Raw genomic sequence first — 144,179 nt, 5'->3', positions numbered from 1 at the left:
GGGCTCGGGCTTCAGCTTTGGCCCTGGGCCCCAGCTAGTCTAACGCCAACCCTGGTGAACCCATTAAAATGAGGTCCTGACCCACAGTTTGAGAACTGCTGCCTTAGACTAAGATCTTTGTGACAGGCACCTTGCCTTCCCACCACTCTGTATAGCACTAGAACACAGGTAGTGCTACATAAATAATTCTTATTAACAGTAATTACTTTTGGTCCTATAAACTGAATGAGATCCATGTCAGAGTCTTTTGTGTTATTCCCTTGTATTTCACAAGCATGGGGGACATGGGGCTGTTTGGAGATATAGTATCTTATATCAGTTAGCATAGTGTGAAGTTAGACTGATTTTTGGTAATGAAAGCATCCTCCAAACTACAAATGAGGTTATCACAGCCTGCTTTTCAACTAGCATGACTCCAGGCGACAGCCTTTCTGACCTTAACCAGACAAAGTAGCCAGGATTAAAGAAAACTTCTAAAGTATTAGGCTAGGAAATACAAATCCAATTTAAATGTTGTGGAAAGCAAGACTTCACTCAGCTGTGGAACCAGGGTGCATAAGCAATCAAAATAAACAGACTCCGAGACCCAGCTATCCAATCCATAAACCAGTAACAGTCTATTATAGAAAAGCCAAGCACAAATAATGAGGAAAAGGATGTATTAAGAATAACCCCCCCCCCACGCGTTGACAATTTTGCTTACTTTTACTGACCATCACGTGCAAGCCAGTGCCAGTTACAACTGTATCTCAGCTACATGCATATAGCACTTCAGCTTGCACTGCTTGAGGGAAGAACCTGCAGGACCACCAGCCAGAGGCTCAAGCAAGGACAGCAGCACATGGGGAAGGGAGTAAAATGGCTGGGGCCACCTCCTCCCAGTATCCCCTGGACCCAGAACCATGCATGTGAGATGCCCTGTCTGTCCTCCTCCCAAGCCTCCTTTCTTCTGAGCTGGGTGGATCCCTTTTCAAACCTTTCTCCAGTTGGAGAATGCTCGGCAGGGCTGGAAGGGCATAGCTATCTGGGCCCAGGCCTGTCCTTTAATCCCTTCTGACCCAGTGTGGGGTTTGTACACCCCATCACAACCCTCCTAACATAACCCTACTGAAAGGATTTGAACAAACAAAAATTATGGAACTAACATGAGCTTTGTGAGCCATCCCATTGGTCACTCTGCTTGTGTGGTCTACCCCTTTCCCTACCATGTGTCGGTCTTGTCTATTTAGATTGTAAACTCTTTGGAACAGGAATTGTCTATTATTGTGCATTTGTACTGTATCTAACAGCAGGAATTAAAAAAAACAAAACAAAAAAACCCAACACTTTAAAGATGGCTTCCCACTTGCCTTAAAGCCACAAATCAAAAACAAATGAAATCCTCCAAAACATTATTTGCTTTTCAGGCCCTCAGTATTCATGCTTCACCAAGCATTTGTCAATCTCTTTTAAAACCAAAAATCCTCCAAATACAAAAGGCTGCAAAAAATGGCTTTACTCGAATAAATGAAACCTAACCATTGCAGTTGGGCTAGAACTTTGAGAACAGACGAAACAGTGATGCCATTGACTCTAGAAACAAAAACAGCCCTTAAAACTTTAGAGAGTGTGAGTGTGAAGTGTGGGGAACAGGGAGAAAGCAACACAATCTGAAATTGTTTGCATTGTTATAGCCATGCTGGTGCTAGGATACGAGAGAGAGTGGATAAGGTAATCTCTCTTATTGGACCAACTTCTGTTGGTGAATGAGACAAGCTTTGAGCTTACAGAGCTCTTCTGCAGGTCTGAAGCTTTAAAAGCTGTTGGTCTCTTTCACCAACAGAAGTTGGTCCAATAAGAGGTATTACCTCATGCACCTTGTCACTCAACCTGAAAGACAAGACGTGTGTCTATGGTACTTATATGGTCCCCACTACTATATAGTATTCCTTGAAGTATCTGAACACTTCAGAGTCTATAATGTATTATCTAAGACCCATTTCCAGTCATAAATAGGATGAAGCAAGGATGCGTCCTTGCTCCTAGCCTTTTTGGTCTTTTCTTCTCTATGATGCTAGAAGACGCTCTCCATGACTTTTTCCAATGCTGTCTATATTTTCACACTGGCAAGCGCTTTAATCAATCACTTTAATATTGAATGTAGATGAGAGAAGTGTTGATCCAGGAACTGCTCTATACACTGATGACCATGACTTGGTGGCACACACTGAAGCAACACAAGATTTTACAAACTGCTTTGCTGTGGGCGCTCATAATTTTTGCCTTACCGTCAGCTGAACAAAAACTGAGACTATGTACCAGCCAGCTAATTAGAAAAAACTTACCAAGATCCATAAATAAGCTTGGAAGATACCATGCTACAAGCCATCAAACAATTTACTTATCACGGCAGCACGTTAAACAATGAAGTGACAAGCCACAAAACAAATGCACAAATTAAGAAATCTAGCCCAGACTACGCTTTTATCACTGAATTTGGAAGCTGTTGTCCTCCTGACATTGCTTCAGGGGTGTGAAATGTGGACCCATTACCAATGGCACATTAAAATTCTTGACAGTTTCCATTTGCAACACCTATAAGGACTGCTGGGCATCAATTGGCAGGACTGGGTCTGCAACATGGAAGTCTTGGCAAAAGCTGGTTTGATTGATATTGAGGCTCATTTGATTTGTGCCCAGGTAAGATGGACTAGACATGTAATTTGTATATATATATGAGACCTATCAAAACAAAACTCTGTATTCTGAATTAAGCCCCAGCAACCATAAGCATGGCAGGCAGTTGAAAAGCTTCACATGATTCTCTGAAACAAGATCTGCGCAAGATGAATATTTCTAACTGTCTTCAGACAGCTGGCAACTGAGCACATTGCATGGTGCCACGCCATAAGGGTGGGTGCCCAGGACTTGAAGAACCACGTTGTGCAGCTGGAAGCACAGTGCCAGGTACAGAAACAATACACAGTTCACTCAACACAGCCAGGCAAATGGCTCTGTAGTCAGTGCTGTAATTGTTGTTCTTCCTGAGTTGGTCTAGGGAGCCATGCAAAGGCCCATTTGTCCTGAAAATGGGATGACTATTATTGTCTCAAGACCCATGAGTTAGGGAAGAGCTATTATCTGTATTATATAGCTGGAGAAATGAGGCACAGAGATTAAGTGACTTGCCCAAGATCATGTGGGAAGTCTGTGGCACAGCAGGGAATTGAATTCCTGAATCTGACAAGTGTCTTAACCATTAGACAACCTTCCCTTATATTGACTGATCCTCCCCACTCTAAGAGTTAGCAAACCCTAGAAAAAACAGACAGTAGAACCACTCCTGAAGACAGAGTTTAATATGGGTCAAACTTTCTGCACAGATGCCCTTTATGGCTCCCGTCAAGCCAGCAACAGTTTAACATGAAAGTCAATGGAGCCAGGACGTCACATGAACATGAACATGGACCTCAGGCCTCCTTTGAAAATTGGGCCCCAAATCCAAAGCAGACTCTCCTCGAAAGTAGTTTTCTCCTTTTCCAAAAGCCTCCCTCAAAAAACAAAACAAACACACATCTGCTGAAGATGGTGCCCATCCCATTAATAACGATACCCCCCCTCCTCCCGGTCAAGGAGGGAGGACTGTGTCAATGGCCAAACGAGAGCCAGATAAGCTACGCTTCCTGCCTGCTGCTGTATGCTAACATGGAAATAAGTTTTCCAATTTTCAGAACACATTGCCATGTTCAACTGTCAGAAGGTGTTGATCTCCATGGTAACTGTATGGTTCTCATTATAATACTGGGACCGTCTCCTTTTTTAGAAGCCTTATTCGTCAGGCTCTCTCTAACTACTAAAGAAGAAACCTAGTGAATCAAAGAATGATTTGGATTTTGCCTTTAGACTATCATCAGGCATTTATCTGGTTTTGTCCCTGGAGTTCTTTAGACTGCAATAAATCTATTGTGGGACTTGTGAGTAATTCCCTCTTCCCCCTGCCTTCCATCCCAATACTCTGATTTTCTCATTTTTACAAATAAGCAGAACCATAAATAAAATGACAAAAAGCATGGAACAAAAGCGTAGCTGAATCAGCTTGTTGAGAATCAACAGTTATCAGCTAGACCGCAGGAAGTTAGCTCTTTCATATTGGCTCCTTATAATGAAGGGCTACCATAATTAGCCATAAAGTGTGTGTGTGGGGGGGGAGGGGGGTTAAGTCAGGACTCCTGGGTTCAGTTTCCCATCCTGCTGCTGATTTGCAATGGTCATAGGCAAGTTATTCAACCTTTTTGTATTTGAATGCATGCTTCTGCAAGATAGGTATAAAAATACCCATCTTACAAGGGTGTTGAGAGACATAATACATCAATACTGGTAAATTTGTTCTGAACTCTTTGCATGAAAGACACAATTATATAGTGTGTCTAACTACAAAGTTATGGGTCAATATATATCTGACTTGTATGCTGATTTATTGATCCCTCAATAAGTCCAGTTTACTTTGGGAGGCTGATTTCCTGTTATATTGTGTGCTTTGGCACTTACAAAGCCCTACCACATTACTGCACTCCGATCATACAGAATGATAGAGCAATTTAATCAATTAACAGGAGGATTGGACTCGGTGCGTTCAGCTGCCACTGCTTAGCTACAGATTTATATTAATCCAAAACAGTCACCTGATATTTGAACAAAGAATAACCAGAGATTTCAATGGCATTCCATAAAAAAAATTGGAATAGATCTGGTTTCGTAGACCACAGAGGCTCTAAAGGCTGCATGCTTTCAATATGTCTAGAAAATCTTAAAGATGTATTCGTTACATAAAATTCCATCGTTTCAAAAAGATATTCAATGACTTGACATAAAAAGGGAGGTAAAAATGATAACGTTTCAAGAATCAATGCTATCAAATCCATGGTTGGCTGGAGAAAGTTTCTAAAAACATCTTGAGAAGACAGGATTTTTTTTTTTTTTACTATTTTAAAAATACATGTTGTCTAGCCCATGAAATAATTAATTAGACATCCTTAATGGCATAAGGATCTGCTGGAGATATTCACTGAGCAGTAACTATGCCTTTCAGAATAAAAGAATCAGGGATAGTTCAGCTAATAAGGGCTGGGTTGAAGCCACAAGAATATTTGGTCAGACGACATCAGGGAGTACCCAGACCTTCCAAAGGGCTGCACCCTGAATAAGGGGCAGCTAGCTCATACTTAGGCTGCCTCAGGAGCAGACCAAGGACTGAATCATGGTTCATTCATAATTAGCTCCATACTCCCCCTTGCTCCATGGGGCAAAGTAAGCTGCTCCAGCTATTTTCCTGGCACAGCTTCCTTCCCCACTCATGCCGGCACAGCTGCACCAGTTGGGGTGAATCGCAGGTCTGTCTGCTCCCCACTCCTTCCCTACACACCCCACCCACCTGCACAGGAAAGATGGAATCTCTCTCCCTCCATGCTGCTACCCAAGCTACAGGTGGCCCATGCAGGGGATAAAGGGTCTCCTTCCCTCCCCCTGAGTGGGAGCCAGGGTCATGGTCTTCCCCTAAGTAAGTGCAATTTTGACTCAGTGCCCCACTTAGAGACACTTTCTCACTGTGCTCTGAGGAAACTAAGCAGAAGGCTTGGCTTACCAACAATCGCATTTCCCATTTCTCAGCAAGTTACGGACATGGAGTCAAGTTTTGTAATAATCAGAACAAACGTAACACAATAGTAGGAAAAGAATGATGACTAAACTGTCACAACACAGCTATAGTGCACACAAGCAACCCAACAACAAAGACTAATAATTATCAATCAATCCACATGCAGCTGCTCCCTGGAAAAATGCAGGGGGAGAAGCTCTATTTCCACAGATGAACATACCCACCTGCCTGCTAAGGGTCTGTTTAGACTGAAGAAAATGGAGTGTAATGGAAAGAGTCTTCTGGAAACCTAAGCAATGGTCTCACGTCTCCCTTCCCTCCAGTTTTTGTTCATTTCTGGCACAAGCCGGCTAGTTTCCCACTGCAGTGGTGGCTACACACGTTAGGTGCTCACTTTTTGAGGTAAAGATGGCAGCCAATCCAGAGAGACTGCCCTTATGTCCTCTTCTCTCTGCCAAATCTCCTGCTAGCACTGCAGGTGCTTCCAATGCCAGCAGTGGGGCAGGGTTTCTCTTTTCTCATAGGGTGAAGAGCCTGTCAGTCAGTGAAAACTGGATGGCCAAAGCCCAACTCACCAAGAGATGATCTTTCAGTGCCACTTGTTGCTTAGTGCCTTAAAATGTGCTGTTACAAGATCCACTGTAACAGGGCTATTGATGTTTTAGAACGATGCAGCTTTTGAGAATTTTGCAGAAGGCGGGGAAGGCTTTCTCTCAGGCATATTGCTGCAATGAGTACCCTAATAGATCAGCCCAAAGGACATGTACAAGGTTGCTGGGATACACAGAATACCCTATCATGGTTACTGCATAATATAAAGTCATACTCCTCCCCCCGATGATCATGCCACTGCATTTTCAATAGAAACCACTATCAAGGTCACCAGTACTTTGTAGGCACATGCTCATGTAACAGACCATGTTCACACATTCAGCACCCTGGCCAGCACTCACCATTTAACACATCAGCCTAGATGTATAGCACACATATCACACCTAGCCCCAGAGTCACATTATTCTGTTCACACTAATACTATATAGCAAATACATTTCTCAGATGTTCCTGCAAGCTTTTTCTTTGCTAGTGGAGGGCCTCCACTTGGGCTCCATTGGATGGGAGTGGCTTCTCTAGCCCTTGTTGGGAGCACTTATAGTACAGTAGTACCTACAGATCAGGATCCCATTGTGTTAGGTGCTATACAAACACATAGTAGGAGACAATTCCAATCCCAAAGAAGACAAGGTAGGGGAGTGGAGAACAGAGAGAGGAGATGACTTGTCCAAGGTCACCCAGCAGGTCAGTGCCAGAGCTGAGAAGAGACCATAGATCTCCCTAGGCCCAGTCCAGTACCCTGTTCACTGGACCACAGTCTCTCAAAGATTCTCTGCAAAGGTTCTTAGCTGGCAGGGATTCAATTTTACTAGTTAATACCACGGCAGGTGGAATGAGAAATTGGTAATGACATGCATCACTCTTTTCCTTAAATTCAATGATTGAAGTAGTACATACCTGTGGTGGAATGGGCCGGAGGCCAGTGCGTAACCCTGACAGGGGAGGAGGTGTTTTTTCCACTGCTGCACTCAAACAGCTATAAACAACTAAAATACCCTGCAATGTGACTGAAGAGTGTACAACAGAAAGGATTAAGTGAAGCTGGCAATAGACTCTGATTCCTGAAACGGGGAAAGAAACCAGAGGAAAGTGGATGTTTGATTTCCCCAGATTATTGGCCCCTGGACCACAACGTAATGCTTCTGTGTCATCTTTGCAGAGGGAGACACAGCAGTGCAGGACAATAAACCACAAGACTCCTTGAGAGAAAGGCTATCAGCACTTCACAGCAACATGGACTTCCCGCAAAAATCTATCAGCTGAAGAGAGGGTAGAGACTTTGTTTGAGAAATTAACTGTGCTGGACAGCAGAGACAGTAAGAGAACTCCATCTGATCCTAAAATAAGCAGCAATAAAGAAAAGTCTGGAGAGTTAACCAAGCTCACCAAAAAAGGTATAAGGCAATATAGTGACAGAAAAAAGTTATAAACCCTGCAGAATCTGGCGATAGTAAGTAATGTACCAGTGTTGGGAATCCCTAATGGAAAAGGTACTGGAGGAATTGTCTGGATTTATGGAAGAATGCATTCTGAGTACAAGCTCTTTAAATGGAATTTCCTTCAATATTCTGTTTTTATAAAAAGGAACTTCAGAATTCATGTATTTAAAGTTCTATAGGAACCCATCCCAATTTAAAGCTACTTGAAGGAATACAAGAGCCACCAGGAAAGGAGGCGTTCATGTTTCCTGTGAGTTACCAGTTATCGTACCCAGTATTTGTCAGAATACCTTAGAAAGCATATAATTGTTCTAACAGGGCTTCTGCATAGTGCATTCTGAATGAGTGGGTTTTAAGGGAAGGGAAGAGATTGTCTCATGGCCGAGATCAAGGATTCTTACATTTCAAAAGGAGTCAGTTTAACTGAGTCAAATAAACTTTTTGTACTTGGAATAGACATAAGGACAGCCCAGCTCATCCTTAGGTTTAGGAGTGTAGTCAGAGCCCTTGTACGCTTTTATATCCAGGGTAGTGGACGGAAACTCACAAAGGGATGGATTAATTGTGGCTGCTCACGGCCAAATTACAGGAACTGGCCAATGGTGTGAATTTTGCAGGAGCACACTCAGTCACTCTGTGAGAGGAGCTTAGACGTATAAAGAAGAAATAAGGGATCCAGAATAAATGGATAAAAAACACAGTGTGAACTAGGCTGCTGGTCAGGGCCTAGAGCAGGGAGGGAAATCATGTGTTTTACTTAGATTGTAAGTTCTTTGGGGCTGGGACAATCTTCTTTGTTCTGGGTTTGTACAGCACCTAGCACAATGGAGTTCAGGTGCACGACTAGGGCTCTCAGGGGTGACAACAAATAACAATTGTGTTTGCATAAATGTGGGGAGGGGAGACACACTCAGACACAGAAAAGATGGGGGAAACATAGAACAAAAGAGATATGGCAGCTGCAGAAAGGTGCACTCCCCACATGGGCAACCCATCATGGCTGCACATGGCAAAGCAATGATCTTCTCTCTAGCATCCCCTGGCATTGCTCTGGTCCTGGAGCGGTCTGCCTCCAGCCAGGTCACATTTTAGTCCTCCCCTTTTCAGGTGGAGAAAGAGTCCAACAAATAGCCCAACATTCCTTACCAAAGGTCTCAACCCCAGCTCCGGGCCCCATGGTCCTCAGTCCCTTCTCTCATGGCTCTTTGTTGTCCTTATCCCTCTCTCAGGGGGAACCCAGTCCCTCCTACTACACCAGGGACCCTATAACCACCAGCCAAGGTCTGCTCCTCCAGGCTCCTTATTGCTGCCTCCCTGGACTTCCCCCTACCATAGCCTATCAGCTGGTCTCTCTACATCCCCCTTCTCTCAGAACCACAATTCTCAGGGCTCTCCCCCTGGAATCCACCAATAAATCTTGTTTAAAAAGTATAAACTTAACCTAATAAAAGGGCACAGAAAAGCCCTGGGACTGGAGGAACAGCAAGGGGAACTTAAAAGGTACGAAAAGTCAAGCCTCAGGAGGGCAGAATTGGTTTTTCTCCCCACTGAGCCTGCTCCATCCCTAATGGCTTCTCTGCAGCTCTCCTGGCCTCCTGCCAGCCTTCTCTACTTAGGAGAAGATCCCAGAGCCAACTCTCCTATTGAGTTTCCTCTTTGGAGCTCCTGGTCTCTCTCGCTCTGAAGAATGACTGCAGCGTTTCTTCCTCCAGCCCAGCCCAGCCCACTCCACAGACACTCAATTCCTTTCTTTAAAGTCATCAGCCAGCTCTTTCCCCAGCTGGGCTTCATCTTTAACTAATCCTGGCCACTCTCCAGGTGCAGCCAGGTAGCATAATTGACCTCCCCGGCTAACCTTAATCCTTTCATCTCATCACAGGAGCCTAAACCTAAAACCATGCAGAAGACTTCAGGCATTTTTCCCCACCCAAAAAGCAGGAGATAATATTGAATGAGTAGTTGCTGGGGCAGTGAATAGCTGATGAGATAGATAACAGGTCAAGTAGTGGTCTAGCAGGTTGAGCACTCAGGACTGAGAGCCAAGACCCTTTATGTGCTAACCCCAGCTCTGGAATCTTTGTGCAGCTTTTGCCAAATCTCTTAACCTTGTGTGGATCTCATTTGTGGACTAAAATAACCCTTGACAGACTCAGCTATGTCTTTACAGTGCGGTGACAAAGCTATAGATACTTGGTGATGAGCCCATTATAAAGACATCTAATAGATCTATGGTATTACTCTCAAGGAGTTGTTAAATATTCCAAGTGGGAGCAGATTTAATGAACAAATAAAAAGGGGAAGGAAAGTAAAACTCGTGATGAACCTAGTGAATTCTCTTGTCTTTAAAGCTGGTTATGTTTTAAAAAACTCCATTCCAATGCTGGTCAGTGCTTTCTGCCGCACACTGCACCATCCCCTGTGATTGACACTCAGACATTTCACAGGGCAGTTTTGTCAGCAGGAACTCAGAGAAAAAGTGAAGCTGGACACCTCTGAATAAGTGTGCACTTCTGAAAATGGCCATAATTTCCTCAAGCTTCTTCTATTGATACTGATAGGAGCAAAATTTTGAGATAAGCCTATAGGAAAAAACTGTAATTTTCTGGTTCTAAAAAAAACCTTGCTTCATTCCCTACTGCTTTTGTGAGATGAGGAAGCCCCAGGCATCTGACTGCCAGCTCTCAGTCATCTTGTGACTTTGACCTACAATACATAATGCAGAGCAATCACACCTCTGTGGGGTAGCTATTCAGAGACATTCAAGCTGGTACAGGTGAGTTGGGTTCCTTACCATTTTTTGAATCCCTCAGTCTGGGCCAAAGTGTTTCTCCTTTTTCATCTACTCTTCTCGTCCGCCCCCTCACATCTACATCAATCACTATCGCCAGTCAGAGCTGGCAAATCAAGGCTCCTTCAAGATCAGTGTGTAAAAGGACCCACTTCTTGTCAATACCACAGAATGGAACGCAGTCCTGTTTCTATCCATTCCTGGGGGTAACTCCATGTGTCATATGAGGGAAGAGGGAGTCTGCATTGGGAGCTGGGTGTCTAAAGGGAGGTGGGATGTACATACAGGAACTCATAGATATGTTAATATTCAAGAGGGAACATTTGTCTGTATGCCGAAGAGAAGATGAATATGAATGAGGGAGACATGGAGGAGGCACAGAGGATTCTGTAAGAGAAAGCAGGCCTCTAGAAGCCAGCTAACAGTGATGCCACAGTCTGGGAAGGAGATAGCCCCAGAGAAAGTTAGCTCTAGTATATATTTCCTTCCTGGAAGTACAGTACTCCATTATAATGCACCAATCATAAGTCTAAAGTGCATTAACAACCTTAAATACACAAAAACATCACACCTTCCCTGTCCCAACTCAAGCCACATCTTCCAGAAAAGTAAATAAACAAGCACTGGTAGTTAGTAAATACTATGCCATCCCGTCACTAAAGGCTATGTTATAATGCATATGCACAAGGGACAGAGTAAAGGTTACATTTGTCATTTTCGGTCTTAACGGTGCAACCTCAATGTTCTCTTAGCGCAGGGGGATTTTTTGTATGAAATATTAGCTATAGATATGACATTTTATATTAAGTTTTACAATGGTTTTGGAGATGTAGACTTCAGAATTTACTGCACTTTCAAACTAGGGGACAATTGTTTCCCTTACAAGCTGAAGAGTCTGGTATATACTTGATGAATTTTTTTTTCTTTATCACTGTTCAGTAAGAAACCTGTTTTCAAAACACTAGTATAAATGCTCCATTGCACTACAAGGTGCGGAGGGGCGCAAAGGAGGAGGAAAACAGGCTACAAGGGCCTTTATCTTGTAGGAATAATGGTCACACAGCATGATCCTCCTTTCTCCATGAGCCCACAGTGCCTCTCCACATGAATAGTGAATATTTAACCATGCACTAACTTGAGGGATCATGTTGGGACAGAGCTGAAGAGCAGTTGCTACATATGGCATGCTTCTCTGACAATAATAATAATAGTAAATACGTCTGAAAACTGATGCTGGTAAAATATTAATATTTATTATTTTTGTTGCATTAAGACATAGTCGCCTTAGTCATGGACTAAATTCCCATTGTGCCAGGTGCTGTACAGACGGGGGTGGGGGAAGACAGGCCCTACCCAAAAGAGTTTATCATCTTAGTTCCCTGTATAAGATGGAGGGGAAAAACGTTTCAACCCCCTCTCCCCCAATACCAGATTTAAAAACCAAGTTCCTTCCTACAAACACTCATTTTATTGCACAGAAAGTTACGTATAAATTTTTGTGCATCAGGATCAAGCTTTCCTGTTGCTGCCCTGAGCGCCCCACACCCATTAAAAAGCAAAGGAAAAAGTGCTGTTGTATACGGCTTAATTTTTTTAAATATATAAATGTAAAAGTCCAGGCACAGCACCAGAAAGGCCGGATTATTTGTGTTGCAAAGAGAAACAAAACAATGAGTGATTAATGACATGAAGACTCCTGAGCTTTTCATTTCCTCTTTAGTAATGTGATGTTTACTTTTTGTTTCCAAATTATTTTTACATTAGGCCATCACCGCAAGCCTCTCATCTTTAATTTCGCAATCGTGAGGTAAAACATCTTCCAGCCAAGATAAGGAGTTTAAGCACAGCCTGATGCCCCATTGCCCTCTATTTTAGGGAGTCTGTGCAGAGACGCCACCACCACAAGAGAGCTAAAAACAACAACACTGGAACCTGAGATATCAGCACTGAGAAAAACAGCAACCACATATTCTCATGGGATGAGGCTTGGCTGATGCTAAAGCAAGAAATACATGAAAGAAACAAGTGAACCGCACCCAAGAAATGACAGCTTCTGTTCAGTGATAAAGACTCAGATAGGCTTCTGCAAGCTCTCTCTCTGGCTCAGTTATTTATATCATTTAAGAGCTCTCAACTAGGAAAACGTTCTAATAAAACAAACAATAATAAAGCCTGGATGCAACCAGTGATTGGCAATTATTAATTTAATCTTCCTTTTAATATATACAGAATGTGCACGCTATTAGGAAGTACTGGGGAAGGGTAAGAGTCCCTCTGTCAATCCAGTTTATAAATAAATCCAAAGATAAGCACACCGGTACAAGGTTAAGGCCATACAGGTCAAATTAAAATGGGTCAGGGAATGTTAAAATGAGAGTTTCTTTCAGCGTTGCTAACTCTGCCACATAGCACTTTTGGGGGTACTGTGTGCAAAGAAACAGTGCTGCATTACGCGTACCTTTATAAATGATCGATGTAATAAGAAAGCCAGGAAGAGACGGTTTGATATATGTACAATGTTGCCGTATGAGAGTGCTGTAAGAAACTGTGATAAGGCCAAGCCATGAACTGTGCCTCTGGATCTGGATTTCTCCCAAACGAGGCGGTGATGAGGTCTGAGCCTCTCTCTAACATGAACCTCAATGTTCACATTTTCTTTCTATGTGAACTGCGCTCCCTAATACCATCAAGCGTACGTTAATTTTAATTTCCTGGATGTGATTTAAGAAAATTAAAAAGAAGAATAAAAAACACATGGGTCTGACTTGTGCATTTCTTTAACTGGTGTTTATGTTATTTCATGTACTGCTGTATACAGAAGCCACTGGTAGCATGAAGACTTAATATACTGTGCACCTGATTCACATTTACACAAAGTCCCCTCTTGCAACTCTGGCACCAGAAAGGAGTTTTAAAGTGAGCTTTAATTCACTTAGCTTGAGACCCTTTTACACTGCCAGAGTGGTGTAAAAGGGACTTTGTGTAAAGAGCGAATCAGGCCCTCTGTGTGCAAACACACCTATTGTTTTCAAGACTAAATTATTCAATGTTAGAGAAATTGTCAGTGCCCATAATTTAACTTTGGCGAAAGCAAATTGCTTTAGAACTCTTTGGGTCGAGTAAAATGTGACCAAACACAAACCCAGAACTTTGTTGGAGTGGCGTTTTTACTAGCCTCAAATGACGTAACAAATTGACTGTGGATAGACTGTTGGAGGAATGGGTCATGCTGATTGTTCATACACTAATGAGAGTGCATTGCCCGCTCTTTCATTTACCACCCTTCTCAGTTGTCCTACTCCCAGGCTTCTGAATAACCCCTATGAAACTGCCCCTTCCTCCCTCTCATAGAACTAAACATAACCATTACCCTTTGCTGTTATTAAAGAAATCTATGTTTTAATTGGGTTTTCTCCTATTTGGTGGATTCTATAGTGAAATTATGATGAGATAATATCACCTCATCCTCCAAATGATCAGTGAGGGTAGGACCAAGTCAACACGATGACTATATTGCAAGATGAAATAGAAAACAAAATGGGATTTGAAAGTGTCAGCTCTTGTTTAAACACCAAAAGCTTACAGTAATTTGCAAATCTGGTGAAAAAAATATAACATGGACATGATTCCAATTCTGCTGCACTTCAAAGTTGCTCTTTAATATGTAGATTAATCTATTATGAACAGGAGGAGATTGAAAGTCAATACTTCAGTTTACTAATTTTGTGCAATGATTAGTATTTACTGGATCTTAAATGCTATGCATGGAGTTCCTGATGGAAAGCAGGCTTTATGTTTCTAATCTGAAAATTAATAAAAATAATTTAAGTAAACCGAAATGAAGGCAGCAATATAATGCTGTACTTGCTGTTAAAACCTGTTTTATATACATTTGTTCTCAGATACAAGATCAGAAGGAAAAGTCAATGCCACACATTGTAAACTTTATTTACAACAGCTGCTCTTTTAAAGCAAGACATAAAGGGGAAAAATGCAAGATTAAATATTATCTCGGGTATTCAAACCTTTTTAAACTAAACTACATCTAGTGTTGTCAATTTTTAATTTTTAGATTACATGCAAATGCAAGTTTGAAATGTGTGCTCTCTAAAGAATCAATTGACAAAAATAAGCTACTTTTACAAGTACATATCATGCTTGCTTAAAATCAATCAATTTAATTCCACACTGTGTAATGTATTTGTGGTGCAGACATAATCCTTTCCTCATGGAAGACCTGCTATTAATTCTAATCTCATAGTGCTCTCTACTGGTAATAATTTATGTTAAAATGCATTAAATAGCCACAGTACTAGAGCAATACCAAGGTCTGTACCTAATCTATGAATGAGTATGGGGATGGGAACCTTAAGAAGACAATATGAAGCCAAACTGATGGCTAAGCATAAATGCTAAGCGCAAGAGGCAATTTCGCTTAACGTTACATTTCACATGATGCAGGGAATGACAATCTAACTAGATCACGGACCCATTCCCACTCCCACTGAATTCAGTGCCAAAACACACAGCGTGACCTGATTCCATATGCTATTTTGTATAGGCACAATCCTGCACACCTAGTGCATCTATATACTTTCCTCTGAACTCTATAATATTTGGGGTTTCCATGAAATATGCAATCTATTTCTAGATAAATTTCCACCTATTCTCTCTCTTTGTACTGTCTCAACTGTCCAACTACAAAAACCAAGGGTAGTGATTTATTTATATACATAAATATTCAGTAATCTGATACATAATGATCCACCAATTTGGTTTCACCGTTTGACACTTTGACAAATTATTCTGCAATAATATAAGAACGGCCATATCAGGTCAGACCAATGGTCCATCTAGCCCAGTATCCTGTTTTCCGACAGTGGCCAGTGCCAGGGCCCCCAGAGGGAATGAACAGAACAGGTAACCATCAAGTGATCCATCCCATGTCGCCCATCCCAGCTTTGGCAAGCAAGCAGCAGTATAAGCCTACAACCTAGGCTAACTACCACGCATTCTAGCAGTGGCCTTTTTCTTTTCCAAGCAGCAGCTATGTAGTATGTTCAGTAACAACAGTATATTATGTTGTTCTAGGCATGACCTTGTTTTCACTGAAGTCAGTGGCAGAACACTCATGCTCTTCAATGGGAAATGCACATGCTCAGTGTCAGAATTGCCAGGTGCCTGCTGAAGCAGGAGCAGATGCAGGCTGGAGCAGGGGCCAGCTAGCATGGAAACAGGCCTGGGCTAGAGCCGGAGCAGTCTGTCAGAACTACCAGTCAACAGAAGTGTTCCCAGCCAGGTAGCGATGTGGAGCAGACTGGAGAGACTACTTCCCTTAGGAGCGTATATACCTGCCTTGGGATCATCGGGGTGGGTCCTCACCTCTGGATTGGCTGAACTCTGGTTGAATGGCATGGACTCTATCACAACATCTGCAAGTCATTGCACATGCTCAGGCTCAGGGACAATTGATCAGGCTTAGGCAGTCTCAGCGGTAACTCAGGAGTGACTCATCATGGTGAAAAAAATCAGGTCACTTATGTAGGTGCCTCTCTTCAGGCATTTCTATTTGAAAATTGGGTCCCAGTTTCTAGCCTTGTTGTTCATGAGATGTCAGACCTTAAAGTGGTCTCTGGTCCACCAAAACAGGCAAAAATATAGACCACATGAGCCAGGCTGATTTTCTGAATCTGTTCCTAGATCAGACTCTAATCCCTTGGTCCTACCACCTTCTAGCCTTTTTCCTTTGGCTCTCCTTGCCTACGTGGCTGTTTCATCATCTCTTTCCATTCCTGCTCAAAGCTTTCCTCCTCCCACCCTTTTTCCACTTCATTTTCAATGCACTCTTCAATCATCCACCAGACCTAACTCTGACCCCTCTTCATCTTCCTGACATAGCTAAGTGGCCTAACTTTTTTGCCCTATTATTCTTTTCACACTTCTTTTGGGGCTAAATTAGCCCATTAAATTGTTTCAAAAAAGGGTCTGATAGCTAAAATATACACTATTGTGTCTGTCTCCAATGTCTGAACCTATTTCTAATCATTTAAAAATATGATCTGAAATGAAAAACAGTGAACACTAACTTTAGCCTCAAAACAAATTAAAGGCAGAGAGTAAATAACTCATAATCAAGGTTACAATAGAAGTGCTGATAGATTCTTATTTGCTGCCCCTCTTATCATTGCTGTCAACATGCCAAATTAATCTGGTGTGTTAATTGCTTGTCAACATATGGATCACAGAAGGCCTAAACCTTTCTTAAACCCTCATACGGCAAAGGGGACCACTTACACGGACCCCTTACTCTCCCTGAATTAAACTCATTGGGTGAGATTTACTGCCACATCTTTTAGAGAGCTAGCTCTCAGTCTAGTGATTACTTTAAGCCTGGGCTGCTCCAATCCATGGTCCTTGAGTAATTTAGACAGCCCTAGGGGCCTGTCCAAGTTGTGGCAGCCTGTCCCAGCCTAGCCATAGCTCTGCATGCGCCAGCTCTACCCTCAACACACCCTCTTCCATCCACATCCCACCTGGTATGCCACCCATGTTGGGCCTTATAAGGGGGCCCTCAAAGGCAGCCTTACCATTTGCCTTCCTCAATTCCTGTGCCAGAGGCATCCTCCCCAGGTGTAAACAGGGCTTTTAGAGCTGTTTTATGATACTCTGGCCCTTTTAGGTGGAGAAAAAGGGGCCATAGCAGGGTGAAGGCCTCACCCATTAAGTTCAATAGGCCTCCCCACAGGAGATATGGTCCACACTTATGGATCCTTTTGCAGGCTCACACTCCTTCCCCACCATCAGTCCTTCTCCATATAGTTAGCCATCGGGGGGAGGGGGAGAGGTGCTATATTTCTTTCAACTCCAAGAGAGGAATAACTCAATGTTCTTGTTGAACGATTGCATTCCCTGACCAGGAATCAAACCCAGGCTATAGCAATAAGAGCACTGACTCCTAACCACTAGACCACCAGTCCTCCTCAATCAATGAATTGCACAATCCTCCAACGTGTGCCACAGAAGTTAATGGAACGAGCGTGATTTACACCATCTGAGTATCTGGCCCTCACACTGTTAAGGCATTCCTGTTTCCAAACACTTCTTCCTCAGGGAAGCACTGGATTCATTCTGAAAACAATATAGGTGTTTAAACATCTCAGGCAATGTATTATTTTGCAAGGAGCTGTTTAAATGCCATTCAAAAAACCTGACAATGTGTAACTAAACATCAGTCACACAACAACCCGTGGTGCTACCAGTACATGGAACGTGATACATGATCTGGGAAATTTAAAACACATTAAAAAACAGGCATTGTTCCTACCACTAGGAAAACAATTCAGGTTGGGGGAATTTACTGCCCAATTATTATGCGACCAATTATTGGATAGAGTCGACAACTATTTCCTTCCCTTTCTTCTGCTCTTGCGTTGGCACGGCTACCCCGGGCTTAGAGAAGTTGGAATTCCTGCCAGGCTGCTTGGCACTTCTTTAATTGACAATTTTAGGGCAGCAAATTAGCAGGGTTTTTCATGTTGTTTTACTTCTAATTTTATCAGACATACAGCCACTTGGCACACTCAACTGCACTCTCTCTTCCATGCAAGTTCACAGTGCCTCCATAAAAATGCCCTCATTGAAATGTAACTTAACTTTAAAAGAGTTACATAAAGCAATGTGCTGACTAAATGTGCTAGTACAGCGCATTGAGAGACTGTGAATTCCAATTTCAGCCATGCCAGTCATTTGGCATTAAAATATGCACCAGCTGTGAGTGTTTGGATCTCGATAAGTCAGAGTGTGCTGGAAAGCTGACAAGATACTGCTGTGAAAATGTTTTCAGCCCCCTAATCTCTGCTCCGTCTCTCCTTTTTCATATTTTGCTACCCATGTTGGTGTATAATGTATGAAAAAATAAATGCGAAATCCCAGGAGGATGTGACACTGAGTGTTTATAGGGCTTGTGAGATAGAGTCCAGAACTGTGCAAGCAGCAACGCTGCTTTGATGGGTTCTCTATGGTCATCCTTTATAAATTGCTAATTTATTTTCTCACAAGAGAGAGACTTCCTATGAGCAAAACTGGGAGATGTAACAATGTCAAGGGGAGCAGAAGTGAAATTCCAAGCAGGGTCCTGCAGATTGGACTACACAGGTATAAACTGCAATTAGAAGGTCTGTAGGAAATTGTTCATACAGAAAAGGGAAAATGTTTTAATTTTATTGATTTATCAGTAAAACAAATAATCCTGTAAACTGTTTTGAGCGAAGACTCTCTCTCTCTTTCTCACATTAACTCTCCATATTCATAGCCACATTAACTCTCCTACACAAGCAGCCTGATTCTAACCTGCTGAGGAGGGCATAGCTGTATGCTTTCCATCTGTTCTACTTAGTCAACAAGATGCTCTGGGCCTTACTCTGCTGTTCTAGAATCAAATCTTCCTTTCCTATGGCAACTGTCCTCCCAGCTACGCAAGGGGGGTAAGTGAGAGGGGAAAACCTGCAACTGCAACGTCACAGCACAGCCTGAGCCTTCCGTAGCAGAAAGCCAAATAGGGGCTGTTTATATGGCATGAACCACTGTGCTCTTCATGGTGTTTTATGCTGTTTTGGGGTTTAACACATCCCAATGCAGAGGATCCGTACAAGGCTGTCCACACCATTTATCCCTTACGGTTAAATTCTGTACACTCCTCTGCCAGTTTGGAGAGCAGGACATATATGGTCCCACTGGGCTGACAGGAGGCAGCATTCCTTGAGCTCACCACAGGAATACAACTTCTTTCCCAGGTAATCTTGCCTAGGTACTCTTTATATGCCAGCATGCATGGGAGATTTAGGAGCTGGCCAATAGAGAACCAGGAGTTTGGTGACTACACAGGTCATTCCATCCTTCTCTCAACAAAGGGAAAGAATGATGTAGAAGGACCAGTTGGTGGGAATAGCTGCTGTGGGATCACTTCCATGGCATTCTGCAGCCAAGGAAGTGAAGACCACTGCAGAGTTCCTTAACGTCCAGATGAGTTTCTTGGGGGTGAGGATTGGGGAGAGGATTTTGGCCATAATACAGGGCTCCCCTGAACTGGAGAGAATGCCATCCTTTAATGTGAACTACATAAGGATAAAAAATATGAGTGTATCCAAAAGGAGCAAATATATACCCACCTATTTATAACAACTCCATGTTATTTCTGTGAATGCAGCTTTGGCTAGCAAGACACTATTTTGATACAATATTAACTGATACTAAGTAGTAGGAGGATACTAATTACAGACCCTGGCATGAAAGAGAATCTGTCACAGTATGTCCTTGTTCTCAGATGAGCTACACGGGGTAAAAATACAAATAAAATAAATTAAAATATACACCCAGAATTGTCTGTCAGCAAAAGCACTGTTTTGAAATCATAGCACCATGCCACCAATGCAAAGGTCATTTTGCATAAAACTGTGAGCAAAACTAGATGGAAGTTATTTTATCTGTCACGAACAGGAAACGATTTGTGTTTCTATGGAAGGAAAGAAAATGTCTAACAGTCACCATTTAGAAGCAAAAATGTAATAAATTGCCACGGTTAGATCCAGAATAGTTTCCAATTTCAAGCCAAGGTCGTGCAGCCTTATATGGTAATCAGAGCAGACTAATGATGATGTAAATCCACAACGAAGGATGATGATGTTGTGTGCAAGGGAAACAATTACTTGGGACTTTCACATTTATATCAGCAGTGATCTGTTTTATACACTCCAGAAGTATGAAATTTAGAAATTATAACTCTGATATTCATGAGAACCCTTCACCTGTTAATCAGAGAGTGCATTATAGCATTTTCAGAAGCATGCCAGCCTCATTAATTAGTCCTCTTAAAAATGTAATAGATGAGTACATACATTTGCCTCTTACTTTGGACTGTAATTTCCACACCTAAAAAATAATATTATATTATTGTAGATGGGGCTGGCAGCATTATCTTCTATTAAGGTTGTCTGATACTTTCCCATTATAAGTCCCTGTTTTCAATAGCTTAGAATTTTGCCATACAAACTGTTTGGGGTTAAATTTTCCAAGCTAGATGTTTGCCTCAGGCTGAATTGTTTTGGCAAATTAAGCTGAAAAGGGTCAACAGTTTCTAAGAACAAGGCTAGGAGATAATACATTATTTTGCCCATATTAAAAAATTCTGGTGACCTTTTTTTTTTCCTGAAAAGCTCTAGCACCTCCATTCAGAGACTTGAAATTTGGCAGCTGGGTTGCCTTTGTGTCAGGGATGCCACTTTTGTCAACCCTGTGAAAATCCACCCAAATTTGGCCAAGTTATAAGCCTTTTTTAAAAAAACAAATCACAATTTGCACATGCTCAGTAGAATTTAGATAGAGTTTTGCAACTTAAATCCCTGAAGATTCCTTATACAAAGGATTCCTGAGTCTCACCATTACTCTGCTGACAGCAAACAGGTGTACTCTGTGTACACATCTAGCAAAGTATTCCATCCCTCTCTAGTGATGGTCCAAATAGAGGATGACAACCTACTACTGCCATCAGATACTCCATTAGCACAAGTGGCAGACATGTCTATAGTGAATCTAAAGGTTCCAACCCCGCTGATGACTCATGTGCATGTCAATATGAAGCCACATCTTGAAATGTCTGATTTTTCAGTTTTGTTATACCTAGGAAATGACACCAAAAAAATTACATTAACAGAACATTATTAAAGTTGCAAAATCAAGCATTCAAAAGTTAGAAAATGCCAGAGCTAAGTTTGGGTATGCAACTTTAATTCAGCCCCATTGTGTGTATGCATTGTGAGAGTCTTTCATTACACAATCACATCCTATTTTTTCCACTAATGTAGTCTTTTTGTGTCTATTATATATTAAGGGACAATCAGGCTTTACTCATAGTTAAAACTATGAATACTGCAAATAAGTGGCCCTAGATGTCTAATGATTTGTTTGCATTCACAAATCAGGGAGTTATATCAATGTCTAAGTGTTCCATTTGTACCCACAATTAACTGTAAGTGCAAGGATATGGGTACAGTTAATTGCAGACACAAAATGATAAGGAAAGTTCTGTGTCGAATCTAGAGGCCTGCTCTTTAGACCCCAGCCACTTCCTGAGTGTACACAAGTTTGCACAGACTCTTTTACAGCACTAATGCCTATTAATGCTGGGAAAAGGCTTGTGCAGGTGCTGCTACTCTAACAGGGTGTGCCAAGTTGAATGTGCACAAGGGCAGGCTGAAGGAGACATTTCCATGTGTACGTGCATACCCTGGGTGAGCTCCTCAGCTGCGCTATGCTGATTGACACCAGCTGAGGATCTGGCCCAGTGGCAGCTCTAGGTGCAAATGTTGGATGTGTTGTTTTAGCTCCATATGTACACAATTAATTCAGGACACTTTTGAAAGCGTCCCGCTGTATTCTGCTAGGGCTGCCAGGTTTTAAACAAAGTTGTGCCACTGCTTTGGAGCCCCCTACTGGACTGTGAGGAAATGCATGCTACAGACTGAAGGGCTGGAGCAGCGGTCGTTTCCATGAGGAAAGGCAATTCCATTCAACTAACAGCTGTGACTGGTGCAGAGAATTTTCTCTGACTGTATATTCTGTGATGTTATCCACTTACCTTTATTGAATACATTTATTTTACATTGATTTTATTGTTTCATTCTGAAAGGGAGGGAGTTCCAGGTGCCCCAATTGGAAGAGTCCTTATTGTACGTGTATGTCTCAGATATTTATGAAAACCAAAGATCCAGCCTTAGATTTCTTGGTTCTAAATCAAACAAGGGAGTTCTTCCAGAGGGATAAACCATCACAGCAAGGGCCAGTTAGTTTGTAATAACATTAGTAACATAGATTAACTGACAACAGCGATACCCCCAGTCCATTGTTAATATACACGGCACATATAAACATTCAGCATTTAGAAGTCAGAATACGCAGCGCACTGCTGTGATATAATGCACTGGCTCCTTGTGTGCTGTCAACACCGTCCCACTTACTACCTGCTGACAAGGGAGTAGCAACTGTAACACTGTGACACAGAAGTGTCAAGATCACTGAAATTAATACTAGCAGGAATAGTATTTAGCTGGTTGACTCAGGTGTGTGTTATATGATCAGTGGAGTAAGGCAGTATGGCCAGTATTATTTACCATCGAAGAGAAGATGGGTTTATTCGGTAAGGTGTCAGGCTTTTATATAAGTATCTATACTTTACACTTACCATTCATCTGACGATCTCAACTTCCTTTACAAAGGTGCACCTGTTACTATTCCCAGTTTTACAGATGGGAAAGAATGCGACAAAGTGAGATTAGGTGACTTAACTGAGATCAGACTGTGGAAAGTTGCTGATTTTGGAACACACCTGAGGATTCTTGACTCCCAGGCCCCCTGTTCTGATCACTACACACCTAGACTCCTAAAACAAAACCATTTTAATACTGTAACAAACCTGTGGCCATTTAGGGCTTTTCGGTTGTCACTCTGCTGGAAAACATGACCACTCAGAACATGATTGCGAGGTTGGGGATAGATTCCACATCCTCCTGCACCAAAGCCCCATGCTTCTATTGCTTAACTGAAAGGGAGAATCTTCCAAAGCCATTATAAGGCTTGTGACACAGCTGAGGAGTTCTGATTCCATCCAGGAGAGGCCAGTAATAGCCATATATACCCTCCAGTTCTTCACAATACTTTTATCTACCAGATTGCTACGGCTTCTTTGGGCAAATGCAGATGTGGTCTGCACAAGCTATAAAGGCACTGTTATAGGAAGGTGGATGTGACTAAATGAGATGATACTCTTATTCAAATATATTTTTTTAAACATAAAATGACATCACTTAATCTGATGTACAACATTCCTTGGGTATCCGCAGGTCAGTAAGTATACAGAGGTGACAGGGCCACTACGTAACTACAGACCAAATCATCCTTACTCGAATTACTCCTATGTAGGGGAGAATAACCTGAGAAAATCTGGACTTGAAGTTTTTAAGATGATCATTTTCAAGGGAGCAGGTTGCCCCTCCCAGCAAAGAATTGCCCCTGAGTTTGGCTCTCAAAACTCATGGATCTCTTGAGACCTGTGATGGATCTTGGGAAGCCTGCAGGGCCATCCGCACAAATTCTGTGTGTCTCTTGCAGAAGCTCTGCTCCCTGAGTGCTGAGTCCCAGACATCACCCTGAGGTACAGGGCGGGGTGGGGGGATCACATAGTAGTGGGGAAACTGGAATACGTTAATTCTGACAGGGTCAGCATTCATTTATTCCAAGGATTCCTTATGAGGCCGGAGGGCGAGTTGTGCTGCTACAAAGGATAGTCAAACCCTTTTGCCCCATCCCAATCTCCCTCCTTACCCACAAGGCACCAGTGGAGGGGTTTCCACAAGGCCAGAAGGGAAGGGTGCAGCTTACAACTGGGCTGTCGCTATTCCCATCTAACGATATAGGCTGCAAGTTCTCATGAAAACAGAACCCCCCGACAACTTAAAACGGTGTGTCTGGGCCTCGGGGCTCAGTTATCTGTTGGAGGAACTTACACGGCTCCCCCATCACCACAGTAGCTGAGCGACTCACAATTGTTGGTCACACAGGAAGTCTGCGGTGGAGCAGAGCATTGCACGCAGGTCGCACAAGTCTTAGGCTAGTGCCCTAACCACCGGGTCATCCATTCCAAGAGCCTGACTCACTCTGTTGGAGAAAGAGAGAGAGAGAGAGAGAGAGAGCGCACCCATGCACAGTACCCAAGGGAGTGCCTGGAGGCATTTAGTGCAGGAAGCTTCTAAGCGGTGCTGGAAGAAGCAGACTTACTGCACACAGCCCTGCAGTTGCTTGCCTAGAAAGAGGACCATACCCACACTCTACCCCTCCAAGACACTCCCCCATTGCTGCCAAGGAGAGCCACCACTCCTGGTGGCTCTGAGGGCCTCATCCAAAGCTCGTTGGATTCAATGGCAGTCTTTTCCTGGATTGATGGACAATGGGAGTGGAAGCAACCACGTTATAACTGTCTCCGATGCAGAACCATTAACAATGGCTACCTGCTCCTAACTTCACCCTGCCTAACCTTTACAGCCTGACTCTGCATGCTTTGGAGCCAATGGCAAAACTCCCATTGGCCTCAGTGGGGGCCATTGTAATCTCGATATACTGCAATAGGATTGAAGTGGGACAACTGACCAAATCATAGAATATCAGGGTTGGAAGGGACCTCAGGAGGTCATCTAGTCCAACCTCCTACTCAAAGCAGGACCAATTCCCAGACAGATTTCTGCCCCAGATCCCTAAATGGCCCCCTCAAGGATTGAACTCACAACCCTGGGTTTAGCAGGCCAATGCTCAAACCACTGAGCTATCCCTCCCCCACTGTGAGGGAAGCACTAGCCATAAGAAGCATACCTCATTGCTGTTCAAGAAATCAAGTGGGAGTGGCACTGAACTGATTCACGGTAAATTGTGAGCATGTTTGTTTTTACATCAGAGACGAATTCAGAGTGCAAGGTTTTCACAGCTGCCACTGCTGTTGCTTGTCGCTTGGAGAAAAGCTGTTCCACTCAAAAACTCAATTTTTTGTTGTTGCTTAGCCCTGTCTCCAAAAAATTACCTCTGGTATTAAAATTTCTCATGAACAGCCTGAGCGAAAACGTAATTTGGAGCAGACTGCAATCCCCATTCTTATCCTGGGCAGTACCTTGCTCCTATTAAAGCCAATGGGAATAAACCTGGTGTAAGAAACTGCTTAATATGGCCAAAATGTCAGAATCTTGTCCACAGGGTTTTGTTAAATAAAGTCTTATTAAAGGCTATTGGGACATTTTTAAGTTGACCAGACATAAAAGAAGCAATATGGGGTATTTTTCACTTGGTAGGGAATTGGTTCATTTCATGTTTCTTTCTTGCATCAATAAAGATCAGGATTTTTTTTTCCAGTTTCATCCTGGATCCCCCACCCCCCACACCTTTTTCTACCACTAATGATACAGCAGTGGGATATTTTAAAAAGAAAAAATGCTAAAGCTTCTTAGTATCCCAGACAGACAAGACTAGGCACCTGTATTAGCCTTATCCTACCATGTGCTTATGTTCAATGCACCAGAAAAGTCACGTTTTGGTTTTAAATATGTCTCTCTCATGGACAAAATCTGAGGTTGTCAGTTATTGTACATTCATGCTACCTGAACATCTTGCTTTTTGCTAAAGTTTTGATGCACAAGCAATATCAACATCTGTTTCAAGGATCTCTGCTGGAATTGCAGCTTCATGCAGCCAAATTGCCTATGCTTCCACTGAGGAAACGGCTATTTATTTTATGCTGCCATCTGGGCTCTAAATAGTCTGTTTTGTCATTTGGTGGTCTTGTTTTCAAAGCTTATTTTTAAGTATAAAATTTGATGCCTACATAAGTAATTTCTTCTGTAAATGGCATATGGGTTTTTTATAATCAAACTCGTGAATAAATGTTTCAGAAGTGGTTTGCAATGTCAGAGTCAAGTCATAAATATTTTGGAACTAAATTTAATCCCCCAATTGCAATAGCTTGGATGTTTCACATTTACACTTTGTAGAAAAGCAACTTAAACTCTACAGGGGACATCTGTAGTTGCCTACAGACTTATTGCAAGAATTTGCTTCCATAAAGAGAAGGGGTGTTCCAAAATATATTATGGTAGCGATGACCACGGTCAGGTCATCGGCAGGACTGAACCCAGGACCTCTGGGTCTAAAAAAGCCTGGACTTTCTGAACTAAAGGGCCAGGGTCAGCAGCATGAAAGCAGTAGCAGACTCAAATCTTCCTGTGTGGCCTAGCTACTAGAGAAGAAAGGAGGGGGAATCACACGGTTAGCTTGAGTTCCACTAGCAATGCATCTATGCCAACGTGACACGTTTATTCACCGCATCAAATCTGTTCATCAAATTGCTTCCAAAAACGCTACGTCCCAGAGTCAAATATCCCAATTCTGGAAGCATCAGGAATCTTTCAAGGCCATTTACAGATGGCGGGAAGTGCAAAATCACAAATGAGAAGGGTGGACTCCCCCTAGTCCCTTCTTGGTTACACTCATAAAACCCGTCATACAGCCGGTAGCCACAGCACCAGAGGCCTACCCTCTGCATCCTCAAACCCACTCCCCCCTGCCTCACCACCGAGTTCCCAAACCCTTATGTGTGTTTGAGGGTGAGTGTCCCTTCTCACCATGACCCTCCCCTGCCCCCACATCTCCCTATCTCCTGTGTGTGTGGGGTGGGGTGGGGGTGTCTGTCCTCACCTCAACTTCAACCTTCCCCTGATGAGGCGCATTCTCTCTCTCGACCCTGCTGCAGTTCCCTGAAGGATGCTCTCTCACTGCCCCCACTGCTCAGTTGGGGCTCATTCTCTCCCCATATTTACCTGCTCTGTCGGTGACTCCCTGGGGAAGAGGAGGCCAGTCAGGGATCAGCCAGTGCTGTACAGGTTGGTTCCTCTCTGATTAATGGGGCAAGCAGCTGGCTAGACTAGAAGCAGAGGATTGCTATGGAGGAGTCAGTGGCTGATGGAGCTATGGAGCTGAGCTGATGGAGCTCTGCAGTATGGGTGGGACGGCTGTGGTAGCTTTTCCTGCCCCACCTCCTCCCACCCACAGCCAGTGACAGACAGGAGAAGCTGTGGTATCTTTGTTCTGGCTCCTTTTCCACAGCACTGGCTGTTCCCTGCTGTGCCCTCTCACAATTATGGACCCTCAGCCAGGGCCGGCTCTAGGATTTTTGCCGCCCAAAGCAAAAACAATTTTGGCCGCCCCCGCCCCCCCGTTTTTTAATTACCCCACCCCCGGCCCCGCCTCAACTCCGCCCCTTCCCAAAATCCCCAGCCCTGCCTCCTCCCCCCAGGCTCTCAAGCCTGGGAGGGAGGGGGAGCAGCGGCGCGCGAAACGCTTGTTTCACGCGCCGTGGCCGCTCGGGATCTCCCCCTCCCTCCCAGGTTTGAGAGCCTGGGAGGGAGGGGGAGACTCCGAGTGGCCGTGGCGCGGGCGCCGCTTCTCCCCCTCCCTCCCAGGCTCTCAAGCCTGGGAGAGAGGGAGGGAGGGGGAGCAGCGGCGCACGAATCAGCTGTTGTGCGCGAGCGGCAGCAGCAGCGGAGGTGAGCTAGGGCGGCCGGGGCACATTTTTAGGGGCGGCATTCTGGCGCCGGCCATGCCGCCCCTAAAAATGTGCCGCCCCAAGCACCAGCTTGTTTTGCTGGTGCCTAGAGCTGGCCCTGCCCTCAGCATGGGGGGCACGCAGGGACATGTTATCCCCAGACCATGTCCATCCCTGTGCCAAGGCCCTTTATCACTCTTGCCTTTTACTTCAATTTCAAGCTGTCTCTCCTCACTGACAAGCTCTGCTCAGCTCAGCCCAGCCCTGACTCTCCGCTTGCCCCTTGTTCACTCCACCAAATCCTCATGCCTAACTGCCACTTTCTCCTCCTTCTTCCATGCCTTCGCCTGTGCAGCCCCCTACACCTTGAACTCCCTTTCGGACCACCACATTCCTCCTCAAAACACACTTCTTCCATGAAAGCCTTATGTCCTACTCGGCCCTCCAACAATCATTTGAAAACCTCAATCCTATGGAACTGAGGGCACAGGCCAAAAATAATCTCCCCGTCACTTTGCTTCCCGCTGCCTCAGCTTTGTCCTAACTTTGCCTGTTCAGACAACGTTCCTCAGAACAAGGAATTGTTCCTTCATCCATGTCAGTAATGCATCAAGCGTATAGCATCAATGTATCTGAATAAAAAAAGGTGAGGGCACAGTACAAGGGGATCTCAAACAACACCCACCTGGTGGAGAGGGGGGAACTCACTACAAACCTTCAGTGCTGTAATAACTAGATGAGGATCCGGTAGTTTGTTGACAGCGCTGCATGGAGGGGCGTGTATGATGCCTGCCTGCATATCTCCAGGCTCAAGCACCAGACATAAGCCCTTCTTTCATTTTCATGAAAACTAAATTCCCTCTGAAACACCAAAAGTTCCCTGAAAGAACAGGTAAAAAAGAATGGAAGGGCAAATGTTTGGGTGCTTCCCCGTCAATTGCTTATGTAACGGCAGCAGAATCAGATGGCCCCTTCATTAATCTCCAGTGATGAGGAAAACAAGGTTTCATTATTGATTAGACAATGTTTATAAAGCACTCTGACGAGGTAATGTGCCGTAGAAGGGCTAAGTATTGTTATGATCCACCCAGTCTATTCTTCCTTGTCATCAAGCTGCTGTACACTCAATAGGCCTGATAATGTGACTGGCTGTGAATTTGCTTCCCCAGTCTTTGATGGAAGAGAAAAAGAAGTAAATCACATACCCAACTCATAGGAGACAGCCAATGACTCACAGAAAGCAATATGACCAGGATGTCTACATGTGAGCAAGTCCCTCCCTGCCTGGAGAGATACTTTAATGTAGTCTTCTGTAGTTGAATAGTAACTGTAAGTGTCCTGACTTAAACCCATAAAAAGGAAATTCTGAGTTATAGATTAACCTAGCAGTATACCCTTTAACTCTAATTTTAAATGACACCAGCTGATATGTGGAAAGCCCATGTACCATGTGTACTGTAAATACCTTGGCACAATATGGTGAACTAAGGATGGAGTTTTAGATCCAACTTTGAATTTTCTGGTTCGTGTGGTCTTGACAGACTCTTAATATATCTTTACGTAGCCGTTGTGATTTACTTTCATTTTTTTTAACTGAATAAAAGAGAAAGGAGGATTTTTTTTGTTAAATGTAGACTATTTTATTGAAGTAACTGAACATGAGAATTGCCACAATAGATCAAAGAAACTCCTGTGGGTTTACCCTGTGCATTCTTTACTATTCATATTGTTTAACCAATAGACCATAACAGCTCGTTTGGAGCCATTAGGTCTATTGTGTAAATATCTGGTTAGGGGCTCTTTAACGTGTGTTATTGACACTACAGATCGTAATGGCTGCTTTGGAGCTGTTCGTCTCTTTCATTTTTAATCTGTAAAGTCCTGACTGTTTTGAAGGCACTTTATGGGCCCAGGAGGCCGTTTGAGCCTATGGTTTAGGGGTATGTGGGCATTGCTTAATATGAGAATTTGTGACATCACAGGCCATAAAGGACAAGATGCCAATATTTTTAGAACTATAATAGTTAGAGGACCAGATTTTCAGAGGTACGAGTCACATGTATAGGGGACAACTGGGCTAGAAGGGAGCTGTGAGGGGTTAGGACAGGAAGAGAGAAAAGGATGTCTATATCTTAGACTTCTTGATGCAGTTCTGCAAAAGTCTACCACCCACTTTCCCGGGGTGAAAAATAAACACACAGCTGTGATGACTTTGTTGGGGGGTGGGGAGGGGACAGGGCCGGTGCTACCATTAAGGCGGTTGCCTAGGGCGCCAAGATTTGGGGGCGCCACAAAGCGGTGCCCCCAATTTTTTTTTTTTTTTTTTTACAGTGTTCCTCCCCGAGCGCATGGTCGCCGCTCCACTTCTCCCGCCTGCCAGGCTTGCGGCGCCAATCAGCTGTTTGGCGCCACAAGCCTGGGAGGGGAGGAGAATTAGAGCAGGGGTGGCATGCTCGGGGAGGAGGCAGAGCAGAGGTGAGCTGGGGTGGGGAGCTGCTGCACGGGGGGGGGGGGGGGGAGGGCGCGGCGCAAAGTGGAAGTTTCGCCTAGGGCACGAAACTTCCTTGCACCGGCCCTGGGAGGGGGAGGATGTCGGGTTATTTCTCCAACAGAGGAAGGCTCCCCTCCCCCAGGCAAGCAGCTAGCCCTCTCAAGGTAAGACCTTATAACTGATGATTTGAAAAGTTTTTCCTCCTGCCATGCTGTTCCGCTCCTGCATTCCTGTGGAGCCGACAGATGAAGCTGTAAGCCTGCTTGCCTCCCTGCATCTAATCTTGATACTACTCAGCAGCAGGGAAGGTGGGCAAATGTTCGCTAGCAGTTGCTGGCAAAGAAGCGCAGCTTGATCTAAACTGGATGACGCCATTGCATGTGTAAAACAACCATTTGAGCAACTGCTAGCGTGGTAGGATTTTGAGTTGCTTTTAAGCTTTTGCTAGCGAACTAGGTCCAGTGGCTGGCTGGGATTATGTGTGGCTCTGGTGTTTGACCAGTCTATTGCTAGGAATGATCAGCTCTATCTCATAGCTTATTGCAAGTTAGCAAGTGAGGTTTGAATGTGACCTTAACAAATAAGCAGAGTTCTGCCTCATTCTGCATGAGCATTAAATATCTCCTGACATTTTTTGATAAGAGAAGGATTTCTCCCTGTGGTTTTGGGCCAAAATTTTTCTCTGTACTGTTGTGCAGCATGCCAATTAATTGAGGCTCTCCAGCCCAGAAATCACTGCATTTCAGCAGGTGCTACAGTAGTTTTCACGCACTTCGGGAACTTGCACATCAAAGAACCAGTTCTTGAGAAAGCAGCTGGAAACTGCTGGTCTGTCTCCTCAGCCCAGGAAGGATTAAACCCCACAACCGGCATCCATTCAGGTCCTTTCTTCAGGGCACTGTTCGTTTGTTGCACCAACTATCCTTAGCAAAACCCAAAATAAAACCAATTGATATAATTCCAACAGCTACTTTCCCCGACCCAAGGGCTTCCTTGGGTCAATCTCCCTCCTTCTAGAAGTTTCTTCCTAGAGACAGTCTGTCTAGACACCAATATCTGCTTTCTGTAGCTCCCCTCCTCAATCTGAGTTCTTTCAATCTTTATGGGAATCAGGCACTCCTTGGGCAATCATCCGAACCCTTCCCAGCTATGTCTGAACATTCCCTCTTCCAGGCCCAAACACTTGTTCTTAAAGGGGCTACATGTCAGGACAGGGCTGGCTGGCCCAAGACCCTTAATGTGGCAAAGCACCCTGCTACAGGGCCTAAGTGAGATGATCTCCTAAATGGAAATGTCATAGAATTATCATGCAGGTGAAAGTCATCTGCATTTTCAGCAAAGGATTCCCCACACATGCACATGTGATCTCTCCATCACCCTCTTTCCAGGTTAGGGGGGATGCGGAGAAAAATCTTGCTTGCTTGAGTAGTCCCATTAGCCAGATCTTCAAAGGTATTTAGGCATTGGGAGTGGGAGATAGGAGCCTAAATATATTTTGAGGATTTGGGTCATTGTCTTCACCAGTATTATTCATATGGGTATGCTGAGCAGGATTTAGCCAGTTACTTATACAAAAGTGGCAGGCTCAGTTTGGTCCTCAGTTTCATTCACATCCTCCTTGGCAGACATTGTCCTTTCTTCTACTGCCCTTCCCTCTCACCCCTCATCTTTGCTTGCCCACCACTCCCTCATGGGACCAGCCATCACAATTTATAAAACCCCATTTAATTCAGGAGACTGCCTTATATTAAAGCTACCAGCCCCTTGTAAAATAACATGAAGATAGAGTTTCTTAGGGCCTGTCTATATTAAAGAAAATTGCACTGGGGTAGCCATACTAAGTAATGTAGATACATTGGTTTAAACGCCTAATGTAGACAAGGCTTGCAGCAGCACAGTTTACTCCAGCAACCATTTTACACCAGTGCAACATGTTCAATTTCACTGGTGCAGATTTCCCAACTATGCCCAGGTCCTTAGTGCAAAACATTGTCTCTACCTTTGGAGTCTTGCCTTCTTTATTTTGCATTTAGAGCTTATGTGCAAGGGCTAGATCTTATGCATTGAATAAGAAAATGGAAAATTCTCCAAGAGTCCATAAGAATTGGCACTAGCGTCTTGGTGCGGACACAGTGGTAAGTGGTGGAGCAGACAGATGTATCAACCAAATATCTTTTTTAAAGTCTGATCATTTTATTTGTTTCTTTTCGTCTGAGCTGATGATGCAGCAGGACCTTTTATAAGAATTATAGCAAACTCCTAGTTTGGAGGGCAGCCCTCTGTCTAAGTTGCCATCAGTATAACGTGAGTGCCTTTGGGTCACTACAGAGTCAAGCCTGTGCTGGAGCAGGTGAAGCAAAGCCACTGGCTGCAGAGTGCTGCTCTACCCTGCATGGCTTCTTTTCCACACAGCACCTGCAAAAAATCCACGTGGCTTGTTGGGCACGCAGGAAAAGCAAGCAGGGCAAGGGCCAAGTTGCTGAGATGGGAGCACACTCATCAAGAAGCTCCTACTGAAGAGACATGGAAGATGTGTAGTAAAACTCACATAGCACAGCCATGGGCCGGGAACCAATGGCTGCATGGCTACTGGCCTTGTCCTGCTACCAAGGCAAGGCGGTGAGGTATTGCAGGAGAGCATGAATGGAAAATTCCTCTACATAAGTAGCCACGATCCATAGGAACAGGGCCCAGTGACTTGCAGATCCCCAAGACCATGCTTTATTCTCTGGTCCTTGCCTACTGGCACCATGGACCGAGGGGGGAAAATGAACAGATCCTGAAGCTGAGTTAAGGCCTGGAAGCTGTCTCTCCCCCTGGCTGTGCAGAAGGGAGCACAGGGCCTCTCTTCTCTTGGGCTGTGATTATTGGGTTGCTTGCTTTGCCAAGATGAAAAATGGGTCAGCTCGTTAGCAGGATTGATTGAGGTCCTGGACAAAAAATAGGACATCTCATGAGAGCATGTCAATGCTCACAAGCTACTTTGCTGGACAACAAAAGTCTAGGGCATGCAATCAAGGAGATGGCAGATTAAGTCAGTTTTTGTAATCAGTGGCTTCTGGAACTGCTCGGGGGGAGGGATGAAGGAATCAGTCCTATGGAAGTAAGAAAATATCACCAGTCTTAATATTAGTGCTGACTGAACACTGCAAACATTGTTACCCATTAATATTTACTTGGGTTTTTAAATGACTTTGATTTGGCATGCTCCTCTTGTGTTTGCTTCATGGGAACTGTCACAGGGCAAGTATGTCCCATCCCCCTCTTGGGGCAGGAAGGGAGCATTATAGCCCTGTGACTGCATGCACCTGACCGCCCTTAGCCTCAGGACAGTATGGCCCAGGGGCCAGAGTCAGGATAGTTATCCTCCTTGGCTGACTCTGGCCACTAGGCCAGATAGCCCTGCAGGAGAGGGCAACCACATTGTCTCTGGCCACTAGGCCACGTAGTCCTATGTGGTTGCCCTCTCTTGCAGGGCTACGTGGCCCAGTGGCCAGAGTCAACGTGGCTGCCCTTCCTCACAGGGCTGTGTGGCCTAGTGGCCAGAGTCAATATGGCTGCCCTCCCTTGCAGGGCTGGGTGGCCTGATGTCTGGAGTCAATATGGCTACCCTCTCTCGCAGGGCTGGGTGGGCTAGAGTCAATATGGCTGCCCTATCTCACAGGGCTGTGTGGCTTAATGACCAGGGTCAATATGGCTGCCCTCTCTCACAGGGCTGTGTGGCCCAATGGCAAGTGGAGGTGGGCCACCACTCAAGGTGGGGATAGTCAGGGTAGGGGGCCCTGGTCCCTTCCTATTCCATTGGGTCCCAACCCAGGGCTCTGTCAGCGGCGAGTGTACTCACCACTGGTCAGTGGGGATCTGACCTAAACACTGATTTACTTCCTGGTCCTCAACTGGACCAATGGCTAGTCCACCTGGGCTACTTCCTACAGTGTATTCCAGTGGCATGGTCTCCATATCTCTGGGACCTCCAGCCTGTAAAGCTCCCGACGATTCCGACACCTCCTGGGTGTCTGCAGGTAGCTGAGAGTCTGCTTGAATCTCAGCGGGCTAGGCCTCTGTGGACTTGGGTTCCAGCAGTTCCCGAGTGAGAGCCTGCAGCGTGCATCCTCCCTCTTCGGCGGTCCGCCCTGACTGAACTGGGCTGCTCCCTTTTATACTGATGCTCCAGTTGGAGCATGCCCAGCAGGGGCGAGGTGGCATGGCTTTCTCTGACCAAAGTACGGGGTTAACCCCTCCTTGTCCAGTGCAGTGCAAGCACACCCCATCACAGGAACATTCGGGCAATCAAGTTTCACTGGCACAAATGATCAGGGAAAGCAAATTTTAGGTTGGCACACCTACATTCTTTCTATAAACATTCACAAAAAGAACATGATTGTTATGCTCACCCAATCAGAGAATAGAAACAATATCATGTGTCTTAAGTGACCAATCACAATTAAGCAACACATCACTTCTCCTAAACAGTGAGTCATAGAATTAATAAAAAAATTGGGAAACGTTTAATCAAACTAATAACCTTGAGACAACTGGAGTTCTTAGAAAAACAGGCAAACTCAAATAAATTGTAATGAATTATTTTTTTGTGCTATAGTTAATAAAAATGAAGGGCCACATCCTAAAAGGGGAGGAAGCCTGCAACTCCCCTGGGATCAATATTTTGTTTGAGATCAGTAAGAGCTGCAGGAGCTCAGCACCTCTCCAGATTTGACACTATTACAGATGACAATCCAATCGGACTAGCAATCTGTAAAATGGAGAGTCTTGTCTTTTTGAAATAACGTTATCTTCTTTTAAAGAGATACCGCACGGCTTTGGTAGTTAAATTAGAAACGCCCTTTCTAAGATACCACAGCAGCCACAGAATACACACAGACAAATCTAGTTACATTTTCAGACTAGTTAACTCCGAATCAATATACAATATCAATGTACAGTTCTGATATCAGGGATTGGGGCGGATTGAAATGTGAAAATGCCATGTTGGATCAAATTATGAGTCAATTTCTGGTCTCCAATTTTGTACATAAGGCTAGATCCTGGCTGAGGTTTTTTTTTTTTTTTTTACACCATATTTTGTCACAGATTGTCAATTTATTAGTCCATTGAGTTCAGTTAGACAAACACCACATTTATGAAAAGAGATTGTGGGATCAACTGACGCAGATATGGCAAAGGAAGACACTGTTACTCAATTAGCCTTTTACATTAATATCTTCTCCATCCCGCCACTGTTCTCCAAGCCTCACAAGAACCCCGAGAATACCCACGTTTCCCCATATTCTTCCACCTACCCATAGAGGCGTACGGCAGGTTGACAGTCTGCTCATTGTAACCAACAAGAGCTCAGCACGCCTGCCTCTAGAAATTAATGCCATTCTGGAACCTGCCAGCAAGGTTTTTGTAGAGGAACATTAAGCACTTCCTTCCCGCAAGGACCAAGCATCCCACCTCTGCATTGCTCCCAGTTTGTGCCAGAAAAGATCAAAGGACAGGTAGCATTTCAACCTTGTATCCCTGGCATGGTAACAAGATGGAAATTAGTATTTATTGTGTCTTTATACTGTGCCACTAATTATGTTCTTCTCTCTTCTCCGCTCTTTCTAAATTCACATGCAATCCAGTTAGGTGAAATTAACTAAGCAAAGCATCCTTTTCTCAGTATTGTCTACCTCAAGCTTTCAACAATAAAAAAAAAAAAAAAATCACAAATCAGGCCCCCAAAATCATGAGATTGTCTTAAAAATCATGAGGCTGTTTTTAAAAATGGAGTCTTATTTGCCTTTGAGTTTTTGTGCCTTTTTGGTTCATGTCTTCCAGGTTTTCTCTGCCACCCTCAGGGCAATGAGTTAGCCCTCATTTTAAAAAAAATTAAATGCTCATGACTCCAGGATCTGGGCCGTAAAGAAAAGCATCAAATATTGTGAGAGTTGGCATCACTGTTTATATTAGAAAGTCATAACTTGACTTTGCCCTCAACATTAACAAATTATTTGCAAAATCTTTTCAATTCTCTACATTAACATTAAAAAAAATGAAGGGTCATTGAGTAGACTTGGTTATTGTAAAGTTAGGCAGCTGGCTTAGCTGTATATTTACATTAGCTTTATGAAGACGAGAAAACACAATTGAGAGATGGTTTGGTTTGGTTCACCTCCATAGAACAGACAGCAGACTTGATGCCACAAGCAGGCATTTGCAAGTCTCCTAAAGCCTTGTCATCATATGCTGTATTAGGTTGTCTTTTTTACTGCGTAACCATTGCTCTCCTGCACCATTTCTGCCTTCTTGTGACTTGATGAACCACGGTGTAAAAGGTAAAGATCAATAGAGATTTTCTTTTAAAAAGAGCAGCAGCAGCAACTGCATCATACCCAGCAAAAGTAAAGCCTCAGAGAAAATGTTTTCCTATAGTGCCATCTTGTGGCTCTTGATTATTCTAACATCTAAGATGTTTTCTAAATGCCTGTAAATTCACTTGATGGAAGCTCTGTTCTTGAGGATGACACACGATTGTATTTGGGGAACTGTGCACACAATGTTATACAGCTTCCGTCACATTCCACCACCGAGGTGTGGTGGGGGAAAATGTGTGTTGGAGGGATGGAGAAAACATTTCCAATTAATATGCATGCTTTGATTGCCTCCTAATCTATGCCATACCCCCTTCTTTGAGCAAAAAGGGGATTCAAGGCTGGTTCAACCCCATGCAGAATGGCTGGTATTGTTATGAATAGTTCTATATTGCACAGAGGGAGACTCAGGGATACCAAGATGGTTTAGGGTAATAAGTAAGGTCAGAATCAGGCCCAGACAGGTTTACCGTGTTCACAGAAATAACCCTTACAAAATAGAATTGTAAATTTTTGATAATTAGCAAATGTGGGTGATCAATTTTTGTGACATGTAACAGCTGATCTAAGTATCTCTCTGTATGAGACTGCACTTAGGACAGGTACCATCACTGTCGTGGCTGTGAATGAATGTTGTGTAATGTGATATTCAAGTGACAGACCTGACCCTGGATAATAGTGAAACGGACACCATGACATGTTTGGTACCGAAAGCAATTATCTGATTTCATTTTAACATATCTGAGAGCACAATATTGGTGCTGGATAACTGCTGATCCAATGTGGTCAAAGGAATCAAACTCGTGATTCGCTTTTTGAGAACGTTAGCCTTCCCCACTTGGAAAGCAAGGGACCTTTTTAGAGCCAATTTGTAGCAAAAAGTCTTAAACTATGTGAACGGGACAGAGAAACACGGTGTTTGTACAGTACCTAGCACAATCGGGTCCAGGTTCATGACTAGGGCTTCTAGGTGCTACCACAATACAACTAATGAATTATAATACTAAAAACATGAATGATTAAGATAACACTAAACCACTAAGAGCCCGAGTCTACAGATATTTCCTACCAAGTATAGTGTTTAGTAGCCTGAAGGGGCATGCAACCTTAATGTCTTTTTCAAAATGTGTTGCTATTTACTAGGAGTTGGAACTCACCCGTATTACAAAGCAAAGTTGTGAACAAGGGGGAAAAAAATCTTCTCCCAAACAAAGTTTCTGAGCTTGTGATAAGTTGATGTCACTGAAGCATGACCAAGTCCTAAGACTTTACTCTCATACATGAGGTATTTGAGAGGAAGGAGTTTTAAATACAAATTCCCTTGTAAATCTACAGGAATCATTTTACCTCCCATAAGTTCACAAGACCAAAACATGAACTGTTAGAAAAGTTGATAAAAGTAGGAGGTATTCAGCCAGTGCATGTGGGAAATGGCGAACAAGCCAAAAGTAAACAGGCATCCTGCAACTCAAGAGGCTGTGAGAGCCTGACAAATCTAAGGGCCATAAGAACCTAAAAATGGCCATAATGGGTCAGACTAATGGTCCCTCTAGCCCAGTTTCCTGTCTTCCAACAGTGGCCGGTGTCAGATGCTTCAGAGGGAATGAACAGAACAGGGCAATTATCAAGTGATCCATCTCCCATCATCCAGTCCCAACTTCTGGCAGTCAAAGGTTTAGAGCCAAAATGTAAAGAAGCAGGACTGACTTCTTTCTAGAGCTAGACAAAGAAGAGAATGGTGAGAGTGAGAGAGAAGATTAGAAGAATCTGAAGAGACAGATAACTTTTTTTGGGGGGGGGGGAGGGAAGAATCAAAGCTGACGGGGATTTAGCTGCACAACTTTCAATTTCAGTGGAAGTTGTGCAGCTAAATTCCCTATGTGGCTTTGAAAATTCCAACTCAGATGTTTATGGTCCATCATGATAGGTGAAGCTTTTGAAGCAATGAGGGAATACATTCACCTTGGCTAAGATGAGACAGCAGGAGCAATAGAGAATTTATGCAGACAATGTGCCATTCACAAGTTCTGCAGCATGTTCCTCACTAATGTGACAACTCCACAGGTTGGGCTGTCACATCTTTTCCTTGCACTCCTAGTTAATGCCCTCTACACCAGACTAGTCAGACCAGGGAGAACAGAAACACAACTGTACCACATTTCCATTCGTTGTAGTATCTGCCAGTGGCCTATATTTTTTGCTTCCATTCATTTGGGTATGGTGCTGCCAGACAGTTACTGCAGCTACGTTGCTTGTTTGATGTTAAATAAAGTTGTTTTAACAGCGTGGCTCTTGTTGTCAAGACATGATGCGATACTGAAAGCAGCCGTACTGTCAATGATATGTAAACAAAAGGAATTTATTACTCTTCAAATCAAAATCATGATGCACCAAATGAAAGCCTAACTTTCTCCAAAGCACAGCTCTCTCTCCCATAATCATCAGCAGCCATCAGGGTATATTTGATCGGTCACATGCATATTTCAGCAATGACAGTGCCCCTAAGTTCAGGGACAAAGACATTCTTCTTCATTTTAGTCTAAATGCATTTTGCCAGACATCACAATTCATGAAAACAACATCTAGAACCAGCAAATACACCATATAGAAATCAGCTCTAAAATGCAAACACTAGTCACTATCATCCCCTGCGCAACATCAAAAGCATCACCAGCTCGTTTGTTTGCAAAATTAATACCTAAAGCAGCTCTCCCTCACCTGGTACTGGCAATAGATGCAATATCAAGCTTTAAAGGGTCTGTGTACAGGTGTGCATAATCAGCAGCAAGGTCACTGATTGCACTGTCATTGCTTTGCAGCAGGCTACTTTCCCTTACCATAAGCTACCCAAATGCGTACGCCCTCTCCCCGCCCCCCAGCCACACACAAACTATTTTCCACCTGCTGCCTCTGCAGTTAAAGTGGTGTCTGTCATGACTGCTGTGATAATGGTATGATTTCAAGTCCAAGGAATCAATAGGTATGCAGTCTCCAAGAATCACAGTAAGGACGGAGACCACATTAATAGTTATTCTCTGGCTTGTGAAGAGTGCCCCATGCTGTCCTCTCCTGAAAAGAGCTGAGTTCTTCAAAATTCTGGCATTGTGCATTTTACGCACACCAAATGATGAAAATCTCCAAAAACTGGTTATGAGGGTCCACCAGTGCTCGCATCACCATGGAGCAGTAATTACTGATGTTCCCATCTTCTTTGGACTGACATGGCTGGCTCAGAATGGGCTTGGGGTTATTTCTCAATGTCACTTGCACAGTTTGGGCAACTTAAGTGTTCAAAGCCCTCCAGTCACCTTAATCACACCTCTAACAGCACCTGAAGTTTTGCCATGCACACCTCCAGCACAACGCCCTGAACAATGAACTTCCCAACCCACAACTGGTGTCCAGTAAGCATCCAAGGTAGCCAGTTTCCACAGGCGGATCACCACGCTCATTTCCATTGTGATCAGAGTCCTCGTGCTGGTGGCCTGGTGCTGTAATGTGGTTGAAAGTTCCTCAAATAGGCACAGAAATGTCTCCCATGCCTTGGAAATTCTGCAGTTGGTGCTACTCATTCCAAGTCCCAAGAACAACTTGCTCTACCAGTCAATGAGTCGTGGTCATGGCCCCCAAAGTATTGCTCTGCCTGGAGCTGGCTAGCATGAGGCAGAGAGAGCAAAGCCTCCATCCAAGAGCTGTAGCTTGAAGTCCATGAACCCACGTGCTCTACACTGTTGTCTTTGGAACTCCTTGGACAATCTGTGCTGACCTTTAAGGTCTGCAGTCACCAAATGTGCTCACTTAGCAGAGAGCGAGCTCTGATCACCCCAGCCTGAGCTCCCTTTTTGGAATAAATTGCCAAAATGCTGGCAATTCTCCAGGAATTAAGGGACTTCCTTCCACAAATCCTTTAGGATGTCAGAACACCGTGCATAACTTCCCACAATTCAGTGCTTTAAGGAGCTGTGTCAAAATCCATGGGATAAGTACCCAGGTGATTGTGCAATTGCATCACTTGATTAGAGTGCTGCGTCTGAACACAGGCGAGAACTGCACCTGAAGCAGGGTGGCCTTGTGCGCTGCACCACAGCTACTCACACTAGTTCTATCACATCAGTGCAACTTCTAATGGCACAATTCTCTAGGGTAGACATGGTGATTTAAGTTACTAGGCCACTGCTACCACTAGTGGAGGTGAAATGTTAAGAAAAAACGTCAAGCATAGACACAACAGAAGCTTGTTCCAACTATTACACTTGGACATCTAGCAACACCTGCCCCTCAGGACACACGGGGCTTAATTAATTAATTATGCTAATCCAAAACCCAGGACACATCAGCTGATTTGTCCTTCTAAATCTCCTGATTCCAGGGAAATTTTACATGTAGATTTTATACCTTCCAGTAAAGGATCATGAATTTAGCTGGCTATGTAAGTGTCTTAATTTAACTCTTCGTTGGGACAGTTGCTTAATTAGAGCTCTTACTTGCCTTGCTCAGGGGTATTACAGTTAAGAGGATTCTAGTATATTATTAATGGAGGATTGGCTTTAACATTGACTGAGGAACTGCCCCCCAGTAGAGTAAGCCTTCTTAGCAATGACGGTGCTCCTCCCAGGAGATATTTAAATGAAATGAAGGTGAATACGCTGATGAAGATGTAAGTTTATCAAATATTACGAATTTCTGGTGCAAAAACTCAGCATCGGTTATCACAGGATGTTGACACTAACAAAAAACAACTCGTTTTCTGACATACACTCAGGTTACACTGGCATCCTTGTCTTGCCTAGGCTGTTCAAGATCAGCTGGCATTTTCTCTATAAAGGAAAAAGAAATATCAAACACAGTGTAAAGGCAGAGTTAGGGTAGTGTTTAAAATCTCCTTTGCGCTAAGCTAACGCTCTTGCTTTCAAGTTTTATCACAGCCCTTTTCACTCCATTGTTAAATGTTACTTATTATGGGCCAGATTATGGTATCCTCACACAGGGGGAGCAGCACTTTACTCCACCATCGGTCCCATTCATTTCAATGAGGCTACTCGTGAAGTAAAGTGCTCCTCCGTGCAAGATAGGGTGGCAGAATCTGACCCTATGTGATCATGCAGAGACCACAGAGCTAAATCCTGCCATCCTTCTCCATACTGGCCTGGCAGGATAGGATTTCTCAGGTCTTTGCAATGGATCCTCACCTCCTGTGAGCAGGTTAACCTGACTCTTCGGTTGGTTCCTCCATGCACCTAACACAATAGAGTTTTTGCAGAGGTGGGGCTGACTGGGAGGAGTGGGGGCAGGGCCAGTGGATCCACCAGTGCACAGATCCACTTGAAGGAGCAGTGGGGGCTATTGCAAACTCAGGGCTGCAGTATTGGCCATGGTGTCATTCTTCATCCTAGGGAAGAGGAAAGGATTTTTCCTTCTCACCGTGCAGATCCCCTACTTCTCCCATGCCAAAAAATTGGGGTGATACCTAATAAATTGGGCCTGTTGACATAGTTTATTGGTCTAGAGGCTGGCTGCCAGTGTTTATTACTATACAGTTAAGGAATAGGTACTAAGGCAACAACACTAACTGAAACACCGAGGTAATACTCAACCAATTAACCGTTTAGGTTAACTTTTAAATCAAATCCCTACCTTTCTTCTTGTGCTTGCTTCTTTCCTTAGCATCTTCTCTAAGAAACTCCAGTAAATAGCCACCAATGTTTTCACTCGCATCTGTTTGCTTCTGAACAATTTGCTCAACTTCTTTGTTTGCTCTTAGCAAAGGGTTGGCACACTTACTGCAACACATTAAAACTGCAACTGAAATTGAGTCCTATCCAAAGGAGGAAAGATCACAAACACCTAGGGTGTAATCCTGACTGGCAAAACTGCCATTGACTTGAGTAGGGCCAGGATTTCAGCCCTAGAAGTTAAAGGAGTTTCAGGCTAGGAAAAGCACCTGGATAGACTTTGCCATCTCTGAGGTTTTCTTCCAAGGACTTCTCTGCTTTTTCACCATATATTCCAAACCTCTTTCCTATTCTTCTCTAAAATCCATTTGCATCAACTACTTTAGTTATCATATTATCTTTGAACTAGAGATGGTCATATTTATCTTGCATAATTTTGAACGAGCTGGAACAATGTGAGTTCAGATGTTTCACTCAAATTTATTGGCTTCATATTTTACTAAGGAGAGACTGAACAATGGAAGCAAAAAGGAAGAAAGGAAAAAAATCTAATGAAAATGTTGATACTGTGGATCAAATCCTTGGTCCCGTTAAATCTGTTTAAGTGGCCATCTGGGATCCCCCTTGTGTAGATCACATGGCCAAGGAAACGACCATGGAATTGTACTCCAACAGTCCCTGGTTGCTGGAATGACCCCTGAGGGGCTGTTGTAGCCAATGCAACTTAGACCAGCCCTGATGATCTGGCCTTCTGGTGTTAGCCTAGCATTTGGGGATTTTTCTATCCTTAACCACAGCATAGGTTTCCCCTTTAGCTAAATTTATTTTTGTATTTGATCACCCTTGATAAAACATGGATATTACATGGGGGTGGGGGAGAGTGTCAACCTGGAGCTACTTTTGGGAGTTCCCAAAGATAGTTCAGGAGGTTTGCAAAATTATCAACTCCAAAGATAGTTCAGGAGGTTTGCAAAATTATGAACTCCACGAGGCTCAACCATCCCCAGTATGAATGAATGATTTTAGTAAGGCAAAAATGGCCAGCAAGTTTCTCCATAGCTACAAAACACTAAACCCTATCTTATAGCACCCCTTTAGGAATTCTGAAGTATGAAATGAAAGGTGCTCATTAAAGATCTATACCAGTAGGATTCAGCTGTAGACCATCCATGTATTTTTCAAGTATCTGCCCATTGGGTCACCTTTCCCACTTATCTTGGCAGGAGGTAGGGTGGGTAAGCCAGAAGAGGAAACACCAGGGCAATGAAAGAGAGAAGCTCAGATACCATGGCGATGGGCATGGTATAAGAATCAGAACTCAAGGAAAGGAAAAATTATGTGAAATGGGGATGGGAACATCAAAAAAAAGCCCAGGAGAGGGACAACAGAAAGGAGAGGAAAACAAAGTAGGGGAGAAATAACAGAAGTGTATCCTGTGTAGCTCAAATTTCCCACATGAGAGAAGGCAGAGACAGAGACCATTAGTGAGGAAGTATGAGGAACAAAAACCTATTGACTGTAGTGACTAATTATAGCATTGACTAGAATGAGACATACTGTGGGCAAAAGCTCGGCAAGTATCTTAGCTATGTGCTGGGCATCTCCTGAGTAGACAACCCATCATCTCTAACTATGCCCAAATGTATGGTGGTCTGGAGAGATGTCTAGAACTAGGAAGAGAACCAGAAAATTGGTGACCTGAGCTAGAACTGGACCAGAGGAGAAGGCTAGAGTGCATATAAAGAAATCCAACCCCTCCCTTCTGCCTGTAGATGTGGAGGTCCCTAGATGCAGAACTGGTGCAAGCTCTGCTGTGCAAAATGGCATAATTTGTGGCAGCTGATGAGGAGCTCAGCTCTGCAGGGGCACTCTATGTACTCTTTTACTGGGAGGTTTGAGGCAGGCCTAGGAGAAGCATGGTGTTTCTGGTGAATCCACTGCCCGATGCCAGTTTTGCCAGCAGTCACAGAAGCCAATTTTTTGTAGCTCTAGAACATAATTATAACTCCCACCCCACCAGCTACATTATAAACAGCATGCATGTTGCATGCAGGACTCCACTGACAACCATTCTGCCATGTCTCTGGGATGCTGATGCAGCCATCAGAAATTCTTCCCAGGTACCAAGGTATGGCCCATCAGGAGAATGTTTGTCAAGGCCCCCTCCTCTATCAGCAGCCTTCTCAAACTACCAAAACTCTATCAAAGTTACTATGTTATAGATTTGCTTCTTTCCTAGAATTCCAATATATGATGCTGGAAATTAAAACCATTTAGCATCTGGTTAATCACCACATTACAAAAAGCCCTCTTAGCAAAAGAGCAATATTCCTAGTTAAACTGTATAATGAAAAAAAAAAACGCAAAAATAAGCATTTAAACTTTAACGCGAGTTCTCTCAAAAAGAACAAACATTAATTCATTTTCAAGCAATTTTTTGAAGATCATTTTATGCTAATTTTTTGCCTCCTGGTTCCAGAGTCACTGAGAGCTCAGTGTGGCTCTCTGCATTCTGAACATCAGCTGTTGAGCACAGTGTAAGTTGTAATGTAGCAATTGGCACAGCAGGATGTCTAAATGTGGAACTCTCCAGCAAATAGCCATCTGGCGAGCCACAGCATTAACGGGGGAGTGTGTGTGTGTGTGTGTGTGTGTGTGTATGCGTGCCCTGACACAGCCTCCTGGTATCTTTTTAGTACAGCAAATTGCACACTTGGAAAATATTCTTAAGAAAAAAATGGCAGTTTTGTCACCTTAACTGAGCTATTCATGTTATATGAAGGGTTATCCATTCAATATGAATGTCCACCTTAGGAGAATAAACCTTTCCCCATTACCATAACAGCATATATATTCTGAACGGCACCATAATATCAATACTGTAAACCATATAACACTCACAATGTTTCATACATTCCTGATCCATAGTTGCATGTCATTGCCTGTGCAGTAGCCATTTTTCTGCCATAAATAACTTCACCATTTTGCAGAAGTGCCCTCTAAGATTGAGGTGAAAGAAAAGGTTTTGCCCTCCCTCTACCGGTGAGGAGAGATGGGGCAAATATGGGGCTGTTTTCTTGTTTCCTTCCACTTACCCTTATATTACAAAGAGCGATCAATCGCTCTTAACACTGGGGGAATATTCCCCCCCACCTTCACTGCTGTTTCTGAGTTTTCTCTGGATCTAGGATACCTGCCAGTGGACACCATGGTGGACCACCATCTAGACACCAGCCCATGTTGGGTTGGGCAAGTGCTGGGTGAGTTACCAGAGCTGCTATTCATGCCCTCACCCCAGCTGGGTATGCAGCACTGCAGCTTCCCCTTGAAATAACTGAGGCACTGCCAGACTAAGACCGAGATTGACAACATTATTTAGGCGCTTAACTCCATTGATTTCAATGGAAGTTAGGCGCCTACGTATCTTTGTGAATCTGGCCCAAAGTGGTCATTTGGTTTGTTCTACTTCTTGTTTGTCAGCTTTGTGTTCACGACTGGTATTTGTTGGTGCCCTTTTACTCCGGGTTAGGGGAGGATAATGGGGGAAATAAGAACACAAGAACGGCCATACTGGGTCAGACCAATGGTCCATCTAGCCCAGTATCCTGTCTTCCAAAAGTGGCCAATGTCAGGTGCCCCAGAGGGAATGAACAGAACAGGTAATCATCAAGTGATCCATCCCCTATCCCCCATTCCCAGCTTCTGGCAAACAGAAATTCTGGCAAATTTCTTTTAATGGTTAAAACAATGGGGTACTGGGAAGGGCCTAGGTGGGTTGCTCCCCACTCACTCCCACCCCTGCATGTGTCCTGAAAGCACTCCCCCTGCCGTGCTCTCACTTCTGCTGGGCCAGGACAGCAGGCACTGGTATGAGGAGCAAGATCAAGGTAGCAGCAGCGTGGAGGAAGTTTCCGGAGCTAGTGAGCCAGCAGGGAGCAGGGAGAGGCTGGCTGGGGCTGCAGGAGGGGGCAAAGCTGGGAGAGCAAGTGCACTTGGTGGAGCCGAGCAGGGGTTGGCGAGCTGAGAAGGGGAGGGGGAGCAGAGGGCTGGGGTAGGGAAAGGGGAAAGCAGGGGTTGGAATACCTCCTGCTCCAAGCAATCCTGCACGGAAGTCCTTGCAGGCAGATCTCTATGCCTACTTAAAACCCCATTAAAGTAAATGGGTTTCTGCACTGGTGCATGGGTCCTCCCAAGCAAAGACAGTTGCAAGATTAGGCTGTAAGGCTACAAACCTGGGTCTTTGGAAGGGGTGACTGTGTACAGACATAGTACCTGGCATTTGTTACCTGAACATTTTCCAAGTCAAATTATTTTTACTTTTTATGGGGGTTTTAATATAAAAACATTCTTTTTTGATGTCTATACAATAGACTTGACTGCTTTCTGCCCTCTTCCCCCTTAATGGCTTTAAACAAGTCTACAGTCCACACTTCCAAGTTACTGCGGTAGTGTGATATGTCTTTAGTTCAGTGTCACACAATATTTTCCTACCTTCCCTGTAAATATGTACAGCAGAAAAATGGCAGACACCCCAAAATAATCATTCCTCCTATTCCAAGTGCAAACAGTCGCAGTGTCAGCTGAAGTCCTGTTGGTTCAATAGAAGTATATATTAATTGGGTGTGATCTAGAGAGCTAGATTCAAGCATACTTGACTGATGCAATAGAGAAAACAACATCTAAGAAAGCCAGATGTATTGAAATAGTCCTGTTATATGAGCAAAATAAGCAGATGTTAGAAATGAATCCAGATTTAAAAGATCAAATCTGGAATCTGATCTGATTCCAAACATCACAGATATTTGATAGGTTCAGCTGGAAGCCTCAGTTTTTTTTTAGAAGTAACTTGCAATTGTGTATGCCCAGAGCCTAAAAATGAGGCTCCTGTAAAGGTATTTTAAATTGGGCACCCAAAAATTAAGTCATGTAAAATCACCAGCCAGTCGTGAAAATTTAGGCTGCTGTTCCAGTTCCGAACCACCTCCAGGGGTGCTGGAACAATTTTTATAGTGGGGGTGCTGGAGGCATTGAATCAAGCTGTAAACTCTGTATATAATGGAAACCACTTCAAGCCAGAGAGTGCGGCAGCACCCCCAAGACCCTTAGTTCCAGCACCTATGGCCACCTCTGCTAGAAATTACCTTTCACTGTTGCAGCATTGATGTCTCTAGCTTTTGCAACATTTTCTTAGGGACTGAGCCTGTTCCCATTAAAGTCAATGGCAAAACTCCCAAGATCAAGCCCTTGAGTCGCTTACAGAAATGTGAGTGCCCTGGGTCTAATGTCTGTTAAGTGTTTGTCTTTTGTCAACAGATTGATCTCTGCTGTTACGATGCACACAGCATGTGTTCCCAGGGCCATAAGCGTGTGTGTTTTCTTTGGACATATGTCGTACATCCTGGAATATTCACATAGCCAATTAATTTACAAACAGATAACTAGGTAAAATATTAGGCCCTTGATGTTTACTTCCAAACAATAAAAGCTTAAATTAAATGAGGAATCAAGCAGTTGCTGCTAAATAAGCATATTTAATGTTAACGTTGATTTCAGTGTGTGTCCTGAACTGAACTAGACAGCTGTAATTCACTGTACATCTTTGCTCTCCACTATGGTGAACGGTCTTTTTACACATAACATAGCCAAATCATAGACTGAATATTATTAAAGACTTTATGACTGTGTCATGCCTCTCACTAATTTACAGATTCTGGTAGCTTGACTCACAGTGAATAGTACCTTACTCTGTGAATAGTTCCCCCTCAAGCCAGTGGAATCGCTCCTGGAATAAGATGCTACTAAACTGGAGTAAAAGTATCAGAATTTGGTCTTACTTTGGTTTGCTGTTTCCATTATTAGTGCTGTGTGCTCAAATAAATGGAAATTGAATGGCAAAAATGTTAACTTATTAATATTTCTTTGGGGTTTCATGGAAATATGAGGCCAGATCTTAATATCAATACAGACACCCCAACTAAGGAAGACATGATTCAAGCCATCAAATCCTTAAAAAATGGGAAAGCTCCTGGCAAGGATAACTTTCATGCAGAATTGTTCAAGGTAAATCCCAAGTTAGCCGCATCTATCCTGGCCCAGTCTGGGAAAGGGAAAAAGTGCCTGGTGAGAGGACCAATGGGGTTATAAGTGAAGATAACAAAGAAAGGAACTCTCAGTGATAGTAACTGGCATGGTATCACACTTTTATCTGTGCCAAGCAAAATATTGTGTAAGATCACAGTCCAGCATATATCAGAGGCAGCCACTAGCGTTCTCAGAAGAGAGCACGCCAGTTTTCAGAAAGGGCGTGGATGCACAGAGCAGATCTTCACTCTATGAAACATAATGGAACAAGGCTTACAACGGCAACTCTACCTAAACTTCATAGACTTTGAGAAGGCTTTTGATAGCATTCACAGGACCAGCCTATGGCGCATTCTGTGGCCATATGGAATCCCTCTCCGTATAATCAACATCATTCAAAGCTTCTATTCCCACTTTACATGCAGTGTTGATCACAGTGAGCTCAGTTTTGAAGTCAAATCAGGAGTACATCAGGGGTGTGTCATGTCTGCAATCCTCTTCAACATTGCCATTGACTGGGTAATGTGGCATACAACAGAAGACATGCCAAGAGGCATTAAATGGACACCCTTCTCATCCCTTGAAGACCTGGGCTTCGCAGATGATCTCGCTCTCCTATCACATACTCAATACCATATACAAGAAAAAACAACTCGACTCAACACATTCAGCTAGCAAATTGGACTGAAAATCAGCAGCAATAAGACAGATGTCATGACCTTTAATATAGCCTCACCATCACCAGTACGGATAGAGGATTATGTTCTCACCAATGCAGAAACATTCACATATTTGGGCAGCACCATCAGCCAGGACGGTGGAACAAGCCAGGACATCTGAACAGAATCAATAAAGTCAGGAACACCTTCGGAGCTTAAATACAGTCTGGAAATCATCAAAACAACACCAAAACCAAATTCAAGATTTATCAGAGCTGTGTACTTTCAGTACTACTTTATAGTGCAGAATGCTTGGGCATGAGAAAGTATGACATGTCCAAACTGTCTTCATTCTATACAACCAGTCTCAAAAATCCTCTGTATCTTTTGGCCCAGAACAATCTCAAACCAAGAGTCAATGGTAAATCTCCCAGAACCACTGTAGTCTAGTATCTTGTCTTTGACAGTGCTCTGGATATAAACCCATATCCATTAGGGTTGTCAATTAATCGCAATTAACTCACGCGATTAACTCAAAAAAATTAGTCATGATTAATCACAGTTTTAAATCGCACTGTTAAACAATAGAATACCAATTGAAATGTATTAAATATTCTGGAAGTTTTTCTACATTTTCAAATATATTGATTTCAGTTACAACACAGAATACAAAGTGTACAATGCTCACTTTATATTATTTTTTATTACAAATATTTGCACTGTAAAAATGACAACCAAAGAAATAGTATTTTTCACTTCACCTCATACAAGCACTGTAGTGCAATCTCTTTATCGGGAAAGTGCAACTTACAAATATAGATTTTTTTTTTGGTTACATAACTGCACTCAAAAACAAAATAATGTAAAACTTTAGAGCCTGCCAGTCCACTCAGTCCTACTTCTCATTCAGCCAATCGCTCAAACAACTTTGTTTACATTTACGGGAGAAAATGCTGCCTGCTTCTTGTTTACAATGTCACCAGAAAGTGAGAACAGACATTCACATAGCACTTCTGTAGCCTGCATTGCAAGGTATTTACGTGCCAGATATGAAGGGGCATACGAATGTTTAGCACATCTGGCACGTAAATATCTTGCAACGCCGGCTACAACAGTGCCATGCGAATGCCTGTTCTCACTTTCAGGTGACATTGTAAACAAGAAGCAGGCAGCATTTTCTCCCGTAAATGTAAACAAACTTGTTTGTCTGAGCGATTGGCTGAATGAGAAGTAGGACTGAGTGGACTGGCAGGCTCTAAATTTTTACATAGTTTTATTTTTGAATGCAAGTATTTTCATACATAATTCTACATTTGTAAGTTCAACTTTCATGATAAAGATATTGAACTACAGTACCTGTATTACGTGAATTGAAAAATATAATTTCTTTTGTTTTTTTACAGTGCAAATATTTTTAATCCAAAAATAATTATAAAGTGAGCACTATACCCTTTGTATTCTGTGTTGTAATTGAAGTAAATATATTTGAAAATGTAGAAAACATCCAAAATATTTAAATAAATGGTATTCTATTATTGTTTAAAAGTGTGATTAATCATGATTAATTGCAATTAATTTTTTTAATAGTGTGATTAATCACAGTTTTTTTAAATCACTTGACAGCCCTAATATCCATATAAACGTCCAATATTCTCTGAAGAAATAAGAGTATCCAATTTCCAGTAACTTTCATGTGTAAGAGAAAGTTAGATTGATGAAGATGAAAAGTAACAACTATTGATTTAAATAGGAGTTAAGTGCCTAAATACCTTTGAGGATCAGACCCCTTGAGTCTTTCATTATAAGGTATGTTTTCCAGTCATTTAATCATTCCTGTGGCTTTTCTGTGAATTCTCTCCAATTTTTCAATATCTTTCTTGAATTGTGGACACCAGAACTGGACACAGTATTCAATTAGTGGTCACATAAGTGACAAATACAGAGGGGCAATATAACCTCTCTATTCTTTCTTAATCTTCCCATTTATACTTCCAAGGGTTTATACATTAACACTTTTGGCCACAGTGTCACACTAAGAGCTCATGTTCAGCTGATTACCACCATGAACCCTCAATCTTTTTCAGATTGCTTCCCAGGATAGAATTCCCCATTCTGCAAATATGGTCTGCATTCTTTGTTCTTAGATGTATGATCTTACATTTAGTTGTATTGAAACACACATTATTTGCTTGTGCCCAGCTTATCAAGCAAATCCAGATCATTCTGTATCAGTGATCTGACCCCTCTATTACATTATATGCAACCAGGACAACAAGCTATAGCTTACCTGTCAGAGTGGTACACTGAAAAGTTAAGGTAATAAACAGAACAGAAGAACACAGGATCTGAGCAGATGATGCATTTGGCTAAGAGAATTCTGCAACAACTCACAGGACTTACTTACTGTCTTTGAGTGGGGTATAGCACTTCAGTTGACTGCTTTTTTTGGAAGAGTGACAACATCTATTTTTCAGACAAGTAGTCTTGTTAATATTCTCTCCTGCGTGGCAAGCAACTACTGTTTGATCTTCTTTGGGACGACATGCTTATAAAAATTAAATAAAGAATGATGTTTCAGTTCTAAGAACAATGCTCAAATAATTACATAATTATAATTTTATTGAATAATTATACATTTGTATATTTTATAATATGATAATTATATATATTCAGCATGTTTTGACGGGGAAGACATTCAAGGGAATGGTATAATCAATTTTTGGATATGGAACAATCACTCCATATTAGACTGTAAACTTCCTAGGGGCAGGTATCATCTCTTTGTTCTGTGTTTGTACAGCACCGAGCACAGTTGGGTACTGGCCCATGATTAGGATTCCTAGGCGCTGTGGTGGTAATAAATAAATAAATAAATAGAACAACTAAAGCTAAATGGAAGCTTAGATCATATAACCTAAGACACCTTGAAAGAATTGTTGATGTTTCAGGAACAGAAACATTTATAATATATTTAAGAAAAGTATAATCTAAATAGCACAGTGTTGTGTGTTTCTCATTTTTAAAGTTTTGAAAAAGAACTAGAAACGGAAATTTTGTTTTCTGATCAGAGATCGTCTCAAAGAAAATGCAACACAAAAACCCTCACAAGTTTTAATTCTAGTGCAGGGGTCAGCAACGTTTGGCACACGGCTCGCCAGGGTAAGCACCCTAGCGGGCCAGGCCAGTTTATTTACCTGCTGACGCGGCAGGTTCGGCCGATCGCGGCCCCCACTGGCCGCGGTTCGCCGTCCCGGGCCAATGGGGGCGGCAGGAAGCCGCGGCCAGCACATCCCTCGCCTGCGCTGCTTCTCACCGCCCCCATTGGCCCGGGACGGCGAACCGCAGTGAGTGGGGGGCTGCGATCGGCCGAACCTGCCGCGTCAGCAGGTAAATAAACTGGCCCGGCCCGCTAGGGTGCTTACCCTGGCGAGCAGCGTGCCAAACGTTGCCGACCCCTGTTCTAGTGTATGGTTTTCTGAAAGGCCCACCACACGGTATGCTGCATCTACCTATATATCTCTTTGCCTGATACTTAATGGTATACTCCTACTGGGAAGTCATTTTCAGCCAGCAGGGACAAAAACCTAAGAAAATATCATCCAGATGGCAACAGTACATTTGAAATATATTTAAAATTTGCTGTTTAATAATGAATTTATTCAGAAACTCTGTATAAAGGTCTTAAATGTATAAAATATTTATGAATAATGGGACATCTCCAACATGTTATCTGCAGTTTACTTTTCTGTAAAACTGGTTATTTTCAGTGTTCAAGAGAGTAACTGTATTTCCCAAACAAAGCATATATACTTTTACATAAAAGAGTTAGATACCAATATAAACATTAGAAATTGTTAAAGGGGGCATGGGGAGAAGAGGGAATTCAATAAAACTACGACTACATACCTTCCCTTGGTTATATGACACTTACACAGCAATTGTGGGACATCATATAGATCCTACTAAATTCACTTACTGCATCCTCAATCCTGTACCCATTGAAGTAAATGGCCAGTTCAGTTAAATAATACAGGATCAGGCATTTAAATCAGTTACTCTATCATATCTATGGGGCTAGATCTTCAGCTGGTATAAATTGGTGTAGTGCCGATGACTTCCAGTGAGGTTATGCAGATTGACACCAGCCAGGGCCGGCTCTAGGATTTTTGCCGCCCAAAGCAAAAACAATTTTGGCCGCTCCCCTCTCCCCCTGTTTTTTAATTACCCCACCCCCGGCCCCGCCTCAACTCCGCCCCTTCCCCAAATCCCCAGCCCTGCCTCCTCCCCCCTAGGCTCTCAAGCCTGGGAGGGAGAGCAGCGGCGCGCGAAACAACTGTTTGAGAGCCTGGGAGGGAGGGGGAGACTCCGAGTGGCCACGGCACGGGCGCCGCTTCTCCCCCTGGGAGGGAGGGCGAGTAGCGGCGCGCGAGCGGCAGGGGCACATTTTTAGGGGCGGCATTCTGGCGCCGGCCATACCGCCCCTAAAAATGTGCCACCCCAAGCACTAGCTTGTTTTGCTGGTGCTTAGAGCCGGCCCTGACACCAGCTGAGGATCTGCATACCTATAGTGCTGCCCATAACAGTTTTCCTTTTCCTTATTGCTCTCAGATCTCATTAGGGAACTACGCTTGCATTCCTTGCACATCTGAAAGTCCCATATTGAAATCAAAGGAGTACTGGGTGAGTGAAGACTGCAGAATCAGACCTTTTAGCATCAAGTATCATGTAATTAACGTCTATAGCAATATTCATGGATAAATCACATCAACTATTTCCTTTCACACAGAGCTCTGCAAGTATCCAGTGTTACATGGCATGAATATAACACTGCAAACATGAATATAACATGTCATTTAGAGTGAAGGACCTTACAGCAGGCAATAATCATTCAACAATTAAAGCAAATCTATGTTCCAAATGTGGATATAGTGTCACATGGATATAATGCCACTTTTAATGAAACCCGCTAAATGACACTATAACAAGGTTTTACAGATTGGGTTGAATGTTTCAAATACATTGAATGCAGGAAAAAAAGAGAGAGATAATACAATGATCACAGCAACACTTACTCACTGGATTGAAGAAATTTAATAGAGCTTCCGATATATCTTCTAGCTTCGTTTTAGGTTTGTTGGGTGACACTTCACTTCTTTTTACAACATGCTGAAGTGGTGAAGCAAAACCTGAAAGCTCATAACGATTAGCTCATTACTATCAATATATACATAATTAATTACATGCAATGACATTTTCATACTGATTATCTTTTATTACAAAGGTATTTATAGTCATTATGAATTGTGCCTACTGATAGCTAGCAGAGTTAAGTATAAATGTCTTTTTTGGCTGTATTCAATTATATTATTTCAATTTGCTTCATGAACCAGGATGAACATGAACTATAGTTGTGAAATTTAAATTATACTAAAGAATCCTTTCAACCAGAAATTGTCAAGATCTAAAGCGTTACTGTTCATATACAAGCTGTAGATTACTTAAAACCTGCACCATATAACAATAGATGTATTTCCTTTTCATTATTTATATAACAGCAGCCCGTTAAGGCCTCACCTGAGATCAGAATCTCATTGTGCACTGGACCAACACACCATAAGAACCAGTCTCTGCCCCACAGAGGTCACACTTTTAACAGCCATTTCTATACTTACAGCTAGATTGGCACTGCTGCAATCGATGCAGCGGTGTCGATTTAGTGGGTCTGGTGAAGACCTGCTAAGCCGATGGCAGAGCACTCTCCCGTTGACTTCTGTACTCCAGCTCCCCGAGAAGCGTAAGGTAAGTTGGCAGCAAAGCGTCTCCCGGCGACACAGTGCAGTGTAGTCACCGCTGTAAGTCTACCTAAGTTATGTCGACTTCAGTTATGTAACTGATGTATGTAACAGTTATGTAAACAAGTAACTGAAGTAGCGTAACTAAGGTCGACTTATAGCTGTAGTGTAGACCAGTCCAAAGGTAGGAGAAAGGAAGTATCATTACTATCCACATTTGACAAGCAGTGAAATGAAGCAGAGAGAGATTGCCAAGGCCACACAGGAAAGGCAGGGGTTGAATTCAGACTCCCCATGTCTCAGGCCAGTGTCTTAACCACAAGACAATCCTCTTTCTTGGTACAACAAATAACTGAAAATGAAGAAATTCATTACACAATACCGCTAAGGTAATAACAACAACAGATGGATTAAAAGGAGAGGTGATGAAACCTGAGAAACAAAATGTAATGAATCACCAGGACTCATGAGTCAACACAAGGTTGAGTTCCAGCATTTCATAGCTGAGATATTAGTGGCAGATACTGCGGAAATGCAGTCATCTTACTTTTCAATAAAATTTGTGGCCATATCTTGGAAAAACTGTGAAGTTACATGTTCCCCTCCAAAGGCTGGGCCACATAAGAGGATAAAATCCTACTATTACTAGCAGCTTATGGAGTTACTCCTTTAATCAAGTGGCAGGGGCAACTGCTTATACTGCTAATGGTCCTGGTCAAGCCCAGGTTTCCCCTTCTTCTGGAGCACTATCCAATCCTATTAAAGGAACATGCATGTGGCTCCATACTAAGAACAGAGAGCTGCAAAGCTGGAACTGCCCTGCACACAAATAGATCCCTGCATGGATACAAAATTTGGATTTGCATCCACCCGCAATCCGCAAAAATGGTCTGTGGATATCTGCATTCGCATCCATAGCTGTGGATATAAAGCAGGTATCTGCAGTTTGGCAGGGCTCTACGCACAAACATAGCGGGTCCTATGGAAATTCTGAATGTGTGTATACATGGCTGGATGTAAACTCTCCATAGACTATTAGGAGTTGAAGGTGATTAAAAAGTAATTTCCCCTCATGTTAGAGCATCGGGCTCTTCCAGATGTGTCTGAACGCTTTCAATATCACTCCTGAAAAGTACTCACAGCAGAGCAACCAGTGGCTCTTCATCTCCCCGCAGGCAAAGCGTGCTGCATTTGTGGTGTGGCATCTCAAGGAGCAAAGGGTGAAATTGAGCGTGGCTCCCTCATGTGTGCGTTGTTCTGTTATGCATGTTTGACGTTACAGGGTTTGCTTCTATTCATACCACACATTGCCTGACAACTTGGCTTGCCAAAAGTCCCCTTAACCCTTCTGTGCTACTCGCCGTACAGGTCCCAAATACGTCACTTCTTAACGGGCTTTCTGGCTCTCCTGATTTCACCCTTTGACAGGCTGAGTCAGACTGTAAAATGGGAACACTATAAATTATTTCTTTAGGGTAGAAAAAAATCTATAAAAAGTAAAAAAAGAATAAAATTCAGTACGAGGTAGAAGACAACAGACAACTGTTTCCCATCTAATGCCTGGACAGACAGGCAAAAGAGATGGGCTACAATTTGGGGAGAGAAATACTTAATTTTTTAAAGTTTAACAAATCAATTTGAAGCCTCCTGTGCAATTTGAAACACTGGAATTTCAATAGCACTTGGTGTATTGCAGCCAAAAATAACGTCGATGAGCCGATATTTTCTTTCCCAATAGTAAAATTACTTGCTACTTCTATTAAAATACTTTTCTCTTTGCAATACTCACTTGGACAGATGCTAGGAGACATCACCAAAATCACATAGTTCCCCCAAAACTGAGTGCCAGTCGCCATTTGCATCATTACTGCAATAAATCAGAGTTATACGTTCATTTAAGTCAGCATACCTCAAAAGCCTTTCTGGATTTTTCCTTTTTGCAGGTTTGTAAAAATACAGCATAGGAAGTTGGACAGAGAGCTGCAGTAGAAGGAACCGTATCTTCCTCCATTAAAGAAACAGAAACAAACAAAGCATCTCCAAAACCTGATGGTCAGGGGTTTTTAAAAGTGACTAGAGATTTTGGGTGTCTGAAATGTTGGATGCTTAATGTGAGACATCTTAAAAGGGGACTGATTTTCAGAGGGAGGGCAGGGCGCTCAGCACTTCTTTTGGAAAACAGACTCTCTTTGAGGGAATCTCAGGGTGGCTGTCTAAAACGGAGATAAACCCAATCTCTAGTCATTTTTAAAAATCGTGGCTCAGAGTTTTAGTCCAGGCTAAGAGGCCAAGATTGAAAAAGCAAAACCTTTGGGTCTTAAGATTCTAGTCATAGCTCAGACGGTTAAAGCTTTTCATCCTTCCAAGCTTGGTCAATGAAGATCCAGTCAGAGTATGAGGTGCTTTCGGATGAAGGCGTAAAAACTGAGGCCTTGTCCATCCTGCCTATTCATGAAAGATCTCATGGAACTTGAACAGTTGGTTTGGCCTGGTATCTTTAGACAACATTTTTCCTCCCCACTGCTCTGCAGCATGCGGTGCAACAGTTGGTCTGGCTGTTACCTATTTTCTCCCCTGCTGATGGCTCTCTCTTCAATTAATGTCATACAGATTAACATTTTAAAGCATGCTGGGATCCTGAGGATGAAAGGCACATCATGATTATTATTTGTATTGTGGTAAAACCTGGGCGCTCCAGTCGAGGAGATCAGGACCCCATTGTGTTAGGTGCTGGACAAACTGATATAAAAGTAAGATGGCATTTTATTCAGAGAGTCCCCCTTAAAATGGTTTTCTTCTCATTGATCAAGGAAACCCAGTGAGAAGCTGCTAGAGGAGAAAAACACTTGTGCAGTGGGATGGATTAGTACTGTAGAATACTACAGAAATACTTAAAAAAATACATAGGTGGCCATTTTCTGGAAGCTCAGTAAAAAGTTCCACCAAGATTTGTGTGTGAATTCCTTACTTGGGGACAGATCAGGAAAGGCCTCAAAGGTGAATTGAGTGTTGTAACAAATTCATGAAAATACAATGGAAATTGCAGGACAGAGGGGAAAGAAAGAAAAGCTTTCCCTGGGATTGGTGTCAGAACAGAAACAAAAGAGCCAGATTTCCCTGCTATAGACACATCTCTGCTCCCTATCTACCTTCTCCGCAGTCATTATAGCAGAAACAGGCAGATGTGTGAGGTTATGTCTCAGTCAAGGAGTCCTTGTGCAGGTATAATCACTGCAAAGCTGTCCAGGCCAGATGAGGAAGGATAATAAGGCAGCAATGTCCATGACAATAGGAACCTCTGTTACCAATGGGATAGGTCACAATAGAGAATACACTGGCAATTGCCGTGCCCCAGAGTGTTTTGTCAGAGATCTGGGGGAAAGGGAGAAGTCAAGTCAGATATGGGATAGGGAATTTTATTCCCCCAAGAAGCCAGTACCAACTGGAACAGAGTAAGTTATGGCCTTCTAATAACTTAAGACTGCTCCTGTCCTTGTGCTAGACTTAGAGGCACAGACCTTACCCTCACCCACCCCCGCAGCACCAACATTGGAAACAGCAGAACATAATCGGAGAGTTTCAACTTCATTGTAAAAAGACTATATCTGAGCACTCCCAAACTCATGTATCAGTGGAGACCTGAGAGAGGACTTAACAGATATGAGTGAATTGAACTAAAACACAAATCCTTCTTTATTTTCTGAAGCCGTCTGACTGAAAGTGCCTTTCTGGAGCCTTTAAGATTTTAGGAGTTTCACCATGGGCTGTAGGATTAGGGACATCTGCGTTTACCTGAAAACTTCCTTTCTTTGTGTAATAAGGTCCACAGACCATTTACAATAGGTACTGCAGCTTGCTTGCAGCTTGGAGGCAGCCGGACCGGTCAGTCCCTGAGACCAGTGAAATGCCCAAGCTCCTGAAGTTCCCTCCAGTTGAGAAAACTTCCATGGTCAGGCTAATTCAAATCTACTTTCCTACATTACAGATTGGTCACCAGCCCACCAAACGGATTTACAGTGAGTGATCTATTTCTGGGTGTTGGGGCCATTCTGCTAAGCAGACTTCTGCCAGGCAAATCTTGGGTGATCATCTCCACTTGAGTGTGCTGTGCGCAGAGAGATAGGACACTTTGCTCCATCCCTCAGGACAGGAGAATCATTGTGTTCCAACTGGTGAACACGGTGCTCTCTTTCTGGCACCCATTCCCATATCACCGTGTTTGACCGTTAGCTCTCTGTACAATACCCTAATCAAAACATTTATCCTGGAAGAGAGAAATGAATTTCCTTCTTCCCTAACAGCCAATATTATTGCTATCGTGATCCTGTACAGACGTCCTAGGGGCACGTGCAAGATCAAAAAGTAATGATCAAAGTTGGGAAAATTAAAAAGGCTGCCATCCCATCCAGTTGCAAAGCATGGAAGGTCTGAGGCTGGTAAACTGGGTATGCTTTGAAGACAAGCCTCCTTTAGGAACTTTAGATGTTTCTGCTAGTCTGATTCTCTGAGGCTAGACATAAGATTCGGATCAGATTAAAATGCTCTGAAGTAGATGATGGATGATTTCATTCATGTTGTGGCCTTTCCATGTGTTGAGGGAATGGGACAAAGCTGTTCCTGAAATTCTTCCACAGCTGCACAGGGTACTCTCTGGATTATACCCAGGGACCTCATTTGATCAAAGCTATAGGTAGCCCTTTTGTTACTCGACAGCCTGGCACTGACCAGGAGTCTAACTCCAGCTCTGGGGCAAGAGTGCAGTTACTGATCCCACATTTGCCTTAGCACCACATGTAAAGTAGTATTTTTTATTGTCGTTCACACACTGCTTCAAACTTGTCCGATCCCCTCTAATCCTTTCTATAAAGTCTGGCAAAGGTCAGGACTATAAGTGGACTTCTCTGATGACTGAATAGCCTCAGCTTTCCATAAAGCTTCCCACAGTATCACAAAGATAGCTGGGAACTGACATCCCAGAGCACCAGATCCCAAGGATCAAAGCCTCGTATACATGCATGAATCTGAATTGAATCCCATTATTCCTCCCCTCCCCCGTCTCTTTAGGCCATGTGATTTTTAAGATTGAGACAGACCATACCTTGCAATGCCATCCACTCAAGTTAGCATTGCTTCTGAAAGGATGCCTGGACCACTTGGGATATCAGCTGACTGTTCATATTTTTGTTGTTGTTGCCACTTCAGAGCTTTCATGCCCAAAAGAAGCATCTGAGATGACATCTTCCAGGCTGTAGCTACAGGGGCAGAAGGGGCTCTGAATAGCAACTCTTTCAGTTAAAGTTCTCCCCTGCATAGTCCCTGGCCACCAGAGAAGATGGCCACATTTATCTTCAGTTGTGATACCACATTAAATTTTGACTGCTGCACAATGAGGAACATCTTGGCCTTATAAAATGGAGACTGGCACAGAAATAAATAAATGGTATGCCAAAAGGACCCTTACTGCTTGCCTCTTCCACATCTGGGCTGCTGTCCCTCATAACTCCATAGTCATCTGCTGGGGGGTGGAGGTGGTTGTCAGACATGATAACCTGCAACAGAAACTGGGAACAATACTCTGTACATTGGGGCATGGTGACCCACAACAGCTAGCGATGACAGCCTGATACTTCTCCAATCTTAAGTGTGGCAGGAAATCAGTCTCACTGTATTACACCTTCCCAGGCTGCATAAGGAGGAATATGTAACTATAGCTAGTCCAGGGCAGCTGCAGACCTAATACTATATTGAGTACTCTCTTACCTGACAGTCTATCCTCTGGTGGTTTATATTTAAATATATTTTACTATTTGTTTCTCTAAATCTGATTTGGACTGCTGGCCTTCCTCTCCTGAGTAGAGAATTCCCTTTGTGTGGGTGTGTCGGTGCAAGCCCTGAGTACTCAGCATATCCCTAGTGCCTGGCAGTGATTCATCTGCCAGGCTGCACTCCGTGAGGGTAAACAGGGGAACTGAAAACTAAGAATTATACCCCAAGATGCACTCAGTGAAGGTGAGTAGGAGAACAGTGTTAGTTTTATTAGTCTTTTGTTTTCCCCTTGGGGAATTTCCCCCATCATTCTGCTAAGGGGGTAGTGGTGGTAAATCCTGTTTTACTAGGTTTAGTATGAGCAATAAATAGAACATCTATTCTCCTTGATGAGGCTACACACTAACTTTCATAACTTTTTAACCTCCCTCCCAATAAAAAACAGCTGGGGGAGCGAAGAAAGGAAAAGTGATTTTCTCCTTATTTTTGAAGATACATTTGTTATTTTAGAGGGTTTGTGTTTAATCCTATTGAGCTTAAATCTTTGGCATCATTCACAAATACCTTTCACTGTTTAAAAAAAACTTTATTTTTTTAAAATAATTTTAATTCATTAGACCATACTTTATAAGTTACCAGTAGGATCTGAACCCAAGCATCAGACATGTTGCACTTTCAAGCTTTGTAACAATGCATGATTTTTCAAAATAAAATTTACATTTAGATTTACAATTTTTGTTTTTGAAATTTACTAACACTTAAAAACATTGAAATTTGAATGGAAAGGGATACATGTTTAACTTTAGCACACAGAAATACTGTAAAATATGCCATTACCCCAAAATGCATTTGAAAATGGAATGTGATTAGCCCATCAAATTGAAGTTTTAGTAATTAGTAATTCGCATATAACCTAGTTAGCACCTTATTGAACTCAGCCTTTGAGTGTAAAAAATCTAGTGCATATTATAATAGCTCAACATGTATTGTACCATTTCACCAAAGAGGTTCCGTTTTTTAGCATTATCTGCCAATTTTTGAAAACTGGTAACGTTTCAGAAGCTTTCTACAACATATTGAACAATGGCTACAGTTAAACTTTAACAGAGAAATATAGGCTCTCTCTACTTGTTATAAGTTGACTGTTTTTAAAAGCAATCATTTATAAGGATTGCATCAACATCAGTTAGCAGAGGAAGATCAAACTTTATTGAAACTGCTTGCATACAAAATATATTGCACTATAACCAAACAAATGTCAACATAAAATCCAATCTGTTGTAGCTAATATGTACAGAGAATATTGCCCAAGAGCAGTTACATTACAAGGTCAGTCTACCTTGGTTAATTATCTACAGTATTTTAAACCAAACAGTTTACAGATGATGTGTGCAAGGTACCAATTTCTGTTTTCAAATACTATACATTCCCAAAATAAATAACTAGAAATCAACATTAATGTTTGGCAATACTTTTTAAGACATTTTTATCTGTGTTAAATGTGCAGTTTGTTGCCATTTTTATATGCGTACTTGTATGCAAGGAAAAACAGTGGAATGAAAAAAGCAAAGAAACAAAACTCACAAAATACATCAGAGGCAAGATCATGTTTGTACAGTTCTGTACATAATCAGTGGCACTCCTATTGGAGTAATTTTAATAAAAATAGAATAGATTAAAATGAAAGTCCTCACACAGTTTTACCCAGTAAATTTAATTCATGATCAGAAATAAAAAGAAAAAAGTACGTTTAATTCCCCCTTTATGTACTTTGCATCAAGTTCCCTAACTCCTTCCAAAACCTGCTTGTGAATCAGACCTTGTACCTCAAAAAATTATGAATTTGTCCTGCCTCCAATGTTAGTTAGCTAAACTACTCCCTGCACTTAACAGGTTATCACATGTGGGAATGTTGTTCTTATCTCTCTTGAGATAAGCTCCAAATTAAAATTTTAAACCATTTCAAAAAACTTTTGGGAGGATGAAAAAAGGTTATTTTTAATTGGTCATCTGGCCAAAAAGCAGGCACACATTACTAGCTTGTGAACAAGTTACATTTGTTCCCTCAGTAACAATGAATTTTTAGTTTCCCAGAAATGGAAAGATTTTTTTTTAAACTTCTTGTACTGTCTACAAAAAAATTACACCCCCGTCTCAATAACACTATTTGCCAAATCTTCAGTGCAAAAGAAATTTCCTATTCTTATAACTGCCTAACCTGATGCTTATGTAAGGAAAAAATTATGGAAAGCATGCATTCTTCTATAAAGTACTAATGTCTGACAAGGTTTGCTACATATATTTTACATTTAGTGTTTCCAACTCATCTTCCCTGATTTCTGCATCCAAATATAATATTCCTACCTGCCAAGATATAAAAAAGGCACAGATCATACAACTTTTTTTGCTAATGAAAATGACAATTGTTACATCACACATATTTCAGAGTCCACTAAAATACTGAAAAAGTGGACCAAAACGTGAACTGACACAGGACATAAAACGACATAGCATTTCATGAAGAACTTGTAAGTTAGACTGAAAACAGAAGCCCAATTTATTACTGCAAACACTATTTATTCTGAAAATTGAAATTGAGCAGTGATTTTTGACCCAATGCGTTAAAATGGTACAACTGAACAAAAAGTATACCAATGCACAGCTCAGTATTTTTAAAACAAACAAAAAGAATCTTTCATTGTTTGAAGTGCAAGATGTACTTGAAAGCATTTTTCAGAAGTTCAGATATTTTTATGCAAATATTTGTATAACTTCTTATTCTGAAAACAACTGCATACTGCTGATGTTAAAAAAGGCTAACAGAACGTTTATGTTCATTTCATGCCCTGCGCCATTTTGCCTACTATTTGTCTTTGGCCTAACAAGTTTCTCTAATGTGGAATAAGAATCACTGAAACAGTATAGGAAATATGACTTTAGAATTATGCAGTTTAGGGTACTCCATTCACCAATGGTTGCTGACCATCCACACTGTCTGATTTCTCTTTCTTCGGATTACGATCTTTACCCGTGCGCAGTCGACTACCTTCATTGGAGGTATTCTGTAATGTTTTAGCGTGGACGCTCCTTTCATTATTGCAGTCAATTCTGATCTGAAACAAGTTACAGTTATATAAAGCATACCCTTTAAATATTCCTGAAGTTAACTGTTAAAAGGGGGCGGTGTCAAATAATTTAGGTGCCATCTTTAAGATTTTATTTAAAAAGGAAGCTAGCTTTACAAAAGTAGGAAACAAAATGCCTTTATGATTTTTTAAAAAAAATATTTCAATGAACACCTGTTACTTTTAAAAACATATACATTTCATTAAGTGTTGGAAAGTTGATCATAATGCACTGTATTAGTATAGGAGAACCAGAAAGTAAAACTGATCAGTTTACTATAATTTTGTTGTTCATGCAGAACTGAAAATATATATACATATACTGAAAGGTTTTAAACTTGTTTCAGTTTTAATAAATCAAGATATTCCTAGTCATACAGTTAAAGAAGCATTATTGAAAATCAACATTGCAAAACTGTGATGCACCTATACTACTACTAATAAAATCCACTCTGTCACCCTTTGTCAAGATTGAATTTAATTAATCAAAAAGAGTTGTGGCTTTTGAAGTGGGCAAGAAGAATGTTACGTTTTAAATGCAAGATTTTTAGCTTGATAATAGTACACCTTTAAATCCATTTTTGGCATACTGTTTATTTGAAACTTTACACATTATTTACCTCCTGATTAGCCAGTAATTATCGAGGATTAATCAACATTCTGAAGCACTTATTTTATTTAAGAGTATCATCTCATACAGCTCTCAGAAGAGTAAGAATTCCTGATATGTTGATAAAATGGAGGCTACCTACCTGTAACTGGAGGTTCTTCAAGATGTGTGGTCCCTATTTGTATTCGACACGTGGGTCCGCATTTGCATAGTATGCCTGAATCTTGAGATATCTAGCAAGTAGTGTCTCTTGGTCCACACATGTGCACTTGTTCTCCATGTGCTCCGGACTGAGGGTATAAAAGGCAGTGTGGACTGGTGTCTTTAGTTTCTCTTCTTACTGCAAATCCAGTCATGATCGGCAGCAGAGGGGATGGAGGGAGGGTAGTGGAATTAACTTATATTTCTTCTCTGAGTGCTAGTCCCTATATGTATTCTATATGTAGGAGATTGTTAAGCAGTAGTCAAACAGGAAGGAGTGCAAGGATACAATTGGTACAGAGAGCTGCAGTACTGGTGGCAGTATCAGCAGCAGCCACTGCAACCTAAAGAGTTGTTTTTGCTATTAGTTTTCCTTGATCAATAAGGGCTTAACATTGAGACTGTCCTCCTAGAGGAGTTTGTCCTTGAAGTCTTAACATTTGGCATAGTTGATGAAATCATATTTTGCTAACAGGGCCAGGCAGTTATCAATTCTAAATTGAAGACCTGTTGAAGAAAAAATTTGTCTCCCCAGGAAATCAAGGAGTTTGGTGCCCTTGTTTGAATGTGTTGCCTTGGGATGTAGCAGCCTAGATCTCTCAGTGGTTGCTTGTCAAGTGCTGGCTGAGAAAACAGGAACTTCTCTTCTTTGGCTGGAACAAACTAATGGCTCTCAGCCCTGAAGGTTGCAAAATGTCCAGCAGCTTATGCGGATGAGACCGCGCTTGGGACTGTCGGATCTGTCTCAGCTTTCTTCCTCATACTCAAACTGAGTTAGTAGGTGTTGGCTAGGAGAGGGTAAATTTCATGCACGGATCCTAGGGGCACCAATAATGCTAGTATGCCGGACTGATCCATTGGGGAGGACCCCGGGGCATGGGGAACCACTGGTTCGCTAGGATGTTATATCTAGGTGGATGATGGAACCCAGATCTTCTGGAGCTCCTATCCAGACTAGTCTCCCTATGTGGGGATGATGGTTCACAGAATCATAGGACCGGAAGGGACCTTGAGAGGTCATCTAGTCCAGTCCCCTGCACTCATGGCAGGACTAAGTAGTATCTAGGCCATCCTGACAGGTGTTTGTGTTCATCTGGAACCTTCGAGAAGTCCAATGAGAAGGTAGGTTCCTGTTCAATTGGTGGAGCTACTGGTCAAATGCTCTGGCTCATGGAGGGAACAGGGTAGTGACCCAGGGTTCTTGAAGCAGATTATTCAGGAACATTGACACACCAAAGGAACAAAGTCTGACCAGAGAGAAGAGGAGACTGAGAATAGAATGAAGGTCTCTGGGTACTGGTGAATGAGACTGTTGGATCTGACACTTCCCTGGTTATAGTGGACACTGGGTCCTTTTGGGAACATGCCTATACTGGCACAGAGTCTACTCTGGATCTGCCCAGTGGGAGCCTATCCTCAGGTTTATGTGACTGAACTGAGATTGGTTACAACGGATCCTTACTTCTACATGTTACACTCATATCAAGGAGGTTTAAGTGGGCCTAGGTCCTTAGGATCCACATACAAGGACTCACCGGACTTGGATGGAGTCAGGGAAGGATCTTTACTTCTGGGAGAAGATTTTGAAGATCTGTCCTTGCCTGAGTGCCCCTTACTCTCATGAGATGCCCTTGAGAGGGATTCTTAAGGTTTAGAACTTGTAGCCTTGGCTCCTGAGCTCATGCTTGGAGGGGCACTGCCTATCGACTGAGCTCGGTGTATAGGGGGGTCTCCCCAGCCCAGATCCGACTGGGGTCACATGGTCTTCACCATGGGATGTTTACTCAGCTGGAGCTCTTGAACCTCACACGTTTGGGAAGGGAAGGAGTGGCAGATGCTGCACTTAGCGGAGATATGAGCCTTGCCAAGGCAATAAAGGCAACACTGATGTTTGTTGCTTACTGAAAAGAACTGTGTGTGGGGTGGGGCAGGATATGCAGTGTTTAAACCCCAAGACTCTCGGGTCCTTGTCCACAGGGAAAAGCTTCCCAAGGTGGGGAAAAGCTAGCTAAGCTATACTAACTATGCTAAATGGAGTAATAAGGAACTGAAAAGACGATGGTCCACAGTGCCCCTTATAACCTTGGGTTGGAGCAAGAGGAGAACAGCTGTGCATGTGCATTCTAACAGAGGCTACTTGGTAGAAATCTCTGGACTCGGACCATGGTGCACATGCATACCAAAGTGTTGAATATCCAGAGGGACCAGCACTTGAACAGGTTAAGTGTCTTCCTGACAGAAAATTTCTCAGTTTTATTTCCTTCAAAAATATTATTTAGCAGAGAAAATGCACATTTGTAAATCATATATCATTGCAAAATTCTGCAAACAAACGTTTTATTCTTCATGTTTGTGTGGGGGAGAAGGCACCAACTCTACCAACTCCACTTCTCTCCATCCAGGAAATAGCTTTTTGGCCCCGGCTTCCCAAAACCTATTCACCTCACTCAGGAGTGGGAGCCTCTCAGAAATGGCTTTTTGTTTCTTCAGAGGGGCCTTCCCAAGCAAAGTTGCCACAAACTCTCCAAGCAGAGACTTCACATATCACCATGCAGGAGGAAGGAGAAGCAGTTCATCTTTTCCTTCTGTTGGGGCAGCTCTTACTAAGTGGCAGAAGACTCTCTGCACACGCCTTAGGCCTGAAGTACACTGGAGGTGCTTCCGGAGAGGACACTACATACACAGGAAAATACACATTCGCAGGCTGGTGTTTTGTCAAACACCAGAAAGGGAACATTTACTTGTCATAAAAGATTTGAAACAAAATTAACTGTAGAGAGATTTTCTTAAATACTAAATATGAATTCAGTGTCCCTTTATGTGGATTTTAATTTGTTTTCTAAACAGTTAATCACTGCTTGACTAGTTCATTGGCAATGAAACATTACAAATGTTTCATTTAATACCATAACTAAATTTAAAGATCTACCTTGTCCCCTCTAGAAAGCTATACTGGTTTCTTACCACAGGGTACTAATTTTTCATGCATTCAATAATGTTTTTTCTAATTTTTTATAGTTCCTTCTCTTCTCCCCCGGTTATAGTACTTGTGTTCTAAGTACATAAGACAAAAAGAGACAAAAGGTATTGATGAAAACTAGGAAAAGCCAGGAAAACTAAACTGAATTTAAAATGAAGAATGAGTTGCAAATTTTTTTTTTTTTTTTTTAAGTACATCACAAACAGAAAGCCTGCCAAACAATCAGTGGGGCCACTGGATGATCAAGGCGCTAAAGTAGCACTCAAGGAAGACAAGGCCATTGCGGAGAAGCTAAATGAATTCTTTGCATCAGTCTTCACTGCAAAAGATATGAGGGAGATTCCCTCAGCCATTCTTTTTAGGTGACAAATCTGAGGAACTCTCCCAGATTGAGGTTTCCACAGAGGTGGTTTTGGAACAAAGTGATAAATTCAACAGTAATAAGTCACCAGGACCAGATGGTATTCACTCATGAGTTCTGAAGGAACTCAAGTATGAAATTGCAGAACTACTAATTGTGGTATGTAACCTATCATTTAAATCAGCTTCTTTACCAGATGACAGGAGGATAGCTAATGAGAGACCAATTTTTAAAAAAAGGCAACCCTGGCAATTATAGGCCAGTAAGCCTAACTTCAGTACCAGGCAAATTGGTTGAAATTGTAGCAAGGAACAGAATTATCATTCACAGATGAACACGATTTGTTGACAAAGAGTCAACATGGCTTTTGAAAAGGGAAATGATGCTTCACCAACCTATTAGAATTCTCTGAGGGGGTCAACAAACATGTGGACATGGGTGATCCAGTGGACATAGTGTACTTGGACTGTCAGAAAGCCTTTGACAAGGTCCCTCACCAAAGGCTCTTAAGCAAACTAAGCAGTCATGGGATAAGAGGGAAGGTCCTCTCATGGATCAGTAACTGGTTAAAATACAGGAAACAAAGGAGAGGAATAAATAGTCAGTTTTCACAATAGAGAGAGGTAAATACTAGGGTGCTCCAAGGATCTGTACTGGGACCAGCGTTGTTCAACATATTCATAAATGATCTTGAAAAAGGGATAAAATAGTGTGATGGCAAAGCTTGCAGACTGTACAAAATTATTCAGGATAGTTAAATCCAAAGCCAAGCGTTACAAAGGGATCTCATAAAACTGGGTGACTGGGCAAGAAAATAGAAGATGAAATTCAGTGTAGATAAATGCAAAGTAATGCACACTGGAAAACAAAGCCAACTGTACATACAAAATTATGGGGTCTACAGTAACTTACCACTCAAGAAACCTTGGAGTCACTGTAAATAGTTCTCTAAAAACATCCGCTCAATGTGCAGTGTCCCTCAAAAAAAGCTAACTATGTTAGGAACCATTAGGAAACAGATAGATAATAAGACAGTAAATATTATAATGCCACTATATAAATCCAACACCTTGAATATTGAGAGTGGCTCTGGTCACCCATCTCAAAAAAGACACATTAGAAATGGAACAGAGAAGGGCAACAAACATGATTAAGGGGGTATGGAACAGCTTCCATATGAATAGAGATTAAAAAGACTGACTATTCAGCTTGGAAAAGAGAAGACTGAGGGGGGATATGATAGAGGTCTATAAAATCATGAATGGTGTAGAAAAAGCGAGTAGGCAAGAGTTATTTACCCCTTCACATAACCAGGGGTCACACAATGAAATTAATAGGCAGCAGGTTTTAAACAAACAAAGGAAGAAAATTTACCTGAAGTGATCCATCTGCTGTTCTCCCTTTAGAATCTCTTGAATTACGTTGACGGTTATCTGTTCGTGACTGTTCATCATTTCCTATAAAGAGAACTTAATATTCAGCAAAGTTGCTTCTCAGCACTGATTTTGTAAATTTTTTCCCCTGATTTTTCTCTAAGCAGTTAAAAGTACACAGTCAGTATGGAGTTACTTTAAAGCTAAATAGCATCAAAAATATTCTTATTGCTTAGATAAAGTAGAGCAGAAGTTTGCAAACTATGGCCCATCATTGGTTCCCAGAATCTTTTGTGGAGGTCTGTAAAATGGAACAAAGGACCATCCCATGGATTGGGAAAGTGATACACAGAATGAGAAAGATGAAGAATCAATTTTTGTAGGGTATTACCTATTTAATTTTTTCTACTGACTACTTATGTATTTTCCAAGCTCAGCTTTATTGTTCCCAAAAATATCATTATATGTGGCATGATTCCCTGCTCTTGATATGTCAAAGTAAACAAAAAGTAGCCTATGGAAAAGAAATATAAGAAAATCTCTATTCTAAAGACTTCAAGTTGTATGGTACATAACCAGAATGCTAAATTTATCAAATATTATTTAAAAGTGAGAATTCAAGTTAAGGTTTAGATTTCAAGTTTGTTTCTCGCACTTTACTCCTGCTAATTCTTTCCTACTGCATATATAAATTACAACACTAAGTTTTAGTCATAGAAGGATATAAGAAGAAAAGACGGGCGTAGGGATCTCTCAGGCAATTTCTGCAAGAGTACTGTATGTATTGTTATATGGCCAAGAGTAGGACAAACATTGATTGACTCATAAAAGGCTTGATCCAAATCCCACTGAAGTCAATTGGAATATTTCCACTAATTTCAATGTGCTTTGGATCAGATTTTCACTGGGAAGGTGAATGATATACAGTGGAGTCCCTAGACAACTGAGTGGGGGAGGGAAGCCATGTGTTTGATATGTGGAATGTATAAGACTGAGATAATGTGATGTGTGATCCATTAATGAGTATGTGAGATTGTGAGCCAATACGTGGCATTCTTTTTTGGGTAGCAGTATTCAATATTCAAATGTTGGATGGAGAGTCATAAATTAGACTCAAACTTTTCAGTAAACTCCAGTACAGTCCAGAGAGCAACTGTATTCTTACTTTTCACCTTCAAAATGATTTACGAACACTAAATAATCAGAGTACATCAAGTCCCCTTCAACGTTTTAGGTCTGAAACAAGGTGTTGCAATATATGAGCTGAACTGTCAGGAGAGGAACAAACTATAATCCAAGCTATTTATTAAAGGGGAGAATTAACTTCTATAAATCAAACTACAGGGGAGTCTCATCTTACGCAGGAGTTAGGTTCTGAAGTCAGTGCGTAAGGGCGAAAATCGTGTATAGTCAAACGCTCATTGAGTGGAATGGCGGGCGGAATCGCCCGCACTACAGGTACAGTATTTAAATTATTTTTCTCTTTTTTGTTTTGTTTTGCCGGTTGCATATAGTTAAAATTGTATAAGTTAAATGCGCCTATGATGCGACTCCACTGTATTGCTATCAGTGGGTCTCAAACAGTGGTTCCCATTTGTTTAGTAAAGCTAGTTTAATTAAATAAAAATTGACACTATTATTTGGCAACCAGAACATGCCATATTTCACAATTCAGGAATACTACACAAAAGAATGATGAAATGAAGAAGTGAATGGAGCAGAATTCTTCATTCAAAAATCCAATATTGAATAACTTTTCTTTTTTGAAAACTAAATCTCAATTTACCTTTGAAACCTCCACGACCCCGCCCACCTTGGCCTCGTGCACCACCTCCACGTCTTCGTCCATCTCCTCTGCGAAGGTAATTGTCTCGTTCTTCTTCTGCTGGAGCTAACGACCAATCACTAAGCTCATCTCTGTGATCAGATTCTGTTTCAGAAGCATTTGATGCTTCAGAATTAGTTCCTATCAAGAGTTAAAAAAAGTAATTGTCTATTTTCATTAATGGACTATTGTAGAAATATCAACCAACCAACACTGCAACAAGCTTCCTTTTATGAGTGAATTTAAAATTCTTGCTCCACTATCAGTAGAATTTGGTTGACAGAAATAAAGCTCTTAGTTACAGAGTTTATGTACCAATTTACCTAGGTAACATGAATGTCAACCTCAGAAGAAAATCTTCCAGTTCCCAGGGGCAAGTCATGTTCTATATTTACCCACCAGGCAGGGATAATTAAATTCAATTGTCTTTAATGGTAAACTTATGAAGTTCAAAATTAAAGATCACATTCTGAACAGACAAAGCCAAGTTTGAATACAGCACTCATTTTTATCAAAAGGTTTTTGGGGTCCCAATATTTTGTATGTTATATTCATAATACATAAAATATACTCCAGTGAATTTCAGTGGTACATTGCAGTAGCCATATTAAAAGTGACCTTAAAATGTAGAACTTTGGAGAAGTACTAAAAACTAGCTCATTCACTTTTTACCTGATATTGTACTGCTGAAGCTAGATTTTCAAAACTTGACAAAAAGCATACCACTGCTGAATAAAGACTCAAATTAGTGGATGGGTGGAAATTCCATAAATCCACTTCAATTTCTCCCTGCCATGACATCCTCCATTTAAAATGAACTTGAATTCAGTTGGAGCTGATGAGTGCTCTGCACTTCTGAATATCAGACCATTTTTTTAGGTGTGGGTTTTAGGAGCCTACCTTTAGATTCCTATTTTTGAACTTCTTGGCCTATTAACCCCTGAATGGAGAAAGTAAAAAGAAGACAATGTGTGGTGGCCTGATGTGGGAAGCAGAAGTGGGTAAAGTACTAAAAGGAGTTTCTTAATCAAGTTTGCTGTTATTTTTTCCAACCCCCAAACACTGACCGTCTTGTATCCTCCCAACCTGGAAAACAGTAAAAGAAACCCAAAGAACCTCCCGCCCCAAAGCCTGAAAGGTATTATTAAATGAAACACACAGTATATAATTCACTTCACTAGCATATTTTTTCTTTGAACTGAAAAAAAGCACAAATCATCCAAAGTGAAAAGCTTGTAATTCTAAACACAATAGCAACATAAAGAGTACCGATAGTTAAATCTTGGATAATATGCTTTTATCAACTTATTTGCTTTTTTAACCCATTACCTAGCACAGTGGTTCTCAAACTTGGGCCGCCGCTTGTTCAGGGAAAGCCCCTGACGGTTTGTTTACCTGCCGCATCTGCAGGTTCGGCCGATCGTGGCGCCCAGTGGCCACGGTTCGCCACTCCAGGCCAATAGGGGCTGCGGGAAGTGGCACTGGCTAAGGGACGTGCTGGCCGCCCTTCCCGCAGCCCCCATTGGCCTGGAGCGGCGAACCACGGCCAATGGGAGCCGCAATCGGCCGAACCTGCGGACGTGGCAGGAAAACAAACCGGCCCGGCCCGCCAGGTGCTTTCCCTGAACAAGCGGTGGCCCAAGTTTGAGAACCACTGACCTAGCATATTATGCAATTTTGACCAAACCATCTCAAATGTGCTAAGAACACACATGACTAATGCTTTGATGGCTGGACAAAAATGGAGGTCATTTTAAAAAATTGAGAAAATTCTGAATTAAACTCTCCCATCTTCCATGACTGTACTTTCACTTTTCTACCATTTTGAGGCAAACTAACAGTCTTCTTCAAAAACAGACTCTGAGCAGAAATCTGGATCTTGGATTCTAAATGCTACAAGGGAAGGAACAAACTCCAGACAGCTGTCCAGGTGCTATGTTCTGCCTCTTCCTATTCTGTGTTCAATATATGATCTCCATTTGCATTTAGAATCTGTAATGCTGGTTAAGCAACTGTAAAGTTCTATTAGAAAAGTGGTTATTACATATACACACACACACACCCACACACCCCTATATCTATCTATCTATCTAGATAATTTTTATCTATATCTATATCTATATATATCTCTGTAAGGTTATAGTTCTTTAATGAGAACAAGCCAAACTTCTTCAGAGACTACAACCAGCAGCCACCAGCCTGCAATCTGTCTAATCACACTGAACTTTCCCTTCTGTTGCTTTTATAAATTTAGGTACCTATCCATTCAAGCAAGTGTCATTGGGAAACTGGGACATCAATCCCTCTTTTTCAATCAACTAATTATGAGGCTGAAGATATGGAATATCTTCTCTCAAGGGCTTTTAAAGAGCATGCTGAACTTCCATATACCAAAAGTTTGGAATGATTTCACCTCAGAAGTTCTTCTCTTTTTCATTTTCTGTTACTTGTCCAAGTAAACGGCAAAGACCTGTATTATACTTTTACTTGGATGCTTGGTAGAATCTTCTGCTACCTGGAATAATATTCCGCAGTTTTCTTTTCAGATGAACAGTCAATATTAAGTAGGAAAGAAGTTTTCCTTGTATGGATGGTTGTGGGTATCATAAGGTCATTTATCGTGTTAACTAACCATTTGCACTAGTGTTAATGTTAATTCTTTTATTTATTTACCCCCTTTTATTTCTTCACTTGCAGCTTATAATAGTGGACTTGTGAGCATATCAGTCTAGCGTAGTATAAACCAGGGCAAAGTGCTTCAGTAATTGATTTTAAAAGTTAGTTCTGTGCTCCACTGAAGATGTTAGTATAAAAGAAGGCTGCAATGGTCTTATCAAGTTCAAGTCTTTACCTTTCAGTTGTTATGGCATAATTACCAATTGATCTATGCCATTTTCTGGGTATGAAATGAACAGATTGCTTCTGAATGAACAAGATATTAAAGAGCTGCTGGGAGATGTGGCATGTGAACTTTAAGTATCATTGTAGTTCCACTTTGAAGATTACACTTTTCCACTGAACACACAAGAGTTCCATTCAGTGGCACATTTGATCGTAAACAATCTGAAGAAAACACTTTTCTGCGCTTCTTGAGATAAGAACAAATTTGATACCTATCTGATTAATATTTATATTATGGTAGTGCCTAAAGCCCAAAATGAGAACTGGAGTCTCATTATCCTGGGTGCTGTACAAACACGAATACAAACACAGTTCCTGCCCTGGAAAGTTTACAATCTAAAGGACACAGACAATTGAAAGGTTAGGGATAGGAAAAACATATATAAGCAAATGAGCATGATGATGAATTACACAGTTTTGTTAGTTACCTGTAAAATCTTAAAGTTTACATTTTACTTTAGAAGGTTTCTGTTTTCAGTACTTCAGTCCATTTAATTGCTTCTTTTCTATTACTACCCTTCAACGTATTAAGATAGATAACAGATATACATGTTTGGTAATCACTGAACAATAATTACATGTTTTTTCCATGTAGGATATTGGGCAGCCTTCCTATAATTAGTACTCTTGATGAATAACAATTTTAGTCTAATTTTAAAAGCTCCACTACTAATCCCTGGAAACATCCAGTGCTCAAGCACTATGTTTTACTAGATTACAATTTCAGAAAATTATGACAACAAAGTCATTGTCCAGAAGACCAATCTTAAATTACAGTCATACTGGTAGTTACTACCTGAAGCATAGCCTGGACCACGTCTGCTGTGCCCTCTGTTTCTGTAGGGTCGACTACCTCGCCCAAGTCCTGGACCATCATCAGTCATATATCCTTTTTCCTTGTCAGTACGATTTGGTGGTGGTCTAGAAGTAGCTCCAATCTGTCGGAGCTGTTCATCGATTTGCAATCTTTCCAAACGCAGTTGGTCTACCTCCTATATAAAATAAACAATTTGTCACATATAATTGCTATTCAATTACCCAAGTGTGGAAATGTATTAGATATGTTTTCTAGTTTTTGAAAATAAACCACAGAGCAACATGCCATGAAAGAGGTGTGTATTTGTTGTTTATAAACTCACTCCTGAGAAACAGAGATCAGTAACCTTCAAGTCAACATACTAGAAATACGCAAAATTTGTTGTTGCTAGAAAAGTCTGCAAGGCTGCCGCTTTTTCTTTCTGGCCCTAACTATTTCACATTTAAGTTTAAGAGTCAAACAACCTGTTCAAAGGTGGAGGAAGTGAGGCACGTGCTTCCTCTAGCTCAGTGGTTCTTATTTTTCCTCTACCAGGCTCCAGAAATATGGGGAGGGCAAGGTAGTCACAACCAGAAACTCAGAAACCACTTCGATGATTTAAAGATGAGATTATGCATGCTGTTCATCTGATCCTTGCAAAAGGTCAACAGAGAAAGTGCACTGGGAAAAGTTACCTTGGTTGAGTATCATTATCCCAAGAGTCCAAGAATCAGATAGGATACCTAACTGTTTCCTCAAACTTGTTACCACCCACTTAAGATTCTTAAGTAAAACTTTACCATCTTTGGAAACATTAATAGTTAAGTCAGATGGCAGCTATGTAAATGTTATGGATTTAACATTTGCTCCCACACTCTCCTTTTGTGAAGCAACTAGCTGAGAGTTGCAGTCCTGGTGCACCTCTCTGGTCATTGCCAGCCCTGAGTGCTCCTTGTGCTCTGCTGTGGAGTCTAGGCTATTAAGTAGATATGTGGGCAGAAGTCTCTCTTCCCTCTAATTCCTTTGGTTCTTAAGAGAGTATGCCTTGTGCTGAGGTATTTCTTTTCATGTTCCACCATTTTGTTCAAAAGGAAATAGTGAGGAGCACAAAAGAGAACAATTCAGTGATGATTCTCGCACAGGTCAAATCAATTCCATCCTCAACTATTAGCTCAGTTGTTTTATCAAACATTTGATTAATTAGCACAGCTTTCTAAAAAAATTGTAATTTTGTCAAGTTTATGTAGAAGACATTGTTTCCCAATCCTTACTAATATAGTCTATTTGTTCCAAATATTTTATCCAGCACTCAACCTCAAAAAACGAGGACAACTGTCCCCTCCCCGGGTTGGCAGTCTGACACCTTAATAGCATGGTAGGACCTACTGGAGAACGAACGCGCGCGCACACACACACAATTTTTAAATAATCTCTACTAGATTTTTAAAATCACCTTTACTAGGAACCCTAAAGGTTCAAGCACTTAAGACCCTTTTTAATTGTTAAATTTCCTTGTCAACTATTACAAAAGCTTTGAAGTAGTGTAATATAATTTTCCTCACCTTTAAATAATTAAGGTGATAATCTAAAAGCACAGTTGCGTTAGTGATGCTGTCCTTGGTTCCCACAAATACAAATGGTACCATTCCCTGAAAAGCAATTACATATTTTGTAAATCCTTGCAAAGATATTTAGACAAATATTACAGTGATCCTAATAATAAATATTAAAGCATGACTACAAAATATATGAAGAACACCCTTCATAATGCCGACACTCAAACTCTAAATTTCGTAAACAATTGACCTATCATCTATATTAACAGCAGTAAAAATATAATTACTTACTTGTACCTATAGTAAACTTAGCCTTACAATATTCCACTCATTCAAGGATAGTAATTTTATCTTGGAAGGGAAAAGTAAATTCAGATCTCATTTTGTCCATTAACAGTCATCACAATAAAGGTGGGCAAGTAAGTTCTGTAGCTGGATAAGTAAATTCTAGACTAAGTTACATTTAGGGAATGTGCATCATAAAGCCACATTTTTAGATCATACTTTCTGAGCCATGTTAAAAAAATCAATTAGCAAAACTTTTCAGCCATCTTATCTTCCCTCAAACTCAACGTAAACAATATTTTTCCATACAGTACCAGCTTCTAGGTGCCTGGTTCTTTTAATCTACAACCTCAGGAAAGAAACCATTTAAGCACTTTAAAACATAAGGCCAATCAATCTGTGCATAAAATAGCACTTGTTTCTCCTGGATCCTATAAAGTAATTTGTAAAGGCAAACGAATAAAAAATCTTCATTAAGGTGAAGTTAGGACTGCAGGCACACCACCAGTGGTCTGAACGTTCATTACTTTTCAAAAACACCAATAGTTTAAACAATCATTTGTTAGAAGCCTCGGAAATTCAATTATGAAGCTGAACACAATAATTCCACCATTTGAAAACACTGACATTTACAGGCAAGTTAAAAACTTAATTCTGTTGTTATCACAACGTAAGTCTCCCATCTTCCCTCTGTTTCTTCTATAACTACTTTGTATCATGTATTATTTTTGTAACAAGGACTGTTCTTCAAGATGGTTGTCCCTATGGGTGCTCCACTTTAGGTGTCTTGATGCCCTGTGCTTGTAATCGGATATGTGTGGTAACAGTACCTGGTTGGGCCGCGCACGCACTGTAGCAGTCTCACGCCGCACCAAGCGGTTACATAATGGTGCGCAACCAAAAATCCCCATTTCTTCTCTAGCTCAGAGAATCGGCCTGAAACTCCGAAGTAGAGGGGAGACGGGAGGGTAGTGAACCTTCTCTTTTTCTTTGAGTGTCGTCCCTGTGGGTGCTCCACTTTAGGTGACTGTTGAGTAGTGCCTCTCAGTGGAGGGGAGGGGCTTCGGAGTTGGTCTACTGATGGTGAATAACACCGTAAATCCAAAGTGAGCATCTGATGCTGATTGTTGTTCTAAAGCATAGTCTTTAGTGAAAGTATGGACTGATGCCCAGGTAGCTGCTCTGCAAATGTCAGAGCTAGGCCACAGATGCTGCCAGCGCTCTGGTGGAGTGTGTGCAAACTCTCGGTGGAGGTTGTAGATTGTTGTTTTGGTAGCACAAATGGATACATCCAGATAGTCATTTGGATAGTCTCTGTTTTGAGATGATTTGACCCATCAAGCGTGTTTCTGTTATGGAAACAAATAGTCTAGGCGATTTTCTAAATGTTTTTGTTCTTTCAATGTAGAAAGCTAATGCTCTGAGAACACCCTAAGTGCATACCCACTGTTGCCTGTATTTTTTCCAAAGCCACATGTGGACGGGAGGGAGGCCTCCCTCTAGTACACATGTGGCTTCGGAAAAAATACAGGTAAGTAAATGGGTTGATTTAAATGAAAGGGGGAGGCAACCATGGATATGAACTTAGGATGTGGTTGCAGGATTACTTTATCCTTTAAAGAATGTTGTATAAGGTAGGTGTGCCATTAGGGCACCTAATTCTCCCACTCGTCTTGCAGACGTGATGGCAATGCAGAAGGCCACCTTCATGGATAAGTTCAACAAATAAGTTGCAAGGGGTTCAACCAGTTTTCCCACGAGTCCGCGTAGAACAAGGTTGAGGTCCCACATGGGTGGTAAGGTTTCTTAGTGTGGGAGAAGTTTTTTCAATGCCTTTAAGGAAGCATTTGTTGGGTGACCAAATAATGATCCCGTCCACCTTGTTGTGGAAGGAGGTAATAGCAGCCAAGTGTACTATGACGGAGCTTGTGGATAGCCCCAATTTTTTAAGTCCTAATAAAGAGTCAAGGATCCTCGGTAGGGGGGATGACTGGGGTAAGATCAGGTGCAGAATTGTTTCCACTTATGGATATATGTCTTTCTTGTGCTTAGTTTTCGACTGTTCAGTAATATATCTTTTACTTCCTCAGAACAGGCCCTCTCGACTAGGAATGTAAATACCATTTTAAAAGTTAACTGTTTAAACAATTAAAAATATTTCATTTAAATGGTTAACTGATTAAAGGGCCGGCCGGGCCTGGTGTTGGTCTGGCTGGCATGGCTGGGGCCGAGTGGCGTGGTTGAAGCTACTCCGGCTGGCGTGGGGGCCACTGGGGCCAGTCAGCTGGCCCAGGGGTTAACCGGTAAGACTAATGCTTACCGGTTAACCAGTTAACATTACATCCCTACTCTCGACCCCAGTCAGCCATGGAGTAACCAGGCCTTGAGGTGGAGTACTGGAAGGGTGGGGTGACGGACGTGTCCTGCATCCTGTGATAGGTGAGGTGAGGTTCGAGGCAGTTTCACTGCCATCTGATGCAGGTATGGGAACCATGTTTGTCTGGGCCATGTGGGCGCAATGAGAATGACCCTGGACTTGTCCTGCCTGAACTTCTGAATGACTTGGCTTAGGAGTGGAGTCGGAGTAAATGCATACATCAGTGGCACCTCCCATTTTATGAAGAGAGCATTGCTTAGGAAGTGGTGTCCCAATCCTGCTCTGGAGCAATATTGTGGGCATTCTGAGCTGCTGCAAATAGGTCTATGGTGGGGAACCCCATAGTTTGGATATGGATTTGAGAATTCCAGGATCCATCTCCCACTCGTGGGTTTGTGAGAAATCCCTGCTTAGTAGATCCGCTGTTGTATTCTGACATCCTAGTAGATAGGATGTCGATATCTCTATGTTGTTGATGATGCATAGGGAGCATGATCGTGCTCCCTCTTGTCAGCTTATATAAAACATGCACGATATATTGTCCATGAGGATCTTGATGGCATTGTTCTTGATTACAGGGAGAAAGTTGTCGCACGCATTTCGGACTGCCCATAGCTCCAGTAAGTTTATGTGCAGGTTGGACTCCGCTGGGGACCAGCAGCCTTGGATCATATTGTTGAGGAGATGTGCCCCCCAACCTATTAGGGAAGCGTCTGTTGTGATTGTCGTGGTTGGAGTTCTTTGTTGGAAAGGGACTCCTGAGCAGACATTCTTTGGTTGTGTCCACCATGTTAACAATTCTTTTACTCTGCATGGCATTGTGAGGCGTCTGTTGAGAGAATGTCTGTGCGGTATATATACTGTTTGAAGCTAGGCCTGCAAGCATCTCATGTGGAGTCCGGCATGTTTTACAACAAACGTTGTCGCTGACGTACATCCCAGGAGTTGTAAGCACGTTCTAGTGGATGTTTGTGGGCTGTACATCACATTGAAATTAGGTTGACTAGAGTGAGGAAGCATTGTTGGGGTAACATTGCTGTTGCTGTAAGACACGAGATAGGCTCCTATGAATTCCAACTTTTGGATGGGAACCAGTGTGGACTTTTCTACATTTATTTGCAACCCTAGGTCCGTGAACAGGGTTATCATGCTCTCCATGCCGTTTATTGCGTCTTGCAGCATTGGTGCCCTTATAAGGCAGTTGTCTAAGTATGGAAATATCACTCCTTGTCTGAGGAGGCGAGCTGCAACAACATCGAGGACTTTGGAAAAAACCTCTGGGGCAGTGGAAAGGCCGAAGGGTAGTACTCTGTATTGGGAATGCTGTTTCCTTAGGGTGAATCTCAGGAATCTTCTGTGTGACGGGTGGATTGTGATATGAGAATAAGCACCCTGAAGGTAGAGGGCCAAGAGCCAATCTTCTTTCTCTAATGCCGGAATTATTGTCGTTAGAGTCACCATTGTGAAATGTCGTGTTCTCACGAATTTGTTGAGTTTTCGTGAATTCAGCCTGGGTCTCCTCCGGCTGATCTTTTTCTGAGTTAGAAAGTAATGTGAATAAAAACCTCTCCCCCTGTGTTGTAATGGTACGGGTTCCATGGCACCTAATAGTACGAGGTGGTTTATTTCCTGTTGTAACAGGTGCTCGTGAGAGGGGTCCCTGAAGAGGGACGGGGAAGGAGAGTGGATAAGTGGGAGAGAAATAAAGGGATGGAGTAGCCCTTCTAGATAATCTCTAAAACCCATTTGTCTGTTGCGACGGTGTTCCTGACTGGGCAGTATTGTGACAGACAGTCTCCGAACGGGAAGGACGGTTTCTGGTTCCAGAGTCAGAGTGTGGAAGTCTCGTGCTCTCAACCACACCTTCAAAATGACTATTTAGATATGGATTGTTGAAACATTGAAGGCTGATCTTGGCTCTGCCGACGTCTGTTCTGTCTTTGGTACGCTGTTGGTCGTACTGTCTTTGGGGCTGAGTAATCTGGAATCTCTGATTGGAAAACCTGCTCTGTTTCTTTTTGTTTGCAGATACGAAAATGCCAAGGTTTTTAAGGTCGCCCTTGAGTCTTTTAGGGTATGTAACAAAACATCCATTTTGTCTGCAAATAGTTTCTGTTCTTCCACAGGTAAGTCCTCGACTGTTGCCTGGACCTCCCTTGGGAACCTGGAGAGGCGGAGCCACGAGGCACGGCGCATGACAACGGATGTCACGATGGATCATGGTGCCGTGGCTGCAGAGTCAAGGGACGCTTGGAGGGCCGTCCTCAGGATGAGACCCCCTTCAGAAATATTTGCCTTGTACTGTTCTTTTTTGTCATCTGGTAAATTTTCAATAAAAGTTGACATTTTGGCGAACAAATAGTGTGTATATTTGGCCACCAAAATTGGCTATGTGGAACTGAAGTGTAGCTGAGGAATAAGCTTTCCGCCTGAAAAGGTTTAGCCTTTTCCAATCCTCATCACATGGGGTCATTCAGGACTGGTGTTTCCCCCTTTGATTGACTGCCTCCACCACTAAGGAGTTTGGTGCAGGATATGTGAATGAAAATTCCTTTTGCTGGCACATAATATTTTTTGTCAGGCCTCTTACAAAAGGTGCAGATGATTTTTGCATGTTTCATAATAGCATCATTTATCGGCAGGGCTATCTTTGCTGATGGGTTGGGCTTCTGGTAGCTGTGCCAACAAAAGGTCTAGGGATTCAGCAACTCTTTTGAAGAGGTCCTGAAAGGATTTGAAATCATCCCCCATAGTAGGGGGTCGTGGCATTATGGTTTTGTCTGGTGATGAAGGTGAGAAGTGAGTAGGCAGTGAAGTGTTAGGTTCAGCTGTGTCCTCAGTGTCTTCCTCTTGTGTTTCCAAGGGTGCCGGGACAGTTGGTGAAGGGGACCGGGCTGTTCTGGACCGAGACAGGCTAGGAGGCCTGTGGTTTTGGGCCCTATACACTGCCCATGGATTCCAGTGTGACCAGTTAGGTGGTAATGGTAGGGGGGGAGGTGCCCATGCATGACCATACCATTCTCGTATATCTGCAGTTGGTTGGTGATGAGATGGACATGGCTTTGGTGAGGAGTGTGTATTGCTGCATCATCCTCTTCTTTCGCATCACTGGAGATAGGAGGGGCTGATCTGCAGGGAGTAGTCAGCTGGCTTGGTACCAATCTGGATGGGGTACCCTCGGTGCGGAGTAGAAGAGACTCAGGTGTTGAGGTCACTATCAGGTCCACATGCCTCATGAACTGCTGTGGTACCGTAAGGCTCAGTGCCGGAGATGGCACAGTGGACGGCCTAGGAGCATGATCTGAAGCTACTGGTGCCGAGGATTTATAGCTGTGCGGCATAGGTACAGCAGGTGGCGCCATTGTACTGCTCGGTGCCGAGATCTTCTTTGGCTCTGTGGGTGCCACGTTGGAAGGTTTCACTTCAGTACGTGAACCTCCATTAGCACTTGTCCACATAGGGACTTTAGCTCGTCGGGAACTCTTGGTGCTGGACGTTCCTGGTGCCTCGTGGTCCGACGCTATCAGTGCCATCGGTACCGGGGCAGATCCTTCAGTAGGAGATCGCTTTCTTTTGGGCGACTCTCGGTGCGGGGATATCTGCGACCGTTTTTTTTGTAACCTTTCTAGGAGTAGACTCCTTGGCAGTTGTTGTTGGAGCAGAGCCCGTCAGAGGCTGCCGCTGGCGACTGTTGGCCAGGGGGTGACCTAGACTCGGGGTCGGAGGCTAGTCTGAGGGATTTCTCCATCATGAGTAGCTTCAGTTGGAGATCCCTGGCTTTTCTTGTCTTGGTTGTCAGCTTTCTGCAATGTGGGCACTTTTGAGTAATGGGTGTCTCGCCGAGGCAGAGCACGCTGAGCATGGCCGTCAGAGACCAGTATGGAGAGTCTGCAAGTCAAGCAGCGTTTAAAACCAGGTGAGCCTGGTATGCCTGAGTCGGTCTCTTAGAGGAAAAAATGGGTTAAACCCTGTTTGAGGCTAAGGCTGTATGCCTGCTGGAGAGACCGGGGAAGTAGAAGGGGAAAAAAATTATTTTCCCCCTGTCGGAGAAAAACAGAGTTCTCACTCTTTTGTTTGGGTACAGCAAGTCAGATGCTTTATTAACTCTCACAATTGTGCAGAGGGAGAGAGCTAAGCAGGTCTCTCTCTCAGGTAACCAATTACAGCAAGCATTTATACCTTTCATTACAGATAATAACGAGGACAGCTGCATTTTGTTTATACATAGGCCATCTTGATATCTTATTTTTCTCACTTGTTTTACTCTAGCCTACATACAATATTTTCTATACCTTATCTACACAAGGTCGCAACAACTTCTCACACAGTTCTTTCCCACCCGCCTCACACAATCCTCGCTTCTACAAATCTCGCGTTATTAGGGTTACAGTTAGCCTGACTCTTGCTAACGAACTGTCATGCATTGCAGTTCCTTCCTGTCAGTTCTTTCTCTGCTTCCACACCCCCAAATGAAATTAGAGTAGGGCAAGGGGATAGGGAAGCTAACTACAACTCAACATACATTACCACTGTGAATTATCTATTATAATTTTTTTCTGAAGTAGGAGAGGGTGCTGCTGATCGCTGCGACTCAAGCCAAAGGCGGTAGAGAAGGAACTGGGGGGCGGTTGGCTGCGCACCGCTATGTAACCGCTTAGCACGTGTGCGAGATTGCTACGCATGTGCACAGCCCAACCGGGCACTGCTACCACAAGTGTCCGATTACGAGCGCAGGACGTCAAGACACCTAAATGGAGCACCCACACAGACACTCCTCAAAGAACAACAGATATTCATGGGGAGGTAGTATGCTATTTATCTAAACAGAAGTATTCTTTTTCATGTGGAATGTGTGTAACAAAGTAGTACAAAGCTGGCACAGCAAGTCTGATTAAAATAAAATGATTCTAATTTTGGTGGTCACTGTTAAATTGAGATTATGATTAGATAAAGTAACTGGAGATTACGATTTTCTCATCACATCACCAGGGGGCAGAGTTAAGACTAAGTACATTATCTGTGAATTCTCTTTTCATACGTTTAGGTTTCTTGTAAATTTCGTTTTAGCTATGGATGCATGAGTGTACACATTTTATGCAGACGTGAGAATCCCCCTTCTCACTCCCAGGCTCTCTGCAAAATGCAGGAAGCGAAACATTCTGGCTTCTTCTGCTTTCCAACCTTGTATTTGGAGGCACTGATGAAATAATTCATAGGCTTCTGATAAACTATAGCAAGGCTAATAAAAATGTTAACTTACATAAAATAAAGTGACAAGTAATCTTTGACTTAGCGGAGATATTTTCTTCTATGGGCCACGGACCCTCAGCTATAAAAAAAAAAATCTTTTCTTTGGAATAGAATTAATAATCTGATTCTGTCCTTAGTAATACATAAATGAGGGATCGCCAGTCTGGAGCACATAACCCAATAAGTACTCCCAGTCTGTGCCAGCCCCAATGGGCCCATTGTGAAAAAACTGCCGAATTAAGTTCAAGACCTTACAAATATTTAAAGGATAGACAACCCATACAGAGGTTCTGTTACTGTAACTGAGTCATTCCCTTCTACAAGACAAGAAAGGTGTCTAGTTGTACTGTTGCAGTTGTTAGACACATGCTGCTATAATAAAGGGTTACCTTTTTGCAGGAGTGTCATCTCTCCCAGAAATCCAAATAAAAACTTGGAGACTCCATCACAAAAACTTTAGCTGATTGAAGTCATGAAGACAGGCCTCAAGACCAATGGCTTGTAATGTAAATACTAGCATGGGTATAATCAGTGCAGAATCCCAGCACATTCACAAGGAATTTTAAACAGTGGCAACTACTCACTTGTGAAGAAGAACCTTAAAAGATTACTCAGGACATAAAAGCAAGCTATGAAGCTTGTTTAAAAACCCCCTAGGTTACTGAAAATGAGTAATTTCCAAAGAATTTAAGGATGGTTTCAGTTCAAATACTCTTGATTTAGGGAGATGGGTTTCCAGGGGAGTCACCTGGATAGGTGAATAGGTAGATAGATAATAGGTGAAACAAAGCTTAGCGATTAGAAAGCCTTAGAAACCAAAGCTAATGCCTGCATGCTGTGTGTGTGTGTGTTATCATTGACAGATTGGAAGGAGAGGCAAGTTCATACATAATCTGTCATCGGTTTTATCAGTTTGGTAACTACTTTTAACTTACATGCCCATCACATCAGATGGGTACATTTATTTAAATCCAAATAATTAAGAACAAAACTAATAAGTTTAATTTGTTATCCTATCACACCTATGCTCTGATCTAGTACCATCCTCAGAAATCCTCAAACCACAAAACCAGATGATTCAACTTGACTCTCTCAGTATCTGGAATATTTTCAAGTCTGATTATATTTAACTCTCAAATATACTGCATTGCCATTCTGGTTGCCCAGTAGTTGATAGTACATAGTAAAATATAACAATTGGCTTAAAATTGCATTAAAGATAATAAAAACTGCCAGTTGTGGCTTTCGGCAGTGCATCTCTCTACCTGTAGTGGCCTTTAACTTTTATTAAGTAGAAGAACTGGAATCCTTTCAAACTTCTGTTTCAACTGATACATATAAAGCTGTCACAACAGGAAGACAAGTATTTACTCACACAGGGTACCAGACCAATTTTAGTCTCTTAAATTGACTTAGATTTTTTTTTTAATTAACCGAACCTTGCTTCTGTATTCTAGGAAGAAACTCCACATCCTATCTTTGACATCACTGAAGGATTCTGCAGCGGGCAGATTTAAACTTACATTATTTTGTCCTGGTATTTTAGGGAGGACTACAAACTGTATGTAATCATATACCATGTATGTACTAAAATAAGACACCTACAACATCACTACTTCAAAACAAGACCTGTGGCTCTTGTTTATATAATCATAGGAGTTATAAAATGTTGTCATGTAATTTGTGAACATCATTTTGGAATCACTGTAAGAATGAGAACCCAAAATTGCTTTTAAAGGTTTTAAAAATGAACTGAAATGCTACCCTACAAAATATAAATAAAAGCTATGGTATCCAAAATCTAATCAAGTATGCATTACGCAACATTACAAACACAGTTTAAAAACAAGAGAGCTTAGAAGATTAAATGATTCTTACCTGCCTAGATTTGATCTCAGGTTTCTGTGTTTCCCCTGTTACAGTTGATGACACAACTAACACCTAAAGCAGTGTAAGGAATGCAAGTGTTAGTGATGTCGTTATCTATAAACAGGAGATACACAGAACTCTGAACTCAGGACTTGGCAGGTAAAAGCCTTTCAATTCACCTTTAACAGCTGTATTTTGGATTTGAAAATCATATGCAAATAAGCTTTTACAAGCTAAAAATGTACTAAATGTGGTCATAGCTACTCTCTTGCTTGAATTTTGCAGCTCCAGTGGGGCCTTATTTTTATATTTTATGCATCAGCCACACAATAATGCCATTAAAGTTAAGGATAGAATTTTAGCTTGGAATAAAATATTGACCCTTTTTATTCATCCAAACAGTCCAAAACTTCACACTGTAAGAAGATTTTGTTACCAGAAGTAAAATGTGAAATATATAAAATTTAAAATTACAAGTGGAACTTTTAATTCTAAATGCTGGAGGTGGCTATCTTGGGTTGCAGTCAGATGAAAAACTGAGACTGCATTTAAATATTTTCATTCCATTAAATAATTGTTCAAGCACTATTAAAAGCAGGTTAGAAATTGGGCTACTGCTTCTTCCGTAACAATTTTGCTGTGCTAGTGTCAGAACTGGCTCAACTTTTCAGCAAGAATGTTCAAATTAAAAAAAAAAAGAAAATACATTTCACATCTTATTCTTAGTAGTAAAGGTTCCTTACTTGGTAAATTTTTTGATGCTAGGTAAATAAATGAGGGTTTAAACTTTAAAAAAAAATTAACTATGCTTTTACTTTTGAAATTTGAGATGAAATCTTCATATTTTTTAAATATAGGTATTTTTGTGGTATAAATTTCCTTTGCCTGCCACCCCTCCCCTCTTCCCCAAAAGTCCAATTTTCAAGTTATGCACTTCAAGGCTTCTTTGAGACCCTATATCAGGTCAAAAGTCTGTTTTAAATGTAAACAGAGTTTTATGCATTCTTCTTATAGCAGATCTGGCATACACCACTATACCAACTGTCCAAACATTTTTTAAAAATACAGATTAATACATACCCTAGCTATTGTGAGCTCATAATCTAATACCTGCAGTAAGGGATTTATAATGAAAGTGCAACCAGATTTAACTAATGCATCAAAAATATTAATAAAAAAATGAAAATTGTGAAGAAGTTCAAGATAACAAATTTAAAGCAAATTACTGTGTGTGAAAATAAGTTTATATGTATATTTCTGGGATATCATTACATTGTGAAACCAGTATTAATCCTTCTAACAGAAATAAAAAAATGATTTTAAAAAGGTGAATTTATACATCACCAACTTAAAAGACTTGGACAAAGGGTTACCAATAGTGATATGTCATAAAAACCTGCGCCAATATGTGAAAATTTCCCTTTCAACTCCAGTGAGGAAAAATAAGTCCCATCAGAAAAAAAACCACATTAATTGTACTCTCTTACCACCAAGAACTTATTTTACTGCTGGATATAGTATCACCACCACCAATTAACACAGACACAGAACACATTTACTATAAACATACCTCTTCTTGTGGAATATTTTTATCGTTTTCAGCTTCAATTCTCACTCTCACAACACCCGATTTGTCCACTATCTCCTGAATCAGTTTTCCATTTTTTCCTATTACTTTTCCTACAGAAAGAATATACAGAACATTCTACCTTTAGGCTTCTTCCCCAAAATCTGAAATTATTACTATACGGTAATTTAGTAGTAGAATTCAATAACAATACAAAGGACTTGCCAACACTGATCTAACAGTTTATAACCAAGATTTAGTCAATGAGCCATGAACTAAAATGTCTACGTAACCTAAGGTACACATTTTGGTAACCACTCCAAAGCAGCCATATCATCCTATAGGTAAATAGTATTTAATTAAGCAAGTTTAAAATATTTAGATAGGAGAATTTGATAAACAGAAAAACTAGGAAAACTAAGAACAAAGGAAATTCAATCACAAAAAACCTAAATTTGTGTAATATGAATATTTAGTCTTAATGCTACATATCTTAGTCAAAGTGAAAGTTCACGCTGTTTTACATTCTCGTTCTTCTTGCTTTTGTGGACTTAATTTAAAAATTTTAAATTGCATACAAATATATTCTGGGGCTGAATGCAAATTTTCTCCTTTTACAGTACTACAAGTTTACCAATGACAAAAGTGGTTAAACAAGCAAAGAGCAAAGCAAATTTGATTTGCTAGGTCTTCAAAATTTTGATCAGTATTACGTTATATTTTTTGATATCAGAGAGGAAGTTCAGATGGCAAGACTGATCAAATCCTCAGAAGCAAGTTTTGTTTTGATATACATGTTTGGAAAGATATTTCTGTTATCAGAAAGTAATTTTTTAAAAGAGTTGGAAAGAACTATTCAGAATTAGTCTTACACAAAAGCTTTATAACCAAAAATGTGTATCTCGAATAGACTGGAGGAACAGAAATTTATCCAAGGAAACAGAAGTTTTAATTTGAGAATACTTAAAGCTAATTAAAAAACAAACAATGGAAAAATGCTGCTCTTATAACTAAAATAAGAAACTAAATATCCAAAGGCAGGCTAGTGATGCGGTTTTATAAAAGTAATTAACAAGTTACCTACTGTTAGCCAGAATATTTAAAATTTTAATTAAAAAAAGATTAATGCAAATGAGATAGTGTGTGTAACAAACAAAGAAGATGAGAACCTTTATCATAAAACAGCCTAAGAATTTAACTCTGTTTGTTAAATACATTCAAGACACGAGTTTTAAAAATAAGGGCAAAAAATATCCAATCCAAGACAATTATTTATTTGTATTGCTGGTCTGATTTTATCCAGCAAGAACAAAGTAATTAAAACCCACTTTTAATCACACAGGACACGGTTCATATCTGACAACATAATGGAAGTTTTGCTAATATTTTCTTAAATTCCTAGATATTAACCAGGGCCAGGTTTTCACATTACATGCAAGTTATACATCGATTTTTATTTTAATTTGGCCCAAGTATTACTTATAAGTAATGATAATTTTAGGCTGATTTTCATATTTTCCATTTTAATTTGAAAATATTCAGAGAAAGCTTGACACAAGTATTGCTAATTTGTTCTTCTTGACCACGATGATTGCTCTAGGCCCATTACTAGCAAAGTTGAGTCAAAAGCTTCTTTTGAATACTTTAATAATTTATTTCATCTGTTGTAAATGTTAGCAAGTTACCGGTAAACATAATAAATGCATATGAAGAGAGCTACAAAAAAATCTTATTGGACATTTACAAATTTCCAAACACTATAAGAAACTAAAAGTAATTCAAAATGCAGCTGCTTATTTCAACAACTAATAAAATGCTAATCTTCCCCCTTCTCTAAAAATTCAATATATATTATTAATCAGTATGAAATATAGACTTGCGTGCTCAAATGGAATCTATGCTTCAGTCTTTAGAATTCACGTAGTCCTTAAGCAGGCAGTGTGTTTTCATGTGGACTTAAACTCTTAAGAAATAACAGTTACTATAAAAACTCAGTTTAAAATTGAATTTATAGTCTAAACAAAAGTTACAAAAATATTACTACATATAATTATATTTTAAAAATAATTTGAGTGCTGACAGCAGTTTTTAACCGAGACAGAAAATTTAGTTTTCTGTCAAACTATGGGTAAACTAAGTGTGTACTTTGAAAGAGAAAAAAAAAGGAGTGCTAGTGTTCCTCCAAATATCACTTATTTTGGATATATATTAACAAATGTATATTCTTTCTGTGGGATTTAGGTCAAGAAACAAGACATGAAGTAAAAAAGATTGCTCAAATATAAAATGTAGTTTATTTTTAAAATATATTTTTATTTTTAAAGTCCTGAACACATGGAGCAGGAATCAATTAAAAATCCAAATTAAATTCAGTCAGTCTACCCCTTCTGCTTATCGTCAGTGTGAACTACAGTTGCGAGAAATTCACAGTAACATTTATTCAATCAATTAAACTGATGAGTAACATCCTGGTACTTGTCTAAAAGCTCATAAAATTCAGACCATGCCACTTCAGTATTGCTTCCAAAATCTGCTCAACATGCATTGAAGATGTCTGCCTTTACAAAGATTGGTGCACATATGTATCTCCAAAAACATATACACTTGTTATCCGCTATTTAAACTCATTCCAGCTAGCAAGCAAACCTAGATGACATTTTTCTGTTGGTTTACAGCCATGGATACTGCTGAATTATTTTCAATAAGCTATTTCTTAACTGGGGGTTGATACATGTTTTAGAGTCTTGACACTTTTTATTGGAAAACTGCTATTAGATGGTATTTGGATCTTTTCCTAGTTCCACTGCTGTCCCTATATAAAAGCTTCACAGGTAAAGGGCAATAGAAAAGATAAGTATAGCAGGAAATTTTGTGAAAAAGCCGATTAGCTTGTTGTATAGCAGAAGCCATATTTCTCAACACCATTCAGGAAATACATGTATATCCTTGACAATATAGAAACCAGCCTACTTTTTTCACCTGTTTTCTGGTTGGAAAGCTCCTTTTTGGTTCAGAATACCAAAACAAGTGACAAGGAATATTAAAGTAACTGAATGGGTAATTGTAAACAAAGACTGCCTGCTAAATATAAATCTACACAAAGGTCTGTTTTCTCTATAAAATGGATTTTCACAATTGCAATCAAAAAGTGATTGTGGGAGAGTCATATTCCCTTGTGACTCATTTGATTGTTTTAGCCAGGGTTTCTCAACTTAATTTCTAGTAAACTTATGTACATTGAGGGCAAGTGAATCAGGATTCAGTTTCTCAGCAAAACCAATACATTTTAATAAAACTTTCCACAAGATTCTGTAGGGAGCTGAAAACTTCTCTGCAATAAGAGTAACCAAAACCCAATCACAAAACAAAAGAGCAAGCATCTCCAAAATGTTAGACTGGCCTCCTTGTATTGTTTCTAAAAGTTAAAACAATTCTCAACTAATGTTTTTCTACCATTTCAGAGCTAAACTCCAAAACTGACATACCTACTAAGTTTCTTGGGACTTGTATAACATCTTCAGCAAATTCAAGGTAGCTTCTTGCCTTTTTCACTGCATCTTGATCCTAAGAAATAGAAAAAAAAAAAAACATAAAAGGGGTTCAGTGTTTTCCAAGAGCATGTTAGTTTTATTAAATTTTATTATTTGTCTGGAAGCTTACCTCTCCATAAATATGGAATGTGCAGGTGTCTTCATCAAGATCAATAGCAGTCACACCAGGTACTTTTCTGGCTTGTTGAATATTAGCACCATGAGTGCCAATGGCCAGACCCATTAGGTCTTCACGTACCACAAACTGTTCATGAAATCGTGATGCAAGCTGCCTTGAGCTCTAAAGAAAGAATGCATTCCCAGTTAACTTTGATTTTTTAAAAAGTATAGCAGTTTACATTGATTTAGGTAACCAGATACATATATAGGCTACCTCCCTATTTTCCACATCAGTTAATTTCTGAAGTTCAAGGAGAAACTGCCAAACATGTACAATTAAAAAAAACCAGACAAACTGACAGAAGCCTTCACCAAATTTTGAGCTAAGAAGGGTAGGGACAGTAATCCCAAAGGTAAGGGGAAGAAGAAAAATTACAGTTAAGTCTTCTTTTCTCCAAAAATACACATCTCTGCATGTATAATAATCCTAAAATAAATCAAGATACTAGTAGTATTAGAAAATATATATATATATATATATATATATATATATTTATATTTGAAGTTGCCTTATAAATGGTTTGCATCTATCAAATGTGTCACTCAGTGGTAGAAAGTGGAATCTTTTTGCTTAATGTGTCATTTTCGGATGCAGGTAAGAAATCAGATACTGTGTTTTTACAAGATAGTAAAGTTGAAAGATCAGCTACTCTGGTGTTGCAGACCCCCCTTCTCCCCCCCCCAAAAAAACCCAAAACACAGAAAAAGTGCCCCCATGAAAATCTGAGAAAAAAATTGTAATTGCTCAAACAGTCCCCAGCTTCAAAGTTACGACCATGACAAAATGAACTGTATGAATACGTACTGTCCACAAAAAGCAAAAATGAAGAATCAATTTCTATGTAAGACAATGCAAAAATAGATGAGTTTGCAGAAGTGAACAAATGTTTGACAGATGACAAAAGCCCTAGGGATTTTGGTACAGTAATCATTAGGACTGTCAAGCGATTAAAAAAAATTAATCGCACTGTTAATAATAGAATACCATTTATTTAAATATTTTTGGATGTTTTCTACATTTTCAAATATACTGATTTCAATTACAACACAGAATACAAAGTGTACAGTGCTCACTTGATATTTATTTTTGATTACAAGTGTTTGCACTGTAAAAAGACAAAAGAAATAGTATTTTTCCAATTCACCTAATACAAGTATTGTAATGCAATCTCTATCATGAAAGTTGAATTTACAAATATAGAATTATGTACAAAAATACTGCATTCAAAAATAAAGCAATGTAAAATTTTAGAGCTTGCAAGTCCAGTCAGTCCTATTTCTCGTTCAGCCAATCACTTAGACAAACAAGTTTGTTTACATTTGCAGGAGATAATGCTGCCCGCTTCTTGTTTACGTCACCTGAAAGCGAGAACAGGCATTCTCATGGCACTGTTGTAGCAGGCGTCACAAGATATTTACGTGCCAGATGCTCATGCTTCAACCACCATTCCAGGGTACATACGTCCATGTTGATGATGGGTTCTGCTCGAAAACTGTTCGAAGCAGTGCGGACCGATGCATATTCATTTTCATTATCTAAGTCAGATGCCAACAGCAAAAGGCTGATTTTCTTTTTTGGTGGTTCAGGTTCTGTAGTTTCTGCATCGGAGTGTTACTCTTTTAAGACTTCTGAAAGCATGCTCCCTACGTCGTTCCTCTCAGATTTTGGAAGCCACTTCAGATTCTTAAATCTTGGGTTGAGTGCTGTAGTTATCTTTACAAATCTCACATTGGTACCTTCTTTGTGTTTTGTCAAATCTGCAGTGAAAGTGTTCTTAAAATGAACAACATGTGCTCAGTCATCATCCGAGAGTGTTGTAAGATGAAATATATGGCAGAATGCGGGTAAAACAGAGTAGGGGACATACAGTTCTTCCCCACGCAGTTCAGTCACAAATTTAATTAACACATTTTTTTTTTTAAATGAGCGTCATCAGCATGGACGCATATCATCTGGAATGGTGGCCGAAGCATGAAGGGGCATACGAATGTTTAGCATATCTGGCACGTAAATACCTTGCAATGCTGGCTACGAAAGTGCCATGCAAATGCCTGTTCTCACTTTCTGGTGACATTGTAAACAAGAAGAGGGCAGCATTCTCTCCCGTAAATGTAAACAAACTTGTTTGTCTTAGCGATTGGCCGAAGAAGTAGGACTGAGTGGACTTGTAGCCTCTGAAATTTTACACTGTTTTGTTTTTGAGTGCAGTTATGTAACAAAACAAAAAAAAACCCCTACATTTTTAAGTTGCACTTTCAGGACAAAGATTGCTGTGCAGTACTTGTATGAAGTGAATTGAAAAATACTATTTATTCTGTTTATCATTTTTTACAGTGCAAATATTTGTAATCAAAATATACATTCTGATTTCAATTACAACACAGAATACAAGATAAATATGAAAGTGTAGAAAAACATCCAAAATATTTAAATCAATTTCAATTGGTAGTCTCTTGTTTAACAGTGCAATTAAAATTGCGATTAATTTTTTTTAGTTAATCGTGTGAGTTAACTGTGATTAATCGACAGCCCTAGTAATCACCCATAGAACTTCCACAGATAAAGAAAGTCCAGACTCAGAGTAAAGAGCTGAGTGGTGCAATAGAGAATGTGAATAGCTTTATTCTGACAATCATGTACCATTAACAAGATAAAATGTGCACCCTGTCTCAGCAAGGCAGTAATAATGATTCTGTAGGCCAAATTGGGCCTTCAGTTACACCTGTGCAGCGCAAGTGTCTTCAGATTAACTACTGTTACATCTTTGCATGTCCCATTAGTTTTAAATGCAGCTATACAGGCGTAACTATTGGCATAAAATAGTCTGCAGATTTTTATTTATTTATTTTTTTTAACTGGAGATTTTGCACAAAGAAAAACTAAAAATCAACTTTCAGATCTGAAGGCAAGTTTGCAGAACTGGGACTCAGGAAAACACAATTTCTATTGATAGTAAATTGGCTTTTTGATCTCTTACGGTTCACTGAATTAGTCATATTAGCACAGGATGGATCTTTAAGACAAATACATAACAAATGAAACAATTCTTCTTCTTTATACATCACAGTTTATTTTGAGTTACTACCATGTTAATGGAAGTGTACATGATAAGTAGCAATCCACAATACAAAACAAAAATAAATTTCCATGATAAAACTGTTTTAAGTAAGCACTGCCAAGAGATAGGATATTTATACTGGCAAAAAAAAAAAATGCATGGAAGAAGGTACATTCTGGTCACTTTAAATCATTTAAGCCATTTAAAAAAATAAACTGTTGATAGATATCACAGCCAAGTTTCATCCCACTATACTACAACTATAGATTTATCCCACTATTATAGTGGAGTCTCAACTGTTTTCCACCCAGGACCCCAAATCCATTCATGGTTTCTTGTCAGGATTCACTGAAATTCCCCAATCCTTTGAGGTTGCAAAGAGCTTCAGAACTGAAGTAACAGCATGAGCCAATGGCTGGTTTTGAGTGGAAGCTGAAAGATGACAGTGATAGCTGGTGTGTGTAAGGAGGAGGGAGAATTAAGTTTAGGAACGAAGTGTTTCTGCTTCCTACCCATACAGTTATTAGCTCTGGGGAAGTAACACTTCAAGAGGCTGTGTTCTGAAGCACCACTTCCCCAGGACCTCACATTGCATGGGCAGGGGACAGAGAAAAAGAATGGAGCAGTGGGGCTGTAGTTGGCGTCAGGAAAGGTCAGCAGGACAGTGGGAGTTGAGTTGCTCTTTTCCTAACTCATGGCTTGGTGCTAGTGCCTTCAAAATTGTACTACTCTTAGGGCTGGTCTACACTGGGGGGGGGATCGATCTAAGATACGCAACTTCAGCTACGCGAATAGCGTAGCTGAAGTCGAAGTACCCAAGATCGAATTACCTGGGGTCCACACGGCACGGGATCGACGGCCGCGGCTCCCCCGTCGACTGCGCTACCGCCGCTCGCTTTGGTGGAGTTCCGGAGACGACGGTGAGCGCGTTCGGGGATCGATATATCGTGTCTTAACGAGACACGATATATCGATCCCGGACAAATCGATTGCTACCCGCCGATACGGTAGTGAAGATGTACCCTTAGTTTCTCAACCTGTGGGATGTAACCCAACAGGAACATTCGTGTAATTCACTTGTCAGTTGAATCCCGTGAGTTGTGAAGTCCTGCTCTATAATATGTTTCATGAGTTTCTTCTCACTTTAAGCTAAAATGAAAAATTAAAACCTCTGAAAATATAGGCTCCAATATAATAGAACAGAGGTGCCATTTGCCAATATGAAATTTTAAATAGTAATAATGATAATGATAACAAAAGTTCTTGTCAGTTCTCAAAATTCTTTACAAATGTGGGTATGATCTTTGATTTACACTTAGGAAAGTAAGAAAAAGTTCATTTACTTCACAGCGAAATAAGTATTTGCTTGCCCACTCTTTTCCCATGTACAAACACAAGTGAGCTTCCAGACACTCAACACATCCTTAAATCATAATATAGTATGTCATATATTTGTTGTATGATGATTTGTGAACGGTGTATCTACTGACTATAAATACTATACCCTTTGCTCTGCCAACATCATCAGTCTCACCACTTCCTTCATTTTCTTCTCCAATTCATTGTTGTGCTCTTTTATGCCACACTCTAAAGCTCTTCATATTCCAGAGTTCCTGGCTCCCACCCTCAACATTTTAAAACCCCATGTGGAAACCTTTTTTCTATGAGGGCTTCAAACACTAACCCACATCAATGCCATGCTATAGCCACTCCCATCTATATTTAAAAACAAACGTTCTAAATTATCACAAATCTCTGGATTCCCCAGCATAGTGTTCTCAAATCTTGGCATTTTAGGGTCCAATGCTATGAAGCAATTATTCACTCCTACACATACCCCTGCTGACTCCAGTGGGACTGGAGACCAGATTAGACCCTTAAATTGTAATCCCTCTGTCAGGGACTACATCTCTATCTGCACCTGGTACAACACTGAGAATACTGGTGGTACTTAATTATACCACCACCCAGGTAAAAAACTCCTGCCAGTTATAAATGCACAAGTGTTTTCAGTACAGTATTCAGGTTATCTGACGGAGAAACAGATAACATACCTCTAGCTGTTTACTAGCTTCTTCATTCCTCAATATCAGAGATAACTTGGTGCGAAGACTTCGAAAGTGCATATCAATCAGCATATTTGCTCGCTTTGTTGTTACTTCATTGATGGACTACGTTATTGATAAAAAACAAAATAGTTGATAAATCCACTGTTCAAACAAACCCTTACAATAGGTAGTTAGGGAAATAGTACTTACCAAAATGATAAGCTGATAGTTTTCAGAATCATATATTACAGAAAATGCTCCAACTGCCTTTTTGAAGTCTTTATGTGCAGACTCTTTGGCACACCTAAGAATAAAAATGTTACATATTTACAGAATGTTTATTTGATGCATTTGTGGCTCAACCATAAAATGTATCATCTTTGAAACTATCAATGGTAAAATATTTTCTTTGTAGAACACAAGGGTAGTTCTGTAGGAATGCTAAGTTAATATCTGAAAACTATCATTCTGCTGGCATGAGTAGATATGGCAACCAGAGTTAGCATCTTTATAGGAAAGATGTAAATAAAAAGCTAGTTCAAATCTGCTGTGTGAAGAATCTAAACTTAAAGATACTCCTTTCTTCTGTAAAGGATGTAGACAATCTTTGTGGGAGGGGAGGTGGGAAACAAGGGGGAAGGCAAAACTTCCTTCCGAATTCAAATATAGAAAATAGTAAAAGGAGATATTCCAGCTGTCTTTCCAGACGTGCATGTATGTGTAATTTATGAAGATGCTAAGCAAGATTAAAAGATTAGTATTCCTCATATTTTTTGGTCTTCACAAGTGTGGGTATGTGCACACTAAACTTGTTTAAAGGATAATATATTTCTATTAAATGAACATTACCGATAATTGATGGTAGAAATATAATTGATTATTTAAAGAAAAAATTAAGGAACTATTATTAATTCTATCGGTTATAGTAGATTTAAGACTACACACTTTGGATCCAATTCAGTCACATATCAATAAAGTCTTCCAACACAATGACTCATGACAACCATCAGAAAGTGTCATTAGAACCTTGAAATGTACGTCATTTCTTTGGTTTTATGTAAAATATATTTTTCTTCTGCATTTCTGAATGTTAAGTTTTGTCATTTACATTTTAATTACATCTGGCTACACGTCCATATTTCTGTGATAACCACCACATTTAATTTTGAACAATTTATCACTTGGGAAGAGGAGGATAGTTTTCACTAGATTCCTCTCGCCACCTACTGTATTGATATAAGCAAACGCTGAATTCTTCATCAAGTGATTCAGGAGGGTTCTCTTTACAAAATAATCTAAGATAAGTGGTGGTATCTTATATAAATAATGGTTGAATAGTAAGATTTTTTTTCACCCATTTTTCCCATAACCAAGCTTTATAGTCTTAGCTTTGTACGTCAGAAAAATATTTACTAAACTATATTAAATACAGTTATTCTGCATTTGACTGATCAGTTGAATTTTCAATTAAATTTAATAAAACAGAGAGCTTCAAGTAAGGAACTATTTCAGTAGAAGCGCTCAGGTTAAAATGTCAAAGGTTTATGATTCACCAGAAATCTGAGATGAAATTATTTCTATGTAATTCATTGTAGCTCATATGTTGTTCCTGCACATGATAGATTCATCTAACACTGCTTTCAAAAAGTGAAATGATGAGCTTTTTAGAAGAAAAAACATTATCATATCTTTTTAAAAGACTTGTTTAATCTTAAACACTTAAAAACAAAACAAAACGAGCTGTCTTTTTTAAAAAATGTATCTGTTAGGACCGAGGATTTAGGATTCTATATTTTGCTGCCAGAATTGATGATACAACAAATGAAAGCACTGTAAATGCATCCAGTTCTCTACTCAATAAAATGGGTGGCAGCAAGGTGCATAGGAGTTCACTAAGTGGACTACAGAATATTCCACTAAGCTTATAATTTTGAAGTTTGGGGAGTCTTATGCAATAGAATAGCTTCTTTCTATAAGACCCCTTCTCCAGTTCTGTTTTGGGTTATCTTTTAAAGCTATAAAGGGAAGTAAGAGTTTCAACCAAGGTTTCTGAACTACGTTCTCTGGAATTCTCAGGTAATTTCATGTCAGTATTCTAGAAGTCTCACAATTAGTCGTTCTTATTTCAAACCAGTAGATAGTTTCTGCCATTACTGATTACTATTCAATTATTTCATCCATATATTCACCATTAAAATAACCTACCCTTAATATGCAGCATGGCATTTTCCTCAGCCATTAAACATGTATTTATATAGACACTTGTCATATACAGTTGCTTATCAAGTTCAAAAAAGTAAGTATTTTCATGTAGTTTTCAAATAACTTGATAAGATACATTAAATGCTTACCAAATTCATTTTTTTCCCTATTCATATCAGAAAACAGTAGAACAATGAAACAAAAATCAACACAAAATCTGTCTGGTTCTATACTGGTTCAAGACAATGAAAACCCAAAAGAAAAAAAATTCCCTATTTCTGCAGGCTTGCAGTACCACTTCAGACATTAATTCCTGAAATGGGTCCAAACTGTTACATTGTTAATAATGTCTACATTTTCTGCACTTTCATCTGATAATGTAGAAAAATCTCATTTAAACTATTAATGACAATTTTCAATTCCCTCTTCTCTGAGTTCTCATATTCAAGCAAAATTTCAAAATAAATTACATATACAAACAGATTTGTACTTACATTTGCCTTAAATCTTCTGGCACTTCCAGTTTGATCTTGTGAAAAGTATCTTTTGTTGCAGGTTTGTTGGGATTCACAGATCTTAAACGCTCAATTGTGACAATTTCATTGTATGTAGCATCACAGGCTGCATATTCTATTACATAAAACTGATATAAAAAATAATAAAATCATCCAAGCTACATGTTTAATGACAAGAACAAGAATTGTGCTATGACTGCATTGAGTGTAAAGTATTCATTAATTGTGCAAATAAACTCTGCACTTTTTTAGTTTTAGGTAAAATGACACTGCTAATCAAACTTCCTACTAATGGGATAGCCTACATAGTTACTTAAGAATAAATTTAAAGAGAGAAACAAACAACTTCAAATCCGATGTCCAGACAGTTGCAAAAGAAAAGAGAAATACAAGAAAACTGAAGTGTGTATGTATATATATTCCTACCTCACCCTTTATCATTCTCACTTTAGCCAGCCACCAGCAACATGGTTCTTTTTCATTTGCTCTGGAATAAACCTAAACAAAAAAGTATAATGTACAACACTGAAGGATGAGAACTGTTTTATATTAATAAAGAAACTTGTGTAGAATTTGCATAAAGCACATCACAAGTCATGACTGATATTACCACTAAATCTGTCCCTGCTATGCAAGAACTTTTCAAACCAGTAAATTATATAGGAGCCATAAAATGTAAACGAAGTGCCTAGTTCAAACACCACAGCAAATATAAAATTATAGCCTATATGAATCTGCAAAAGTCAGGACAATCCTGAATTACTCAAAAAAGCAAAGGAATTCAGACTTATATGCCAGCTAATATTTCATTTTCATCTATAACTCTTCTAATTACGTGCAGGTACTGTAGGGGTCATGCCAGTGCACAATATTATAGTCAGCATTGACATATTGAACCTTTCTCATAACATCAATAAAGGCAGGTTTATACTAAAAAGTTTTGCCAGCATAGCAATGTCAAATAGGGATGTGATGTTTTTATGTTATCGTTTTTTATACATAGATTCATAGATTCTAGGACTTGAAGGGACCTCGAGAGGTCATCGAGTCCAGTCCCCTGCCCTCATGGCAGGACCAAATACTGTCTAGACCATCCCTGATAGACATTTATCTAACCTACTCTTAAATATCTCCAGAGATGGAGATTCCACAACCTCCCTAGGCAATTTATTCCAGTGTTTAACCACCCTGACAGTTAGGAACTTTTTCCTAATGTCCAACCTAGACCTCCCTTGCTGCAGTTTAAGCCCATTGCTTCTTGTTCTATCCTCAGAGGCTAAGGTGAACAAGTTTTCTCCCTCCTCCTTATGACACCCTTTTAGATACCTGAAAACTGCTATCATGTCCCCTCTCAGTCTTCTCTTTTCCAAACTAAACAAACCCAATTCTTTCAGCCTTCCTTCATAGGTCATGTTCTCAAGACCTTTAATCATTCTTGTTGCTCTTCTCTGGACCCTTTCCAATTTCTCCACATCTTTCTTGAAATGCGGTGCCCAGAACTGGACGCAATACTCCAGCTGAGGCCTAACCAGAGCAGAGTAGAGCGGAAGAATGACTTCTCGTGTCTTGCTTACAACACACCTGTTAATACATCCCAGAATCATGTTTGCTTTTTTTGCAACAGCATCACACTGTTGACTCATATTTAGCTTGTGGTCCACTATAGCCCCTAGATCCCTTTCTGCCGTACTCCTTCCTAGACAGTCTCTTCCCATTCTGTATGTGTGAAACTGATTTTTTCTTCCTAAGTGGAGCACTTTGCATTTGTCTTTGTTAAACTTCATCCTGTTTAACTCAGATCATTTCTCCAATTTGTCCAGATCATTTTGAATTATGATCCTGTCCTCCAAAGCAGTTGCAATCCCTCCCAGTTTGGTATCATCCGCAAACTTAATAAGCGTACTTTCTATGCCAATATCTAAGTCGTTAATGAAGATATTGAACAGAGCCGGTCCCAAAACAGACCCCTGCAGAACCCCACTCGTTATGCCTTTCCAGCAGGATTGGGAACCATTAGTAACAACTCTCTGAGTACGGTTATCCAGCCAGTTATGCAACCACCTTGTAGTAGCCCCATCTAAATTGTATTTGCCTAGTTTATCGATAAGGATAGCATGTGAGACCGTATCAAATGCCTTACTAAAGTCTAGGTATACCACATCCACAGCTTCTCCCTTATCCACAAGACTCGTTATCCTATCGAAGAAAGCTATCAGATTGGTTTGACATGATTTGTTCTTTACAAATCCATGCTGGCTGTTCCCTATCACCTTACCATCTTCCAAGTATTTGCGGATGATTTCCTTAATTACTTGCTCCATTATCTTCCCTGGCACAGAAGTTAAACTAACTGGTCTGTAGTTTCCTGGGTTGTTTTTATTTCCCTTTTTATAGATGGGCACTATATTTGCCCTTTTCCAGTCTTCTGGAATCTCTCCCGTCTCCCATGATTTTCCAAAGATAATAGCTAGAGGCTCAGATACCTCCTCTATTAGCTCCTTGAGTATTCTAGGATGCATTTCATCAGGCCCTGGTGACTTGCAGGCATCTAACTTTTCTAAGTGATTTTTAACTTGTTCTTTTTTTATTTTATCTGCTAAACCTACCCCCTTCCCATTAGCATTCACTATGTTAGGCATTCCTTCAGACTTCTCGGTGAAGACCGAAACAAAGAAGTCATTAAGCATCTCTGCCATTTCCAAGTTTCCTGTTACTGTTTCTCCCTCTTCACTAAGCAGTGGGCCTACCCTGTCTTTGGTCTTCCTCTTGCTTCTAATGTAGTGATAAAAAGTCTTCTTGTTTCCCTTTATTCCCGTAGCTAGTTTGAGCTCATTTTGTGCCTTTGCCTTTCTAATCTTGCCCCTGCATTCCTGTGTTGTTTGCCTATATCATCATAGCTATGTGGCAAAAGCCCTAGTGCAGACATAGTTTTATCAGCAAAGAAGTGGTTTTGCTGGCATAGTTTATTTTGCTCTCTGAACCAGAATAAGCTATATTGCCATATCAGCAAAACTTTTAAATTTAGACAACATTTAAGAAAGGAGTAAGAAGTTTAAACTTGTAAAATAAGGAAGTCGGATGGGTAATATTAGAGTGACCTTAATTTTTGTATATTATGTTTTCTTAATTGTAATTCTGTAAGACTGAAAGAAGAAGTATTAGTATGTTTAATCAGCCAATTGTTAACTCTGGCTTTAAAACACAATTTGGAGTCAGGTACCCAACTTCTACTGATTGTTGCTCTTTGTGCCTTTGAAAATTCCCCCACTCAATAATCCCATGCTATAACCCAACGGTTCTCAAACTGTGGGTTGGGACCCCAAAGTGGGTTGCGATCCCATTTTAATGGAGTCACCGAGGCCAGCATTAGACTTGCAGGGGCCCGGGACTGAAGCCAAAGCCCGAGGCCCACTGCCCAGGACTGAAGCCGAAGCCAGAGTACTCCAGCCTTCCTTCCCTCAACTCGGGGTGGTGGGGCTCGGGCTCCCTCTGCCCTCCCCACATTCTGGGCAGCGGGGCTCCAGCTCCCCCATACACACTTGGGGCAGCAGGGCTTGGGCTCCAGCCCCCACCCACCCATCTGGGGTCATGTAGTAATTTTTGTTGTCAGAAAAAGGTGCAATGGAGTTTGAGAACCGCTGCATAATCTATCACATTACTGCCAACATCCTGTACAAAAAACAAGTTTTAATTTGCATACAATTACATGAATTTGAACAAAATACTGCCCAATTGTGCAAATGGCTCCAATTTCCCAATAAACCCTGAAATGAATAGTTCTGTGCCCCTTCAGCAACAGATCTGCCTATCCCCAGCTGTACGTCAATGATGCAATCCAAGAGCTGGCCCTGGGTCAATTAAATGTGTGCTTCCCAGCCCCACATCAATTAATTCTCACTCTGTCAGTCACACAATTATTTCTGGGGCCCCTGCCCAAAAATCAACTCTGCATTCCCAGTCAATCAACTGGGGAAGTGAGGAAGACAGCTAAATCACAAGCAGATGGGTTTCCCCCAGAGATCAATAGGAAGGTCTGAAAACCCATCAAGTTGGCAGGTCTGTTATCAATGGGCACTGGGGGTGTTTTTTAGTACATATTACAAAGTTGCTTATTTATCTTGAGGTTTTACTTTATATGTATAGGCCCTGTCTATACTACAGCTGAAACAGTTCTGGCTAACATGATTCAAACCCAAGCACATACTAACACACTTTTCTTCATCAATGAAGACATGAGGATCTAATTTACAGCACCGTAAGCCAATTGCTATCATTACCATGGAGGTCAGGGAAATAACTATAGCATACAAATCCCTCAAGTGTCACGGATGTGGTTTACAACTGTCAAAAGAAGCTCTTAAGTAGACTCAACATTATCTTCTATAACGTTTGATATCAATCAGATGGCATAGTGTTGTACTTATTCCCAGTTACTTAGCTGATATTCTAAAAAGGTACTGTTTAAAACATAATTCATACCTCTACTTCATCACTTTCATTTATATCTTTATTATAGCCTGCAGGTGGTGGAAACCTCACATCATGGAATGGAATTTGTCTCTCTGGCTGCCAGCTGAAAACAAAAATACAGTGATAGACTGGCCCATGTACTTTCACTTTCTTTTTAAAAGGATGACCACAAGTGTTTTCTACCTGTAAAGTTCTCATCTTTACTTTCCATACATTTTCACACAAAAACGTCATGAAATTTAAATTAACAGAATCTACTATAGAAATGTTGCAGAAAAAGTTTTTAAAATGTAGTTAAGCATCTTAAAACTAATAGAAGTATTAAAACTGTATCAGGGACCTTCTTGAAGTCTGGAGGCAACAGAAAAATCTTTTGGTTTCCTTACCACAAAATAATTCCTCCCAAAAATCAGTATTTTGCTTACAATACTGTCAAACACCTAGAAGTTCTATTTTTATACTAAACAAATTCCAAATTCTTCTATTTTTGAATTTAAAAAATAACCCAAATTTTACTGAGTAGAACATATCAATAACACTGACCATTTAAAGGTGTGCAGTAAAGTATTGAAGATTTCATCAACTTAAGAAATATGTGCTGTATGCATGTTATAACCAGGCTAACAAGGATATTCAAGCACAATAGCTTAAAGAAAAAGACAGCTTGGAAATCTAGCTAATTTTTTAAAAAAAGTTAAGTTTCAGATTTTATAACTTATTTTAGTTTAACAATCACATTTTTCTTTATCTTTAAATAATGTGTTTTTCACTTCCCTGTTGCCATTTGAAAGAACCAAACAAATTAATAGGGGAAGTTCAATGACTTTATAGGAGAAACAGTAAAATTGACTATACACAGAGTATTGAACAAAGTAAAAACAGAAGAAGAATTCTCTCTAATTTCAGTTAACAGTGATAGTATGAAGAACGAGGAGTATGTAAATTCTTTTTTCAGACATAAGTATAACAAGTTAAAAGCATCCCTTCAAAATGCTCTCTTTCCTCGGATCTTATAACACCCATACTTTTAACAGACGCTAGCAAGGAATGTCCCAGCATACACTTAGTGATGTCACCTCAACCACAAATATATGATGGAGAAGGTTTATAGAGGTGTGCATGGTTTTCCTCCATTAAAAAACCAACAGATATATAAATACAGAATATTACAAATATTTTCTCTTTTATATGCCTCTAAGGGCATGTATTCTTTAAAAAATGGAAAGGGGTGGCTAGCACATGGATTTCTTGCAAGGAGGCTGCCATAGGCCTCAGTGTTGATGCTGCTACATTTTAAAATCAACTCAGAATAACTTCTGTAATAATTTGGTGAGTCTAACATCTCCATTAACAAGAGATACTGGTTGAACTCATGGAACTGCTTTTGAGCCATCCAAACATAATACATAATATTAGTAATGCAGCAATGTTTACCTTTGCCTTTAACAAAACAAACTTATTTTATTACATCTTTCCTAGGTAAAATTTTAAAATAAAATACTATTGTTTTTATTGTGAAGAGCAATAGCATAAGCGTTCAGATTTTAAATGTTTTACATTTTTTTTACCCATACCGAAAAAAGCACTATTTATGTATTACTAAGTTAGACACATTAAATAAACACAGTATTAGATTTAAACATTGTGAAAAACATCAACAGTACACTTACTTGTTTTCAAATGCAACTGTTATTGAATCTTCATGTACATCCTTTACAAATGCCTGTATGAAAAAAATAGTAGAATTATGGATAGCGCCTATATTTTAAAAATATTACTATCTTAAAGCTTCTTTTTTCCACTGACACCACTGAAACATAAAAAATTAAGTCTGTTTTAAAATCAGCTGCTCTAATTTTGCAGTATTTTCCTAGAAGATGGCAATATAGAGACAAAGTTGCTGACATCTTTGTACTCCCCTGGTTTATGGGCACCAACCAGTACATTGATATGCTTATGCAGTACTCAAATCATACATGCACTATTTTCTTTTCACATCTTAAAAGGAACAGTGTGATACAAACAGAATGTATGAATGTTAAATGCATTATGTTATGTTGTGTTAATAAGGTTTGCCTAAAATTCTACATTTCCTGTAGTTCTGACTGTAGAACTGTGGCGTAAATCAAAAATCCCAACAAATTTTTATTCCCCACCCCCATATCCCAGTACTCACCTCTCAGCTCCCTCCCCACAGATTCATAGATTCTAGGACTGGAAGGGACCTCAAGAGGTCATCGAGTCCAGTCCCCTGCCCTCATGGCAGGACCAAATACTGTCTAGACCATCCCTGATAGACATTTATCTAACCTACTCTTAAATATCTCCAGAGATGGAGATTCCACAACCTCCCTAGGCAATTTATTCCAGTGTTTAACCACCCTGACAGTTAGGAACTTTTTCCTAATGTCCAACCTAGACCTCCCTTGCTGCAGTTTAAGCCCATTGCTTCTTGTTCTATCCTCAGAGGCTAAGGTGAACAAGTTTTCTCCCTCCTCCTTATGACACCCTTTTAGATACCTGAAAACTGCTATCATGTCCCTTCTCAGTCTTCTCTTTTCCAAACTAAACAAACCCAATTCTTTCAGCCTTCCTTCATAGGTCATGTTCTCAAGACCTTTAATCATTCTTGTTGCTCTTCTCTGGACCCTTTCCAATTTCTCCACATCTTTCTTGAAATGCGGTGCCCAGAACTGGACACAATTCTCCAGCTGAGGCCTAACCAGAGCAGAGTAGAGCGGAAGAATGACTTCTCGTGTCTTGCTCACAACACACCTGTTAATACATCCCAGAATCATGTTTGCTTTTTTTGCAACAGCATCACACTGTTGACTCATATTTAGCTTGTGGTCCACTATAACCCCTAGATCCCTTTCTGCCGTACTCCTTCCTAGACAGTCTCTTCCCATTCTGTATGTGTGAAACTGATTTTTTCTTCCTAAGTGGAGCACTTTGCATTTGTCTTTGTTAAACTTCATCCTGTTTAACTCAGACCATTTCTCCAATTTGTCCAGATCATTTTGAATTATGACCCTGTCCTCCAAAGCAGTTGCAATCCCTCCCAGTTTGGTATCATCCGCAAACTTAATAAGCGTACTTTCTATGCCAATATCTAAGTCGTTAATGAAGATATTGAACAGAGCCGGTCCCAAAACAGACCCCTGCGGAACCCCACTCGTTATGCCTTTCCAGCAGGATTGGGAACCATTAACAAGAACTCTCTGAGTACGGTTATCCAGCCAGTTATGCACCCACTTTATAGTAGCCCCATCTAAATTGTATTTGCCTAGTTTGTCGATAAGAATATCATGCGAGACCGTATCAAATGCCTTACTAAAGTCTAGGTATACCACATCCACAGCTTCTCCCTTATCCACAAGACTCGTTATCCTATCGAAGAAAGCTATCAGATTGGTTTGACATGATTTGTTCTTTACAAATCCATGCTGGCTGTTCCCTATCACCTTACCACCTTCCAAGTGTTTGCAGATTATTTCCTTAATTACTTGCTCCATTATCTTCCCTGGCACAGAAGTTAAACTAACTGGTCTGTAGTTTCCTGGGTTGTTTTTATTTCCCTTTTTATAGATGGGCACTATATTTGCCCTTTTCCAGTCTTCTGGAATCTCTCCCGTCTCCCATGATTTTCCAAAGATAATAGCTAGAGGCTCAGATACCTCCTCTATTAGCTCCTTGAGTATTCTAGGATGCATTTCATCAGGCCCTGGTGACTTGCAGGCATCTAACTTTTCTAAGTGATTTTTAACTTGTTCTTTTTTTATTTTATTTTATCTGCTAAACCTACCCCCTTCCCATTAGCATTCACTATGTTAGGCATTCCCCGAAACAAAGAAGTCATTAAGCATCTCTGCCATTTCCAAGTTTCCTGTTACTGTTTCTCCCTCTTCACTAAGCAGTGGGCCTACCCTGTCTTTGGTCTTCCTCTTGCTTCTAATGTATTGATAAAAAGTTTTCTTGTTCCCCATCTCCCTTTTCACCCCAAAACAAGTTCCAGTAACACCAACAAGACCCAGTTATACCCAATTCACCCAAGCTTTAGCCAGATTCCCTTCAATACTATTGCCTGGCGCTCAGCAACTGCCTTTCAAATTAATTCGAGTGGGACACACTATATCCTTCCCTCCATTTCCTCCCAAGGTGGTGGCCCTGTACATTTTTCATCCTTAAGCTTCTCCTTTGGGATAAGAAGGAAAAGACTTTAGTGGGCCTACTGAACTGTGACTCAGGAAACCTGGATTCTATTCCCATCTCCACCACCAGCCTGCTGGGTGACCATGGGAAAGTATCTCTGCCTTCCCGTGCCCCCATCTGTAAAATTATGATATTGATACTCCTCACTTTTGTAAAGCACTTTAAAGATGTACCGATGAAAAGTGTTATATAAAAAGTTAGATAGTATTATTCAGAGCCTCCAGATAATCGTGGTTATGTGGAAGGGAGGGGGTAGAAATTTTGAAATTTCTTCCACTAACTAAATGCCTACAAAAGAACTTTTGCAAGTGTCTAAAATAGAAATAAATAAATGTAACTGTGTTGAAAAACTATGATAATTGATGGGTTTTCTGCTTGCACATGTCCATATAAGAAGTTGATTCATGTGTGTATTCAGGAGCGTAGATGGGGAAAAGGGACACGAATGAAAGGACTATGCTAGTTTGTTCTACTAACAGTGATGGTATTTTTAGCACATCCGTAAAATGAAAATAAACTAGACCATTGACAGCGTTAACGATTATTTACACCAAATATGTGGAATATTTAACCTTCCCCCAATTTTAAGACTTCTAGTGAAATGAGGGGACACTTTTATAATTCAGATTCCACAGTAACTTCACTTTTCTTCCAATATTTGTCTTTTAGAAAATACTCCCAAGTATTTTCTTATGAACAGAAGCACTTAAGTATCAAACAAGATCATCAAGAGCGACTACTGCTAAAATGAAGAGCCATGGGTGTACATGAGTACAACCGTGGTTCTAGCAGGAACAATACTGACTCAATAACCTGCAATGAACTAATAATCTCTTTTGAGCTGAGGTTAATGCAAAGTGAAAAAGAGCCCCATCACAGCATGCCCACCCTTTAAAGCACTCAAGGAACATTAAAGGAAGCATTAAAGTTATTTATATCGAAGTACCTTCAGAAAGGACTCAAATTGGTTATAAAATTGGGCCATATCACTTACAAAGCCTCTCTTTCTATACATACCAAAATTATGGTTAATATTTTTCTCTGGCATGACAGAAAACAAATCTAACATCAGAGCTCAGCGTCTCACACATGTTGAGATAGGTACAGAAATAGTATTTATTTAAAACAACAGAACTTTAGGTTCACATACACCCATGCAGGTATTGCAAATTTTGCATACATCTCATATCCCTCTTTCCTCTGTCTTGGCTTATGATAAGCTCAGGACCACAGCAATTAAGGATATGCACTTGACAAATATTAGGATAGACTTGCCCCATTCTGAAACAATGAACACATTTTCAAATGTTTGACATGTGCAGGTCTGAACCAGCTATTGATATAGACATGGATGCCTTGACATCTGAAGCATACTGCAATTACTACCAAACATTTTGTATAAACTTATAATTCTGCAGAAAGACAAAAGAGCAGGTCTATGTACTATTAGTAACAGTCACCTATGCAAAAGCAAAGATAATCTTATCAAAATTATCTGATTACATCATGAAAATATACATCGTAAATCAAGAGCCGCAAACTAGTCTTGAGGGGAAAAGTAAGAATGACAGATGCTAGTGTCAGCAGGGAGAACTTGAACTTCTAAATTAATCTTTTTGGTTTTCTTTGAACCATAATAGGATGAATGCTATGTGTCTTTTTTAGTATGAAGAAACACTCTGAGTAGAAGTCTTTCCCTTTACAGGGCTAAGCACTTCACCATCTTTAAGGACTCCTGAAGCTGTTCTAAGCACTGAACATGGTCCGTGAAAAATACAGGAAATGGCATGGAGTGAACTGGGATAGGGTTGGGTGGGTAGCAGAAACAGTAATTGGCTCTTCTATCCACACTCAATAATTGCCAGAACAATGTGTTAATTCCACCACATCCCATAAAGAAACGGCCCAAATGGCCCTAGAAAGGGAATTACAGAAAGAAGGGTAGTCAAATTGAAGACAAGCTCCGTGTTCTTAAAACAATCCACCAAATGTTTTGCTTGGAAAAAGTGAAGGTCACATGAGCAACTGATTAGGACAATAACCAACAGATATATAAATACAGAATATTACAAATATTTTCTCTTTTATATGCCTCTAAGGACAATAACCTTTGGAGGGATGTTTTTCCCTTTCTTCTCATAGCCTTTAGTCTGAAGTCCCAGTAGATTGAATGGTAACCCCCTGCCATAGTTACTGTCTGTGGTAGCAGAAAGAGGAGGTTGTTGAACCTTTCTAGCTTGGCTGAAGATGACTCAGAGATTGTGCAGAGGATTTAGCGTCAATTATTTTCTATGAGTCTCATCTGTTTTCTTACCATACAAATTTTCCACAGAAAGGAAATCTTCAATGTGGCTTGAGCCTCCACTAAGAGACATGAATGCTTAAGCCAGGAACACTGATGAAGAGCAATACCCAGATGCAACTGCTCTTGCTGTGATGTCCAATGAAGCATGAAGAGTATGTGTGGATGCCACATCTCTCTAATGTCTATCACTGTCTTCCCCTGTTCCTCTATCAGATGGTCCAGAGGAAAAAGCACCTAGTCCCAAAGCTGATATAAAGTTAAATGTCGAGTGTATCTGCACAACAGCAAGCACTGTTGAGAATTATATGAATTGGTATGAATCAATTCAGTTCATACTTAGTTTAAAAGAGTTAGTCATGGGAATAAATTCAATTAAAAATTAGGTTTTGCCACAGCATAAACAAGCAGCTCCAGCTAAGTTATGATAGTCTGGATTTTTTTTTTTTAATTTTCAGTATTATAGAACTTATAAAGAGAAAAATGCTTGACAAAATATTTTAGCTGGGACCACAAAACCTCTGCCCAAGCACAGAATGGCAGGGTTTCTTAAAATGCATGTCAGCTTAAACACAGCAGTATGATATACAGGGTACATGTACTGATGTACTAATATATTTAAAAAATGTATAGTTTAAGTCCAGTTCCAAATTTCAGTGGCAGTGGGGCCATGGAGGATAGTAACTGATGCATTCTAGTACAAGGAACTAATAAAATCCATTCCCATTGAAAATAGAGTAGGTAGGCTTTGCGAGAACAGTGTAGAGAGAGTTTCCACACTGTTCACAGATCAATAAGTTGCAGGGATGGATTGGGAAAACTGGAATATAAAGATGCAGAGATATGTATATCTCAGGCTCATAGGTGTATGGGTAAGGAGGGATGGAAGACTAGCCTGAGCAAACATGCATGACAGATAGTAGAGTGTGAAACATACTAAAGGTAGAGGGAGACTAAGATGAGGGAAAACAGGGAGAAGATAAAATGTTGGAGCAGATATAACATCAAGAGGAATGATGTTTAGAAAGAAGTTAGGGGAGGGAGGAACAGAGCATGAGAAAAACATTTAGATCATTATTAGTGGCTGTATCAATTTTTTTTTTCAGAAATTCATGAGCAGAAAGGTTTGCCCTTACTGCCATAGAGCACAAAAACAGAAAGCGCATAATAAATAACTGAAGTCGTTCACTCTCCCCTACATGAAAAACTTAATGTGGTGCACTTTCATCATGGCAACTGAATAACATTAAATCCCTGTGCTTCACACTAGTAACATAAATAAAATAAATAAATAAAACCTGTCCCTGCAACATATTGTGATGTTACGAGGTCTCAAATATGTCAACATTCCCAAACTCTGCAAAATAAAGCTTTACTTTCAGTGATCCAAATAGTATGGCCTACATTTCATTATTAGTCATTTTACAAATGTAAATGTTATGCTACTGTAAACACCAATATATTTATTATTTCAGTGCCCAAGAGTAGGCACGTCACATGAACAATTAAAGATATGGTACCTGTCCCAAGGAGTTTAAAGTGTAAAATCAGATGTAATAACTGGAGATCAGAAGAGGGTAAGGGGGTCCAAGAGAAAGAGCAGAGCAGAGATATAGTAAGAAAAATGGTCAGTTACTCAGTATGGCATACGGACATATTGACCATACTATTACATTAAGTGTTAGGGGGGTTAAATTTATCATTTAACCCGCTGTTCATGGATGGCTGAAGTACTTTTTTTCTTCAAAGGAATCAGAAAGAGCAAAGTGAGCCAATTTGGCTAACAAGCCTGGGAAAGGCATTCCACATAGAGTAGCAGAATGGCAAAAAGTCACAAAGGAGCAGCAGGGGAAGGAAACAAAGGGAATGTCCAGGCTGGCACCATTAGAAGGATGGAGGGGATGGGAATTGACATAAACGGAGACAAGGTTGGAGATATCTGTTGGGGATGAATTATGTAACCTTGAAAAAAGGGACAAGGAACTACAATGGGGAGCAGGGGGGAATTCTGCAGGATGTGACGGGATTAAAACAACAAATGACAAAGATGATTTTAACATCAGCAGTTTGGATGGAGACAAGTTAAATATCCAGAAATCCAAAATAAAAACTGTAGTCATTGAGACAATGGACAAGCAATTGAACCATTGGGAAATAAAAAAAAGGGGCAGATTTTAATAATGTTATGGAAGAAGAAATGGCAAGATTTGGCCACAGACAGGAAGTGGATGGAGAGGTCAAAAATGGATCTACATTACAGACTGACAGGATGCTAATAGTATATCAACAGCAAGAGATAATGGAAGAAGTGGAGTGTCTTTCAGGGAATATACTGACTGCTTTTCAACCCCACTGGCACAGGATTGATCCCATTAAACAGCTGCATACAACATTTTCTTATCTAATTACAATAATTGAATATGCTCACAGTATATCCTAAGTGGTTTTTTAAGTGACCTCTTTGGTCCTTGCAACAGAAGTCCCAAAGACACACCTACTTTAGGAGAAAAAGTTAGCCAGTTTTAATCAACATATTATGTTGGCATCAATTTTACATCTGAGACTAATATTATGGGAGATGGGATTAAGCGATAATAGTTTTATAATGCATTTAAAGATTATGAACACAGTAAAAGACCTAACACTGGTAATTTTCAGTAAAACTAAATAAAACTGAAACAAGTACACTACTGAATGTCTTACTTTGTATACTGTATTGTGCCTTCTACTGCATTTGTATTCATTACAGAAAAATACTTATGGATAGGCATCATGGTTTTCAAGACTGAACATAGAGCTGGAAGCCAAGAACTCCTTAGTTTTAAATCATATTTCTATCAATAGCTCAGGGAGCAGCCTTCAACAAGTCACTTACCCTATCTACAAAATTAGAACAATAAAAATTATCTACCTACTTTGTGGAGGTGTTAGAGGGCATTAATATTTGTACGATTCTTTGAAAATATAAAGTACTAAGATATTATACTAAAATCAGTTCTCTAATATACTGTAGAAAAATTAGCTATAGTTATATTATCAGCATCCTTCATATTTTCTGTATGTAACTGAAATGAACACAATTTTCTAAAACTGTCACTGTCCTCAAGTGCAATTTTTACTTCTTAAAGTACGTTGACAGGGAATAAATGTTTAGAGGGAAGGACATTAAAACATCACCAATTATTTTGTATATGAGGCTGCAGAACAAGTGGGTTAACCCCGATTAATTTGTTCCCTAGTATAAATTTTCCATTAGATAACACCCTACACTGAAACACATATCATTCAAAAACTGTAAGTGTACTTAAGTATTCCTCTCAAAATAAAACAACACTGTACAGCACACACATATCAGTGATGTCCGTGTGATGAAATGCATTTATCTTGCATCTTTGACTATTTTACCTGCACTATGCCCCTTAATGCCATATCAGCCAGCACTTAACATTTTTAACCTTCCAAAGAGATTCAGGTCCAAGCCACAAAAGTCAGGCTGATTTCAAATATGCCTAAAGTTCATAGATTTTCAAAATCTGAGGTTTTGGGTCAGGCTCTTCTCCAGCTACAAACCTCTGACCAGCTTTAAAACAGCCACTGAATAAGAAATATACACACAACGTAGTGTAAAAAACGCTTTCTATCCTCAAACATGGAACATCCACCCACAATTGAACGGGTCTGAGTGACAATATTAGATCTGGGACCAGCACCTGTTCTAAGTTCAACATCTCATGTCAACAAGGATCTCTAGAAATAAGCATCCTACATTTCAGATGTGCTGGGCACTCTCAGCTCCCATTGCAATGTGAATAAGAGTTCAGAGTGCTCATCACTTCTGAAAAACCAGGCCAGAGAGCTTTACCCATTTGAAAGCTAGAAATCCTACCTTTTAAATGTGATTTGGTACTCGCTTCTAGCTATGACAGGCTATGAGGTATCTGCCGTTAAGTTTGTGACAGTAAAATTTATAAAACCTATTTTAGATCATTAAACAGTGTGTATACTGAAGTAAATATTAGATGCCAAACAGACCAAGGCCCCACTGTAATAGACACAGCACAAACAAAAGTTTCCCCAATTTTAAGTTACCTTTTTCCCCTCCACTAATACAACTGGTATTAAAAACAACCTTGGCTTCTGGTAAAGGGATAAAAAATATCCAACATTTTTAAAAGTTCTCCAGAATATTACTAAAACATTTTATTTTAATATATATGGCATAAAAGTAGTATTACTAATAGTTGGTATTACTGATATGATGGTACTACTGACCTTCATTTGGGATGACCTAAATAATTCTTTGTAAGCTTTGCCACCATAAATAACATGGCCATTCCCTAACTCATGCCAGTAAGTGTCTTTATCCTTTGTCTTGTACTCCATACATATTAGCATGTATCCTGATTTAATGTATTTACAGTATTTTTGCTAAGGGTTTTCCAATCAGAGTGAATTAAGGTGGCTTCATATACTAATTGTAGGATGATCACTAGATATTAACATACCATAAAATGAAATGAGATGATGAACAGTTTTACAATATTATAACTCTAGAGGGATCCATCAAGATGCTGTTTGAAGAAATTTCTTATTTTCCCATTGGGATAGTCTTGTGTTTAAGCTGTTCTGTTCCTGGCCCCCATCACAAACTTAATATGATGTTAGACAAGCCATTTCATTCAGTGCCTCAGTTTCCCCATCTGTAATATAGGGATAATACTGACATCTGACAGGGCAGCATGAAAAATTAATTAATAACTGCAAGGGGCTCAGATATTATGGTAATATAAAGATGATATAACTAGATTGGATAAACTATGACTTTTCTGTTAAATACTAATCCTTAAACATTTGGGAATAACTTTTTATTTAAGAACTGGTTTCTACATTTATAATATATGTATTGTTTCCTCTAAGTAACCTTTGGGTCAGAGTTGATCATTTTGCTTGCAATTTTAAACCTTTCTTATTTACCCTTCCTATTTGCTAAAAAGAGTTTATATGAATTCTAAAATATAAGAAAAATATAATTTTCTGTTAAGAGAAATGTTTGTAAAATAATCTGGATGTACTAAATGATGTTCACATTTAGTAAACAAATTCTGAATTTATGGAACAGAGTAACTCATGAACCAACGAAACCTTCCATTCATCATACACCTAACTTGTTCTGGGACCAGAAATGTTGGTAATAAAATATATATATATATTTATATCAGGTGATCAAGTAACCCAGCACATTTTATTTTATTTGTCTAGTGTAAAAAAAATAAAAAATTGAAGGGATCATGAAATTTACAATATTTCTCAAACTGAGAACTTTCTGCACTGATCTCATTCAAATAAAGTACATGAAATTGGCTTTATATCTTCTCAGTAATCTTGTCACAGTAGTATATACTTTTAATCAGTTACTAACCAGAGAGAATATATGTTTTAAATGACCTCATTCTACAAAGCCTGCCTACTGTATATAATGTATTTAATTACTGGTGCACAACTAGATACAAAACTACAGTCATTTAAAAACCCTACATCTTTAATTCCTAAAATCCATACTTCATATTTTCAGTTCTCTTTTGAACAATCATCAACCCCATAAAGAAAAGAAAAAAGCGACTTTTGTGAGTGCTCAATATTTTATTTTCTGGTACCTATATACAGATCTGGGATTTCAATTGGAACACTACAAACCCAACAGATGCTCTATTTAGCACTCATATTCTCTTCTTACTATGAAAACACATGAGATGGCACCAAATATTAAAACATCCCCCTCCAGATATTTTAAGGAAAAAAACAAAGATTTTAAACAGAATGAACTTTTAAAAACCTGTATATATTGGTGTCATTTTAGACCACTAGAACTCAATATTATCTAGGTCCCTGAGCTTCCTTCCTACCTCTTTCATGCTATAATATGGGATGAACTATTCAGTTCTATCCATCTCCAGTTTATTAACAAACACAGGACACTGCTGAATACTAGGCCCAATTCTTAAAGGCACTAAGAACATTCAACACCCATTTGAATGGAGTGCTCAGCACCTTGCAGGAACAGACCAGACCCATTATGGTTAACTGTATTTTGACAAAGGCCTGAATCCACTATAGCTGACTCTAATGGGAGTAGGCCCTAACCCAGTGTTTTACTAATGGTTTGGGTTTTTTAAAAAATCTTCTGGATCACAGACCATTACAACCCAAACGATGACCTATTGTATACTGACCAATGCTCATTTCATGTAACAACAGGGGCAATACTAGCTGCTATAACAATAAACAGGAATAACTGGCAGTGTGTGTTCTCCACGCTCAGTGAAGGCTCTCCCAACCACCCAATACACACACGCCACCACGTATACATCAAATAGGCTAAACCACGTTTTCAATGGGAGACGTATTGGTCAGTAACGTTTCCAGGAACTCGGGGCAGGCCTGAAGGCCAAGGGATGCTCCAACCCACGTCGGTGCGGGCATCCCTGGCCGCGGCATTAACAGCACCACTGGGGGGAGGGGGGGGGGGGGGCGTTTCATCCCGAATGCCTAGTTAACGAGCTTCCGGGGGCCCGCCCGGCAGGGGCTCGCCGGGGTGCAACGCAAGGCCCCTCGCGCTGAGGCTCTACTCGGCCGCTGATCCCCACAGCGCTAGGAGGGAAGAAGCCCCAGCCGTGCCCTCTTCATCTTCCCCGCACACCGGGAGCGGCGAGCCCAGGCCTCCCTGCCCCCACAGGGCGAAGGGCTCATAGGCCCGAAGCCTCCCGGCCCCTGAGCTCCCTCTGTCCAAGGCGGCTTCCCTCATTCGTCGCCCGCCCCCTCCCCTCAGGTCCGGGGCGGGAGGAACCGGCTCTCCCAGGCCGCCGTCTAGCCCAGGCCTCTCTCCTTTCCTCATAGGCGGGAGGAGCCGCCGCCGCCGCCTCCTGCCCAAGGCCCCCCCCCCGCGCTCCCTCCCCGGAGGCCCGGCCCGGGCGCGTGGTACCTTGTAGAAGGCCCCATTGGAGCCCCGCACCTCCACCACCAGCTCCTCCATGTTGTGCCGCGGCGGCTCGGTGCGGGATGCCCAGGCCCGGCACCGCCTCTCTCTCTCGGGGGGAGGGGGGAGTGGAGCCTCGGTTCGCTCCGTAACCGGACGGGTGGGGGCGGGGGCTCGTCGGCTCCGTTCCTCGCCCGCGGCTGCCCGGAAATGAAAGCGAAACGGTCGCCACCCGGCGGCGCGCGGGGAAGAGGGGAGAGGGGCGCCCGCTTAGAATGTAAACATTAAACCCACATCACGTGACGGGCTCCGACGGGGGGGAGGGGCGGGGAATTAACTCGCGCGAGCACACCCCGCTCGCGGCCACCTAACGGCCAGCCGGCCGCACCCCGCCCTCACACACACAGCCGCGCTAGCGGCGGCACGCAACCTAACCTCATGGCGCTACGGCGTCCCGCCCGCGCTCTGAGCGACTGCATCGCCACCCAATGGTGGCACGCCATCGACGTGTGCGGCGGCCAATGGGAACGCCCGCTGAGGAGGCCCTGTGACCCGGGAAGGCGCGGGTTACCATGGCTTTCAAAGGAGCCCCTCAGCTCGGTGACCGGCCCGGCTCTCCGGGGAGGCCTTGCGTCGAAGGATAGGGGCGGGGGGATAGTGGGGCTCGTCCAGAGAAACACCGGTGACGGTGGGGCGCGTGGGGGAAGGGCGGGACGGGCGGATGGTGCTGCGGCCGCCCGGAGGGAGGGGACGGCTAGTGGGAGATGGTGGCTGAGGAAGGAGGCGTCGCTGTGGAGCCGCACGGCTGGTGAAGCGGAGTTTCTGTGCTGGGGAGCCTGGGGCTGGGAGAAGGCCCTTTGCAGCACCTCAGGCGCGTGGACTAATAAAGGGTTTCGCACTTCCCGTTTGGCCTGTATTAAAACCTTGCAGGTGCTGTTAAGGCCCTTATTCCTTAGGGGGCTCTAACCCCATCTCAGTGCCTCATGCGGAGGGGTACCTTGAGTCTGGTCTCCGCCATTTCTCCTTGGCTGTTTCTCCTTCTGGGATATTTGAAATGTTCCGCAGATCAAATCGGCAAGAGATTGTCAGGAGCCGCTGTTCCATACAGGTGGCATTGTTGGGGAACCAAGTGGTAGTGGTATTAAGTAATTTCCACTCTCGTTGCTTGGACATTAGTTGAAAGCACCATGCAGTACAACAAATGGATATGTTTAATACAAACTGCATCCCAAAATAGTATGTAAAAATGTATGCCGACTGTTCAAGTGAAATAATATGTATTGCTTCCACAGAGCTTGACTGGACACAGATGGTCTGGAGGAATCTTCATGACTTATGGTATATGGTCTTGCTGCTGTTCAGTAATCCTACATCGAGACAATCCGTCTTGATAGTACAGAAATCTCATGTTTTGCAAATGTTCCTTTTGATTCAATGGCTTCCTTTGAGAGTTACAGAAATACTGTCTCTGTCTTGTCTTAGTGCTGTATCTGATTTTACCTCCTACAAGCTGTAGGATCTATTTAAAAGTGTAGGGTGTGCTGTTTAAATTATGTACAATAGAACCTCAGAGTTATGAACACCAGAGTTTCGAACTGATCAGTCAACCACACACCTAATTTGGAACTGAAAGTACAGGATCAGGCAGCAGCAGAGACACCCCCCCCCCCCCCAAAAAGGGAGATACACTACAGTACTGGGTTAAATGTAAGCTACTAACAAAAGGGAAAGTTTAAAAAAAGATTTGACAAGGTAAGGAAACTTTCTGTGCCTGTTTCATTTAAATTAAGATGATTAAAAGCAGCATTTTTCTTCTGTATAGTAAAGTTTCAAAGCTGTGTTAAGTCAATGTTCAATTGCAAACTTTTGAAAGAACAACCCTAATGTTTTATTCAGAGTTACGAACATTTCAGAGTTACTAACAACCTCCATTCCCGAGTGTTTGTAAGTGAGGTGCTACTGTACTCTGGATCTGCATGCACAATAGGGCCTGAAATTTGATTTATAAATATTAAATGAGACACTCCATTCACATCACATTCATCCAGGGCAGAAGGGAGAACCAGCAGCCAGAGAGGGAATAATTTTTTCCCCCCAGCAATTCATGGCTTGTGGGCTTAGTTTTAGAGTAGGTTGGGCAAGGCACTTGCTTGCAATTTGGCCATCATAGTAACAAGGATCTAGTATTTAAAAAATAGGCTTTTAAGGATTATTAAATCAGAGCTATTAATATTAGCCTCCAGATAACATGGTGATATAGGTGAACTATAAATAGATTATATAAAACCACACTAAGATTGCAATGTAAAGCACTCAAACGTTAGGAAATGCCAAAAGTAAGGTTGCATGAGTGTAAGCATTATGATAGTCATATTACATTGATCACATACTATTTGGGGCATACTGTTTTTTTCTGCTAAAACACAAGAAGAAAAGGAGGGGAAAAAACCTCAGCTATTTTGATAAGAGTTTTTTCCAAAACTTATAAGTTTGTCATGGTCATGACTTCTGTGACAAAACTTTGACTCTCTCACAAGTTTTTGCACAAAAGTCATGCATTGAAATCTTGGCCCCTTTGAAATCAGTGATAAAACTGTTGATGTCTATAGGTCCAGGATTTCACCCATTGTCTCTTTCATCTTAACCAGCCTGTTCTTGAACACAACACTTCCATGAGTGTTTACAAATTTCTGTGTATATACACAGTGTAGCATGCAGGCAGGGGGTGGTCGTTGATATTAAACATTTAAATATTTTATTAAAAGTTTTAAACAAATTTTGATGTAAAAATGTTTAATATCTCATGAGAAACAATGTTTACCAGGACTTGTCTTTTTAAACTAATTTGTTTTGTCATGCTGAGATGGATTTGGAATTGTCTAATAATTTATGAATATTAGGTCATGACCTGGTTACTGTAATGTTTACTGTGTGCCTATATTGAAGGACTTTAAAAAGAACTCTCTGGTAAGCTCATCTCTCTCACCAACAGAAGTTGGTCCAATAAAAGATTACCTCACCCACCTTGTCTCTCTGCATATAATATTATTTCAGTAGCAGGATTGTTAGGAAATGCACCCAGGAAGGGAGGGTCAATCCTGATATACTCTTCTCAGGAAATACCTGAGGGACAATGCAAGGGCCATTCACATTGATGCAGAGACTCAGCCCGTTCCTGGTTTTCCTATGAGTAACTCTCGGGTATCAAACGATACAGGTGAGCTGAAAGAGAGCGTGTGAGAGGTTAGACCCATCAGGAGGATGGTTAGACTCTAGGTAAGATACACATGCAGGTAGACTTTTTGTTATAAAATCCTTTCCCCCTTATGCTGTGCTTTGTTCCTAAGATTTAATTAACAAGACTTCTGTGTTAAGGCTGTTTTGGGTCACTAAATCTCTGATTATAGGCTCCTGAAAGGAAGAACTGCGAGTTTCTGAATCCATTTGGACCTGTTTGGGTATGCAGTGTATTGTAGCTCAGTGCCTGGTCTGGGAATCATAAGAACGGCCCTACTAGGTCAGACCAAAGGTCCATCTAGCCCAGTATCCTGTCTTCCGACAGTGGCCAGTGCCAGGTGCCCCATAGGGAATGAACAGAACAGGTAATCATCAAGTGATCCATCCCCTGTCGCTCATTCCCAGCTTCTGGCAAACAGGCTAGAGACACCATGTGATTCTACCCCTTGAAAGGTAAAAGTACAAAGTCTAACACTTAAGCAGCGGCACTCAGCGACCAGAAAAGGATCAGAGGAGCAGCTAGCCTGTAGCTATTACACATGGATTTTCTCATCTCTGTCTTTGACAAACAATCAGCCTCTGTCACTAAAGGCCAACTTGTGTTCCCCATAAATGAGGCACAGTGGGACAAATATTTGACCTTTGCTGTAACTCTTATTTTAATTGTATAATAAAAATTAGATTATAAAGACATTCTAAAATAAAGGTTCTTTTTCAGTGAGACCTAGGGGGAATACTATATATATACACATTTTGTGTTGTCTTAACATCAGGATTACATAGAGCATCGCATTGGGAGTCCTTAATATTCAAGTTCAAAGTAACTGTTCTTATGACGTGTATTTTATCAAACAACTGTATGTGCTTGGAATATAGTGTAAAAAAAGCTGCAGTAGGTCAGTAGATATAGAACTGTATGATATCCTTTTCATTGCTGTCTTTTAATACTGCCAGTCTGTTTACAAAAATGGACTGAAACAAAGCATGCATAGTTGGGAATAGGTTTTATGGGGTGTCTGAACTTTTGTGTTCAGCTAACTGCCACTTGCAACAGGTAAATGTCAGACCATAAAGACAAGAATGAGAAGTTTGTATTTACTGATAGTTGCATTACTGACTATACTTGAACAGAGTTGGAATAAATTATTCATACTTAGTATTGGGAGACAGATTTTTTTTGTGTGAACATGTTTTCTGCATTTGACTGGTGATTTAATCTGACTACATATTTATTCTCTTATTTGCTTTTCCACTAAAATTTGTGACTTCCTTTCAGATGTGAGGGGAGGAATCTATTTGTATGAATATTGCTATTCATGAATGAACATGTGTGCAAACATTGAATTTTTGTGTGAATGAGTTTATTTGCATGAGAAATGCTGTGAATCCATCCTTATATATATATATACCTGCTATCCCCTCTGAGATTACTTACTACATGTAGGACTCTGCCAAAAGAAAGTCAAAGCCAATAAAACTGGTATTTGGACCATGTAGCCAGGATCTGTACTACTTGTATAAAAGAGGACAGGAAAAGATGTTAAAATGTCTTAAATTTCTAGTCCAGCTAATCTCCATCCACACTCTGAAGTGCTGCTGTCTCTACCAGAAATTCTTCCTTAACACTTGCTAGCCTATGAATTTATCCTCTTGGCTTGTGAGACCCTCTCTGGAAATTTCTCTTTTTTGCTTTTTACCACCTTTCCCTTTCTCAGAGAAAAGAAACTCTCTCTGCAGTTTGTAGAACACCAGCATGAGGAGCCCACCATCAGTCCCATTACTACAGAACATTCAGATTCCACTCTTCCGTCTCTGTGAGGGCAGGCCTTCAGTTGCTATGGAACAGTCTAGTTCCAAAACATTCCCTCCCTTATCTTGTTAAAGATATATTACCTAAAACATTCTACTAGCATTTCCTTTACAATGTGGCTATCGCCTACTAATTAAACATCTTTATTAAACAGTAAATCATGCACATTGGCATATGAAAGCTATACCTTCAAAAAAAGTAAACATTTGTGTATGTATCTAAAGATCTTTCAAGTTACTCTAAGAAATGCACCATTATGCTGCATGTTTTGACTACTGTTCTCAATTATGGGTCTCAAGTGAGACATTTAAAAATAGATCTAAAGAAAATGGAATGGTAGAAGCTAGGGCTGGCCAACCTGAGCCTGAGAAGGAGCCATAATTTACCAATGTACATTGCCAAAGAGCCACAGTAATATGTCAGCAGGCCCGCCACTCCCAGCGCCTCCCGCCCACTGGCAGACCTGCCAATCAGCGCCTCCCTCCCGATCAGCTGTTTCGTGGCATGCAGGAGGCGGGGCGGGAGGGAGAGGAGTGAGGGCACTGCAGGCTCAGGGGAGGGGGCAGGAAAGGGTGGAGTGGGGGTAGGGCCTGTGGCAGAGCCAGGGGTTGAGCAGTGAGCACCCCCAGCACATTGGAAAGTTGGCACCTGTAGCTTCAGCCCTGCAGTTGGTGCCTATACAAGGAGCCACATATTAACTTCCGAAGAGCCGCATGTGGCTCCAGAACCACAAGTTGGCCACCCCTGGTATAAGCCTTTAGGTGCAAGGACATCCTAACACAGGTAATAGAATTTCTGAAAGACTTGGGAGAGGGATTCTCACTGATTGCAGTCTGTGTGGGAACAAGTGCTAGCAGCAAAGGAAGACTTGATATAATCAAACAATTACTTAAAGGACCTGTGAAGCAAACAAGAGGAGATAAATGTAGGTAATATTTTCAGAGATTCTTCTGGGGCCAAGTGTAAGCAAAGGGAGGAAGAATTTAATACAGAAATCACATCACAGCTTTCCTGTGTCTTTTAGACCTCCTTGGTTTTAAAAAAACAAACAAACCCAAACCATGTTAGTCACAATGATTTTTGAAAGCAGCTGTCAGCTATGGTTCAGTTTAACACTTTTTGTGTTTCTGCCCTGCAGAATCCTGTTAAATAAATATGTCTTAATCTGAATCACACCATAAAAATGATTACACATGCCTAGCTGACAGATACTCCTGTTCCTTATAAGAAAGGACAGAGACAGCCATTTGGATCCCAGACAGTCTGATTCTAGAGCACAGGGGGAAACACAATTATTGACTCCAAAATAGCTGGTTTCATAAACAAATGGTTTGTAACTGTGGGAGGGACTGTCTCCTCTTATGTATTACCTATTGCATAGAATATCAGGGTTGGAAGGGACTTCAGGAGATCATCTAGTCTAACCCCCTGCTCAAAGCAGGACCAATCCCCAATTAAATCATCCAACCAATTTTTGCCCCATATCCCTAAGTGGCCCCCTCAAAGGTTGAACTTACAACGCTGGGTTTAGCAAGCCAATGTTCAAACCACTGAGCTATCCGTCCCCCTTCCTCTAAGTTCACACCTCTGATTCATTGTTTCAGGCTGTGAACTCAGAAAGAAAATTGTATTTGGTTACACTTGGTTCACGTGTTTTCTTCATAAACATGACAGCTAGAAACCTACTTTAAAAACTCATTTAGATTCTGTATAAGCTGTTTGTGTCACATGGGCCATGTAAATACATCAAGTAGGCTAGGTTGGGCTAGGGGTTTGACACCCAGATTTAGAACAATGCTGACCCTGCTAGCCATAATTTATTAGTCTCCCTTTACCATGGTGGTATTGATTTTATTTTTTCTAAAGCATGCAGAATAGATAAATGTATAATTTAGCTCTGACCATCACCCACAAATGAGAATTTCACAACATTCCTTGAGCTGGAACCTTGCCATACTATTTAGCTTCTTCCCTAATGCCCTAAAATTCATCACTTCTTATTCTGTCACCATTAACTAGTGAAAATATTTAATCCCTATCTTCTTTATAAACCCAATTTGCATATTTGCAGACAGTTGTTTTAGTCTTATTTTCTTCAGATGACATCTCTTAACCTTTCCTCATGGATCTTATTTTTCCAAATGAACATTTTTGTTGCTCTCTTTGAACTGTCTCTACTTTGTCATTTTTTAAAATGTAGTGGTCACCATAGATTAGCACTTTATCAAAGCCACCTTTCAATAGAAGACTGCTGTTTATTGACCCTTTTGAAACACACCCATTAAAACGCTTAGGGACTCTATCAAAACAGATCTTTTACAATAGTTGTGTAATGAGTGCTTCTCCCTTGACTTCTGTATGTGAAGTATATTGTGTGAAATGTTTTAAGTAAAATATATCCACACACTAAAGAAAGAAGTGGTAATATTTAATTAAAATACACTATAGTACCCCTTTGCTTTCTGAATTCTTCCATAGCCTCTGGCAGTTTTCCAACTCATCTACCTACTCCAGATTATGGGCTTAATCCTGCAAGGTTCCTCATCTTCCATTCAAATCTGTGGCTCTGACAGTGCTCACAGGAGGGCCCCACCCCTTGCAGGAATACACTCTATATTATTTTCTGGCACAGCACATTTGGACTACCTTGCTCTCGTCAGCAGGAATGATATAAAAGACACCTGTTTTAAGGAATCTCTAAAGCACTTCTTGTTCAGGGGTGTCATCTCAAAAGGAGTTTTTTAGTATGTGGAGTATGTGAGAAAAGTTTTTTTAACCTTGCTCTAAGTTGGGGATGAGCTAAAATGCTATTTATCTTCAGACTCTGCACCTTTCCCAACATTCTTACACTGTGGTCTGTATGAAGAGACTTTTTCATGGATCCAGGGTAAAGATGGAAGATGTAATATTACCCCCTTTGTTGTCATTCTGAAAAGCCAATGTTGATAGTTCGATTTTAAAGTGTTTGTCCAGCAGACAAGTTACCATATCTCACCTAAAGCAGAACTATTCAATAGTATCTCAAATATAAAAAAAAAAAATTTGTAAAATTAGAAATAGAGAAATAAAGTTCATGGTAATGGGTATTCTCTTCCAGGAAAACTTTTAACAAAAGGACCAGTACATGGAAAACGATATGCAATAGATTTAGGTTTAGAAAAAATACTGTGGGTTCTTCACATATGGGCCAGAGTAGAACCCACTGTTGATGTGCACTTATCTCATGCACGCAATATCAGATTTAAAAATCTAACAGCAGTAGCCATTAGGGTTGCACACATGTCCTATGCTGCCTCATGCTCCAGTGCAAAGGCACGAAGGGTGGAGTGGCCATGACCCTCCCTCAGTTCCTTCTTAGTGCCTTTGGCAGCAAGATAGAACCCAGCGAGTGTCCAATGTGCTATTTTCTCCAAGCTTCAAACATATCTTTTGCTCTAGTTTTGTGGTGAGGAAGAACACCGAAAAAACCCCAAAAAACCCACATCCCCCACACCACCCTGTACAGTGGGGCCTCATGCCAACTGCTATGGTGAACTCTTAAACCCTAAGAGTGGGGGGTTTAAATCCTGTCTGAGCTGTGATGTACTCCTTCCCTCAGTTGATGGGCACAACAATGTCTTTTTTGTCTGAGGGACAGCCATAGCCCCTAAGGCCCCTTTTGTTCTTGCTCGGGTTGATCTATTGCCAGGCATAGACAATTTATTTTTAAAGGATCATGTCTAATGCCTAAGTTTGGACAGTGAGGCTGGCTTTGGTCTAGTTTGAGTGAAATGTTGCCTTAGTGACCTTGTTATTAAGTAAACTTGTTTATACGTGCTTTATAGCCAGAGGATGTGCCTAAGTGGGAGAATATTACATGGAATGGAGTTACTGGCAGACAACGGATACATAAAATGTGATATCAAGAGGCAATTAGAGATAAACAGGCAAAAAAGTTCCTATGCAGAGAAACAGGTCAAAGTGACCCGGCCAAAATATGTACGAGTGCCTAAGCAGTGGTAATAAACCAATCAAAAAAGAAATATTAACATGAATATAGCAAAGACAGCAAAAATTGTCATTCAAAGTTCACACGTGTCTTGTAGGAGTTACATAATGGTGACTGGAAAAGAGCTAATAAATATCTAATTTGGATGTGTATAATATGTGGAAGGTTGTAAGAGGCAGTTGGATTTCTCCTATGAAGCTCCATCATGACCCACCTGTGCTCCAGGAGAAGGTAACAGGCCACTGCTTTTTTCTCTGTCATTTCTTACTTTAATAAGAATTGTAATCACAAGGAATGCTTGTGGTTAAAATCAAGGTTTGAATTAATAAACGGAGTGTCTCAGACCTGAGTGTGGCATTCTCATCCAAAACTAGTGAGACATCTCAGGCTTTTTGTTTATGTACATTTATAACCCATTTTAAAAATACCCATCCAGAGCTTTAGTCATTTTTGACATGGTTAAAAATACAATGCAAAGAAAGAAAACCAGGAGTTTCTCTTCATGAAACCAAATGCCAGCCCTCATCACATCACACCCTGGGCAAAAATATTAGCTTTTCAATGTTCCCTGAAAGTCAACACCTTTAGGCAATTTTGGACCAATGTGGATAGCAGGTCCCAAAACTGAGGGCTCTTCATAGGAGGATCCCTTCCAGCAGCTCCCTCTTTCATACCAAGGGGACTCCAGTTGGAGTGCTTCTGCTGACCACAACTATGAAAAGATACACCAGGTGATATGAGACCTGCTATAATCTGCACCAATTTCAGATGCTTTGTTTATTTGAAATGTGGTCCCAAATATAGTCTTTTGTAGCAATTTAATCTTGATGTGACGAAGGCTAGATTATAGTAACAAGGTTAGCAGCAAAGCCACAGTCTCCAGGCCATATAAAAATGTGGGGCTGGGAGGCAGTCTTCTTAGACATGATTATCCAATAGTACTTGTAAAAAGCAACAGAGGGTCCTGTGGCACCTTTAAGACTAACAGAAGTATTGGAGCATAAGGTTTCGTGGGTGAATGCCCACTTCATCAGACGCAAGTACCTGGACATTCAACAGTATTACATACTAGTCGCACAACCTTATGGACAGGAAGATACAGGGTCCAAAATATTTCCAAGTATCCCCAGGGAGGCACTAGACTCAAGCAGAGAAGACTTCCAAATGTTGCCCTGTATGCACCACATCAGACCATTCCATCCACGTCTGTTCAATTTTATCCTCCAGCCAGGTAACTTAAAACCTTTTGATACAGTATCTGACAAAATCCTAGTGTAAGCACAAAAAGTGCAAAGGAAAGTTGCTAGAGTTAATCTAACCAACAATGTTGAAAACAAAAATCCTTCAGACGCCATTTGACTCATGGGTAATGATTTTGTGTTATCATTGCTCTAGGTACTCTTTAATTAAAAGATTCATTGCTCCTCACGTGCGCAGCTCCACTTCCACTTCTCACCCATTTCATACAATTACGCCTACAATAAGCTGGGGATTGGTATGCACTGGCTAGGCTTTAGTTTGCCACAAATCCTTGTTGTAGTATCAACATTGCTTCCCACCAACCGTTTTCAGTCTTCTTCAGTGTGCTGTGTCTTCCTGATCCAGGTGGCTTTTTAGGAAATCCTTTTGGATTTAAAGCCACTTCTGCTCACTTTGCAGCTGCAATTCAAGAGATCTCTCTCTTTCTGAAACTGAGCAAAGGAAGTGACAGTATGAGTCTAAGATTCACAAGATTATTGAATTCAACAATTTATGGAAACATTCTTTTTTTAAAAAATACCCTGGAAAATACCTTGACTGTTGCCTAATCGCAAGGCTACTCAGTTATCCTGTTAAAAAAAAAAATCATTCTGTCATGCTGTTTCCTTATGAAATAATTGTCCAGCTGTGTTCCTGCCTTTCTATTTGCTCTCCATGTGTTAGAATAATGAGTCTTAATAGTTATTTCCTTCTCACCAAACAATTTTAATATACTTCTCTGTTGATTCATTAACTCTGATTTCCTTTTTTGGAAGTTGGTGAGAAGTATAAAATTTAATTTTAAAAATATCACATACCATTTGGCTGGTTCTTTCCATTTCTTGGATCATTAGTACATTAAGCCTATGTGTTATATCAGCAGCAAGCAGCATGTTGCTGTCACAAACTGGAGTCCTCTCTATACTAATAGCTAGTGTTCCTGCATTAAAATGTAAACTTTGAGTTAATTTTTAATTGAATGTTTATTATTCATTAACTAAATGACAATGATGATATGGAAATGAAAATAGTTCACATAGTAGTGTAGCATTTACCATCAACAAGTAAGGTTTACTTTTCTTGCCAGGAGAAATCAATTCCTCAGGTAGTCTTCATAGCAAAGATACACCACTCCCCTCGTAACAGTGATGAGAATTACACTGCAACTAAATACGACAGTGTGATGGGGTGATCTACTGACCACAAGATGGCACCTCCTCCTGGTCATTCTGGGGATTAGCTCTGCATGGCCAATGCCCCTTCCTACAGTTTAACGCCATCTTTTTAGCCCCTGCTCCAGGAACTGCAGCCTCTGCTTCATGACTAAGTCCTCCGGCCAGATCACTGTGTGGTTTTCCCTTCCGGGGATGTGTATCAAAGTCCCCGCTCACAAGTGGTTTGAGGCAGTCTTCCCATTCACTGCCCCAGCTGCCACTCTTTCAGTGGCTGGTAGGGGAACCCGGGTCTGCCCTGTACCCTGGGTTCTAGCTCAGCGACCCTCTAAACAGCAGCCCAGGTGTGGTTCCCTCCTGCACCTTGCTGCCTTTCCCTGAGCCTCTTCCTTAACTGCTGGCCCTCCCCATTCCTCTGGGTTTGCCAGCCTCTCAGCTCTCTTCTCCCAGGGAGTAACCATGGGCTACTTGTCTCTATAGTCCCCCAAAACACCTCCCTCCTCCCAGGGAGTGACTGCAGACTACCTCCCTATAGCTTCCAATGTCCTGTCTTTATATAAACCCCACCTATTCCCACACAGGTGAGATTCCCCTAAGTAAGGTTCCCCCCTCCTTCCCCCAAGGCCTAATTCTCCCAGATTGCAGCATAATTGGCTGATTGGGCCCACTTGGCCCAATTCAGCTATTGCAGGGACATTGTGGGGACTACACTCCATCTGTGACAGGCATCCCCGGGTTACAGCCTGCAACTGTGGGACTGCTGTGCCCCTTTAACTCTCCAGCCTGGGCTCTCACCATGCTTTGCTAGTGACAAGAGAAAACACCTTCAGGTAATGTTTTCACTCAGCCACCAGCATACAGAGACACACCCTGCTAAGTTGCAAGAGTGCTCTCTAAACTATTCATGAACTGTACAGAGAGAGACACCAATAAATACCCCCAACCCCCAGCCTTGCACCCCAGAAATGTATTGTTTTACACTGCTCAAGACCTTCTCTTCAACAATGTAAGCTTATTAGTTAGTTCACCACTTCGTCAAAGGATAGTGGACATGCACCAGCCCATGTAATCTGAACAGATTCCCCAAGCACGTCAGACAAACTCACTGGTAAAGATAAAACATTAAAATAAGTTCATTAACTACAGAAAGATGGATTTTAAGTTATTATAAGTGATAGTTACCTATCTGACCTTTTTTGCCTAAGAAAATAAAAAGTAAAACTGCAGTCTAAATACTAAACTCTATTAGACTAAACAAGATTTGAATCAAACGGCTTCTCACCCCACTGGATGTTGCAGGCATGTTATAGTTCCTGAATTTCCTTCTCAGCCTGGGACCAATCTCCTCAGTTCAAAGTCTGTCTTCCCAGCGTTCTTGTTGCCTTCAGAATAGGTTGGGGAGAAGAGAGGTGGTCTCATGATGCCACTGTCTTATTTTATACTCTCAATTCATGTTCCAGGTACTGGCCCAAACATGTCCTGGTGGGCCTTGTTGTGTCACAGAGTTGAGCAATCCCCATTGTGTGGTGCTTGTGCAACTGAATCATAGAGCTGAGCAATTCTCATTGTGTGGTGCTTGCACGACGGTCTCTTACAGAATTGTAAATCTTTTGTTTACAATTCCCCTGCTGGTCAATAGCTCGCGATGGTCGCTTAATGCCCGTTTGGATGTGGTCAATGGCTGGTCAATGGCTCGTGATGGTTGCTTAATGCCCGTTTGGATGTGGGTCACCATCTTTGTTGTCACTGGAGAGCTAGGTATCTTCCAAATTCACAACATATTTCAGTAGATAGAAAAATCTCATAACTTCATACACACTAAGGAGATACATATTTTGACAGAACAAGGAGTTACAGCATATGGTATCTTAAATGGCATGCTTTGTATGAACTATCACAGCCATATACAAATGATGAATATGGGGGTTTATAGGATGCTACTTTTGAGGTTCAGTGCATCACACCCATCACAGACAAGTTGTCACATTTCACTCCCTATTAAAAGGGGATAGAAGCAGGAAGATTTGTACTTCTGCACTATATTGTTGCAGGAAACAAAGTTGTGATCTTGTATTGTGGCTGTAGATAGAGAATATAAAGTAAGTAAAGAACAAAAGAAGCAATCCAACTATATAGGGTGCTTTTAGTCCTGATTTCAGTTTTATTTTCAGCTACATTTAACATTCTCCACACAATCCCATTTTCAAAAACACAGTTCTTGACATTTCAGTTACATGCTCATACACGTACGTTGATGCTGTAGATGTTTTGACCCTTCCGTGTTGTTGTGGTTTTCAAAAGCCACTTTATAGGAACATTTATTTTCTGTAACTTTACAAACCACGCATGAGGGTTTGGAAGGTGGATCAATAGAATACGTCCATAAAATCCATCCAGATTTTAAATGCAATAGTTGAGTCTTACCACAAGAGGCCATCCAAAGACAGTTTGTCTTGTAATGTACTCACTACATTACAATATTAAAATGAAAGGTAATATGGAAAAATGAGGAAATACATATTTGGCTTCAGAGTGCCAATGTCTCCCATACACTTCATTATGTTCTAGAATAGGTAATATATTTTACTCTAATGTAGAATTAGCATATATGATGCCATAAAGGATAGCTATAGACTTGTTTAGGACTAACAATATTTGAGGCAGACCCAAGTAATCTATAATCACTCCTAATGCCCTCTACAGGAAATCTTTCCCCTATTACATTGTGCTGGGGCATTTTTAAGCAGTATTATAATATAGTTAAACATATCTGAATAATGGAAACTGCCCCAGAAACCAGGATCTAGATTGCGCTTTCATAGTACTCTTCAAGTCAGGTGAAGAATCAGAAAACTATAAGTCTATAAACACATGCGTCAAACCTTTAAGGTGACTTATTAACCCTTTAATTAAACAACATGCATGCTACTCTAATGTTAGTGACTCTTTCACTTTAATAGATTTTTAATTCCCACAGAATTTCAAGACAGTATCATATATATTGAAAGTGGAACATAGGGTGTCACTTTCTCTTGTCCTAATGAAAATTAGATTTAGCATCCCCTTTTCACAAGATTGGCTTTGACTCTATAATCGCTTACTTCTGAAAGGTCTCACTTTAATAATTCCCTTCATTCTCAAATCAAACTATATTTTCAACAAAACTATCTGACACCAATTGTGACATTAGACGGGAAGTTTTCAAAGCGATGATCTGGAATAACTTAATCTTGTATATAGCATTAAAAAAGAGTAATATATTCATAGCAAAGACCAGAAAGGACTATTGTGATCATCTAGTCTGACCACCTGCATTACAGGTCATGCTAACTCTCTGAATTAAAATCATGTGTTCCAGGAGAGACTTACACTCACAGCCTTGGCTTTGCTCCACCCAGTACAGCTTTATAAGTTCATGGACTAACCAATTGTGCCACTGGAGCACCCCCCAACTATAGAGTAGAATAGAATTACCCCAACCCCTCAATCTTCTTCAAGTTAGGCTTGTTCCACTTCCATCTTTCCTCAAACACCAGAAAACACAAAGGCCAAGATTTTAAAATGTGGGCTGCTTAGTACTTCGTGCTTTTGAAAATCAGGCAGCTTACTTAGATGCCAGAATATAGATTTAGGAGCCTAACTTTAGGAAACTTTTTTTTTTTAAATCTGTCAAAAAATCCTAGAAACACCTTGCAAAAGTGTGAGTTGTCCCTGTGGCTAAGTGTGGCGCTGCAGTTGAACCTTGCCTTACTTTTCCCAATTGGGCATCAGTAAATTCATGTTCATATACTGGGGCAATAAGGAACCAAAACAAAGTAATCAAAATAATTGTCTCCCCTTTAATAAACCCTCAGGGAAGGAGAACTTGGAATAGCAGTGTCCAAAACCAAAGTCTCTGCACCTGGTCAAGCTAGTCTTCCAGAGCAGAAGAGAGATCACCAGCCCTTGCAATCTGTATGGCTTCTTCCCCCTCCCTCCTGTTCCTGTTGAAATAGGCCAGCCCTTGCACAGAGCCAGAAGCCATCTTAATTGCATCCAGGCTGTTTTTGTTGAGAATCCCAGGCTGTCTTTCAAAGGGGTAGGACACTCCTTTACCAACCTAACTTAGAAATTGGTTTCCAAAAGAACTAAATCTACCTGCCCAAAGCCCAGGTTATAAATGGGCAGAGAAAACTGGGGACTCTTACCAAGACTTCTCAGGCAGCACAAAAGTGTACATACTGTACAGTACCTGACATATCACTGAATGATGTTTCAACCAAATATAACCCCATAGAAATTAACAAAACATTTTGATACTATAAAAACTGCAACAATCCATTCAAATTTACAGTAACAATCAAGATAAACATATGTTCCACCATCACTGGAACATCAAATCCTCCTAGGTGGAGGCTTCTGTAACAGCACTATACCCAAGAAAAGCTCTAGGCCTGATGATCTACTGGTGGAAATATACAAGCAATATTCTCAGGAACTTTGCAAACCATTTTTAGTTATTACCTGTGTATTCACCAAAAGCATCTTCCCCAAATCCTTTGATCTGGACATTAAAATATTAGCAAAATATCCTTGCAGCTAGACTGCAATTATCACTTAACCAATGACACAAATACAATTAGCTAGATTATTCAGTATTAGTCCTTATCCCTTCAGTAATGAAGATTATGAAAGATTAACAGCAGTCTCTGTTATTCTCTAACCAGGAGAAATCATCATTGCAATATGAAAGCAGATTCTTATGTGCATAGAACTGGTGAAAGCAATTGACCCCACTGAATGGTCCTTCCTTTTTGCCATGTTGAAAAATGGCAAACAGAACACTGCTGGAGCCAATTTAAAATGGTCAAAACAACAACTTCCTTAATTACAATATTATACTTTAAGTGTACTCAGCCTCAGCCTTTATATTTGTATCAACAAATAAAAATTCAGATATCCAAGTACCTGATTTGTAAGTTCAGTTGCAAGCCCAAATTCAGTTATATGTTAGCATAAATTATTGCAATTGAAAAACTGAAAGTGCAAATATAAAATTGCTGCAACACAAATGTTTGTTGTGTGACAGATCAACAATGATATGAGTATGATGTGATCTTGGAAATGTACTTCATTTGCAGATAGTGAACCCACATAATATGTTAAATAACATAAATAGCTGTATATTTAGATTTGTCACACCCAGCTCCATTATATTCCCTTTTCTTGTATATTTGACCCCTTCTCTTTTTCTACGTAAGTAAGAAAATAACTTGTACTGTCGACAATTGTGTTTATCTTTAATAAAAATAGTATTTGAAATATTTGGCATATATCCAAAATGTAAGGAATGGTACAGCATTGTAAACACCATTATTGTTCTGGAAGTCATTTTTTTTACATGGAGACAGAGGATTAAAAAAGGATTGTGAGAGATGGAGATTTCTTTGTTGTCTTATAGGGTATGTCTACACTTCATGCTGGGTGTATGATGACCATATCAAAGAGACATAATCATGCTAGCTCCCATTAAGCTAGTGCACTACAAATAGAATGTAGCCATGGCAGTACAAGCGGTGGGAGAGGCTAGCTGCCACTGGGCCACAAGTCCATACCTACTCTCTGATGGGTACACACTTGGGGTGGCTAGCCCCTCCCAATGTTCATGCTTTCCCCGTTACGTTCTATTTGTAGCGCCCCAGCTATCTGAAAGCTAGCGCGAGTCTCTTTGAGCTGGCATACCTTTAGTTTGAGGTTACTGCATGTGGTAGCAAACCTCGTTTGTTTCTCTTCTTCGCAAAGCATCTTTTGCTTTTGTTCAAATCGTTGTCAAAACATCCAGTCCTGCACTGGAGTTAGATTAGCGATTCACACCTTTGTAAAAGGCTTGGCAATACTCGAGTGTTTTGATGTCAGACATTACTATTGATTTTCCTTTGAAAATGATTCCTTGGAGAATCATTCTTCCCTTTGTACTTAACATTTTTCTGTACATTTACCCTTCTGTACTGAACAGAGGTGTATATGTGGAAAAACAAACATGTAGATTTATTTTCAGAATATTCTATTATTATTGTAAACTATCTTCATAATCATCCCTGTCCCTCGGGAATACCAATGGAGGGTCACTTCCAAATTCTTCCAATAGGGGTGGGTGGAGGTGATAATTGAGCCATGGCAAAAGCAGGTGGTTTAGTCCTGCAAACTCACGGATCTCCGGGGATCTGCTGGACATACAAGGACATCAGGCAGAGATCCTGCCTCTGTACCAGCTCTATGCTGCCCCACCTCTTCTGCCCTCCTAGCAGCTTGGCAATATTTGACACTGCCCATCCTGAATGCACCATGGGATGATGTTAGAGAGGACAGTCCACTAACTGTAGGTTCCCCGTCCTAAGCACTAGACGATCCTGCTTTGTGATCGCATGAGCAGACTACTGCACCTGTACAAAGTTTTCAAGACTTTGACCTTTCCTCACGAGTCTCAGATTATAACTATTGTAATTCTGAGGCTAATATCTGCGTAGTAGTTACAGTGCTGGGCTGAAATCCTGGCTCAGTTGAAGTAAATGGGACTTTTCCCATTGATTTCAATGGGGCCAAGATTTCACCCCAGGTGTCCATCACTTTTACGGTACAATCATGCTTCAGAGCATAATCACATTCACAAGTGTGCACCATTTGATGGGTCAAAAAGTAATCCCCTATGCAGTCAGTTTTCACTGAAGATTAAAAGGCCATATCTTCAGTAAAGAGAGTTAGGGGACAATCCTTGCCCTCTTTATTGAATCTTTAGCATACAGAGCAGAGCTGCTGGAGATCAATTACAATACATTACTGGATTAGAAACCATGTCAACTGGAAGTAGGAAAAGTGTAAAAAGGTCATAAGGACCAACCACACTGACATTAAAACAAGGAGGGTATTGATGAAAGGTAGCTGATGAACAAGGAACAAGAAGGATTCACTTAAGCAGAAAGAAGTAACTTTAACTTCAGAGAAAAAACTCCTTGCAGTAATATGAACAAAATGTATGTGCAGTTACTGTACAAAATGTCTAAGTAAAAGGCAGGTATATCAGTCAGACTCTTAGGAGGCCAATTGTTCTTATATGACATGATGATGGTAGGCATTTTCAGTCCTGAAAGAATCTGTTCTCAATGAAATAGACTGGCAGTTTGTAAAGTACATTCTATAAAGTCACATGAGCTGAAACTCTGTTGGACTTGCTTTATGCAGCAAAATAGCTAGAAAGATTATCACTCTTATTATATCTATATAATATAATATATATATACCTTAACAAAGAGGAAATTAGTGAATGTTTATAGCCAATCTGTGAGCAAGAAGGCTCAAAGAGGTTGTCTGCTTATCTTCTTGGCAGGAGGAAGAGTGGGGAGATTGTCGCTAACTGAAGACAAGAAAGGTTTTAAATGAGGTAAAAATGATATTGCTAATCGGTTCCTCACTTATGCCATTTGAATGGAGTCAAAAATAACCCTGAGATTCTGGGCCCAAGTGATGGAGAAGATGGTACCATTGTTAACAAAAATAGCGAAGGAGTTAGATAGAGAACATTTGTGAGGAAAGAAAGACTTCTGCTCTGGACATATTAAGATTAAAATGATGACATGACATCCAAGAGGACATGTCATAGAGAGGTTATGGTGAACAGATAGATTTATGAGTCATCAATACAGAGAGGATAGCTGAAACTGTGAGAGCTGATGAGGCATGCCCTCTTTCCTTCCCACTCCAAGATAGGTTCTAAAGTAAGAAGAGCAGAGGGCCAAGGACCCTGGGGAATCCCACAGAGTGAGAAAGAAGAGGAGGAAGACCCACTGAAAGATTCTGAAGGACAGGAGGTAGAAGAATCAGGATAGGACAATATCGCTAATCTCAGTGAGGATAAGATGCTAAGAAGAGGAGAAAGCTCTTCAGTATCAAAAGCAGCAGAGATATACTGGAAGATTCTAATAGAATTCTATTAGAATTCTTTGAGGGTGTCAACAAGCATGTGAATAAGGGTGATCCAGTTGATACAATGTCCTTGGATTTTCTGAAAGACTTTGACAAGATCCCACATACAAGGCTCTTAAGCAAAGTAATCAGCCATGAGATAAGAGGAAAGGTCCTCTTATGGAACAGTAACCGGTTAAAAGATAGGAAACCAAATGTAGGTATAAATGGTCAGTTTTCACAATAGAAAGAGGTAAATAGCAGGTTCTTCCAATCATCTGGCACTGGCCACTGTCAGAGGACAGAATACTGGGCTAGAGGGACCATTTGTCTGACCCAGTGTGGCCATTCTTATGCGATTATGTTTTTAAGATGAGGCTGGTGTAGAGGCCTTGCGATTTGGCCAGGAAGATGTCATTAAGAACATAACAGCCATACTGGGTCAGACCAAAGGTCCATCTAGCCCAGTATCCTGTCTGCCGACAGTGGCCAATGCCAGGTGCCCCAGAGGGAACGAACAGAATAGATAATCAAGTGATCCATCCCCTGTCGCCCATTCCCAGCTTCTGGCAAGCACAGGCTAAGGACACTATCCCTGCCCATCCTGGCTTATAGCCATTGGTGAACCTGTCTTCCATGAATTTATCTAGTTCTTTTTTGAACCCTGTCTTGGCTTTCACAACATCCTCTGGCAAAGAGTTCCACAGGTCACATTAGAGACATAGTGAAAACTGTTTCACTAGCGTGAAAATGTCAGAAGCCAGCTTGGAAAGGACATGAAGTCAACACACTGGTTGTAAACTGCATAGTCAATGAAATCCTAACACCCGCCTCCCCCCCACATTGATATCAATGCAGGAACAGTCATTGACTTCAATGGGGTAAGGATTTCACCCACTGAGTTTTGATGTTCAGAAGTGGGAGACGGGACAATAGTAGGAGAGGCAGGTAGGACTGAGGGATGGCTTTCTGAGGATAGGGAATACCAGATGTTTTTTGTAAAGGGAAGGAATCAGAGGACAATGAAAGGTTGAGAAGGAAGGTGAAAAAGAGGGGAAATTGAAATAAGGAGTCAGGAACAAATGTGATCACTGGGACAGATGGAAGGGTTAGAAGTGAAAAGGCTACAAGAGACCTCAAGGTTCACAAAGAGTAAGATTGTCACAAAATTAAGGAGAAGGCAAGTTAAGGCTAACACACTATTCTGGATTTGCTCTGTCTCCATCTTTACTTTGTCCCGTTGTGTTTGGAAACTGCAACATGTATGGGGCATTTTTAGACTGTAAGCTCTTTGAAACAGGGACTATGTCTTCATATATTTTTGTGCAAGACAGTACAATGGACCAATTATTCTATCAGGTGTTACTATATTACTACTATCAAATAATAATTCTGTTCATAATGGAGTTTTGCCACGGACTTCAATGGGAGCAGGATTAGACCAATGGTACCGTATACATCGATAGGCCTCCTAAGCCTCTGCCATATCTTGGCATATAGTGATCAGCTGTGGTTGATGTGTAGTCTTGACTTTGAATTTGTTTGGTTTTTTTATTAAAGCACAAAGTTTAATATTTAGAGACAAGCTGTCATGAAAGCATGCAGGTATGATCTATGCTGGAAAAATGACAGAAATTTCTTCATCCAGAGAGTGCATATAGCCCAATATATCTGAACGGAAAACAAAAATTCTCTTAGGATAGAGTTGGGACACATTTTAAAATTAAAATGATTTATGAAGTTAGAATGACCAGCAAAGAACTGCTATTGGTGGGTCCACTGCTATTGGTGGGCCTCCCTAGCAGATTGTAAGAACCACCTCACAATTTTCTGTTTAAATGAGGTGTTGGTTAATGAAAAAGTGCTTTTCCTGATCTGCCCATTACTAATAGACTCATTGCCCTACTCTGTGTTAGTCACTAACTAGCAAAAACTGAAGCACAGGATTTGCAAGCAGGTTAGAGTAATCAACACAAAGCACCACAGGACCAATATTGCTCCCATTGGTAGTTTTGCAACTGATTTCAATGGGAGTAAGAAAGATTGAGCAGAAAACAAGTTGGAAAACACTTGAGTTTCCACAAATCAAATAATATTACTTGCTCTAAAAATATTTGTACCCTAACTTATTGATCTGATAGCCTGTGCATACAAGGGAAATTCATATGCATGCCTTTTAATAGCTATTATCAACTAGGCTAAAGCCATACCAACTTCAAATGAAGTATGGTGAGAAAAATATCTAGACTGGCAAAGACCCACAATAAGAGAACTATCAACACTGGTGAGATCAAAGTAATTAAAGATGAAAATGGAAGTACGTTAATGAGAACCAGATTAAGGAATGAAAGACAAATTACTGTAAAAGGGTTATGCATGAAGAAAATCCAAGAGAGCCAGGCTGTATCATAAAAACAAACCAGGGTCTGGTAGCACCAGCCCTAGAAGAACATGCAGGAGTATGGAGCAACATGAAAAATAAGAAAGCTCTCAGCCTCATTGGCATACCAGCAGAAGTATGGAAGTGCCTGGGGCAAGTAGGAGTTAACAACATATTGACTCGACTGTTTAATTTCATCATGATGGCTGATGCCTGGAGAAAAATATTGGTTCCTGTGTGCTCTAAGAGAAAAGGAGACATACAAGACTGTGGTAACTACTGCATCATTAAATTCACGAGCCACACAACGAAGATCTGCGAGAAAGTTCTTTATAAAAAAGACTACAAAGAGATGTAAATGTCAGTGACAATCAGTTTGGATTCATGCCAGCCACATCAACAATGGATGGATGCTAACTTTGCATTAAGATGTCTTGTGAAAAATAGAGAAAAGATGAAAACCCTGCACATAGTATTCTTCAGACTTTAGAAGGCTTATGACTGACTGTGTGCGGAGAGAAGTCATCTGGTGGCATGTGAGCATTAAACAGATACCTGAAGACTATAACAGACTTCTCTAGGACATGCACAAGGGGGCTTTTACCACAGTCAGAAGGCCATGTGGAGAAACAGAACAGTTTCTAGTAAGAGTCAGAGTACATCAAGGCTTGGCACTAAGCCCTTTCTTGTTCATGTTGGCGCTTGATGCACCTACAAAAAACATCTGGAGAGTGGCATCCTGGTACATGCTTTTTACAGATGATTTAGTACTCATGGGGGAGAGCAAAGACGAAGTGGTAGAAGATTTAGAGAGACGGAAGTGCATACTTGAAATAAATGGCAGGACAGTCGGAAGTAAAACAGAGTGTATGGTTTGTAGGTTTGATGATACAATCTCTTTGTCTTCCTGCAAGGTAAGCTGGGGGCGGGGGCAGCTACTACCAAGATACTGAAGTTCAAGTACATAGGTTTGACAGGATAATGGAGAACTCAACAATGAATTTATAAGCAGAACGGGAAAGGCATGAACTAAGTGGAGAGAAGTAAGCAGAGTGATCTGTGATAAGAGAATGCCTAACAATTGATAAGTAAGATCTACAAGATGGTAATTAGGCTGCATTTTTGTATGGCTCCAAATGCTGAACACCGAAGAAGGGACAGGAGTAGATCTTGAATACTGTTAAAATGAAAGCTTCTAGTTATATGGATAGACCATGTTTGGAACAAACAAGTTGGGGAAGCGTGAAGGCGGTACCAATTATAGAAAAGCTGATGGAATCTAGGCATAGATCAGTGATTCCCAAACTTGTTCTGTCACTTGTGCAGGGAAAGCCCCTGGCGGGCCGGGCCGGTTTGTGTACCTGCCACATCTGCAGGTTCGGCCGATCGCGGCTCCCAGTGGCCGCAGTTCGCTGCTCCAGGCCAATGGGAGCTGTTGGAAGCAGCGTGGGCCGAGGGATGTACTGGCCGCCGCTTCCAGCAGCCTCCTGACCGCTTGAACAAAAGGAAGAATCTCTATCAGATAACAGCCTAAGTGAACAAACAGATATAACAAACCATAGTTGGGCAAAGTAAAAAAAAAAGGCTGGTTTTGTGTCCTCTGAAAAAGTCCAGGTTTAAATTTCCTTTTCTTCTATTAGGCCATAAAATAGAACCAATTTTATAACCTTAATAAAAATAGCTTACACAAGCTCTCTTTCTCCATCACCACCATGGTTTCAGATGAAGTCATAAAGCTGCAACACTGATTTTCCCATCATCAGTGTGAAAACATGTAATTAACAAGTGATTATTCAATTTACTTTTGCATTTTCCCCAAAACCGTGGCATGAGCACTCCAATCTTTAACTCAAGTCAAACAAACTAATTATACCTTTCAGTAGACGCAGTGTTGAAGATACTTTTGCCCTCTTTGAAAAGCTAAGGATGATTGATGCTTGAAGGTATTGCTATAGAGATGGCAGATGGACTTATGCAATTAATTGAAGATTTTTATGGAAAATTGCAGTATTGAGTGCATCTAAGCATTTCTCATTGTGTCTCTATGAACTTTGGTAATAGGGGTTAGTGGAACGTTTTTAACCCTGTTAGGCTAATATAAAACATTATAAACAGGGATCAGTTTATTTCCAGTAAATTGTGGTTTTGACTTTGTTCTGAACCACAGGCTATAATGATAATAACAAGGTAGATAATTGTGTATTGCATCATCTGCAGGAAATGTAATGAAATAGCTACCAGAGGAAATGTGTTCGGGATTATCATATTCCAAGATCTCCAAGATCTCTTTCTTGAGTCGTAATTGCTAATTTAGATCCATCATTTTGTATGTATAGCTCAGATGATGTTTTCCAATATGCATTACTTTACATTTATCAACATTGAATTTAATCTGCCATTTTGTTGCCCACTCACTGGAGTCTGGTTTGGACTTAACTATCTTGGGTCATTTTGTATCATCTGTAAACTTTGCTGCATCACTGTTTACCCCTTTTCCCAATCATTTATGAATATATTGAACAGCACTGGTCCCAGTACAGAACCCTGAGGGACACCCCTATTTACCTCTCTCCATTGGGAAAAATGACCATTTATTCGTACCCTTTGTTTCCTATCTTTTAACCAGTTACTGATTCATGGGATAAGAGGGACGGTCCTCTCATGTCTGCTTAAGAGCCTTTGTTGAGGGACTTTGTCAAAGGCAATCTGAAAGTCCAAGTATATCTACTGGCTCACCCTTTTCCATGTTTGTTGACCCCCTCAAAGAATTCTAGTAGACTGGTGAAGCATGATTTCCCTTTACAAAAGCTGTGTTAACTCTTCCCCTACAAAGCGTGTTTATCTACTTGTCTGATAATTCTGTTCTTACAACAGTTTCAATCAATTTGCCTGAATAAATTAGTACAAAAAGTGTTTTTACACAGGTTACCCTGGAAGAAGCATTGTAAAATTCAGCTGCCATAATGCAGAATGCACTGTGCTTTCTGAGTGACGCACATTACACCTCTTCTCCGTAGCCTGCATTGACTTCCAATTCATTTCCAGGTACGTTTCAAGATTGGGGTTTTGTCCCTTCATCTTCTACCACTGCAGTTGATCAGCTGAGATGCTTCTGCTTACAGTCCCCAGTTTGTTATTTCTAGAAGGGTGGGAAAAGATTCTCTACTGATGGCCCTCAACTCTGATATTCACTTCGCTCACCTCTTACACATATACTTGCTACAAAAGTATTGAGATTTGTTGACCTGCAGGGCCCATAGGAAAGTCTGTTTACCCAGGTTTTCTTTGAGGAGGTGGGCTGAACAGAAAGGGTCTTAGTTTTTTTCAATTGTAGCAGTTTTTGGTGGTCTTGTCACTGTGTCAACTCTGATAAGTTTTATAAAATGTTTTTAATATGGATTGTGTATGCAGTTTCATGAAAGGTACAGTGTGTAAACACAAAAAAACCTGTTGAAAAGCAGCCTGTAACTGGCTTCTGAAGTTTGAGTGTCTATATTGTGGGGTCCCCAACTTTAGGGATGTACATTCTGGAGAGCAACTGATGTTTGTGATGCAAATTAGGTTGACATCTGCATGACTGATCTGCACATGCAAATATTTGTACTTGAAAAGTGTTTTTTGAGCATTAAAAATGTGGGTGTCTAAAATTAAGATAAAAAATGTTTTTCATGAAGTCCTAAGCAGTGATTGCTGTCTCAGAGCAGCTACCTGAGCCTAGCTAGTACTTTTCCCAGCTGTCTCCAATTCACCCTATGGTCACTAGCAAGTTATATAAGGTCCACGTTTTCTGAAGTGGCCACTGATTTTGTAATATACAAAGGAATGTTCAATTGTTCACATCTTCCTTGTTTATTTTAATCTTCCCAGGTGAAGCTAAATTAAATATGCATTTGATTAATTGTGGTGCTTTCATGCTATATACAAATCACATGTAAAATATCTGGCCTAAATAGTTACCTTTTTGTTGAAAGAAAGATGAAGGACAAGCATTGTAAATTGTCTTTTCTGGCAGTTTTGTTGGAAGACAGATTGCAGTTTCTATTTCCATTTTAAAAAGAGAACTGTAATTACAATAAATAGGAATTATCAGTGGAGGATTAAGTCTGGAACATCTGCAGAGAGTCTCAAATTTCCAACAAAGATGTTGATTTTATGATGTGGTATTTCTTTTTTTTCCTAAGTAAGTTTCTTTTGGACTCCTTGGTTAAAGTGCCGTGAAGCTGTAATTTCTATTGTTGCTTTTGGCCCTCCATTCCACCTATTACTTTTTTTCTTTTAACAAAAACAAATGTATCCAAGACTCCTTTCAGCCTTATCCCCAAAAAGCTTCATAGACTTTAAGGTCAGAAGGAACCATCGTGATCATCTAGTCTGACCGCCTGAACATTGGAGGCCACAGAACTTCACCCATCCATTCCTGAACTAGACCCCTAACCTCTATGCCCAATACAGGGTCAGCTCCAGGCACCAGCTTACCAAGCAGGTGCTTGGGGCGGCCACTTCGGAGAGGGGCAGCACGTCCAGCTATTCGGCGGCAATTCGGCGGACGGTCCCTCCCTCCTGCTCGGAGCGAAGGACCTCCCACCGAATTGCCGCCGCAGATCGTGATCGCGGCTTTTTTTTTTTTTTTGCTTTGTTTGGCTGCTTGGGGCGGCAAAAACCCTGGAGCCGGCCGTGGCCCAATATACAGTTTTAATTACATGGTATAAAGTTGCAGCAATTCAGCCTTGAATTGAGATCTTATTAGACCTTACTAGTTAATTATGATCAATCCAGGCCAGTGCTTGGATAGGAGACCTCCATGAAACATCGGCATTAAGTGCTGTAAGAAGTTATTTTGGCAGTTCAATAGGTAGCACCATTTCTACTGATTGAATGCCCCAGGACCTATTGCTGAAAGTGCTGCCTGGTAATTCATAAAACCATCTTCCTACCCATTTGTAGTCAGTAAAGAGCTTCAGAGGTTTGGTCCCGGCACCCATTGAATTCAGTGGTAAAGCTTCCATTGACTTCAACAGGACAGGATCAGACACCATAAGAGTGGTTGGTATTTGGTCACTTTGGTAACTCTGGTTCTTTATTATGCATTCTCAAAGCCTCCTGTAGTTTCAATTATAACATGTGACATTGTTCAATATCTTGTGAAAACGTTTGGCTGTACTTGTATACTGTTTAACAGCTGCTGTGTTCTAGCCCTGAGAAAGTAGCACTTCAATGATGGGGCAAGTCACCTCTATATATTCTCTATCTACCATAACACAAGGCTGCCTGTGAAAATTAATGTTAGCAAACTTTGAGATCCTTGGATGAAAGACAGTATATAAGCACTACTTACGTAAAAATAAAATAAAGTGCCTAATGTGGTAACATGAAAAAATACCATGATTAAGTCCCTGATTGAGCAAGACACCTAAGCACAGGCC

At 40.8% G+C, this 144,179-nt stretch overlaps 2 protein-coding genes across 2 annotated transcripts; both read right to left on the bottom strand.

Annotated features, from left to right (window-relative positions):
* Positions 1–41,213: 41,213 nt before the first annotated feature.
* Positions 41,214–60,202, bottom strand: FMR1NB (FMR1 neighbor). Its single transcript, XM_065410908.1, has 8 exons — positions 60,121–60,202; positions 56,407–56,526; positions 53,940–54,053; positions 51,272–51,412; positions 48,979–49,044; positions 46,619–46,715; positions 42,090–42,235; positions 41,214–41,272 (listed from the first exon to the last, which is right to left on the bottom strand). Exons 1-8 carry the CDS (start codon positions 60,200–60,202, stop codon positions 41,214–41,216), a joined length of 825 nt encoding a protein of 274 aa, XP_065266980.1.
* Positions 60,203–61,026: 824 nt separating this feature from the next.
* Positions 61,027–117,062, bottom strand: FMR1 (fragile X messenger ribonucleoprotein 1). The gene is made up of 16 exons (XM_065410415.1): positions 116,999–117,062; positions 105,176–105,228; positions 103,515–103,608; positions 99,462–99,533; positions 99,015–99,163; positions 96,529–96,622; positions 96,325–96,441; positions 91,162–91,332; positions 90,987–91,065; positions 87,505–87,614; positions 85,944–86,006; positions 76,160–76,246; positions 74,598–74,793; positions 70,862–71,041; positions 69,077–69,159; positions 61,027–63,538 (listed from the first exon to the last, which is right to left on the bottom strand). The coding sequence occupies exons 1-16, from the start codon at positions 117,047–117,049 to the stop codon at positions 63,377–63,379; spliced, it is 1,761 nt and encodes a 586-aa protein (XP_065266487.1). The 5' UTR covers positions 117,050–117,062; the 3' UTR covers positions 61,027–63,376.
* Positions 117,063–144,179: the final 27,117 nt, after the last annotated feature.

Source organism: Emys orbicularis, chromosome 9, assembly GCF_028017835.1.
Source record: "Emys orbicularis isolate rEmyOrb1 chromosome 9, rEmyOrb1.hap1, whole genome shotgun sequence".
In the NCBI taxonomy this organism is placed as follows: domain Eukaryota; kingdom Metazoa; phylum Chordata; order Testudines; family Emydidae; genus Emys; species Emys orbicularis.
This window is presented reverse-complemented; position numbering and strand designations above follow the sequence as displayed.

Excerpts from the sequence above, each read along its gene's own strand:
- FMR1NB (XM_065410908.1), bottom strand. The coding sequence starts at position 60,202 with ATGTCTGACAACCACCTCCACCCCCCAGCAGATGACTATGGAGTTATG. Across the intron at positions 54,054-56,406 it reads TATTTTAATAGAAGTAGCAA|GTTTTGCTTCACCACTTCAG; the intron begins GTAATTTTACTA and ends ATGAGCTTTCAG. Across the intron at positions 49,045-51,271 it reads CTATACCCCACTCAAAGACA|ATGTCCTGGCTTGTTCCACC; the intron begins GTAAGTAAGTCC and ends GATTCTGTTCAG.
- FMR1 (XM_065410415.1), bottom strand. The coding sequence starts at position 117,049 with ATGGAGGAGCTGGTGGTGGAGGTGCGGGGCTCCAATGGGGCCTTCTAC. Across the intron at positions 96,442-96,528 it reads ACTATCAGCTTATCATTTTG|TCCATCAATGAAGTAACAAC; the intron begins GTAAGTACTATT and ends TCAATAACGTAG. Across the intron at positions 71,042-74,597 it reads TGGTCCAGGCTATGCTTCAG|GAACTAATTCTGAAGCATCA; the intron begins GTAGTAACTACC and ends AACTCTTGATAG.